The following is a 139,866-nucleotide window of genomic DNA, read 5'->3' as shown; positions in this document are numbered from 1 at the left end:
AATTAGAGGCAGTTTCTTTGTCTTTTGGCAGTAAATGGGGAGGCAGAGCAGAGAAGACAGCAGTCCCGGGATTCCGGACGTTAGACCAGAGAAGCCCAAGACCACGACTTAAAGCAGAAAATCTGCTCTATGTTTGACCGCAGAAAGCTAACTCCAATTACTAATAACTATTTGCCTTTACTTTCACCACTTTTAGTGACTTCAAACTGAAAGCACACTCAAACAAAATCTGAGTAACTCCTACAGACAGACTTCTACCGAGAGACATTCCTTGACGCAAGAGAAGAATTCTAACAGGAATAGTTGGGAAAAAGAGAAACCAGATCATGGATATTTCCACGTCCACAGAAAAGCAAGACAAGTTTCAGGCACCAAAGGGTAGAATTTTGAAGGAGAAGAGAGCAAAGCTTTACATAATTCGTCGATGCATAGTCATGCTTCTATGTTGGAAGGAGAATGCAGAGCAGTAAAATCGGTAAAATACTCAAAACAGCATTGACTGTACTACTGTTCATGTTGTGTTTTTGTATTATTCTGACGAAAATAAATTGGTTATAACACTGCAGCGATTATGGGCAAAGAACCAGCAGGTCTGGATTATCACCAAAAGCAACAATTGAAGAAAGCTTTTTCACCTAGCCAGTGAATATGACAATGTTGATCTACTATAATTTTTTTCATTCTGTAAGTTATTGTTTCCAACTACAAAGCAATACATCCGATAGGATAGAGTGATCCATCCACACACAAGCACAAGTAAAGAGTTGAGTGGGAAAGAGGAGAAAGATGAACCTAGAAAGAAAAGGGTACAGCATAAGCTCAAATTAGTCTCACTCTCACATTGCATGTTCTATGCTTAAAACATATTGTTATACCAGTCTCCATTACAGATATTAGAGATATTTATTTCGCATATCCAACATCCTTTACAAGGCAATCCAACTTAATCACCTTTTCCTAGAGTTAGAATACGGACAGGGAATCAATTTTAAAAAGAATTAACCAAGCAGAAAATCTAATCCTCCTCGAGCATATTTTAAAGCTAAATCTACTCTAAAATCGATAATTCTACTTCCAAGACAGATCTTCTCGTATAGACTTTATAAATTTTGCAGACTAAACCAATGACAGTTGAGAAATCATTATTTTATACTACTTCTGGTCTTTTTATCGGAAGGGAAGTTTGTCTTGATCTTTCTTTATAAGATCCCTCATGTCCAACAATTTTTTTGTCTACAAAAATGCTCTAACTAAAGAGGAGATACACTAGTTAATTAGACTGAAAGAGATACAAAAAAAATGAAATCTAAACAGTTCCAGAGATAATTTAGAAAAATATAAATTAAGAAGTGTAATACTACTAACTAAATTCCTTAATTTTTGTTATATAGGATAGCAGGTATTATCAAACATTTAACAGTAACAACCTTTTTGTATTCTACAATTATTTTACATTTAAAATAAAGATACGTAAAATGTTGATTTGCTCTATCCTAGTCTCACTCCTAATGTTGATAGCAGATATTTATGAACTAAAAAAAATTGAATTTCCTGGTAAATTATTGTGTCTGTATTGCGTATCAGATTTTGGAGGTATAACACAATCCCATGTACAACAATCCCCAGAAATAAATCTACATAAGAGCTGCTACACTTCCTTCCATTTCGTTTTCTATCCCAGCATACTATTGTAGTCATTCTAAATTTTGCACGAACAGTGACATAGGATAAAATAACTTCTTTAGGCTATAATTTAAAAAAAAAAATCCTTCACACGAGTTTTCCCAGAAGAACAAAATGTTGGGTATGCAAAATAATACCAGTCATTTGACACCCCAAAACTAGAATTTGTGATCACCTTATTAGATAAGCATCAAGTGATACATACGTGTATTCCAATACCTGCTTTAAAACCAGCTACACTAAACCTCATCTTAAACTTTATTTATTTCCTTTAGTGTTTACATTTTATTCGATATGTGGAAGCCAAGGGCAAATGGGATACATGTCTATTTTGCCCTATTCATCCAATAAATCTAACTATTTCACTGAACACAGCAATAATGTTTCATCACATGTCATCTCGTGTTTTTAGAAAATTGAAATCATTGCCTCCAGTGTACTAACATTTCTGTGAGTTGTTCTTAGCAATGTACCAAGGCTCAACCCACAATGGACCACCACAACGAAATAAATGAATCAGGACCTAGGCCTAGCTAGAAAACTCGTAATGAAAACTGAGCTCTGAAACAGTACTGCAACAACTACACGCTTCGCTTGCGAGTAAATTCAAATTAAATCCATAACTAACACGATATTTCCAATGATTAATTCAAAGTATTGCCCAAATCAAAATACAAAAAACATCAACCAAGCTTAATTGAAATAGCGACAATAACATATCACAGCAATCAGATAGAATGAATAGATATAAATAAATAATATAATTAATAGAAATATATAAGCATGTAATAATTAAATAATTATATATGTAGACAGGCATAAAATGGCATCACATTTTTTTTTAAAAAAAATGAAGAAACGAAAAACGGAATTCCTTACATAACAACACACACGCGAAAAGAGGAAAAGGAAAAAGGTCTATACAGAGCAGCAGCAGCGACGACGTCGTATGGCCTCAAACAGGGAGGTTGGAGACGTCGTTTGTTTCTTCGGCGTTAACCGAGACGGAGGGGGGAGTGGAGTTGCTGGCTGCGGGGGTGGTGGAGGCGGTGGGAGTGGTGGCAGTGGTGGAGTAGTAATCGTCGTCATCGTCGTCGTTGTCGGGGTCGGAGGTGGCGACGTTGACACAAGAAAAGCGTTCCAAGGAAGAAAAGAAGGCGGAAGAGACGGTGGAGCCGAGCCACATGGCCACCTGGTCAATCATCCGATCGGATCCGTTGTTCTCCATCGTCGCCGCCGAATCAGATCTCAATTTCTTTCTTTCTGTGTTTTTTTTTCTTTTTCTCTTTTCTTCTTCCAACGGAAACCGTGTTTTGGTTTTAGGAGAAAGAAAGGGTGAGAAAGAGGCCGGTATCGGAAATGACCGCGTTGCCCCTGCTTTCGTTGTTTTTTCTCGCTTTGCTAATTGTGTTGCATAATCCAGTAATTAGTTCATTAATTAATCCTTTTTCTATTATTGGTCAGATGCCAATTTTGCTATGGGCTTACGGCCACCCTGGCCCATAGTTTTTTTTAGCTCATGTTTACATTACATTAATATTCTTAAATTTTCCACGTAAGCAGTAGTATCTTTATTCATGTTTTCCAATGGAATATAGTTCAATTTTGGGATTATTTAATTTATAAAATTATATTATAATATTAATCAAAATTATTATGAATAATATATATATATATAAATGTATTTGAATCAATTAAGATAATTGTGATTGGTATTGGTTGAAATTAATTCATAACTTTAATATAACCATTTTTTTCAATACAAGTTCTTCACACTATCGAGATATCATTATATCATTTATATTTTTAATGTTTTTTGTCAATTGATCATTGATAGAACAACTTTAGTTGTATTTATATTGTGGGGTCTTGTATTGGTATGGGAGGATTGAACTTGATTGTCTTGTAATAAGATGATTATAGGGATAGAATTTGTGGATGCATGTGTTATTTAGGAATTTTGCACTTAAAAAGAAGGCATACTCTACTTGCTTTGAGGCCCATGTACAGCCATAGATTGCCACCATAAAATATTTTTTATTATGTCTTCTTGAAGAAGTGTCACTCTTGTAGATACTAGGTTAGTTCTTTTTAGATGTAAAATTAAATAAATTATTTATTACTTAATTAAGATTTGTGAGTGAATCTTAATTAAAAAAATGACAAATATTACTTGATTTGTTTTGGCCCTATTTTACTATCACTGTTAAATCCCTTATTTATTGTCATACTATCCACCAAATCCTTCTTTTTATTATGCAAATTCAGTACTTTAAAATTACTTTTATTAATGTTTTGTTGTTGTGGATCTTTACTCCAATTTACTTAAAATTTAATAACAGTGTCTTATTTTGGCTAGATCTTCTTAATCTTTATTGTTTGATCCTCACCAACCAATCTCCACATATATCACACTACAATCCTGATCCATGTGATTGAAATGTATAAACTCATGGATTGTATGTAGATCTTTTCCTTCGCATTCATGAATAAAATTGAAGCTGGTTGTCATTTATATCACTAATAAACTTTTGAGAATCATTCCTTTCTATTTTTATTCATTCTTCTGTGTATTTTGTTCATAGGTGATGAATTGAATTCAACAGTGTCAGGTTGAAAGTTTTATCTAAGTTCAAAGTTCACAATTTGAAGCAATCACACGATGTACTTGGAAAAAACGTGTTGATTACTATTTCACCTGCACCCAAACATGCAATTAGAGGACATTTAATGTTTATATTAATTTTAGCTATAAATTTTACTATTTGACATCTGTCTGGCGAAAGGAATTATATTAAAGTGACAGATATTGATTGCAGTATGGCTTATGCCATTTGACGCATACAGCATGGGAGATCAATAATTATGATTGGAAAACTCCTAAAACAAATTAAAATATTTATCTTTAATGTAGTTTGGACACCAAAAATACAAGAGCTGGGAGACTCTCAACTTTAACCTGTTATAAAAATTTTAAGACTCCAATTAACCTACTCTACTACTCAATCTTTCCATGCTACTGCTTAATCAACAGACACAAGCCAAGTTATAGCCAACATCTCTAGAGCTCGTCGTGAGAATCATCGTCGTCCTCGGCTGAATCACTACCACCTGGGGCTCCTCCTGATCTCTGATAGACAGCACTGATGATTGGATTGCAAACGGCTTCGACCTCCTTGAGCTTCTCCTCATATTCTTCTTTCTCAACACTCTGGTTATCATCCAGCCATTCCAATGCTTCCTTCACTGCACTCTCTATTTTCTCCTTTTCATCTGACTCCAACTTGTCAGCCAGTTTGTCCTTGTCACTGATCTGGTTTTTCATGTTGTAGACGTAGGTTTCAAGACTGTTACGAGCATCAATTCTCTCCTTCACCTTTTTGTCTTCCTCCGCAAACTCCTCAGCCTCACGAACCATTCTCTCGATTTCCTCCTGGCTCAGACGTCCCTTCTCATTTGTAATCGTGATCTTTTCTGATTTCCCAGTGCCTTTGTCTTCCGCTTTCACATTCAGAATGCCATTTGCGTCAACTTCAAACGTCACTTCAATTTGAGGAGTACCCCTTTTCAATTACCACATAACATACAAGTTAGTTACATATATCAATTGAAGCAACATTTGGAGAGCACACCATCCATGATCGTGAAAGCATGAAACTAACCTTGGAGCTGGAGGAATTCCTGACAGATCAAACTTCCCAAGCAGACGGCAGTCCTTTGTCAGACTCCTCTCACCTTCGAAAACCTATGTATTAAGAAAAAGGGATTAAATATTTGAGACATGCATTTTGGATTCAGAACAAAAACGAGCATCATGCACTTTAATGCAGTCCAACAATGGAAGCGTACCTGAATGGAGACGGTGGTCTGCTGGTCCTGGTAGGTGGTAAACACCTGAGATTTCTTGGTAGGGATAACAGTGTTTCTGGGAATCAACTTTGTCATCACTCCACCAACAGTTTCAATTCCAAGGGTGAGGGGAGCCACATCCAGGAGAAGGATATCTGGATCCACAGTTTCAAAAGCAATTAGAGTGTGTAATGCTAAGCAATCTACTTGTTGTATAAATAATATTTCTGACTTCTCACAAGTAATGAAAAAATAAGAGTACCTTTGGTTTCTTCACCGCCCTCTCCGCTCAAAATGCTTCCTTGCACTGCAGCACCATAGGCAACTGCTTCATCAGGGTTCACACCCTTGTTTGGCTCCTTTCCTTCAAAGTAGTCCTTCAAAAGCTGTTGAACCTTCGGAATCCTTGTGCTTCCACCAACAAGAACAATCTCATCAATCTGACTCTTCTGTAATCCAGCATCTTCCATGGCCTTCTTCACTGGTCCCATTGTCTTCCGGAACAAGTCATTGTTCAACTCCTCAAACCGAGCTCGGGTGAGTGGCTCAGAGAAATCAACACCATCAAAAAGTGATTCAATTTCCACGCGGACCTGGTGCTGGCTGCTGAGAGCTCTCTTCGCACGCTCGGCCTCTCTCCTCAGCTTGCCAAGTGCTCTGTTGTCCTTGCTAATATCCTTTGAATGCTTCTTCTTGATCAATTTAATGAAGTACTCCATTATTCTATGATCAAAGTCCTCACCTGGTAAGGGGAAGTACACATGGCATGGCAAGCGATAACATCAGAGGAAAACTTCGTGGAAATAATAATCTTTCTTCTACATAATAATTTCGTCATATTAAGACTCATTAAAAAAATTACCTCCAAGATGAGTATCTCCATTTGTTGCAAGAACCTCAAAAACACCATTATCAATTGTCAAGATACTGACATCAAATGTCCCGCCCCCAAGATCAAAGACTAGAATGTTCTTCTCGCCACCTTTCTTGTCCAATCCATATGCAATGGCAGCAGCAGTGGGTTCGTTGATAATTCTAGCAACATTCAGACCAGCAATGACACCAGCGTCCTTGGTGGCCTGCCTCTGAGCATCATTGAAGTAAGCTGTGTATTTGAAAGAACAAAGGTCATAAATTATAATGAAAACAAAAACAGGACGAATTGAAAATAATCAACATTACAGGAGTGATATCATGATTTGTTCCACGTACCTGGGACAGTGACCACAGCATCATTGATTTTCTTCCCAAGGAATGCTTCCGCGGTTTCCTTCATCTTTGTCAGAATCATGGCACTGACTTCCTCAGGGCTGAACACCTTGGTCTCACCATCCTTAATTTTTACCTCTATGTAAGGTTTTCCATCCTTGTTGACAATTTTGTAAGGAACGAGCTTCATGTCTCTTTGAACTTCCTTATCTTGAAACCTGACAAATGATAGGAGTCAGACACCTTTTTTCTCAACAAATTGTATACACCCGAATCAAAATCTTGACAATGTCTTACTTTCTTCCAATAAGTCTTTTAACATCGAAGATGGTCCTTTCGGGGTTGACAGCTGCCTGATTCTTGGCAGCCTCCCCAATGAGTCTCTCACTGTCGGTGAAGGCAACCCACGATGGAGTGATACGGTTACCTTGGTCATTGGCTATGATTTCGACATGGCCATTCCTATAAACACCAACACAAGAATAGGTCGTTCCAAGATCAATCCCAATGACCGTCCCCAACTTGGTAGCTTCCTCCTTTGCAATAGAAATTGCAAATAGACATCCTGCAATGAAATCTCTCGAAGTTAATTACAAGGTAACACAAACTAGTTAATTGATGACAAACTGAACCGCGTAAAGTAAGTATTCCCAGTCATTCATAACAATATAAAAAGTTTACATTACATACACAAGCACACCAAATCATGAATGCGATGAAATATCACTAACTGATTTCCTCATCAACAAGATTACTTAATTACTCTAACTAACTTTGGTGAAGAAGGCAAGCCCGTTCTAAAAGGAAGAAATCAATCATTCGGAGTGACATCGAGAATCATAAAAGGCAAAAAAAATGTTGCGATTTGCATCATGAGAAACACAATCAGTAGTAAATAAGAATCACGCATCATGAGAAATGACGAGTAATATGCGATCAAGGATGGGAGTTATTAGATATCTGATTGCAGATTGCAATACAATACAAGAAACTAAATTAATAAGCATGCATCGTAATTAATGTACTATTACACGAAACATGCGGAAATTTTATTTTTTTATGCAGCATCGTTGTTGCGAAGTTGGGGAAATAAAATAAAGGTAACAACAATGACACAAATCAAAACAACGAGTAACCATTATCAACTCCACTGTTGATTATATTCACTAAATGTGACTAATAACGAGTTTAGAGAGAAACTTCAAAACACATAAATTCCAATGCAGTGATAAGAATGTTTATGATCTCATCAGATCCATGAAAATAGGATCCAAACAAACAATCACAAAGAAATTGGAAGAAATCGCAGTGAGATGGATCTTGCTACATTAAAACGAGGCAGAGAAAGCAATGAGATTTGATTGATACCTAACAGAACAATGGCGAGCGGAAGCAGAGACCCGCGTGAAAACGAGCGAGCCATGGCGTCAAGTTTTCTTCTCCTTCGTCGATGAATTGCAGTTCTGTTCAGTTCACAGCCAGGGTTTGCATCAGTCCCATATATTTATAGATCTCATTAGAAAGTTCGAGCATGTCACACGTGGTGACGTGGACCAATTGCGAGTCCTGAAAGGATGGTTTGGCCAATAAAAATGGTCCTTTTGCTTGGAAACACCTCACACCTTCTCATTATTATTTCATAAAGAAAATTCAAGACAAAAAATAAGAAAAAAAGTTTTCTTAACCCTATAAACATAAACAATAAATAACATACATTTCTTATAATAATATAATAATATTTTTAAATTAAAAATAAAATATTAATTTATTAAAATATAAAGCGTATGTTTTACTGTTGAGGAATAAATGTTCCCCTACCTACAAATAACTAAATCTAGTAATAAATTCACTTAAATGCACATCTTGTTATTTAATTATTACCACCACAATTATATTATATGATTTAAGTTTCTTTTTATTTTATCACCATGTTCTTTTATTTTTATTTATTTCAACTTTTTTATTTCCTCATTTGATTGTGAGGTTTTCATTATAACATATATCAAGAGTAAAATAATATTTTTTTTTAAATATGAAGCAATAAATAATTAAAATATTCAAAGTGAGATAAAAAAAAAAAACAAACTTGTGTCTTCTCATTGAACAGCTTTCAACACCAATGAGATATTTGACTTGTTTAACCGATTATGAAATCATTTTTATATACTATTTTTACATTTGTAAATGGACATTTGGTCTTCTAAAGGATAAGTTCTTATGCAAGTTATAAATGCACAAGCAGAAAGAACCCCTGAAATCAGTATGTTAAAAGAGACAATTAATTTTGGTCTGGGAATAAATAATGTTTTTGTGCTTGTATTTTTTCTTCCAAAACTCGAGGATAAAGAAACGAATTAATATATATGAATAGTAATAAAAATGAAAAAAATTATAAACTACAAATAATTTATTTATCTTTCCTTTTATTTATTAAGGTTAAATCTATTAAACCAAGATATACAATTAGTTAGTTAGTTATGTAACTTTATTTTGTAAAACGTAATTTGAAGTTTACATAACAAAATAAGCTGGTAAAATATGCGAATTTAACATATGTTGGACTTGCAAATTGTCTAGATTTTAAAAATAGGGTTAATTATTTATCAACATAAATGGCTAACTCCATATTGATACATATTCCTAACCCTTATGCAAGTTAATTATACTATAATTTATAATAAAAAATTGTCCTGACATTGAGATTAAATATTTAAGATTATATCTAATTGTTAGTTTTAAAATTTGAATTCTATTGTGTTTTTGTTTTTAAAAGATGTAGAATTATTGGACGTAGTGAAATAAGTTCGTGATCAAAAGTTAATAATTATCATTTAAATAAGTTCCTGATCAAAAGTTAATAATTATCATTTAAAGTATTGTTTACTTTGTAGTTTAAAATTCTATCATCATTTGTTTTTAAAAGGTATATTGAGAAATTAAGAGAGGATGGTGTATTTAAATTGTCTCTAACATCGACTCGTAACTAATGTGAGATTATTGGAAGTATTGAAACAAGTTTTTTAGTAGAAGTATAAAGGAAATGAGGGTGCATATTGCGAACCATTTTTTTATTCCTCCTATTCGAGAGCTCAAAGAACGATGATTAATTTTTAAATTACTTTTTCATTCTCACACAAAACATCGAATATTTCAACTTCAAATTCATTGAGATAACATCATTAAAGTTAATTACTTCATTTTTTGAAATATTGTTCATTTTGAAGTTTTCATCATAATTTTATTTTTAAAAAGTATCTCAAAGGATTAAGAGAGGATATTGTATTGTTTTTTGTTTTTGATTCCTAAACAATGTAAGACAAATTATTTAAAAATGTAAATAACGTACAAAAATAAAGAAAAAATAAAGATAAATTTCAAAGAAGAATTCTTTTACTTTGATTAGATTATTTAAAAAATACAAAATCAATAAACTTTAGAAAAACACAAAACAACATAAAATGTTAATAGGGTGAAAAGTTTACATTTTAAAAATAGATTATTAAATAAGAATAAAATAACAATAATTTATATATGTACTAAAATAATAAATATATTACTTAATCAAAATTACATACATAGAAAAACTAGTTATCTTAATTTAAAACATCGTTTATTACCTTAATTAATATTTTCTTAGTTTTGCAGTTTATATTACCAAACATAATTAGAAAGATAAAGTGTCCTACTACAGAAAGTAGAACGTTTATCTTACCACATCACATTAAAAAGGAATGAACAATCTAAAGCTATTAAATTATAATCGATGACAAATTTGATATGAGTATTCAATAAATATCCATTTTTCCATATTAGATATTTAACGAATTAAACATTTTATTTGAACTCCTTATTATTTTCATGGTTCCGTGGTTTACGTATTTATTAATTTAAAACACGTGTTAGAAATGATAAATATTATCTCTATTGACAAACAATTGAGCGGGTCAATATAATAACTAGACAAAACATAAATAAATATGTTTTCAAGACTTAAACTAAAATATTATAATTTATTAATTGATTAAAATAAAAATAAATTATATATTTAAGACTTGAAAATTCGAATTAAAATTTTAATAAATTTTGACAAGAATTTGTAATACGGACATATACTACAGTCACATGTATAAACGGACACAAATTAACGTGTGTATAATCTTTAAAATTTAAAATACAGATTTATATATTATATAAATTCACAATAAATATTATGTATAAATATATTTAATTTTTTTTATATTCATAAGAATTTATATTTTATTTTTATAATTGTAATAAAAATTTATATAATAAATTTAAATTTTTAAAAATTAATATATTTCTTTATAAAATTTTATTATAACCATGTTAAAATTGTTAAAAATTTAATATATATATTTTTTATTTAAACACTCCATCCATCAATACATGACATACGTACAAATCTCGTATGTCTGTGTTTTCGAGCATCATAAATGAAATAGTTAGTTACAAATTTTAATCAGAAATTTTTAAACATGATTAGGTTGGAAGTGAAATTGAGTAGAAAAGTGAGTTCTTGAAGTGTATTACGTGCGAAGAGGGAAGCGAGAAAAAAAACCCGTCCAAGGGTGTAGAAGAGAACAACGAAAAGAAGCCATAATCTTCACAATAGCTTCGTGGAATCGAAGCTAAGTTCTAAGCACAGAATACAAGTTAAAAAGCCCTTTGTGGTTTTCGTTACAATTGTAATCTGTGGCATTGAGGAACCCCAAATTGCGAACCAATAACGCTTCTGTTACGCGATGAGGCTCTTGAAGGTTGCAACATGCAATCTCAATCAATGGGCGATGGATTTCGATTGCAACGCAAAGCAAATCAAGGAATCCATAGCCAAGGCAAAAGAAGCCGGCGCCTCCGTTAGGCTCGGTCCTGAACTCGAGATTCCTGGTTATGGCTGCGAAGACCACTTCTTGGAACTCGACACTGTTAACCATTCGTATGTGCCTTTGTTTTTTTCTCTCGCGGTGTGTGTTTCACGAAGGAATGTGTTAGGTGTTTTGATTCTGAGGAAACTGTGAATTGGCTTCGTTGTCTGCAGATGGGAGTGCTTGAAAGATTTGCTGCTTGGAGATTGGACTGATGGCATTTTGTGTAGCTTCGGCATGCCGATTATCAAAGGTTCGGAGCGATACAATTGTCAGGTTTTCTGTTTGAATCGGAAGATTCTTATGGTACGACCGAAGATGTGTCTTGCCAATGATGGCAATTACAGAGAACTTCGATGGTTCACGGCTTGGAAGCAAAGGGATCAGCTTGTGGATTTTCAGTTGCCCTTTGAAATTTCTCAGGCTTTAGGCCAGAAGTCGGTTGCATTCGGTTATGGGTTCATGCAGTTTCAAGACACGTAAGTTATAAATAAGTTTGAGTTTAGTATCCTTGCACTCTACTGTTATATCTTTCTTTAAGGTGATTATTGTAAAAGTCTAAATTGATCTGGTGAAACTGTAAAAACCCTTTTCATTGTCATTGTATACACTGTTTACTCATTTAGTTTTCTGTTTCATTTTTTGTTGTTACATAGAAGCTGTGTCACCAACATGGAGTGAGATAGTTGATATATAATCTTATCTCTTAAACATGTGGTCAGGGATTTGATCCTCAGGTATAAAAAAACATGTAGGAAGAGCTTAATCCTTTAAATGATTTTTAATGCCTGGAGAAATTAATCCTTGTGTCTTGACTGATAGATACTATAGCACCTAAAAAAGTTTTGTCCTTTCCACTTCCAGTAAAATCATATATATGGTTCCGAAGTTATGATAAATCGTTGGTTAATGATCAGTCCTTAAATTAAACAAATTATAGGCTTTATTTATTTTATGTGTACTTAACATACTATTAACAAATACGGTTTATTCTCTTGTATTTTACTGTTGACATACCCATCAGTGTTGCATTCATGCAGTGATTAGTTTATTTATTTACCTTTCCATTCCTTCATGCACCTGAGAATTATTGTGTTTAAACTATTGTGTTGCGTGTTTGCATGTATTTGTTTTGTTTATTGAGTGCTTGCAAGATTTAGGCAGATGTTTATCAATTGCTAAATATGAATCATTTTCCCATTCTCAGAGCTATAGCTGCTGAAGTCTGTGAAGAGCTTTTTACTTCAGATCCTCCTCATTCTGAGCTTGCATTGAACGGGGTTGAAGTGATTATGAATGCAAGTGGAAGTCACCACCAACTTAGAAAGCTTGATGTTCGTGTTCATGCTTTTATAGGCGCCACTCATACTCGCGGAGGGGTTTACATGTATAGTAATCAACAAGGCTGTGATGGAAGTCGCCTTTACTATGGTAGAAAAACCTTTTTCTTAATAGAATGATATTTGTAGTTTTCACATTTGTGCCCATTGCATATTCTGGAAGTCTGTATAAGGACATTTTAACTTCCATTTAGCTTGTTCAGATTTCATTTAAGTTTTTTTTTCTGTGTGTCTACAATTTACCGTCTTTGCAACAGATGGCTGTGCATGTGTTGTGGTTAATGGAGACATTGTTGCTCAGGGTTCTCAATTTTCTTTGAAGGATGTTGAGGTCGTGGTTGCTCAGATAGATCTGGATGTGGTATGTATTGCATGGTATTCCATATATCAATGTACAGAATCATTAAGACTATCAATAACTGACGTTGGATTTGATTCCTTTAGCATTTTGTCCATTGGTAGGTTGCGAGCCTTAGAGGATCTTTAAGTAGCTTCCAAGAGCAAGCAAGTTGTAAAACGAAGGTTCCTTCAGTGGAAGTACCTTACAGTCTCTGTCGTCCTTTTAACCTTAAAACATGCATTTCTTTCCCACTTAAGGTTAGTTTATTTTCATTTAGTTGCAAATTTGAAGATAGTTAAAATTTATGACATCTTGGATTCTTATTTCACCACATTACTGCTGCAATCACCCAGACATCCAAGCTGCTAAGTTGATTATGATTTATTCATTACAGATAAAGTACCACACTCCTGAGGAGGAAATAGCATTTGGACCTGGTTGCTGGTTGTGGGACTACTTAAGGAGAAGTGGAGCATCTGGTTTTCTGCTTCCACTTTCTGGCGGAGCAGACAGTTCCTCTGTTGCTGCAATTGTTGGGTGCATGTGCCAGCTGGTTGTGAAAGGTAAGTTCAAGTGTAAGGAGAAGTGTGGTTATATTTATGTGTACTTTCTATTTCAGATACCTGTGACAGTATTTGGAAGCAACACTACTGCCTTTACCATCCTGCTTATTTAGGAATATAGAAATACTTAAGGTGAACACTAATCTAGCTTATGATCAGCATGAACTTTATAAAGATCTCAGGGAAGGATTAAGAGGTAATATATATTTGATGAAAAGCTGAACTAGCTGCAAAAGTAGACGTGAGTATTCATAGTTCCTTCTCGAAATCCTGCAAATATGGTGGCCAATAATAAAACCGAGAAGGACATGTGACATTTGTAGTTTGGATATCACTGGCTAACGGGTCATATTTTCATGTGGCAAAGGTGGAAAAGACAATGATATTTGTAGTTTGGATATCACTGGCTAATGCGTCATATTTGCCTGCAGAAATTGCAAATGGGGATGAGCAAGTTAAAGCTGATGCAATACGAATAGGAAACTATAAGGATGGCCAGTATCCAACAGACAGCAGAGAATTTGCTAAAAGAATATTCTATACTGTGTTTATGGGATCTGAAAACAGGTAATAAATTTCCTTCCAATTTTATTGTTATAGAATGTTTAGCTGTATCTCCGAAAGTTTCTATCCACATTTGTATAAGAGGTGCCCCTCATTTTATTTTTTTTATAATTTTTGGACCATTATTTATGGTTTTGGTTCTAATTTATTTCACTCAATTGTGTTTTCAAAATCCCCGATTAAATTCACATATTGGTGGTTTTGAACAAAAGTTGGGTATTTTTGTCATTGAAACATAATATGATATAGCATAAATAACTTTGACCAGTATGCTCATAGATTTCCCTTTCTAAAACCACTATAACTATCTTGAAAATTGGAATGTGTATACTTGCTTTCTGTAATCCTGGATACCTGATCTAATGCTAGTATTTATTAAATCCCATGTGCTCTCTTATGAGACTGAGAGGACATTTGGAACTACTAGCAATCAAAATAGTAGTTACACTGTTGTGCAGTGTTAAACATAAATACCGGAAGACTAAAGCCCTTGAGTGCTAGAATTTGTTTTTCACTTTGCCTACACTGAGAAATCATTTCATTGCATCAATCAGTTCGTATCACTCAGACGTGATGGATGACTAAAATTTCTTTTGTTTCAGTTCAGAAATGACAAAGTCCCGAGCCAAGGTGCTGGCTGATGAAATTGGTTCATGGCATCTTGACGTTAGCATTGATGTAGTTGTGTCTGCATTTTTGTCATTATTCCAGACACTTACAGGAAAACGACCACAGTACAAGGTAAATGAAGCGGGAAGGAGTTCTCTCAATCATAATTGACAACTGCTAGAACGTGTAATCTATAAAGCTGTCACTCACGTTATGTTTGTCCACAAAAGTATGTTTATATTGTAATATATCTCCATATCAGGATGTCAGGCTATTAAAGTAATTGTGTGGCATCTTTATGGGGAATCCACTTTTCTAGTAAAGATTGAAGCATCTTATATATTTTATGTTTCTATTTCATGGTAGCCTCATAGTGGTTTTGTTTCTACAGGTTGATGGTGGATCTAATGTTGAGAATTTAAGCTTGCAGAACATTCAGGCTCGAATCAGAATGGTGCTAGCTTTCATGTTAGCGTCACTTTTGCCTTGGGTTCATAGCAAACCTGGATTTTATCTTGTATTGGGGAGCTCTAATGTGGATGAAGGATTACGCGGTTACTTGACCAAGGTACCTCTATTCAGCTTTGGGTTACACCTTTCTTTATTAGGGTTAGTTTGGTTGAAGAAAATGTTGTTCTTTACCCTAATTACAAAATTTGAAGTTTTTTTCCCGAGTACTTAGAAATGTACAAAAATATTATAATAACACTTGAATCTTTGAAAACAGGGAACTGAGGTGATTTTGTAATTATTCATAAAATATTTCTTAAAATAGACCTTTGTTTCTCAAATATTTTCTCCACTCTCATATCTGTTGTCCATTTCGCCCTTTTTATCACAGCTTATATCTTTTTACAGTATGATTGCAGCTCAGCAGATATAAATCCTATTGGTAGTATAAGTAAGCAGGACCTTCGGGTATTCCTGCGATGGGCGGCCATCCACCTTGGTTACTCATCTTTGACAGATATTGAAGCAGCTCCACCCACAGCTGAACTGGAACCTCAACGTTCTAATTACACTCAGGTATTCTGTTATGTTACACCATTTAAGACTAATCTTGAATCACATTTTGATTTTGTTGTTTAAATTGTAAATGCATAGAAATGTAGGAATTTTGTTTAAAGTTGACCAAAGGTAACAATAAAAATGCAAAATTCAAATTTTATTTTTTGCACAAGAGTGAGCGAATATTGTCAATAATACCCCAGACAGGTCAAAAGATATTTTAGTTGCAGTAAGTGGTTAAACCTCAGATCATAAGGATGCTGTGCAAATATATTGACTTTATACAGAGAAGTTGGCCGTTACGTTATTGGTTTGTTTGTACACCAGAATTGTGTTGTAGAGCCTCATAATGCAATAGAAACAATAGAAAATTCCAGTGTCCAAATCTTGATCCAATCACAAATAAAAATATGTGGTAAGCCAGGGAAATACAAGAGAGGAAGAAAACAAAGAAATGAAATTGATTTTTTTTAAATGCAATAATCTCCAACCTGGAACAAGGCAGAGTACTTGAGTAAAGCCTTAAATTAGTTCTTGAGTTTGTATGGGTTGGGCATTTGAGCCCCTGAAACTTTACAAACCCTTTGCATGTTCGTAAATTTGCAAAATTTAGTCTTGTATAGTGGAAAATGACAAAGAAATAAGGGGGAATATGACTAAAATAAATGGTTTTTTACAAAGTCAATTGACTAACAGAGGTTTTTTTTTTTAATATTTCAAGGACAAAAATGTCCAATCCATACAATCTCAAGGAGTAACTTGAAGGTTTATACCATAGTACTTAGAAAAATGAATAGACGTAACATCTAAACGAGGATAAGGCTTTTTTTTCTGGTCAGGCACAAGATTTTCTGTTGATTTCTCTCTTAATGAGTAATTGGTTTTTCTGTCATTATCTGTAATTTTTATAAAAGAAAATAGTGTGGAGTTTATATTTCTTTCAAAATGTTAGCAAAATTAACATTAAGGAAATCTTAAAGCCTCAAAACAGGGCAAGAAAAGCCTTGGGTATTTGACTTCAGCAGTGCTCTATTAGTTTTTGCTTGTTGGATATTTGACTCTTTTATGTCTTTCTTTTGATGCACTTGGTTTTAACTATATGCATTAGTAAATTGTTTATGATCAAGTTTTAAAAATATATATTTAGATACTTCATTCTTTGTTGATCAGCTTGATGAAGTCGATATGGGAATGACTTACGAGGAACTATCAGTTTATGGAAGACTACGGAAAATTTTCCGATGTGGTCCAGTTTCCATGTTCCAGGTTTATCCCATGCTTCTCCATTCTGTCTTGATTATGTCTTTAACCTTTCATTTTCTTTTTCTGCCATATGATAATTGTTGAACATAATAGATCAAACAGGTGGTAGTAGGATATGCGTAACCATCCTGTAATGTAATACCTATTGGGCCAGAACTAATAGGGAATAACACAAAGCTAAGAAAAGTCAAACCCTACTAGTTGCAGACCTATAGCTAATTTTGCAAGTCATTTGATAGTGCAACTAGTTTCATTATTCTACAAGGCGCACCTAAACTATTTTGTGATCGGAAACTTTTTGACTTGGATATGTTCCTTTGGAAGGGAAGACACTAACTTTTGCTGTCACACCTTTGACTGTACTTGCATCAAAGTACAATGCAGGATCTTGTTTTTAAACAACCTAACGCAAACATTGTTTGCTCTTATTAAAATCATAGACGATTTCTTGATGTGAACTTTTATTTGCAAAAGGTTTCATGAAAAGAATAAAATCGTAGTCAACCCTAATCTAATAGACTCTTCCAAACAGGCATTTTTTTCTCCTGAAGGACAAGTGCAGTTAATATCAGCGTTAGATAGGATCCAGCTCTTTAGTAGCCTTTTGACAAATTTCATATATGGTTGTAGTAATAAAAGGAATCTCTATCTTTAATAAAAGGTCAAAGCATACCATTGGTTGCTACTTTACTTCAGGAGGTCAGATAATGAAAAAACAAAAACCAGTGCACGATATTTAAGTTAAAGAATTGCCAGAAGAAATCTATTCCATGTATCTCAAGTCCTACTTGATTGATTTGTAAACTACCACGTTTTCAAAACCTTACCAGAAAGAATAATTACTGTACTTGATATTGTGTACCCAAGCGAAGTAAAGTTTTGGCATCTGAAGCTAGCTGTCTGAATAAATTTTTCAATTTATACTTTGTCTAATTTCACTGCCAATCATAACTTGTTTTGTAATTTACTGGTGTAGAATCTATGCTACAGATGGGGTGCAAAATTGACTCCATCACAAGTAGCTGAAAAAGTAAAATACTTCTTCAAGCATCATTCTATCAATCGACATAAAATGACTGTCTTGACACCTTCCTACCATGCTGAGGTATGCAGTTACTATCACTTCAAATCAGGATAGCTCCCCGAGCTTCCTATGATTTTGGCTGATTCTTGTATCTTTTGTTGGCTAATGAAAGTTAATCTTTCAATCAATTTGCAGAGTTATTCACCAGAGGATAATAGGTTTGATCTTCGCCAGTTTCTCTACAATGCAAGATGGCCATATCAATTTAGGAAAATTGATGAACTTGTGAGTGAATTGGATGTTAAAGATATTAAAGATTATGCAGCTCAGGACACAGTGGCAGCTACGTCAAATGGCGTTGGTGGGATGGGAGTCGCTGCAGCTGGTTCGGGAAATCCAAAAGCTGGATTTTGATCATAGTCAACCCCTCCCCTAATAAAATAAATAAATTATTCTCAAGCAGGATTGATGAAATTCATTTACTTTTTCAACCTAGCTTTTATTCTGTCAGTGTAAAAATATTTTTTAGTAATCATGTTTCCTCACCGAATTAGAGGAAAATGATGATTGATGGGAGGAAGATATTTTTAAGTATAGTATGGCGTAAAATCATAAATGTATTTATTAAAAAAAAACTACAAAGGGATGATGATCACATTTTAATAAACTAGCGGCAACCCAGGTATGACGCATGTAAAATTTAAATAAATAATATTAATATTATTATAATATATTTTAATAAATATAAATATACATGAGAATGAGAAGACACATAAGTTATATAAGTACACATATAGATATACGGATATATAAGTTATCTAAGTACACATATGGATATATTGTGAATGGAATATAACCAACATAATAGTAATCATTAAGTGAAATTATAATAATAAATATACACTATTTTATTTTATTTTATTTTTCTTTTTAAATCTCATTGTACATCTACACAGTAACAACTATAATTACATTTTTTTGAAAAATTTTGTTTATTCCATTAGTTATTGTCAAAATCATGTAGTAATAAAGAAACTTCTAAAAAAACTTCTTACACAAACTTACAAATTTTTTTTATGTTTGTTACTTATAATAAAATCACTGTGATTGAATTTTAAATAAGAATAAAATTTTAAAAATACCAATAATTTTCTAAAAAGAGGAAAGGAAAGAAAAAAGAAAATGGAAAGTAGGGTATAGAAAAGAAAATTTCTTTTACACAAACTTACAAATTTTTTTATGTTTGTTACTTATAATAAAATCACTGTGATTGAATTTTAAATAAGAATGAAATTTTAAAAATGACCAATAGTTTTCTAAAAAGAGGAAAGGAAAGAAAAAAAAAATGGAAAGTAGGGTATAGAAAAGAAAGTGAGAAGTAGGATGGATATGAGTTTTTGCAGTGAACATATTCAAATTCAATATGAATCAAGTAAAAAGGAATTAAAAAATGTTTTTTAAATCAATTTGAAAAATTTAAAAATTGTTTTATATGAACATATTCAAATTCAATATGAATCAAGTAAAAAGGAATTAAAAACTGTTTTTTAAATCAATTTGAAAAATTTAAAAATTGTTTTATATGAAATTACGAAATGTCTCGAATAATTTAATAAAATAAAAGATTGTTATAAAAGTAGAAAGAAAAAATAACAATAAATAATTGTAAAGAAAAATCATTATATAGGTATTCAAGTCATCATGTCATTAACAAATCTCTAAGTCGCCTATGAGAAGTGAGGTAAAATCAGTCATGGATTGGGACATAGAATTTGTGAAAAATTGTGGTAAAACAAATCAAACACAAACAAGATCCAGAGAAGTAAATTTTGACGTATACATGGAAATGTAAAATTTAACCCTCATTTTTTTCAAAAACATAAATCGATTAATTTTATAACCATAAATCCTTAACTTCTACTCATTTAAACCTCATTATGCACTCCACGAAGACTGTTTCTTCATGCACCTAACCTCCATATGTATAAATTTTTGTATTTCTAAAAATATAAAATATTTTTATGTAATATTTCGGATTATGTAATCTGGAAATCATTTTTCACATTCGTAATTAGTTTTCGAATTATATAATTTAAAACTATTTTCTGATATGCATGATACTAATTAGCTTCAGAATTACATAATTCGAAAGTCTTTTTTAGCCTCTGAATTACAAAATCCAAAAAACTTTTTTCAAATGTGTTTGAATTACGTAATCCAGAAGCTCCTATCGAATTCAGACTTCCAAATTATATAATTCAGAACAAATTATATAATTCAGAATACCATTCTAAATTATGTAATTCTCTAAATTAAAATATGAATGTGACATAAGAAGGATAGAAAGGATAGAGGCGGAGTAAGAAAAGTCCTCCATGAACTAACATTCACGTCCAATTTCCTTACAATGCTGATCAAACATGCATTAACATAATCGACCAAATCAATTTATTGTCATGTAAAATAATTGAAACGACGTATTAATGCAGTTAATAGTAAACATACAAAAAGAGCTGGAAGAGTATTAGAAACCAAATATACATTTCATTTTCTGATCCTACTAAATAATAGCACCCTTTGTCCAAGCTAGAGGAAAAGATTCAATGACAAATTCAAGATAGCCATGAATTTTCGTAAAATGGCATTATAATATCTTTAAAAAATATCACCTTTATTAACTTTCAAGAATTAAATATTATAATTAAGATTAAAAGATATTTCAAACAAAGACTAAGTATGAGCGAGCACTTTGTTGTCAAAGACGCGACACAGGAACGGGGAGGAACGTGACAAAAACAAACACAAGAAAGAACAGGAATTAAACAGGCTCATACAGCTGAAAAAGATTCGTCGTAAAAATAGAAGAAAAAAAGGGAAAGTACAAGTAATTTCACAAGTATCTTATCATCGCCACCAAAAAAGCAAGCGCAGGGGAATTTCTTAACTCCCCTTCATAAAATTAAGGGACTCCGACTAATCTATTGTTTCTCATCATATCTAAAGCAAAACAACATCTCTAGAGCTCGTCGTGAGAATCATCGTCGTCCTCGGCTGAGTCAGCACCACCTGGGGCTCCTCCTGATCTCTGATAGACAGCACTGATGATTGGGTTGCAAACGGCTTCGACCTCCTTGAGCTTCTCCTCATATTCTTCTTTCTCAACACTCTGGTTCTCATCCAGCCATTCCAATGCTTCCTTCACTGCACTCTCTATTTTCTCCTTTTCATCTGACTCCAACTTGTCAGCCAGTTTGTCCTTGTCACTGATCTGGTTTTTCATGTTGTAGACGTAGGTTTCAAGACTGTTACGAGCATCAATTCTCTCCTTCACCTTTTTGTCTTCCTCCGCAAACTCCTCAGCCTCACGAACCATTCTCTCGATTTCCTCCTGGCTCAGACGTCCCTTCTCATTTGTAATCGTGATCTTTTCTGATTTCCCAGTGCCTTTGTCTTCCGCTTTCACATTCAGAATGCCATTTGCGTCAACTTCAAACGTCACTTCAATTTGAGGAGTGCCCCTTTTCAATTACCACATAACATACAAGTTAGTTACAAATATCAATTGAAGCAACATTTGGAGAGCACACCATCCATGATCGTGAAAGCATGAAACTAACCTTGGAGCTGGAGGAATTCCTGACAGATCAAACTTCCCAAGCAGACGGCAGTCCTTTGTCAGACTCCTCTCACCTTCGAAAACCTACGTATTAAGAAAAAGGAATTAAATATTTGAGACATGCATTTTGGATTCAGAACAAAAACGAGCATCATGCACTTTAATGCAGTCCAACAATGGAAGCGTACCTGAATGGAGACGGTGGTCTGCTGGTCCTGGTAGGTGGTAAACACCTGAGATTTCTTGGTAGGGATAACAGTGTTTCTGGGAATCAACTTTGTCATCACTCCACCAACAGTTTCAATTCCAAGGGTGAGGGGTGCCACATCCAGGAGAAGGATATCTGGATCCACAGTTCCAAAAGCAATTAGAGTGTGTAATGCTAAGCAATCTACTTGTTGTATGAATAATATTTCTGACTTCTGACAAGTAATGAAAAAATAAGAGTACCTTTGGTTTCTTCACCGCCCTCTCCGCTCAAAATGCTTCCTTGCACTGCAGCACCATAGGCAACTGCTTCATCAGGGTTCACACCCTTGTTTGGCTCCTTTCCTTCAAAGTAGTCCTTCAAAAGCTGTTGAACCTTCGGAATCCTTGTGCTTCCACCAACAAGAACAATCTCATCAATCTGACTCTTCTGTAATCCAGCATCTTCCATGGCCTTCTTCACTGGTCCCATTGTCTTCCGGAACAAGTCATTGTTCAACTCCTCAAACCGAGCTCGGGTGAGTGGCTCAGAGAAATCAACACCATCAAAAAGTGATTCAATTTCCACGCGGACCTGGTGCTGGCTGCTGAGAGCTCTCTTCGCACGCTCGGCCTCTCTCCTCAGCTTGCCAAGTGCTCTGTTGTCCTTGCTAATATCCTTTGAATGCTTCTTCTTGATCAATTTAATGAAGTACTCCATTATTCTATGATCAAAGTCCTCACCTGGTAAGGGGAAGTACACATGGCATGGCAAGCGATAACATCAGAGGAAAACTTCGTGGAAATAATAATCTTTCTTCTACATAATAATTTCGTCATATTAAGACTCATTAAAAAAATTACCTCCAAGATGAGTATCTCCATTTGTTGCAAGAACCTCAAAAACACCATTATCAATTGTCAAGATACTGACATCAAATGTCCCGCCCCCAAGATCAAAGACTAGAATGTTCTTCTCGCCACCTTTCTTGTCCAATCCATATGCAATGGCAGCAGCAGTGGGTTCGTTGATAATTCTAGCAACATTCAGACCAGCAATGACACCAGCGTCCTTGGTGGCCTGCCTCTGAGCATCATTGAAGTAAGCTGTGTATTTGAAAGAACAAAGGTCATAAATTATAATGAAAACAAAAACAGGATGAATTGATAAATAATCAACATTACAGGAGTGATATCATGATTTGTTCCACGTACCTGGGACAGTGACCACAGCATCATTAATTTTCTTCCCAAGGAATGCTTCCGCGGTTTCCTTCATCTTTGTCAGAATCATGGCACTGACTTCCTCAGGGCTGAACACCTTGGTCTCACCATCCTTAATTTTTACCTCAATGTAAGGTTTTCCATCCTTGTTGACAATTTTGTAAGGAACGAGCTTCATGTCTCTTTGAACTTCCTTATCTTGAAACCTGACAAATGATAGGAGTCAGACACCTTTTTTCTCAACAAATTTTATAGACCTGAATCAAAATCTTGACAATGTCTTACTTTCTTCCAATAAGTCTTTTAACATCGAAGATGGTCCTTTCGGGGTTGACAGCTGCCTGATTCTTGGCAGCCTCCCCAATGAGTCTCTCACTGTCAGTGAAGGCAACCCACGATGGAGTGATACGGTTACCTTGGTCATTGGCTATGATTTCGACATGGCCATTCCTATAAACACCAACACAAGAATAGGTTGTTCCAAGATCAATCCCAATGACCGTCCCCAACTTTGTAGCTTCCTCCTTTGCAATGGAAATTGCAAATACACATCCTATGTAGAAATTTTTCAATGTTAATTACATAATTACATTTTTTACGACACTGAAACTCATCGTAATGACATGCCCGTTAAACAGAGTCAAATTCAGCAAAATAAACTATACAATACAATAATATATGAATCCCTTAACAAAACTACCATAACGGCTCCTTACTTTAGTCTCCTAACGTATTTAACTATCTACGGAGGGAAACTACATGATGTTGTCGTATTCAAATCCAAATACAAAAAATACGAAACCGGCAACACTTTGAAAATACACAAGACAGCAAAATTCTTAAGCAACGCGGCAAAACAAAACTTCTTGCCATGGCGACTACTAATCACTTGGCTTTATAATAAAAATCTCTATCAACAAACTAAAAAAAAAGAATACGATGGCGACGATAACAAATAACTTTTAACAAAATTCTCAGATGCAGATAAAGGCAAACTACATTACTAACACGTGGCTTCTCAACGCAAAACGTCACTGAAATGCAGAACTGCAGAATTAATCCACAGAACGATTTACAAAATCACAAACAACTACTGTTTAAGATCTCACTACACTCACTGATCTGATCTGGCTGTAGGTAACAGTTAACGCAGCAAATCATGCAAAACAAAACCAAAAAAAATTAAAACAAAGCGAGATCTATTGCATTGCTTTCACTTCCACACTGAAACAAAAACAGCTAAAAAGCTAGAAAAATAAAATAAAATAATCAGATCTAGAATTAGGTCATGAAGATTACCGAAGGTTACAATGGCAAGAACAATCAGAGAACGGCTTGCCAACGAGCCAGCCATTGCTGTCTCTCACACTCACTCTTCCTCTCTCTTTCTCTTCCTCTGAAGAAAAATAACGATTTCAGTTGGAATGTTCGAGTCGAAATTGAAGGTGAAAGAGCGTTTAAATGGTTTTGGTGTTTGGAAATGGCACGAGGGCGACGAGCCTTTTATGTAGTGTGTGATGAATGGTGACTCTAGCGAAGCCTGGTCTTTTCCTGAACCTAACTAAGCTTGACGCTAAAACATGTCATAGATGATGACGTGGACCAATCAGGATTCGGGAATTGCTTGCTCCAGCCAATAGCATTCGTTCTTGTGTTGGGAATATCTCCGCCGTCCATCTTGATGACCTCGTTAACCTCTAGTATATTCTTCCATCTACTATCGCTGTTAATTATTGTCTTATTACTCATATTACATTAAGTTGTTGTTGTTGTTAGTGCTAAACATATTTTGTGTATTTATTTACTATTTAATTCATCTGCTTATTTTGTGAAGTTTAAATAGTATAAAATAGTATTTAGTTAAATTTAATTTTAAAATAGTATAGCTGTAATAATCTTTTTTAAAATTAAAATGAAATTTGATTTTTTATACTAATTTCAAATTAGTGTTAAGGCATTAGTATGTGATTTTTTTTAGTTATCAGGACTGGAACAGACGCTAAAATATTTAGTTTTAATGCTCATCTGAATTGATTAAATAAAATAATATTATTTTAGTTTTTTACATAAAAATATAAGACACGAAAGAAAATTGATAAAAAAATAATATAAATAAATTTATAAAATTTAAATCTCATAAGTAATATCATACAACAAAATCATGCCATACATAAAACCAACAAATTTAATACATATGAATTAAGTTCAACAATAACAAATAAAATATATATTAGTAATTACAAATATCTTAAAGAAATCTATAACAAAAAAAACTTATTTTTTTGTCAATGGATTGGACCCTTTAATCCATTCATTTTTTGGTCATAATCGATTTGACAGTTTAATTGAAATCTAATTAAAAACATTAGAATGAATTGGTTCCTATTTCAACCAAACCCACTTATCAATTTAATCAAGATTTTTATAAATATGGATTTTTTTTTTTATTAAAGGTTATGTGATACCGCATATGTAAATAACATATGATTCGATTATATTTATTTTTCTAATTATACCAATAATATTGTAATTTTAATTTATTTGTTCTAAATTTTTATTAGTTATTTTTATATGTATCATTTTTTTCAATTGGATGGCTAACAAAGATAATTGAAATATTTTTTTATATGAATTTCAAATTCACATGTTAGTGGAATTTTGATATAATTTTTTTTATTTCAAAAGTATATTAAGGTTTCATTGTAAATTTTTAAAGGTAAGTAAAAAAATATTGTATCTATATCCAACTAAATATCTTAGAAATAAAGGATTAAAAATAACTAAATCTTAATTATACACAGGTTTAGTGTATCTTTTAATATATATTATTTTGATATAATTCTAAAGTGTTCTTGTAGTTTATAATCTTAAAAAATAATTATTAGATATCAAATATTCAAAAACACAAACGCACACAGTAAACATAAATTAAATTTTTAGTATCAACTAAAAACAATATAAATTATGTTAATGATTAAGGATATGTTTAATCTAAATAGTGATAACTTATATACTAATAAAAATATCACTAGTAAAAATATTACTGTAGATAGAGAAGTTGTTTACCTTTTCCTTTATGTTTACTGGTAAAAATACAGGCACGGTCGTTGCGCTGTATGGATGTTTTTTTTATTAATTTTTATATGATAGAATTGTAACATATATAAAAATCATTTTAAAGAAGTTAAAATTAAAAAATAAAAAAATAAAATGTAGTGATCGAAAATTAAAATTATTTTATTTTATATATAAAATTTAGTGTAAAAATGTGTAAGATTATGATTTCTCTTTTATTCTTATTGCTTTAAAAATAAGAAATTAAATAAAATATAGGAAATTATATAAAATTGTATATTAATATTAATTTAAAAAATTATTTTATTTTTTAAACAATTTATATAAAATAAAAAAATACTCTATTGTATTAGTAAAATAAATATATTAAATAAAGGTAAAATAAATAAATAAAATAAGTATAAAGAAAAATGGTTATAATGGAAAATCGGTTTGAAGGGAAGATAAAAGAAAGCTAACTTTTGCTTATTGTCCTCTTACACTTTTAATCTGCCTTAAATAAAAAAGAGAAAGTCTATAATTATGTGTTACAAAACATGTTCTATGTTCTGGTAAAAAGCTTAAGAAAGTATATTTTCCTGTTAAACAAGTTACTATTTGATGGTGATTTTTTTTTTTAAGAACAACTTTTTTTAGTGTTTGAATTTTAGTTCTCCGTGTACTTATAAAAGTATTTGCTACGTAAGTGCAATAAATATTTAATAATAACAAATTTTATTTTACTTATTTATATGATTTTGATAAAAAAAAAATATGTAGAATTAGAACAAATTCCTATAAATAAAAAAAATATAGATGATGAAAAAATATAAAATTGAAGTATTAAGTTCTTTATATTGTTTAATGCAGTTCACCATTTGAAGTTAAAAAATAATCAAGAACATCATGATAGCTTTTGACCAGTGCTAGAAAAGTTACTGAACAAGGTATAATATATATATAGAGAGAGAGAATACACCACATTTACCTTTGATTTGTCACTTATATTTTTTTAAAAATAAAAACCCAAACAGAGAATATAAAACATTCAAGACAACAAAATCTAGAATAAAAAAAAACTCAATAAGTGAAAAAGATTCTAGAAGGGAAATAAGAACAAATTGATGGAATGATTATATTTTAATTTTAAATGTTATTCATTTAGTGTTTTGATGTTGATTGATTTTAAATATAGTAATATTAAAAAATTATAATAATTTGTTTATATTACAGAAATATAAATAATGTAGTTTATTTTTTAAAAAACTATTCTAATTCATGCACTTACCAACTTCATGTTTAAAGAGAATTCATTTTCGAATTTTAGAAACGTATATGAAAGAATAACAAATTTCTTAGTATGGTAGGACTAAAAATGAGTGCTTTTCTATTTTATTAAAAAATGACTTTAAAATATGTTCTATTGCACAAATTTTTATGTTTTTCTTTCTAATTTCTCATTATTGAAACAAGTGTGTGTTGCAAATAAATATCTTCTAATAAAGTTTTTTTTTTAACTTTTAAAAAAATTATTTATGAAATATCAATGTTTATTTTATATTCTTATTCATCATGCCAACTAATGGGTAAAAAGTTCTTAGTATTGGCTAAAGATTCACAAAAACTAAAATGGGCACCCTAGTGTGGTTTGAAATATTTCATGAGGTACTTTGAATCTTTTATCTATTTCCAACTTCTTTCTCAACCTTACATGATTGATGTTTCAAATCTAAAGATTTGTTTTGAAAATAATGTAAATATTGTCTTAATAACAATTTATTTAATGATTTGGAATTTTCTTTAATTTTCAAAAAAACATTTTTTTTTATTTTCATAATTTTTTTTTCATTTTCTTTCTATCGGTATATCTTATTTGATAACAAAACATGTTCTTAAAATAATAAATATTGGAAATACCATTATGACATATCAAATTGATATAATTTTCATAATAATAAGTGACTAGGTGTACAATATTACACAAAATATTTTAACTATAGTTACCGATACATAAAGAAATAAGTACTTTCATTATCGTGGTTATAATATCAATGAACACATTGTATGAAAATAATTTTATCCACAAAAGTTATTTAAATGATTTTGACTCAAACCATTAATAAATCATCCTTCAAGATATTGCATCATTGTAAGAAATATAAAATGGAAATTTTGAAGAAAAAAAATAATACTTAATTTCGTGTCATTTTCATAAGATCATAATTCTCTTAGTAGAACAATTAGTAGCACAAAAGAAGTGTTACGAGAAAGAAATATAGAAAATAAAAGATTGAGAATGTTTATGTTTCCTAAAACTACCATGATGAGTAATCTCTTTAAAAAATTTAGAAAAAAATTGATTTTGTTTATTTATTATTATAGTCCAATAATTTATGACTAAAACTATTACGTGTGAATAAAAATATGTTCATCGAGTTATCATTATGAGTACTTTATAAAAAAAAATATTTTATTCTAAGTTGGGATTTCACTTTATTTTGTGTATAAATAAAACTCTATGAAAAAATCATACTCGTATGACTTTAATATATACTAAATATTTCTATTAAGATCAGTCTTAAATCTAGTCACGTTAACATCATTATCTTTGTGAATATTAAGTTTCAAGACTTTGTAGGTCTCTTAAATAAACATTTGCACATTCGTCTCTTTGTTGAAGTTGTTCGAGCTTCAAATTTTTTTTTTTCTTCATAGTAATAAGGAACAAATTTAAAGTCCATGTATTTTTTAAGTTTCACCCAATAAATCACAGTGACCTCTTATTTAGTCTAATATCCATCCAAGTTTAGTGACACCAAATAATGACACACTTCTCAAACTATTTCATGTTTCTTAGATCTTATAATTCTCAACAAATCTAAAAAAATGAAATTTTTGATTCACTTTTATTTTCCATTCAAGATGCATTGTTAATTATTTATAAATAAAATTATCAATGAACATTTTTGTTTAACCTATTCATAATAATGAATACTAGTGTTTCACACCTTTTATGAACTCGTAATTTTGTTGGTGTCCTTCCTCATTTCTATCATAGTTTTCCATATTTAGAAGAACTTTTGGATATTGTCATTCATCTTCCAAATGTATATCCCTTATGTAAATTTTTCCTTTCTACTGTTTACTTTCACCTTATATTTGGCGGCATGGAGAAACAAGAGTATGAGAAGATCTTTACACTTTTCCTACAAAATGCTAAAAAAACAAACAAACTTAAACAACACAGTAGTTAAAAATTAACATAAAAATAAGAAAAAATATTGTAGGTGTCATACATATATATCTTAACTTTAAGGATTACATAAGGTGGGATATCTAAAAAAAAAAATCTCACATTTTTGTAACAGTGATAAAATAATAGATCAATTACTTGAATCAAGGTGTCAAATTAAATCATAACAATTATACAGATATCACATAATATAAAACTTTAAGAAATTTAAAGACAAAATAAAAAAAATATCAATACAAAAAAAGGCTAGAACAAACCGAATAAAAGACACGACAAAACTGGAAAAAATGATAAAAAACACAATTTCAATACTACAATCAACTAGATGTAAGATTGATTACTATAAAAGACTATTGATGACATAAGGTAAAGACATCCACAATATATGTACTAATTTGTCAAATAAAAAATCAACAACCAATCTTGTATAGAAGTTTCAGAGTAATGTGATTTGCACATTTAGACATTTTTTTTTAAAATAAAAAACTTTCATGTTAGGCATTATTATGCAATTTGACATTTCAGCTATGATAACACCTCAAGTAACAACAATCATTTGTCATCGCATGAAAAAAAAATATTATTAAAAAAAAATAAAAAATGGGGTATTATACAAAAATTCATATGTTAACAAAAACGATATAAACGATATATTGATAGACTATACTTATTCATAAAGAATTTTAAGAACATACTTATTCATAAATTAGCCAACTTATCAGCACACACATCCCTTTCACGAAAAATATTGTAACTCTAAATCTTATTTTCTCACAGTAATTAAGATAAATATTCCATTGATTACGAAGCATCCATGGAACATTGTTCTAGCAGTAAACACAACACAAACCAAAGCAGAATCACATTTCAGCCAGACATTAGTAAGTCTCATATTTTGAGCTTCCTTCAAAACATGTATAACATAATAAAACTCAACAATCATAACCGTCTGAACTTCAAGAAACGCAGAGAAAACTCAAATAAATTATCTCATACTCTTTACTTAAACTGAGAATTTTTTATTCAAATAATATGATTTGAAAATTTATCATGAAGTATTTACAAAATTTGACTAGGATTATATTTACGCAAGTTATTACCAAATAAAACACTATTAAAAATCGCAATTCAAGAATAAAAGAAACAAATACTTAAAAATGACATAAATTTTACTCCATTAAATTAAAACCAAGATCACTTATAATTTATTAATTTAACATACTAGGTCAAAACATATAGAAATAATACTAATTGAATATTTACATATTTAAATTGAATTTTAAAACATAACTATTTTTTTGTTCTAGTTAAATTTTTCATGTAAGAAGATACAATTTTAATAAAATTAAAACATCTATTTCATAGAAGAATATAAGAAAATTTAAAAGAAAGAGAAATAACTTACCAAAAATAACACTCAATATTGATGTTATATACATATTTAAATCACCAAATGAAAATAGAGAGCTTGTTTTTTAGTTTGGAGAGAAGGAAGTGGAAAAGTTAACCCTTTTTAATTTTTTTTTTGGTTAGAACCCAATAAACAAAAGTCAAAGTGTTCTTACTATGTAAGAATTTATATTTCCACTGTCAATTATAAACATCACCAATACAACTATGTAAACTTTACACAAGTGATTAACAGAATTAAAACTTAAACAAAAAATAAGTTGAATTATTATATTTTAATTTATTTGACACACCTATATTAAAACACATAAACAACTCCTTATATATATAAACATATATTAAAACCATAAAAAAATCCTATAATAACTAAAAAGTAAAAGGTATACTTATTTTTGTTTAAATTATTAATTTTCTATTGCAATATATAAATTATGTTAGTTTACATATTAGAAATGATTAGGTCTAATAAAAAATAAAAAATATATCAAAATAAAATAGATATTTAAGAAATTGAATTTACTGTGTAAAAAATAAATAAATTTATTATAAATTTAACCAAAAAAACTATATAAGATCATATAAATTATAAAATTAAATAGTTTATGTATAAAAATTATAATAATGATATATATAGCATGTATATTTAATTTGATAAAATAAGCTATGATGATAGAGGTTATAATACTCTCATAATCGGGTGAGTGCAAAGCCGACACCATTGACAGTGCGCTTAATAAAGAATAGACATCATATGCCATTGATTTAAAACAGGAGGGAGAACACACGCGCGGGGATGTCGCGTGACCCAGATAAAAAATCAGATCATGCAGGCATTTCAAAATAGAGCCGTTGATGAGAAGATCGTAGCGTCCAGATCAGCCCTATTTGAATCAGCGGCTGATATTGCCTCACGTCTCTCCAAGTGTGTCGTACAGCGAATATAAAAAAGCAAGTATTGAACACCCAAAAAACTTAAAACATTGGCGTCTCTGCTTTTTCCCACACTCTGCTAGGGTTTCAGAGTCGCCGCGCTCCTTCCCTCACTCTCTCCTTTAAACTTGTGTCAACTCGTTCACCTCACTCTCTATCGCCGATTCAACTCGCCAACTCGTTCTAGGTCAGTTATCCTTTCTCCATTTTCTCTTACTCGCTAATCCCCAATTAGAACTTTGTGGTTCTTTACATCACTGCTGATCCCTGGCAATAGTTTATTTGTGTCTTCACTTCATTAACCGTATTTAGGGTTTCCTTTGTTTTGCTTTGCTTAGCGATCAGAACCAGTTCTTTAACTTTCTTTGTCAGTGTTGTTTTCTGTCTGGGCGTTATTTGAACTGATTTTTATTCGAATCGGGATTCTTGATGCATTTTTTTAGTTTTACTGTTGGGAAATGTGGAAAATGGATGTGGGGTTATTATCTTTTCGCATTTTCGATCTGTTGGGACTTCTGCAAGTGGTGTTTTAATGTGTTAAGAGTGTTTTCTGAACTACTAATGTTTTGTTCTCCATTTTCAAATGTTGTCGTTTCGGTTTGTTACATCTTGCTGGGGTTATTTCTTATTGTTTACATTATTATTGCTGTGTTCTCTTTATGTGGTGACTTAAGGTTTATGAGAGGGTTAGGTCAATTTCTTGTCAGCTGAGAACATGGTTTTATAAGCCTGGATTGAGATTATGAGGTTATGCTTTAGGAGTGTAGTTTTGTCTGCATTATGGCCACATCTCATAGCCAAAACTCATACATTGTATAGTTCCTATCTTTTAATATTTATATCTCTCTCAGAAACCCTTCTTAAATTTTGTTGCACACTGTACATTGCTTTGTTTTCTGATGAAAAAAATACTGTACCATTAAAAATATGTTTTTTCGCATGGTTTTGTTAATCTTTTCTATTGATGCTGTACCCTCTCTATTAGTCTTTGCATTGTTCTTTGTGTTACACCCTCTGCAATGAGTATTGAATTCGAATACATAATTTGCCTTTTTTTTTCTTTCATTAGTATTGTATTTAGTCTTAGATCCTTTATTTATGTTTTATCTTCAGATGGCCATGGAGGTGACTCAGATCCTTTTAAATGCGCAAGCTGTCGATGGTGCATTAAGGAAACAAGCAGAGGAAAACTTGAAACAGTTTCAGGAACAAAACCTTCCAAGTTTCTTGTTTTCTCTTGCTGGGGAATTGGCAAATGATGACAAACCTGCAGAGAGTCGGAAGCTAGCAGGTTTAATTCTCAAGAATGCTCTGGACGCCAAAGAGCAGCACAGGAAAATAGAATTTGTGCAAAGATGGTTGGCGTTGGACCCAACTTTGAAAGCCCAGATTAAGGCATTCTTGTTGAGGACACTTTCTTCTCCTTCTCTTGAGGCTCGATCAACTGCATCACAAGTTATTGCTAAGGTTGCCGGCATTGAGCTGCCTCATAAACAGTGGCCAGAATTGATAGGATCCCTTTTGTCGAATGTTCACCAGCTTCCTGCTCCTACTAGGCAGGCAACTCTTGAGACCCTTGGGTACATTTGTGAAGAAGTTTCCCCGGATGTAGTAGACCAGGAACATGTAAATAAGATACTCACTGCAGTTGTTCAGGGAATGAATTCAACTGAAGAAAACAATGATGTCAGGCTTGCTGCCATAAAAGCATTGTATAATGCTTTGGGTTTTGCTCAGGCAAATTTTTCTAATGACATGGAGCGGGATTATATCATGAGAATTGTTTGTGAGGCCACCCAATCACCTGAATTGAAGATTAGACGAGCAGCATTTGAGTGCTTGGTAGCCATTTCTTCAACATACTATGAGAAGTTGGCTCACTACATCCAAGATATCTTCAATATCACTGCCAAGGCTGTGAAGGAAGATGAAGAGCCTGTTGCACTTCAGGCCATTGAATTTTGGAGTTCAATATGTGATGAAGAAATTGACATATTAGAAGAATATGGAGGTGATTTTAGTGGGGATTCAGATGTTCCCTGCTTTTATTTTATTAAACAGGCGCTTTCATTTTTGGTCCCCATGTTATTGGAGACACTTCTGAAGCAAGAAGAAGACCAAGATCAGGATGAAGGAGCGTGGAACATTGCTATGGCTGGAGGTACATGTTTGGGATTAGTTGCACGAACAGTGGGTGATGATATTGTAACTTTGGTCATGCCCTTTATTGAAGAGAATATAACCAAACCAGATTGGAGGCAACGGGAAGCTGCAACTTATGCCTTTGGCTCTATTTTAGAAGGTCCATCCCCTGATAAACTAGTGCCGCTGGTTAATATGGCTTTGAATTTCATGCTCTCTGCATTGATGAAAGATCCAAATAATCATGTGAAAGACACAACTGCATGGACTCTTGGACGGATGTTTGAATTTTTGCATGGATCGGCTCTTGATACTCCCATTATCACTCCTGCTAACTGCCAACAGATCATTACTGTGCTGGTTCAGAGTATGAAGGATGTTCCAAATGTTGCCGAGAAGGCTTGTGGTGCTCTTTATTTTCTTGCCCAAGGCTATGAGGATGCCGGATCTTCATCCTCTCCTTTGACCCCTTTCTTTCAGGAAATTGTTCAAGCTCTCCTCAATGTAACTCACAGAGAGGATGCTGGAGAATCTCGCCTTAGAACAGCAGCCTATGAAGCCTTAAATGAAGTGGTGAGGTGTTCTAATGATGAAACAGCTCCAATGGTAGTACAGCTTGTTCCTGTCATCATGTTGGAGCTCCATCAGACTCTTGAGAATCAGAAGTTGTCATCCGACGAGAGGCAGAATGAATTACAAGGACTTCTATGCGGTTGCTTGCAGGTTATCATACAGAAGTTGGGATCTTCAGAACCAACGAAATATCATTTCATGCAGTATGCTGACCAAATAATGGGTTTGTTTTTGAGAGTTTTTGCTTCACGAAGTGCAACAGCTCATGAGGAGGCCATGCTTGCTATTGGAGCTTTGGCCTATGCAACTGGAGCTGATTTTGCAAAATACATGACAGAATTTTACAAGTATTTGGAAATGGGTCTTCAAAATTTTGAGGACTACCAGGTTTGTGCTATCACAGTGGGTGTGGTTGGTGATGTATGCAGAGCTTTGGAGGAGAAAATACTGCCTTATTGTGATGGGATAATGACCCAACTTCTTAAGGATTTGTCCAGCAATCAGCTGCACAGGTCTGTTAAGCCTCCTATCTTTTCGTGTTTTGGAGACATTGCATTGGCAATTGGAGAAAACTTTGAGAAGTACCTGTTATATGCAATGCCTATGCTTCAAAGTGCTGCAGAGCTCTCTGCTCATACAGCCAATGCTGATGACGATATGACAGAATACACAAATTCTTTGAGAAATGGAATCCTAGAGGCATACTCAGGGATCTTCCAAGGGTTTAAAGGTTCCCCGAAGACCCAGCTTTTGATGCCTTATGCTCCCCATGTGCTGCAATTCTTGGATAGTTTGTACATTGAGAAAGACATGTGAGTAAATTTCTGCATATTCTGTTCCTGTCCGATTTGTGAATTTTGCATCTTCAATTTTATAAACTGTTATTTATTTATTGGTGCTTCTTGTCTTTTCAGGGATGATGTTGTTACGAAGACAGCAATTGGTGTGCTTGGAGATTTAGCTGATACTTTGGGTAGTAATGCTGGCCACTTGATTCAGCAGTCTGTGTCCAGCAAAGACTTCCTCAAAGAGTGTTTATCATCTGATGATCATTTGATTAAGGAATCTGCGGAATGGGCCAAGTTGGCAATTAGTCGAGCAATTTCATTTTGAGGATGTTACTAAGGCTTTCTAGTTCTTCTTGCATACATCATCTGCATTTGTTGCGTGGGGGTCTCAACTGCATACCATGAGTCGGGTCATCACCATTTTTGGGCACAGGTGTTCGGTCCTATGGCTTTCTGCATTACATGTCAGCAACATGGAGTCTGCGTTTTCATTTTTACTTTTTTAAATTTATTGTTCTGCATTGCTATGGTGGAAGTCGGTGGGTGATGACCAGTCTTTCTGCTACCTTGGCAGAGAAGACTAGGTTTTTACGTACAGGAGGAGAAACAGGAGGTCTAAATGGGGGAGGAGGAGCAAGAAAAGAGATAGATGTCTGCCAATACCATCAATATTGGAGTTGCATGTGTTTTGGAGTCTATGGTGGTCTAGATATTATGTCCTTTACTTTTTTTTTTTTATCTTTTCCTTTTCCTTTTACTTTTATTGGCTGTAGAGTTGAAACAATCATCTTAGTCCATCCATCTGTTTGGGATAGGTAATGCAACATATTTTAGCGGTTCCTTGAAATTATTCAAATAATTTTTTGTCACCCGCTTCAAAGTTTTGATTCCTGAGTTTTTTACATTTATATTATTAATGTCGCCGCATGGCATCTACGAATGAACGTGTCACCAACGTATTGAGATTGAGATCACAGTTTCGTATATACACTGCCTCCACACATGTGCATGGTTTTTTATGGGTCAGTATTAGTTATTAAGTGTTTTCATATGCTTCTATCAAGTTGGTTCAGGCAGTTCTGATTCGTATTGTAACTAAGTGCTTGAAGAAGACAAATGTCATTTTAGTTTCTTATTAGGATGTTGTGGAATGAGTGTGTATAATACGATAAATGATAAACTAATTGTTCTTATAATACTTTTTTAATTTTAGTTATATGATTAGCCGTTGGTTTAAACAATTTTGTTTTGTCATTTCAATGATATTTAATCTCTGATTTGTGATAGTTTTATTTGGTAAAAAAGAGAGGAATTGGCTAGTTTTGTCCCGATTTTCGTTTTGCACAGGCAGCATCTAACAAACATTTCAATCATTAAGCATAATTGTTTGAATCTTCTAAGAAAAAATCTAAGTAAAAGGGACATTTTATTTGGATGGATTTACAAGAATTCTACTCGATAATCAAATGTTCACGATATAATTTGACATGTTAAATTTGCTGGTATCCTTCAGCAAAAAATTAGGTGTTTTGGTTAAGAGAAATAATAGTTCAGAAAAATAACTAGGTGTTTTAGTGACAACTACTTGTTTTTTTTAAAAAGGAATTTTGTAAAGTAGATTAATATAAGCTAATTGTTATATTAGTAACAAACAGACAAGTCTATACACGTAACTTATTATGATTAAGCTTTAGGTGTCTTTTTCTCTGACCCAAACCCTTATCTCAAGAAAAAAAATTAGTGGTGTATTATTTTGTAGTACACTGTTTTCTAAAATAAAATTAATGATTGAGTCTTGATTCAAAATTACTACTTATTACTTGCATATGATAATGACCTGTCTATTTCTTGCTAATTGAATGACATTAAAAAAAATTCCTAAACATTTTAAGAAACAAAAATACTTATATTTTAATTGAATGACATTAAATCAAGTAACAAAAATACTAATATTATATATAATATATTTTAATTTTAATTTCTTATTTTTTGAAAATATATTTTATATTTTATAATTATTAGATAAACTTAGTTTTGCTGTACTATTAGATTAATAAGCTAATAATCACACATAATATGAATTTAACTTTTCTGACGATTAACCGATTCTCATTGAGTTGGACGAATACTTGATGTTACATATTTAAAAAAATTTAAAGACTAATTTATTTAAAATACCATAAACTAAAATTGAAATTAGCTATAATTATAAGAATTAAAAACTCACCCGTCCCTGCTATTTTTTATATACTTTTAATCTCTATCATTTTTATTGCATGCAATAACTTGATAGAAAAATATATTAATACAATAAGCATATTTTTATTTGAATTTTTTATTATCTATATTTTTACAAGTTTCACTAAAGACATAGTTGGATAACATTTATTTACTTTGTGTGTGCTTAGTTGTATATTTCAATGATTTTTTATAGTGCATCAAACGTTTTATAAACATATAAAGGAAAAATATCTTATAGAATTTTTTTTGATAACATGGTAATACAAAAAGTGCATAATTCCTGAAGTTTTTTCTGTCTATAATAATACATGGCAATTACTACTCATTAAACTATTAATTTTAAACTTGTTCTTATAAAAGACTAAACACTAATTTTAATTTTAGTATAGTAAATAAAATGGAAGAGGACTCTGATATATTGATTCACATATTTAAAATCTGGAAATGATCCTATTAAAATCCATTAATATTTAATAAAAAAATCTAAAAATTGAATAGATTATGCATTAAAAATTCACTCTCTACTAAATGTCACACTAATTAATCTAATTTATTAAATAAGAATTTAACTATAATAAAAAGATGTCCAAGGTGCCTTTATTTATGTCAAGTGCCCATAACTTAAAATTATTTTTGAAGATATAATACAATTTGTTAATGTTAACTATTATTATTATTATTATTATTTATTTGAAGATGTTGAAGAATGAAGAAAAAGAAAGAAAAAGTAATTTTGAAAATGAAAAAGTGAAAAAAATGACATATAATCTCTCCTCCACATCCTGGTTGTTGAAGAGTAGAGTGTAGTATGCATTCCTCACCTCATCACTGTGTTTCCTCTCTTCTCTATGTGACTCTCACTCACAACAACACACTCTCACTTTCTTTCAAACCCTAAAGCTTCAATTCCCAATCAATGGCCATCCTCTCTCAATCCACTGCCAGTTTCTCCCCTTCCTTCGTCTCCACTCGCTCCGATTTCACTCGCCTCACTCGCTTCCCCTGCCGTGTCACCTTCCGCCGTCGTTTCACCGTTTCCTCATGCTTCAACTCCTCTAAGTCTCCCGGCGCCGGCGGCTTCCTCTCGCCGGACAACGGCGGTGATGTTTCCTACGAGCTGCACCACGACTTATCGGCGCAGCGCCGCCGCAGCGGCTCGCCGGTGTTCGTCACGATGCCGGTGAATTCCGTCAGCCGGGAGGGAGGCCGAGTCTTGAGGCCTAAGGCGATGATGTTCTCGCTCAAGGCGCTCGCCACGGCCGGCGTTGAAGGTGTCGTGGTCGAGATTTGGTGGGGCTTGGTTGAGAAGAACAAACCTAGGGTTTACGATTGGAGAGGGTACGAGGAACTTGTCGCTATGGCATGCAAGTGTGGCCTCAAGGTTCGAGCTGTTCTCTCCTTTCATCAGCATGGCGCAGGACCTGATGATCCCAATTGGTATGTGGGGACGTTAGCTATAAAATGACCGAAACTGTTACAACCTGAGGATAATTTATACTTTATAAGTTAGCTTTTTGTGACCGAATTAGTTTCATACTCAAATATTAAGATGATATATGAATATATGGATGTTGTTGTTTTGACAAATTCTTAGATGATGTCAAAACCTGTCCTGATATTGTTGTTGGACTTATTGGATCACCTACAACAGTTATCAGTGCTACAAACTTCAAGCTCAAAATGTCTAAACATTATGTCTTGTCCTGTGAGGGAGTGTCTGAGAACTTTCACTTTGAGTAGTGATAGGATTAAAATAGTGTATATAATCAGGAAACAACCTTTAGCTTAAAGTTAGTTTTTGCAGTTGAGTCAATGTCCAACTACAAATTCTTTTTTCTTCTAATGTGATTTAATAGCATGTGAAAATAATAACTATGGTTGTGTAATTTTTTCATTCAATATGTATTGACATTTGACCTGGGTTTTGCGATGATCTAAGTACAGTTGATTTGGTTTATTTTGAATTATTATCACTATTTTTGTAGGTAGGAATTGTTTCCTAGTCATGAGCCTCATACTCTGGAAGTTTGTCCCCCTTGTGTAGGATACCGCTTCCTCTATGGGTGCTTGATGAGATACAGAAAGATGTAGAGTTAGCATATTGTGACCGGTTCGGAAGAAGAAATATTGAATACATTTCCCTTGGATGTGATATTCTTCCTGTGCTGTGTGGACGATCTCCTATTCAAGTGTATGCTGATTTTATGAGAGATTTTAGGGACACTTTCAGGGCTTTGCTTGGTGTTATCATTACAGTAAGGTTCTATGATGATTTTGGTTTGTTACAATCTAAGGTTCAAATTCGAAATATTATTATCAGATCTTGTTGTAAATATTTATGTCATTCTGTTCGTGTTGCAGGGTGTACAGATTGGCATGGGTCCTGGTGGTGAACTAAGGTATCCTTTGTCCTCTTTAGAAGAGCCAAATTTGGCATGGTCTGGTGAACTTGGAGAATTTCAATGCTATGACAAGGTAGGCAGAAGAGTCAGATTTAGGCACTAGTTTGTTGTTTGTGTAGTGTTATTGTTGTTCTGTTTCACGAGAGACTTAAAAGTGGGATTAGTATTGTGTTTAACTTTTGTTTTGTCTTGCTTGCCACCTGCCAGTATATGCTTGCTTCTCTGAATGCCTCTGCAAGAAATATTGGAATGCGTGAATGGGGAAATGGTGGTCCATTTGGTACTGGAAGTTTGATGCACAATCCTGAGCATACTGATTTTTTCAAAAATGATGGTGGTTCTTGGGACAGACCATATGGTAAATTTTTCCTTGAATGGTACTCAGACATGTTGCTGCTGCATGGGGAAAGGATTTGTAGAGAAGCTGAAACTATATTTAGGGGTACAGAAGTCCATATATCAGCAAAATTGGCTGCCATTCACTGGCACTATGTCACACAATCCCATCCATCAGAGTTAACAGCTGGTTATTATAACACTTTTAACCGAGATGGATACTTACCCATTGCCCGTATGTTTAGTAAGTATGGATTCTCGATGTGCTGCTCTTGTTTTGAGATGCAAGATGCAATAATGCAGAAGATCAATCCAGATGGCAGCCCTGAAGGTTTTCTTAGACAGCTTTTGTTGGCTGCTAGACTCTGTGACCTATCACTTGAAGGTCAAAATTTTTCAACTAATTTGGATGATGGTGCATTCACCCAGGTGCTGAAGATGTCAAAGTTTTACTCGAATGGGATAGAGAAGCGACCTTTCTCGTTCAACTTTGTAAGAATGGACAAAAGATTGTTTGAATCCCGAAATTGGGATCGGTTTACTCGTTTTGTAAGACAAATGTCTAATGGAAATATCTTCCGAGCCAGATTATATTCTGTTGGTGACATACGGTTTAAGGCCGCACCAGTGATGGCGGAGGCGAGATTGTTGTACCATCTATATCAGTACTCTTGAAACCAATCTTGACCTTTGTTCTTTAGGCCTATTTAATATCACTGCCATCATTGCAAGAAAATCTGATGACCTCTGGTCTAATGTTGTGAAATATGTAGTAACTGCTGATTCTTCATGATTCTTTTATTGCTTTTCGGCAAGAAGTTACTTCCCCTAAGGTAAATACATCACATTGCCTTCCAAGTTTTTTTTAGATGGGTGGCATGTTATACACTTACCTACCTGTATTTCAAGCAAACAGATATAATTTAAGACTGGTTCCTGCTGAAATTTTGACAGCCTTTTCTTTCTAATTTTCTGTTCTCTTGAGATGGACTCTTGGTATGCTGGTTTTATATAGCTGTAGTATGCATCTTGATATCAGTTTGACTGATCTCCTTTCAAACATGTGCACATTGACGCTGATCTTGTTACAATGACTATGGTAAATAGTCATAGATCTATGTGAGTTGTATTTTATCTGAAATATGTCGGTGTGTTTGTACAAGATAGACAATTTTGGATTTGGTGCTGTTTATGCTATATAAAGGTATTAGGTATTGTAACATAAATTTATTTTTTATAAAAATCAAGCTTTATTTTTCTTTCACGAAAGTGCAATAATGATCTTTACAAAATCTTAACTGTATATTTGATTTTTTTTAGATTAATATGTTATATAAATGTTAATGGATGTTAAATGTATTTTAAGTGATGATAATCACAATTATATAAATGCTAATGGATGTTAAATTTATTTTAAGTGATAATAATCAAAATTATATAAATGTTAATGGATGTTAAATGTATTTTAAGTAATAATAATCACAATTAGTGCAAGGCATTAGTAATAAGATTTAACAATAAGTTTCATTATATATATTATTTTAATATTTTTATTAATAATTAAATAATATATCAATAGTGAATAAAATATACTTTATTTTAGAAAACTAAAGATCATCTGCAATTTTTAAATTTTTAAAAATACAAGATTTTACATCCTAAACTAGTTATGAGATTCTCTTAATAATATTCATAGTCTTTGTGAGCTTATGGTCTTATATGTCTCAATTATATTGATTATTTGTTGCTGTATAGTTGTTTTTTTTCCAATGTAGTAGTTTTGTATATTATTTTTTAAGACCCACATTTATGTTTACATTATTATTTATATTATCACTTTTTTTCCTCTTGCCCCAGAAGGAGGGTACAATTCCCTTCCCGTATACATATATGTTGCTAAATAATGTTTACTGGTGTATTAAATTTTTTAATTTGCTATACTTACAAGCTTGCTCAATTGAAAAAATTTAATAAATAATAACGATTTTTTAAACAATTTTCATAAAATAATCATTGAAAAATAATATTAAATATTGTTTGAACTTTCTTGCCAAATGAGATTAAGTTTTTAAAAAAAAAAATTAAAGTAGGCTTTTGCTTCTTGCACCTCTATGATTATTACATGCACCTTTATAATTTTTCTATAATTACTACCTGCACCTCTAATAATTTTTAAAATACTCTTTCTGTGTTAGTTAGAAGTATTGGTCATGTGTGACAGTTTTAGTGTTTTTTTGGGTCATTTAAACTGGAAAATCTGTGTATGATTTATGATTTAGGGTTTAGGTATTTTTTTTCATTTTTACTAAACTCAGACACATTCACTAGTTTTACATGGTTAACGAGGCTAACAAACTCATATTGGATATGAAAAAACACAAAGTAAAGCTTAAACTAAATTTGGGTTATTGGTTAAATCAATTTAAAAGATTTAATAATTTAGTTTAAACTTAAATGACATTTAATTTAATTTAATTAGATTTATTTTTTATTTAGCAATTCAACTTGATCATAATTGATTTACATTAGAGTTGAGTTATAAAAGAAAAAGAAAAAAATATTCAACCATCCTTAGTAGAGTGCGTTGCATGTGTTCTCAAAATCCCATGGGTATTGTTGGTCCATCAATATTGTATTGGATTTTCAGCAACCCTAATTCAACTCAGTAATCATGTTCCCTTTGAAACCAAAACACCCTCATTTTCTTATGATATTGCACATCTCTGCATGAAAGAAAGAAAAAAGCATTATTATTTCTGGTAGGTTTCAGCCACAGAGGGAATTGTCACAACCATAGTCAACTTTCTTTTTTTTCTTGGACGTGTCTATTTAGATATATTGATATCTCCAATTCCAATATTAGCCGTTGTGGTTTAGTGTCTGTGGGTACTATTTGGTGCGTGACACCTCATTTGGACCTTGGAATCATTCATCATTTTGACTCTAGAAAAACTAGCTACAATGAAACGTGGGAAATAGATTTTCTACAAATTAATAAACTTGTTCATTTTATCATTCCTTTTATTTTTCTCATGTGGCATGATTAGTTTGTAAAATTGATGGTTTGTGATTGGAAAAGTCTGATCAAATATTCTATTTTTAAAAAAAAAAAAAATTAAAGAAAGTAGTATTCTACACAATTACAAGTTAAAATAAAAGTTACACATTCCCAAGTTTTAGAGTTAATTGAAAGGTTTATTGATTTTCAGAGAGACTTGTATGAATGATTAAGTATTAAGAAGCAAATTTTAAGTTTAATTCAATTTGTTGAGACTGTCAACTTGTATATGAGGTTATATAGTTGGTAGTTCGATAGCGGGTGATTTGATAAATAAATAAAATTCTTGTGATAATAGATTTTATATAGCTTAACATAAATTATATTTAAGTTTAACTTAATTTTATAAAATCAATTTATAAATGTAAAAAATGTACTTCTTATATAATATGAAATAGTTATATAGTATGAAATATTTGTATTTTTAAGTAAACTTTGTAAATGCCAAAAAATGTGGCACTTGTAACTAAATATTGAAAGTCTTGTGGGGGAAAGAACTTATAATGGCACAACTCAAAAGGAAAAAGCTAGCATGAAAACAACACATCATAACAGTCCATAAGTATTTTGACAATCTTGAATGAGATTACTTATTATCGGTAACAAACATTTAGATTGGACAATATAGCTTTTTAATCTATCCCTATTGAGTACACAATACAAGGTTCAATATGAGCCAAGCAGAGCTACCTAGTGCAACACACATGTCAAGTGCTAATTTGGGAGTTACTTTTGGTAGGACTCACTTTGTTATTACTTTTATTAGGTCTCAATACAACTATATATTAAGTTTGTTTACACTTTTTATTTTAAGGTCAAAGTCAATTCTTTCTATAATAATAAACTTTAAAAAGTAATTTTGACTAACTAATAAATACTCAAGCATCTTGGCTAATCTAATAAAGTTATTTATCTAATTGGCTAAAGCTAATTAGATACCAATTTATCAATAATATAAACAGTTTTGTTGGATATCTCACTTTGACTAGAGATTATGGCATTTCATAGTATATAAGTGGGTGTAAATCTCATCTTATAAATCAAATTTATAAAGTTAAGTTAAGCTTAAAGTTAACTTCTTAATATAATATCAGAGTCTTTTAGAATCTATCATAGTGAGAACTTGTTGAGTTTATCAAGTCTTTATCATACACTCATTACATAGTTCTACACACAAGTTGATAGAAGTTGTGAATATATAAGTGAATGCAAATCTCATCTTCTATAAGGTTGATTTAAGTTTAAAATTCACTTCTTAAAATATTTTAGATACCAATAATTTTTGTAGTCTTTAAAATAATATCTAATTTAATTAATATAGTAACTATTTTTTTTAAATTAATTTTTATTTAATAATTTTATAACAGTAAACACTAAACTATTATAGGGATAAATAGTGAAATAAATATTTTTCTATGTTAATATGAATATATTGATTTTCTGACCAATGTTTCCACTTGCATTTACAACTCAAGTATATCCTTACATTGGAAAAGGATGTGAAAGTTGCCCATGGTAGCTTCATTGTTGATGCAGAAAATCATGTCAGAAATGGTACACAAGACATGAAGAGAATTATTTTTTTGGGTTCACTTTACATTACATGATCTAAAAGAAGTTAAAATAAATTTAAATAATCATAATAATTTTTATTAAAAAATAAACTTTAAATCTAATTTAACTTTATAAAACAAGTTTCAAACCTAGTTATATTTTGTAAAATATTGTTATAAATGTGGGATCTTGAACCATTGTTCAAAATCAAATTGATGAAAAAGAGTTCCATAAAAGTATAAAGTTAAGAGACAGTAAATAAAGTTGACTTTACCCACATGCCAATATGCAATATGTTGTGTCTATTGTAACAGTTGAATGGCTCACATGACAGGCCACAATCCACATGCATCTTGAGATTACTTTTATTGACTTTTGTTACAACTTACAACCCCATTTTTCCCATTCTAACCTCCCTCTCCCTTCAAAAGAAAAACCCTTCATTCATCTCTTCTCATTTCTCACTTTCTCACAGAAAAAAATCTCTCAGTTTCTGTCATCATTCAAAGTTCAAACTCTGCATCCAACTTTATGGATCCCAAGCTCAGATTCTCCATTATCATCATCTTCCTTTTGCTCTTTGTTGAACTGTATCCAGGTAAGCATGTTCTGCACAAACATATATTATATGCTGCCACAATAAATCATAAATCATAACCAACCAAATTCATTTTTGTGAACTTTTTTGCAGCTAGAGTAAACAGCATGACCATGAGAGCAGATGTAGTAAAATCACCAACCAACAAGGTAAAGTATTCACAGTATGCATTTAGTTTTTTCAATTATTGTAATGAGGCTAGAAAACAAGAGTCTCAGTTAAGTACTTTGTAAAAGGGTTGATTAATCCATAATGACAGGTTTCATAATTTTTTAATTAGTGCTTAAGTTACACAAAAGGACAGTGATTAGAGAGATAAAAAAGAAAGGGCTATGCATGGTGACAGACAGATAAATATGTGTCTCTGTCATGAAACAACTGTATTTGGAAATATGTGATTACTTTAATTATTAATTAAACACACTTTTCTGTTGAAGGTTTCTTTTCAGATGAAAGGAAGAAAGGTTTTGAACCTTGACACTGACGACTACAAAGAATATGGTGCTAATCCACGGAATGATCAAGGCAAAACCAAGCCTCACGGTTGAACTTAATTAACCTCTTATGCTAAGTTGCTTTTAATACTAATTATATATATATATATATATATTTTAATGGAACCAATAATTCAAGCCAGCTCACATTTCTTCTTGCTGAAAGCAGAAGAAATTAATATGAGAAAATATATGTAGCAATATATATATATATAGCAGAAGATTTCCTTCTGCAATATGAGTTTTATATTTCTGTAATGTGTTAAAATCAAGTGCTGAAATATATCTATATTCTAATATCTTTAAATACCAGCAACTGTTTCAATTTGTATCTAAAACTTTATGCTCTTTCTTCATTTCTGGTCTAATTAATCTTTGTTGGTTGTTGATGAATATACCTTGTTTGGTTTTCACAGCGTCTTACACTGCTATTATATGTAGCAGACATAATCTGTGTTTTCTGGTGAGACTCTAATTGGTAAGTAGTAGTGTGTTTTGATTAATGACATGTGTAAAATGTGGTTAAATTATTTACTTAATACTAATTGTTTGGACTCATTTATATAAATTAATTCTTACATTAAATATTGGATACAGGATAACAAAAATAAGATTTAATTATGTTTTTAATCTCTAAAGATTAGAATAATGTTCTAAATCTTAAAGTTTAAATTCTAAAATTTATATTTTAAACGCCAAATCTTGAACTATAATTCCTGTAAAACTCATTTTAATTCCTCAAGTTTATTTAATATTTAGGAACTATTTTTTTTTCCAATTTTAAGAGGCTAAAAAGTTTTTGTTTTAATTTGAGAGATCACAAATAAAATTACTCATATTTCAAAGATTAAAAAATAATATTATAATGTTCGTCTCGTCTTTTAGATCCAGTGTGATATGTAAGAGATGGTGAGGTGCGTAGAGTGAATGAGACTAATAGTTAATTCCAAAGACAATAAAAAATACAATATTGATTTGAAAACTTCAAATAGTGAAAAAGAGATAAAAAGAAAAGCAAAATGTAGATATGATATATAAAAACGAAATAAAGATAAACATGAATTATTAATGGGATCTTTAAAATAATTGCATACTACTTCAAATCATTGGTTTTTTCTTTATTATTGATAATTTCTCTCTCCCAACTCTTGTTCTCTATATGTTAATGAGGAAAAAAATGCTATTTAACTATACTTTATTCAAAGGCTTAGAAAAAACTAAGAGGGTGAAGAGTAATAAAGTGTAATGATAATCTTTATAAATAAGTGTTTAACTGGATCAAAGGTGATTCCACAGCACAGGCTAGTAAAGATGAGAGTCATTATAGAAAACATATAATATCTCTTATTTGTAAAATCTTAATAATTACCTATATGTTGGGTTGAAAATTTGTTATTTGTTATGTAAATTATATGTAAATGATACTTTTTTTTATATATATATTTTTCTCACAATGTTAGAAATGTCATATCTTTTTCTGTTATTTGTTTGTCGAGTTCGGATGAGATACCTATAAAGATACTTAAAACGCTCAATTCAACTGGCATGCTGAGATGTTTGTGCATTTAAAAATTGAAAAGTTATTATTTTTTATCATAAAACTTCTATCTTATTTATAATTTTCTATTAGGTCTTCTGTTATCTGTCTGTTGAGTTCGAAGAGTGAGATACTTGTAAAGATACTTAAAACACTCAATTCAACTGGAATGCTGAGATGTTTATGCGTTTAAAAATTGAAAAGTTATTATTTTTTATTATAAAACTTTTGTCTTATTTATAATTTTTTATTAGATTTTTTTCTTAATGACGTTGGTGCAATTTATTATTAAAACTAGATTATCCCAATTAATCAGATTGTTACATTGTGATTTTAGTCGAAAAGTTGTTATCTTTCTATCCGCTAAACCGGATAAGAGATATATAATTATAAACACTAAAACATTAGTTTATCTTGGATTAAGTGTATTAAAAACATTATATAAGATGGAAAAGATTAGTAGATAGATAATACTTAACTAATAATTAATCTTGTACTTGCCTCTTCTTGAAAAATGCAATGATGATGAGTATAGAATTGGGGCAAAGATAGGAAGTCTACTTCATAGCTAGTGCAGTGGTTTCAATGATGTGACCCTCAACGTTCCCTACCTCTCAATTTTGCTTTCATTATCAATATATTTTATGACAATCTTTACATTTTTTTTCTTTGTTAATGAGATTACTGGTGTTACACTAATCAATTGACATTGAGTTTTACTATAAGAGTAAGCATGTTTTGCAATAACAACACCTACTTCAATACTATGCTATGCTCACAGATATTATATTTAATTAATTGACTTTGACACTCCAACCTAAAGAGTTCATCTGCAAGATATTATTAGTTGAGCAAGAACTGTTGATGTTTTTTTGCCTTTTAATCTACTGTTCATTACTCTGTGCAAGGATCAAACACACTAATAATTAAGAAATGGTGCTAACCATATATAAACTCAAGATGCCACATATCTTACTTGCTCTATGAAGGGAGAAAAACAGAAAAATTGAACACAATTTTTTTTTCCTAGAAAGTGGGGTGATTTTTCTTTTATCAAAATAAAATTGCTTTTTTAAAAAAAATTGTAGATTAGAAAAATAAATAGTATAATTTTGATATAATTTTTTTTAAGAAAGTGAGTGATTTTTTTTATCAAAACATTTTTTTTTAAATTATGAATAGAAAAAGTTATATTAATGTGATATGATATTTTTAATATATTTGAAGGTGATACAATTTTAGTATAATCAATTTAAAAAAGTTAATTGTACAGATATAATTTACTTTATTTTCTTTAAGAAAAAAAATACTATTTTTTTATCAAAATAAAATTACTTATCATATGAAAAAACACAATTTTTTAATATATTAAACAAAATTTATTATTTTTAATATATTAAACAAAATTTATTATAATATATGCAGTACATACACAAACATTAACACTAATACGATATAAATACAAACACAAAAATACATATAATCTCTAAAATATATGGGACACAGATCTATATACTATATAATTATATATGTTTTAGTGTTTTTTTCTAAATTTTTTTTATGGTTAGTTAAAAAAATTTGTTCCTTATTTTTATAATCATACTAAAAATTTATATAATAAATTTAAGTTTTTAAAAAATAATCTATTTTTTTATTTTTAAAATAATATTAGAATCGTGCTAAAATTGTCATATGAGTGTCAATTAGGCTATAAATGTATTAACAAAGACACTGAAGTTCATATATTATAATTAATTTCATGTTATCTTAATGCAATTTTTTTTTCCATACACAACTTCTTTCTTACATAACAACCATATTTTAATTAAGAGAAAAAAAAGAAAAAATGCTCCATCTTTTTGTAAAAGTTCCTACACAAAATCCAATCTCTAACTACCACAAATAATATGCAGATAATTAACCACCCTGGGTTTAGCTTTATATTAACAGGTGGAGGAGGCACACAGTGGCAGCATCCATGATAGAAACTAAAATCATGCTAACCAATCATTAATCTTCTTCAGTTGACTTTGGGAATAATATCTTTATCAGTTTTCCAAATGCTCCTTATCATTATTCTCCTCCATTGGAAATGCTTCCCACAACATTCAGAACAAGACATAGATACAAGGAAAGGGTGACAAAAAATATAACAAAAAAGTATAAATCTTTATTTATTAATATTAATATTATATTTTAATTAACAATAATTAACTTCACATTATTATCTCCTTTTTTGTTTCCTTTATATATTTACTCATTATTCAAATTATGACTTCTCCTACATTTCTTCACAAGGTAGAGGAAGAAATAAATAGGTCAAATAATAGTTTCACCTACTTCATCATGTAAATTGTCAGAACATCTATGGCACACTGCAAATTCTATTATTGCACTGCTACAAAGGTTGGTTTTTGTTTTTACTTTATGAATACTACAAATTGTTGAGTGAAAAACAGAAAATTTACTATTCCATCATCAAACATGTACCATCTAAATTACGGGAGACAAACCAAATAAATCAGATCATTTTTATTTTAATTTATAAATAATTAAATGAGAAATAGTTATTGAAAAAATTGATTCATTATAAAAAATTGATTTTTTTCAATAAAATTTTCATTGAATCCACCCATTAGCCTTTTTTTTTTCATGATTGAACATTCATCCACAAAATAATATATTGTTAAAAAGTATATTTTAAAAAATATTTTTAAAAAGTTTTAAATTAAAATACTTTTTGAAAAAGTACATTTAAGAGATTAAATTATAAAAAGTAGTGGTATGAAATAGGCGAATTAAATTCATTCCTTATATATTTTTGTCATAAATGACTTTAGCTTTATATTACTAAATAAATGAAGAATGAATGAATTATTTCATCATTTATAATTTAAATAGACAAAAATAAATGTTGAATAATTTTAAGATTTTTTACGGATGTATATCTGTAAGTTATATATATAAATAATATTTACAAAAAAAATATCGTAGTATCTGTATTTTTTTCATCTATACAAACCTGAGATCGAAAAATTGATAAATTACATACTTAATAATAAAGTTATTTATCAATTATATTAGGCTACATATCCCTTAATAATTGATAAAGCTTAGAAAAAAATATAAAGGAAAAAAAATATGCTATATGTATTTAGTAAGACTTCAATAGTTAATTCAACCAAAACACCAGAATTCTATTATTATTTTTATCTTTTATGGTACATAAAATTATTCAGTACTAAAAATAACTAAAAAAAGTTAAAAATTTCGTGCCCATACTCTCAAATTTCCCCCACTTGTATTTCTTTTTCATCGCGGTTGTTTTTACGACCAAATAAACCATCGTATTTAATATTTGACATAACTGATATGTGTACAGTTACACTTTTAGGAATAATAATTTTCAGGACCATATTTAGAAAATGTGAAAATGAGAGGAAAGACAAAAAAAGGAAAAAATAAATGAAAATTTTCTGTTTGACCAATAATACGGATGCAGAATAATAACGTTTACGTGGGACCAAATATTAAACCAGTATTTAGAGTAAATTCTAATATAAATTTTAGTTAGACATAATGTTTTCTAATTTTTTAATTAAAAATTAGTTATAGAATCAAATTAAGCAAGGGATATAATAAGTTGTTTACAAAAAAAAATTAACATCCATAGTACTTTACTCAACCCTCCACACCATATACATTTTAAAAGAAATTATTAATTTAAAAGTTTAATTTGTTTTTTTACCGGTTAGGATCTGTATGACACCGGAGGTTCAAGTATCTAGTTAATATCGATTGATATGATTAAAATCATCACGTCTAAATATAAAATACACTTTTAATCACGATTCAAATTCTTAATCCGGTCAAATAATTAAAAGTCTATGATAATCATATAAATAGACATAAATTTCAAGAATTAGACATGTCATCATCTAATACTAATTATACCTAGTGTCGAGTACCAAAATCATACTTAAACTTTAGAGTATTTTTACCGATACCATTTAAATTCAAAGTTCACTAAGATGAAGAGTAAATCAACAAGAAAAATAAGAAAAAAATTATTTAAGTAAAAGAAAAGAAAAGTAACCTTGTTTTAGACCCGTTCCAAAAGAGTTTTGAAGTAATATAATTTAATATGCGGTGGTGAGCAATTGATTACTGTAATTAATATTAATAATTAACAATTAATAATCTGAGAAGATGTGCGTTGGGTGAAGGGTGAGTTATGGAATTACCAAAGTGACCCGTGAGAAAGACGGAGAAGAAGAAGAAGAAAGAAGTGAAAGTGAAAAGAATGAAACCTCTGTCACAGCTCACACACAGACACAGTTTGAAAAACAGAAGATAGAAGAGACATTTGATCTGCACAACCCCAAACAACGCTTCTTCTCCCCAATTCTTGTTGAGAGTGGTGCCAAGTTCTTATCCTTCGCCCAATCCATACAAATTTCACACTCGCACCACCCAAACACTCAACAATTCTCTCTCTCTCTTTCTCTCTCTCTTTCTCTCTCTCTCTGAATCCTAATTCCACCACCATGCCGGGTCTTGTTTCCGTTAAAACCCCACCGGAAGCTCAACCGCTCCGAATATCCGTACCAAACACTCCGACGCAGAGATCCGAAGCGAACAACGCTAACAACAAAACGCCGTCTCCACTTCCCAAAAAACCACCATCTCCATCACCTTCTCGTTCCTCCAAGAAGAAAACTCCCGAAACCCCTACCAATCCGATTCTCTCCGATGCCTCTCTCGACAACCCCGATCTCGGCCCATTCCTACTTAAACTGGCACGCGACACCATCGCCTCCGGTGACGGGCCCGCCAAGGCCCTCGACTTCGCGGTGCGGGCCTCCAAGTCCTTCGAGCGCTGCGCCGTCGAGGGCGAGCCCAGCCTCGACCTCGCAATGAGCCTCCATGTCCTCGCTGCCATCTACTGCAGCCTCGCCCGCTTCGAGGAAGCCGTTCCTGTCCTCGAACGCGCCATACAGGTCCCCGACGTCGCGCGCGGCGCTGATCACGCCCTGGCTGCCTTCTCCGGGTATATGCAGCTCGGCGACACCTTCTCCATGCTCGGCCAGGTCGACCGATCCATCTCCTGCTACGACCAGGGGCTCCAGATCCAGATCCAAGCCCTGGGCGAAACTGATCCCCGCGTCGGTGAAACTTGCCGGTACGGTATCGATCTATCGTTGTTTGATGCAATACCTAGATGCAGGGATTCAGAATTATTGGAGATTCGTCTCGGTGTTTTTCTTAATAATAAAACAATTCATTAACTGTCTATGCGAATTAATGAGGCGAAATTATAATCCTGATAGTGAAAAATTATGAAAATGATATTCAGATTTCTGAAGCGAAATTCTATTTCTGTTTAATGATAAAAATAAGAACATCTATAAAACTAGGGTCTATATTTTTTCTTGATTGTAGTTGGATAATTGTGTTTTTGAATGAGAAGTTTTATTGGTGGTTTTGAACAAGAAAGAGAGAAACGTATGTGTGGAATTAATAAGGTTAAGAAGGAAGGTAGAGAAAAAACAAGTCGTGTTGTTAAATTGTTGTGTGAATAAAACCACTCTTTTTTGAGTTGGTGTTGTGCGTGGTAGATACTTGGCGGAGGCGAATGTGCAAGCGATGCAGTTTGACAAAGCGGATGAGCTGTGTAAGAGAACTCTGGAGATTCATCGCGTGCATAGTGAACCGGCTTCACTTGAGGAAGCTGCCGATAGGAGGCTTATGGCTCTGATTTGCGAGGCGAAGGGAGATTATGAATCGGCATTGGAGCATCTTGTGCTTGCTAGCATGGCTATGATTGCAAATGGTCAGGATAGTGAGGTTGCGTCGATTGATGTTAGCATTGGGAACATTTACATGTCACTTTGTCGTTTTGATGAGGCCATTTTCTCGTATCAGAAGGCACTTACTGTGTTTAAGTCTGCCAAGGGTGAGAACCACCCTTCTGTTGCGTCTGTTTTTGTGCGTCTGGCTGATTTGTACCACCGGACTGGGAAGCTTCGTGAGTCGAAATCGTACTGTGAGAATGCACTCAGGATTTACTCAAAGCCGGTGCCAGGTACCACTGCAGAGGAGATTGCTGGTGGCTTGACAGAGGTTTCGGCAGTTTTTGAATCTGTGGATGAGCCAGAGGAGGCACTGAAGCTGTTAAGCCGGGCGATGAAGTTGTTGGATGATAAGCCAGGGCAGCAGAGCACTATTGCAGGGATTGAGGCACGTATGGGAGTGATGTATTACATGATTGGCAGGTATGAAGACTCAAGGAACTCATTTGAGAGTGCTGTTGCTAAACTCAGGGCCAGTGGGGAGCGGAAGAGTGCCTTCTTTGGAGTTGTTCTGAACCAGATGGGGTTGGCGTGTGTTCAACTGTTCAAGATAGATGAGGCTGCTGAATTGTTTGAAGAAGCTAGGGGAATTCTTGAACAGGAGTGTGGCCCCTGTCATCAAGATACTCTTGGAGTGTACAGCAATCTTGCAGCTACATATGATGCTATGGGAAGGTAAAATTCTTTTCTCATCATCCTTGTTTACTTTTGGCTCGTATTTAGTACCTATTTTGCTTTGTACCCTGATTCCATTCATAGTATTTGTTTCTTACGAAGCAGCCATAAAATAGAAGATTCTACTTAAAGATTAACAGTGACCACCTTAGTATAGTTATTACCGTGGTTATATGTTGGACTGCATGATTGAAAGCTGTATTGAATTTAATTTTACTATAAATCCTCCACCATAACCTATGCTACTGGATGGTTGGCCACCCCAGAGCATTGATCTTATAGTTTGTCTAACCCAATATGTATTTTCCAGCTCCTTCCTGTATATAAACTAATCAAGGCCTTCCTGTATATAACCTAATCAAATGTCTATTTATGTTGTACAATGCTGTAACACTTCTATGTTTAAAGTAAGATTCTATTTTCATTGCATTGTTCAGAGTGGGAGATGCGATTGAGATCTTAGAATATGTCCTGAAGTTGAGGGAGGAAAAGCTTGGAATAGCAAATCCTGATTTTGAAGATGAGAAGCGTCGTCTGGCTGAGCTTCTGAAAGAAGCAGGCAAGACACGGGACAGAAAAGCAAAATCTCTGGAAAACCTTATTGATCCTGGTTCAAAGAGGACCAAGAAGGAGGGAACAAAGAGGTGGCCTGGTTTGGGGTTTAGAATTTAACCATATTTTTACTCAAATATTATATATATTGAATGCACATTCTGTAACATAGGATATCTTGTATAGGGTTGAATATGTAATTTGGGAGGGAGCTTCCCCTTTCTTGATATTTGTTCATGCATTTGTTTCTTTTGGTTAATTGCTCTATCAATTGTGTTGTGATCTTTTTAGTTGTACCACCAAATTCCATCCGTTTCCGGAAAATGTTGAAAGCAAATTTTTATTCGAGTGAATATTTTTTTATGCCATTGTGTTTTATTTATCTTTTTGTGCAAGCGGACTAGAAAAATTGTTTCTCTTTCTTCTTTGTTTCCGAGTTACGCCAATGTCGGTGCCTGATCTAGGAGTATGGGCATGGCGAAATTCTCGTGCTATATTTATGGTGATTATGAACTACATCAACATGTGAAAGACCACTTAAATGAACCGTGATTTGGATCTGGTTCTTTAGATTCTTGTTGCGTCATTACACTTTTTTTTGGTTGAGTTTGGATGTATGGGGATCCTATGAACAGTATCAGTTTGCCAAGAAAAGTCAAGTGTCAATAAAAATGATCGAAAGAGGAAGGTATTTTTCCTTTCTCTATTTAATTTGATTCTTTTTTTACTTTGACTGCTTTATTTAACATCCACCAAACATTTATTTCTCTCCTGAGCAAGGAAAAAAAAGATACCATGCACTGTTCACAGATGTAGGGAGGGAAAGATAAAAAGATGTTTTACTCAAGGATAATTCAGTCTAATCATATCAAAAGTTTTTCAAACTCAGTTTCTTATAATGTTGAAGAACAAAAACACGAGAGATAAGAAGTTCAAATCCTTTTTTTCCCCTCTAACTATTTGAGTTAAACAAATTATTTTAAAATAAAATTATTTTCTTCCATCAAAATCTGTCTTAGATTATACTTATTTATTACATTATCACGTTAATAATTTTTCCATCCCTTACATGTCGATATATTGTAGGCAGTTTAACTTTTACAATTAATTCACTGAAAATTTGAAAGACAAATTTAAGGTATGTTGGAGTTCTATACTATCAAGGAGCCCAACGGATTAGTGATTGTATTTGATTATGAATGATGCATACCAATATCAAGATTTAAAATAAAATATACCCCGTACTATAAAATTTTCCGCAAAATCCTAAATTGCTATATGAATGAAATACATTGGTTTTCATAAAAATAAATAAATTAATATACCTATTTAGAGTAAATTTTATAGGTGGATGCTCTAAAATATTTACATATATCAAAATTAAACTCAAAATAAATCACAGAAATATAAAATTTTAAGAAAAAAAACTAGTCTATCATAACAATTTTGACTCCGGAATACACTTGTCTTGGATCAATTGTATTTGAAGAAACAAATTCGGGCACACTTCTCTACTTTCTTTAGCTTTGTAATGGATGATTTAAAAAATATAAAATGGATTGGCTGCTAAATTAAAATTCAAAAGGCAGCTAAGACTTTAGCTTTTATCATTTTAACCAATAATTACTGTGTTTGCACTGTTTACCTAATAAGCAATTGAGGGAAAGATCTCTTTTATTTTACCCTTTTTTTTAAGGAAATAATATCTTAAATTTAAGGTAGAAAATGTCTTCTGAGTTGAAAAATTTACTAAGTTATCTTAAGAAGAATAGAGAGACAAGTTAGATGAGATCTGAAGCAATTCTCTCTACTCAAGATTTTTGCCTCAAAAGGGTTGGCATCATTGCTCTATCAAATAGTATTCATGATGTAACAAATATTTTATTAGGCCTCCTCATCCTATTGAATTCTGTTTATACTTTCGTATTTGGACACCTCGAAATGTTTTGAGATGGATTAATTCAATTACTTATTGTACCCAATGATTTTTACTTGCACTCAATTAACTTTTAAATTTTAAAATTTTTCTCTTCATTTCAGAATTAAAAGTATATTCTGGAAAATAAAATCCATTTATTATGAAATATAATTAGAAAACCAGAATCTCATTCTAAAAAAAAAATATTAAAATAAAAAAATACATTTCATTTGGAGACGTATATATATATTTCAAAAAAGGAATTATAAAAATATATTTCAAAAAAGGAATTATAAAAATATATTTCAAAAAAGGAATTATAAAAATATATTTTGAAAGAGGGATTCCAGAATCTAAAACCATTAATGTATTTAGAAATATAAAATACATAATGTATTTTGATTTGTACATTTCTCTTATTTAAAAAACAAAACAAAAATTATCATTTTACATAAAACATGGTACAAGTTCAAAAACATTGCATGAAGAAAACAATTGACATATATTATAGTATTGAACCAAGGAGTGGTGAACATGTTAGACCACGATGCCATTGATTAATGAAAAAGATGAATTACACTTCCAACTTGTTTTATACAAAATAAAATACGTACATACATAGAGTACAATATTAATATTAATCATCAATGAGGATACTTATAAATATTACTAATTAATTAATGAAACTCAGTTCGTCATTTTTTTTCTCCCAAATGTTGGGTATTATTTAAAAAATTGTACATTACGAAGCTAGTTGGGCTTAAAAAACTTATTTAATATTGCTATGTTTTTCATTTTACAATTACAATAAAGCTAGGATTAAAACGTGAATTAAAATTAAGACTTTTTCAAGAAAAAAATTGTATAGATATTATAAAACATTACGATCTTATCACAAATTATTAATGTTTTTTTGGCCGTTAAATTACACTGTGGCGGCAAATCCTGGACGATTTTGAATACATTATAAGAGAAATAGTTTTGTTAATACCAATCTTAAATCCTAGTGTTAACAAAATCTAAAACTTTTGATAAAAAGAAAGAAAAATATTTATATATATGTGATGCAATAAATATTTTAATTTTTTTCTTCCTTTTATCTTCTTATGGTATAATCATGTCATGTATCCAAATCACATTTCATCTCCTAAAATTTGTATTTATGCTTCTTCTTCTTCTTTTATAAAAAATTTCATGTTAAACATCATTATTCAACTTGATATTTCAGTTAGTTTGACATATTAAGTAACTTTACATATCAAGTAACATCAATCATTTGTCATCACATGAAAAAAATAAATTATAAATTATCAAACTTATCAGCACACACATCCTCTTTACAAAAAATATAAGAAATCATAAACCTAATTTATTCATAATAATTAAGACAAATATTTTATTTATTACGAAACATCCACAAATCATTAGTCATAACAATAAATAAACACAAACTAAGAAAGAAACACAATTAAATCACACCTTCAAGATTGAATCACATTCATATTTTTGGTTTTGACTACTATTCTCTCTTTTTAATTAATTGAATACTTCTTAAGAAGAGTTAATTATGGGGTCATGTTAATTATTTACTTAGCACAAAGTCAAAGAAAAAAAAAGAGTGAAATTCATGGAAGAATATTCGAAGGGGCAGTCGCTGTACACAAAAATGGAGAATAAAATATGTAAAATGATTAAATATAATGGAATAAAATCTGCCACAATTATTAAGTAATGAAATTATAATTAATCTTGGTGGTGCCTATAATTTTCTATTTTATTCTGACAAATAAAGGGTTAGATTATATTCTTACATTCTTATATATGCTTTGTTGTGTTGTTACTACTACGTTAACTTTTCTCAAGGACTACGGAACTTCAAACTTCAAATAATATATGCTTAGATAAAAATTCAATTTCATTTTGTCTTCTTTTATCTTTTAATAATATTTTATTATAATATATAAATAATTATAAATATTATTTTATAATTCAGTTTTACAAAATTAAATTAAATTTAAAGTCAGAGATGATTTAAAAGTCATAATCAAAATCATATAAACTCTATTTTAATAAAAATTTGTTGAATTTATCAACATATTTATTATTATATAGCTATCGGATACAAATATATAGTCTTACATAATATTAGAAAATATGTTAAAATTCCACATCAATAAAAAAAATAAAAACATTTTTAAGATTGAGTTACGCAATATTAATTATTTTCTCTTGTATTTTTGTGTGCATGCATTAAGCACATAAAATGTGCCTTTTTTTAAAATATTATAAATAATTAGAAAAGTAACTCGAATGCTTATTTTATTTTTTATTTTTCGTCCATGTTAAATCGCAATCACTAATTTTTCCTTAATTATTTTTCTCCGACAATCTCACCTAACATTATCTCCCTTTTATTTGTCTGTCACCATATCGTTATTGGGTTAGTATAATACTTTTTAACTTATTTTATCTCTAAATTAAAGTAAAACTCAATATATTCTTACACCAGTATTCTAGAGATAAATTACTTGTATTAAATTAAAGCATGTTATCTTAAGAATAATAATTTTTAATTTATCAATTCTGAAAATGGATACACATTTTCTATTTTTTAATGATACAGTTTTAATTTTTGTTCTCATCAACTTTTTAAATTCATTTAAATTAATTACTCGTATTTTTTTCCTTTTATTAATATTTTATTTTTGCCTATTGCTATGGATTTTAATTTTATAGAAACAATCATTGTATTATTTTAATATTTGTTATATTATTTTAAATATTTTTATGTATTTTAAATTTTAAAAAATTAACATTATAAATTAAAATAATTAATCTTTCATACGCGATTGTGTTTGAAAATTAAACATAATAAAAATTATGAAAAATAAATTCAACAAAGCAAAACTTTAAACTAAAAAATAAAAATTTAAAATTTCTAAAAATAAAGAAAAATTACATTTAATTAACACATAACTTTTATATTATTTATTTTACATCTATCAATTAGTAATTTAACATTAATTTACCCAATACTTTTAATATAATAAATTAATTAATAAGCTCTCAGGCTAAAAATAAAGGCACTCTGAATATAAAGACAGAAAAAAAAGCATTCATATGCTATGCATCTAATTGTAAGGCAAATAAAAAATATCCTACAAAATATATATATATATATATATAATATTTTAATAATTAAACTGAAAAAAATTATTAAATAAAAACTTATTTTAAAGATAAAAATTAATTAGTTGTTATATTGACTAAATTATAAATTATTTTAGATATAAAAAATATTATTGATTTCTAGATTATTTTTTAATTAAATTTGGTAGAATTTTTTTTTTTAACTAATTAATACAAATTTAGAAATTATTTATTAATAAAAAAATTAATAATTTTTTTAATCTATAAAATGTTCTCTAATTTAATCACTATATTATTTAATAATTTTTTTATAGTATTATAAGAAATTATATAAAATATAATAACTGGATAAATTTTTGAATGTTGTTATATAATGACAAAACATGCAACCTAACAAATATCTAACGATAACAATAATTTTATTAATTATTATGATAATTATTTTATTTCTTAGGCAGATTGATTTTCTATAGATTGATAGAAGACAGATGTTTTCATTTACAGAAAACTAAACTCTCTAATTATTATGCATTGATAGTATCAAGATTTTTTTACCATTACTTGTTGTATATAATATATAAAGGAATATTTTTATTTAATATATAAAATTCATTTTTCACTATATAAGTATTTAAACAATTGAATGAATTTTGCAACATCTACAATTGAACGTTGAAATATGTCTTTGTAAAAAAAAACTGACTAGTTTTTATAATGAATTGTAACGAAAATAGTAATTTATTTTGGAATATACTCTTAACCCACTTTTAGATTTTATGCATAGAATTAAGAATTAACGCATCTATTTTTGTTGATGGGAATGAGAATGTGAGTGTGTGTATATGAGAATACCTAATAACAGAGTTAGGTTTTATTTGTTTGGATAAAGAATACCTAATAAAGCCAAATCAAAATCAAAATCAAATAAATTAGATGGGACACCCAATGTGCCTAATAGATAGATTCTGCATTTTCACATCTTTCTCACTAACCTATGTAATCATCCTCTATTTTTCCTCTTTTACAATAAAATTATCTTATTATTCATACTAATCCTTCATAATCGGATGCAATAATTTAAGGGAATAAGCACAAATGTCATTCATTCATGCATCCATTTTGTTAGTACATTCACCTTTTCAGCTGCTTTCCTTATAGTTAGGAGAGACTTCAATTTTGATTTGATTTATATTGTTCTTTTGATTTTCATATCAAAATATTGTTTAAGATTCTTGTTGATGTCAACATTAGTTGTCCATTCTCTTTTTAGAAGCATCCAGAGTGTGTTTTAAAACAATTTTGTCAGATAATAATATTTGATGTTATAATTTATGAGTATTTTTGTAAAATTGAGTTAGTTTTAAGTTAATATTAAAATCAACTAGATTTTAGCATAGAGAGAATTATTGAATTTATTATTAGGTCATATCACATAATGCATAAATATATAGAAAATCTTGATGTGAAGAGTATTAATATCTCATATCGACTGAAAATAAAAATATTTTATAATATATAAATGAGTGTAAACTTCAACATATAAATTACGATTGAATTAAACTTAAAGTTCACTTTATAACCTTATAATAATAATATTAAAAATATAAATTACTTAATATCAATCATCATTTGATTAAGAAGAGATATAAAGTCAAATTTGATGTGAATATCATAAAAGTTTTTCATATATCTAGAATTGTACTTATATTATTTGTTTGAGCTGCAAGTCAATAGAAAACTTGGAGAAAGATCTACAATTTATTTTAATAAATTTTAATTTTGAAATAACTCACTTTCGAAACATAATGTTAAAATTAATCTGAAAATGTATTTGATAGCAAAATTGATGGTGACTAAACACATTAAAATGATGTTTACAGGACTGGGTATTAAGAGAACCTTCTGGATCATAATAAGATCATCCTAACCCAAATGACACAGCATAATAAATAAAATAAAATAAAATAGGTAACACAAGGAAATAAAAATAATAAACTCCATCCATCATCCCATTTAATAACAAATATGATTCGTTTATTTTTATCACATTTAAATGATTCACTTACATAAAAACTCCTAAAAATATTTATGAATGACACTTAAATACATATTTACATTTCACAATTCAAGCATAATTCAGTTTGCATATCCAAAGAAGAAGCATTTAACATAACATTATTCAATAAAATTGTGCAAATATTCCCATTCTAGACACCTTTGCATTTTGAAAAAAAGAAGGCAATGCACTTTTTTATAATGAGTAAAGAAGATAATGCACTTTTTTTATAATGTTACAACTATATTGTAAATGTATTACAAGTCATTCTACCTATTTCAATTGCTCTATCAAAGTGTAGTTCTGTCATAGTGTGTTTCATTGGCTGTCAAATTGGGCTGGTAGGTGTGTTATGTAAGGATAGGTGTCTGTTTCAGCACAATTTAATAAAAAAAATACTTTTCTATATTATTTGTGGTGATAATTTATTTAAAGAGTAAAAAAAAACCACTAATTTTATATGGGTTAAGCACTATTATCAGAACACAACATCCTATTACATTCATAACTTCTATACAGTTAGAAATACGGGGTGAGAAAGCAAAATAATTGTAACTTAACTTTCATATTACTCTTATTTTTAAAATATTAATAAATTTTAACTAATTTCAAAATATATATATTTTTATTATATTGACTAAATTAGATACCGAAACATATATTCAAAAGATCGAGGAAATTTCTTGAAAAAGAAAATCAAGTAGAAAAGATATGATTCAAAAGAAAGTATTTGTAACAAAAAAAAGTTCATAGCGTGGTCCATTCAACCAAACCAAAAGTTAAAGAAGTATATAGATTAGGTTATAGGTTAAGACACTTACTCCCAAATAGCTTGTACTCGGATCCATGGCCTTCTTCCATTGGGAAAAGCATTAATACCCAACCAAGGTATGTACATTATCTAAAGGAAAAAAATTAATGGTGAAACAACATGCAACCATCATTGTCAAAAAAACAACACTACAAGAGAAAGTGGTGGGAAATAACCAAGGTTCATAACAAAAATGAGAGTAGAAAGAACACGCACAAGACATTTAGAGTTCAAGTCTAATTTGGACGCTTGTTAACAAAATTCACCGATATAGAACGTTTAATTACTTTAAATCCAGTAAATTTGAAGAAAAAAAGTGAGATGAATAGACTTCATTCTCTTTTTGTCTTCTTCCAGTTTTAATTTTGTGTGTATCAAAGAATTAAAAATAGAGTAATTTTTTCATCCCCTCTACCCTCGTAGACAAGAAGGTTCGAAGAATCGATGCTTTGGTTAGTGGAGGCTAAGGAATTTCTGTTTGTAGGTGGAATTGTTGAAAGAGAATTTTCTACTTGCAGAGGTGGAATTAGACGTCAGTTTCAGATACTATATCAACACAAACACAAGCTTATGCATGAATGCCATGGCGCACACACCTCCCCTTTTATTTTATAGGCAAAAACACATCTATCTCTATGAATGCATTCACTTAGTGGAACCTATCAAATTCAGCTCTTCATAATCTCTGGTGTTGCTTTCACTTTCAGGTATCCAAAATAAAACTATATCACTTCTTCAAACTAACTAATTTTGTTGTGGTTCTACACTCAAGTTCGAAAGATACTATCGCTAGGTCAATCAGTGCATTTGAGGTATTGTTTGTTCAGTTGAGGGCATTTGAGGTATTGTCTGCTCAGTTGAGTGTTATTTGAGGTATTGTCCGTTTTGGAAGTTGATACTTCATCACGATTTTGTTCTTAAAATACGTCTCGGTGGATTGGAGGAAGAAAAAATATATAAACTGACATTAATCTCAACTCCGAACTATTTGAGACTATGTTAACATATCGAAACAGTGATAAATGTCTAATACTATGTTTAAATAATAATAACCATATATATGCATTTATATATGCTTGAGAACTCAATTTACAAAATCAACGAGTTTTAATATGCTAAAAATTTGCAATATATTTAATTTAAACTGGTACAGTGACAGACTAATCATGGTAATAAATAATTAAATATAATAGAAAATCCAAGTTATACAAATTAAACTTAACCATTAAAAGAATAGAGTGAATGCTGTATTAATTAATTTTAGTTGAGTTAATTAGTCAACTGAGTAATTAGTTACTTTTTAGAAACTAAAATCAACTAATAGTGATGAAGAATTTGGTGATGGCTATTTGACTTTATCTAAAGTTGGTTTTTGGTACTTTAATGCTTATAACTTACTATTTCTCCTTCTTAATTAATTATATGGCCTGTACTTTTTCTTCTTTTCTGTGGTGTTCCAATATATTTTTCTCTTTTTTGTCGAATTTAACACTATCATTGATTGATTACAAAGGAAGTAAAATATGTTCTATAAAGGTTTGAATTGTTTCTATCTATTTAAGAACTTTACTTAATTACCACTCTCTAATTACAAATTGATGAGGTTTAAAAATTAACCCCGGAGATTTACATACATTAGTGAAAAATTGCAAAAAAGAAAACAAGTTATTTCCAAATTATTTCAAATGGGTCTCTCTGTTTCATAAATAAAACTTTATATTAGGTATCTTTCTATTTCCGATTGTCTTCTTAACCAATCTCCAAAATTATTCATACTTTTTCCTGTTTAATTATTGCAATTAAGCTCAAATAGTTGGCAAATTTCATTGTCCAACAGTTTATTCACCAAATGAGTTGAAGGTTGTGGAATTATCAAATATAGTGGTGAACCTAGGTATCACAGAGGACTAAGTATTTTGATTATTCATCAACAAAAAAATAGTAAAAAAAATTAAGGATTTTACATTAATGTGATAACGATGAAAAGAGAAAGAGACAAATTTTATTAAATATAATTAGTGAGGGTATACAACTAATAATAATGTTTAGTTCTTATTTTATAAAAAAAAAACATGTGTCTTTTTTCAACATGACCATATCATCTTACTCAATATTGGTCCTAAAATTTACAAAATTAGTTAATAAATTTTTCTATTATATATAAAGAGTTGTTTAGTGTTAAATTAATAATAAATACTCCTGGTTATTTTTCTTATCTGTCCACGTTTAAAATTATTTTTTGTTTTTATTTATTTATCCATTTAGAAGTTTAGCATAATGTTATTTTACCATCTTAATTTTTCAAGCGTATCCTTAATGTTACTTAATTTTAAAATATTTTACACACTTGAAATAAATGAAAGAAAAAAAAGTGATGAATTAATTTTATCTTATTTAATAAACTTTAAAGTGTTTTTATTTGTAATAACTCTCTTTTAATCATATTTCGAGTTCTTAAAAAAGATAATTGTTTATAAAATATTGTTTAGATAAATTTAATATAATTAAACACTACGATACTATCATTAAAATCATGAAATAGAAATCAATTTTAGAGAAAAAAAATAATTAATTGTTATAGTGACTAAATTAGAGATATTTTAGAGACTATATAACTAATTTTGGTATCTAAATATTGATTTCTATTTGATATTTAATGATTTTTTTTTAGTACAAATTAAATTTTTTCCTCTATTCTCAAATCTCTGAATATTTTACAATACATCATCATATATACATATACGTGGGAATGAAATTTTCGTCAAAATAAATATTAACATTTTACTATTTACCACTTTTAGCGTATTACTATTTTATAAAATAAAGTGTGGAATTATTAAAAACGTACTCCTACTTATATTGAATAAAGCCAATATATTTCACTGAATAATTTTTTTAAAAAAGTATTAAAAACATATTCCAAATGATCGTATTTCATTCAAAGATTAATGCATTTAGTACTTTAGTAAATTACTTTGTTTTTATTTAATGATATTTGTTTATTTTAGAGTTATGACAGAAGAATTTCTTGTCCCTTCTTTTATCACTGTAGCGATGGCTGAGTAGTGATCATGTTAAAAGCGTCAACTTAGAAGACTCTGGGTGCCATTGATATCTAAGGAACCACAGCAAAAATAACAAAATATGTTTGCAATAAAGAATATTTTTTTATTCTGTATAATGTTTGATGTAAAGAAGGAAAGGTATTATATAACCAAACAATGTAAAGTTCACTGTAATATCCATTTTAATATTAATAATATAATATTGTATATTATAATATACAACAGAATTAGTATATTATTTATATGCGTAAAATATATCAGTCACTTCTAGAATTTTGTGACTTTACAAACACTTTTTATTTTTTTATTTATACTTTTATTCTTCTTAATTGATAAAAAATAAGTACAATAATACCCGTAGCTATGTAGAGGCAAGCTAGATGCTTACGCATTTTAAAGAAATGTTAGATATTTGCCCATGCTAAGATAGATGCTTTTTTGTCTCATTAATTGTTTAAAAATATTACATTTATATTTCTTTTATTCATTACATTACATGTATACTAATATTTTTGTATTTTCATCATAGTCTATTTTGAAACAAAACCTTGTTCCATATATTTCACATGGGTAAGAAGGCAAAGGCAAAACAGTCACTAGTTCTATAAATTTTATAAGTTAATTTTATAAAATTAAATTAATTTATTGAAAAGTAAATTTTAAATTTAATTGAATCTTATAAAATCAAAATCGACAGATAAATTTTTTAACAAAAATTACTAATTTATGCATAAAATTATATATTTTTAAGTGATATGATAACCATTTAATAACAAATAATCTAATAAATTTAATAATTTTGTATTAAAATAAATTTAAAATAACTCTTATATTATATTAAGAAAATATTAAAAGAATAAAGTTTTTAAATATATATTTTAATATAATATTAAAAATGTAAAAAAAAATTGTTGAATTTATCTGGTATTAAATTGTGGAGAAACTTGTCTCATTCGGGGTCTATTTAAGGAGCAGAAAACTTACAGGTGTAGAAAGAGAGGAGTTTGGCAATCCAATACATGCACTTGTTCATCCACCAAAACTCCATTTATACAATTACCCTAATTTCATTTTACTTACATATTCAGCTTCTTTCACCGACTCCTCCTAATTCATTTCTTGCACTTCATTCGTCAAGTCATGTTTCAGTAACCAAACGCCACTTTATCTCTCTCTTTATATACCATTCCCTTTCTCCTACAATTCTCTCAGCTAATTCCAACCATGACAGCACCACCAGATATTGCTCGAACAGTGGTTGGCATCATAGGTTCCTGCTTCAACTTTAAACACTTTTAAACTTCCTTATTCTTTTCATTTCACTCTTCTGAACAATCTTTTTCTATTTCCTGTTTTTCTTAACTTCAGGAAACATCATCTCTGGTGCCATGTTTCTCTCCCCACTGTAAGCTTCTTCATCTTTCTCTCTTCCCTTTTTCTTTACTTTTTGGTGAAATAAAACAAAACTGTATTTCGTTACTCCTTCCAAAATATGCAGTGGTTGCCTGTGAAATATAATTACTTAGGGTTTTTCTAAATAGGAAAATTTATTCTGATCATTTATTTTGTGCCATTTTTTCCGTTGAAGAACCTTTCTGGCTGAGGACATTCTTTTTTACCTTTAAAGATTTGACTCTGGAAAGTATTTTAATTGCACACTAAAACTAGTTGCTTCTCCTGAGAAGAAAATAACTCTTTGACCTTTATTAATCTCATAAAGGAAGGAAGAGATCCTTTCATGTTAATTAGTTTTTATTTTGGTGTAAAAAAAAGTATTTATGTTTTTTGTTTGTCATTTGAATGCCAAATTGTTCAAATTCTATAGAAAATATATAGTGCTAGTTCATTTCATAACTTTTTTTATTATTTTTAATGAAAAGTACTACCTGTGTCCTTTATTTATAAAAAATGTATAAAAATGATAAACACAATTTTTTTATATTACTCACCGTTTCTTACATTTAAAATAAGATAATGTTTTTATAATTAAGGTAATGCAAGTGCACCGAATAGTTACAATCCCAAGGCTGACCATACTCACATGATTCAGTATATGACATGAAAACTAAAAACATTGCATACCAGAAAGTAAGACCATAATCTAGACTTTACAAATATTCCATCTTTTTCCTTTAAAGGAAAATTTGTTCTTTTTAGTTTTATTATACATGGAATACTATTTGAAGAGAATATTATAAGTAATTTATTTAAAATTTATATCAAAAGTAGGAAAACAAAATATTTTTAATTTAAATAATAGAAAGCGATGATTATATTATATAGGAACAAGTAGGTATTAATACATCAAAAAGTTAATTACAATTATCATACTATCATTAAAAAGTTATATATATATATATATATATATATATATATACACGTGTGTGTTGTCTTTATAATATATATTTTTTAGTTATGCTCAATGGAATTATTTATTTATTATATATATTATAGCAACTAAAACAATAAAAGGACAAAAAAGTTACCTTTCTTCCTAAAATACCGACATATTATAAGGATTGACAAATTTCTTTAAAATTTTTATTTTATCTTCACCATTCAAATATTACCTAATGATTTATATTTATAGTTGTCTATTCTTGTAAAAAAAATAACTGTTTTTAATATTTTGTATTTACAATCAACTTTTCTAGCTTCTGATAAAAATAAATTATAGTTCAACCTCAACCAAGAGCAAACAAAAACTGGGTTTTATTCTCTCTCTCTCATGCACATTTAATCAGAATATTTCTCAAAACAAAACAGATATCTAACCTTGTTACAGTATGTTAACCAAATAATTTTGGGTCCATTGGAACATTTATTAGTACGAAATATGAACACACTTGTTTGTCTTCTTGAAATTCATACAGGCCAACTTTTATCGAAATATGGAAGAAGGGATCAGTGGAGCAGTATTCACCCATCCCATACCTAGCTACGCTACTGAACTGCATGGTTTGGACCCTCTATGGTCTACCCATGGTGAACCCACACAGCATTTTGGTGGTAACCATTAATGGCTCTGGTTCTGTTCTTGAACTCATATTTGTCACACTCTTTTTGATCTACTCCGATGGAAAAAAGAGGCTTAAGGTTATCCTCTGGCTTTTGTTGGAACTCGCTTTTGTTGCTGTTCTCACCTTTGTCACATTAACTCAAGTCCACACTATCAAGAAACGCGCTGAAATTGTTGGAACCATTTCCATTCTCTTCAATGTTATGATGTATGCTTCACCCTTATCAGTCATGGTAATTTTCTTTCTCTCTCTTCTTTTCCATGCATTAATTCACGTTACCCTTATCTTGAACGCATCCATAAGGATCGAAAAAGTTTGCACGTGGACATACTATATTCATATTTGTTGAAAATATCATTAGATATTAGAATATTTCATAATATATAAATGAGTGTGAAATTAATATAGTAAATTAATGGTTGAGTTAGGTTTAAAGTTCACTTCTTAATATGATATTAGAGTCATTTCAAGCTTATCCTAACGATTGTTTGTAGGTCACTCGTTATCGGATCGCTATCAGACCATCTATAATATATAATTTCATTTTTTTATCAGCAATAAACAATAAATAAATGTGGGTCACTTAAGAGGTGATCTAACCCATATACAAAGCACACAACCAATAACTTATTCCTCACGACTCATCCCCACCCCCGCCTAAAAAAGTCACTACTTAAAGACCACTAAGAAAACGCCTACAACACTCCCTCTTACTCTTCCACCAACAACTTATGACATCATCTCAACTTATAACATCATCTCCATACAGACCAAATGGTCAATACACGAAAAACTAAGTCCGATATTATAGTGGGTTGATTTCATGCAAGAGGTGATAACCTCATCATGAAAGTGCGTTGGAGATCTCATCGACTAGATATTAAAAAAATTTATAATATTTAACTCAAACCCGATTTATATCCAATCAATTAGTAATTTTGAAGGTAATTAGTTACATAGTTAATTGTGTTCACTACTTGTGCAGAAACTGGTGATCAAGACTAAGAGTGTGGAGTACATGCCCTTTTACTTCTCTCTGGCCTCTTTTGGGAATGGCGTGGCTTGGACCACTTATGCTCTCATCCGTTTCGACCCGTTCATCACTGTAGATACAAATTAATTTCAATGATTTGAATTATTAACATAATCACTTTAAATGGAATGAATAGTAAGTTGTTGGCATTGTTGTTGATTTTCAGATACCAAATGGGCTTGGAACATTGCTAGCGGTGGCTCAACTGGTTCTGTACGCCACCTATTACAAGTCCACTCAGCGGCAGATAGCAGCAAGAAATGCGAACAAAGAGGTGAATTTGTCACATGTGACGGTGTGTAATGGAAGCGAACAATCCAAGCCAAATCATTGATCATCGTTCATTCTGATCATTATTAAGATCATCCCTTTCTACACTCTGTTCTCTCCCAATAAGAGGTTTTGTTAGATGCAAGTTCAACATTGCTTGTAGTCGATTCAACCTCCTATAATTGTATTCAAAATACATCAACTGCAACAAAGTTTAAATGTTAAATCTCTTCTTAATTTATTAGTAATTATCATTTATATTAATAATTAAACTTTAAATCCAATTATATACTATTAAGTTCGAAGTGAGATTTTCAACATATTTCATCTCCTTCACCCTTTCCAAAATCTGTTTTTTCATTCTCAATAAAACTTTAAAGAGCAGATACAAGTAACAATGCTTATATATGAATTTAAAACAATTATTTGTTGTGAAAGCTATAATACAATGTTATAGTTTAAGTTAAGAGGACTTTTTTAATTTTATTTCCTGTAAAAATTACAAAATAGAACTTTTACATTTATGTGTGTTATTCAAAGAGTGAACATGACATTGTTTACTAAGTGGGCGTAGACTTAAAAAATGTGTACTAATTCAGCATAAAAAATATAACTAGACAATAATGAGGATTATTTGAGACGCTATATATTGTTTTTGGTAGTGTATGAAATAAATAGTAAAGGAAATTAACTACAACAAAGGAAAAATTATATGCTTTCCCTCTTATTTCATGCCTTTATGAGGGGAATGAATTAATTTTATTGCGGGTTCTACAAACTTAATTACCTTCGTGCTTAATTTCCACTCATCTAAATTTTAATTCATGAAAAAGTTATTTGATCATCTCTATTTTCTTCCTTCTCAATTACATTCATACAACGAAATAAAGAAAAAACGTATGCGTAAAAAAGTTATTTCACACCAATTCAATTGGACTTAAAAAAATTATACACAAAGATTTTACATTCTTATCAATAGAAACAAAATATAAACCCTACAATAAATATAATAATAATTATTATTATAATCTCTCTAGGTACAGATTTGCTATTCTAACAATATAAGAATTTTAAATTTTATTAAAAATTTCAATTGAAACATATTCAGGCGATATAGTGAAAAGTATCAAAGTTATGATCTTAAATATTAAGATTTTTTTTTCAACATCAATCATATATATTTAGAGTAGTAGTATGAAATTATTATTATTATATCATAATAATTCAATTAATTTTTTAAGTTATAAAAATTGAAGTTTAAATAAAAAACTGTAAAAGTTACTTTCACAAAACTTCATTAGTAGAATAAAGTTTGTAAAACTTGTAAGAGTTGCTTAGAACAATGTAACATGTAATCTTCATATTTAAAGTAAAATAAAATCTTTAATAATTTTTTTATAAAATTATTGTACTGTAGTTCTCTAAGTTTTGAACTAGTTTGTTTTAAATTAGGACCTATTTTAAATCATTAAATTAAGGTCATAAAGATGCGTTTTGTCTCACTTTTATATGCATTAATACAATCAATAATTTGAAATCATCATATAAAATATCACAACACTCATATTTTTTTTTTAATCTTGGTTGAAGTCAAACTTAGAATATATATGAATTAGCCAATCTTCATATAAACGCACTAAATATGTGAAACACAGAAAAGTTAACAACATGTATTTCTAAACTCTTTTTTCACATATATATATATATATATATATATTATTTTTCTAACACCCTTTTTAATGCACAATTTTTTTCATTATCTATCTAATTTTTTATTTCAATGACATGTCTAGCAAAAAAAGTCAATTAACTAACAATAGAAAATGTGGAAAATGTGTTAATACATATATTTATAGTACTCCATATATTTGAAGGAGTGATTACATCGATCAAGTCTTGTTGGCATTTGACTATTTAAGGTTTTGAAAGAAGAAATTATTAGTTTACTAAAAATGAAAACATAAACCTAGTTGACTACCCTAATCTTATCGCATGAACACCATGCAACTTACCCAACTTATCGTTTTAGTGTTGTAGTTTTCTTTAATCGGACCCATAATTTCTCATGTTACGGCACTTATAAAACACCACACTCCTTCTTCCATCATTTCCACACCTGAGAAGAAGAGAGACACAACCCAACAAAGAAACACACAAGACGTTAATCTCTTCACCAACAAAAAAACAACATCATAAAAAATGGCCTTCCGCGTGTCTCGTGGAATCCTCAAGAACATTCGTTGCAGCACCACAATGAGGCCCCTGAATACTTGCCACCGCTCCCTCTCCGCCGCCATTATGTCGTCGTCGACACTAAGCTTAGAGGACGCAGAGCAGCTGTTTGGGTTGGTGTCGACGAAACAGTTGCTCCGATCCTCTGCTATACAACATGCAATGGCAGTGGAGTCCATGGTGGACTTGGGAATGTGGGCGATGAAGTCGAAGGTGTTTGAGAGTGGAATGATGAAAGATGTTATGATGAGCACCATGCGGCAGACGGTCTACGCCCACTTTTGCGGCGGCGAGGATGCTGCGGCTGCCGGAAGGAGCATACTAGCACTGAACGATACGGGGCTGCGTAGCATGCTGGCTTATGGGGTTGAAGATGCTCACGACAATGAGGGGTGTGATAAGAACCTTCAAGGTTTCCTTCACAATGTTGATCTTAGCAAATCCCTTCCACCATCCTCAGTAAGTTCCTTTATTTTTTAACCAACTTTTTTTATGAAAAGTGATATATTTAGTTTACAATTTTATTTTTGTCTAAACGTTCAATTTTTTTTTTCATAAAATGACGAAAATACAATTTTTATTATATTATGAATTGCAGGTTGTTGAGTCTACAACCAATAATAATATTATTTTAATATTTTTATATAATTTAATTACAAATTTAATTTTACTATATATTTTTTTTTCTAAAATCATGAAACCATGTTTTTCCTTTAAATTTGTTAAATTTATAAAGGAGTGATGACCTGTTTTATTTTGGTAACACTTTTTCAAAAACCACATTTTGTTTTATTTTTTTATAACTTTTTTCTTATGTCACCTAGCTACTCCATTGAAATTTAAATTACTACTAGAATGTGTCACAAAATGAAAAATGTAATATTAAAAAGCGTGAGAAACAAATTTAAAAGTGAAATTAACGAATTAATAATAGTTACATGACAAGGATAAAATATACAATTGATTTTTTTTTTTCTATTATCTTCCATAAAAACACGATTTGTGACTCACCTTATTCGTGTAAAGTAATAAGTCCCTCTGCAACCATGTTTTTCTGGAGACTCGTGATTGATAAATTTACTTGAATTACATTTCTTTTTCTTTCTCTCTTGAAAAAAACTGCTTAAAACAATCATTTATTATTTATGGTCTAATCAATATTCAGGTAACACATAAATGTCTTTTTCATTGGTTTTTCTTTATTCCTTCTAATGTTTAATTTACGGATGGATGCGATAGGTGAGCTTTGTTATTCTGAAAATCACTGCAATATGCCCCATGGCATTGCTAGAAAGACTTAGTGATCTTCTACGGTGGCAAAAGAAAGACCCTTCATTCGTTTTGCCATGGAAGCAAGATTCCCTCCCAATTTTTGCAGAATCTAGCCCTTTGTACCACACACAGAATAGACCAGAGCCTCTAACCCCAGGAGAAGAGAGTGATCTTGAACTTGCCAACCAAAGACTCCTTGAACTTTGCCAAAAATGTGAGGAAGCTAATATGCCTTTGTTGGTTGATGCTGAACACACTACTGTTCAGCCAGCCATTGATTACTTCACATACTCTTCTGCAATCAAGTACAACAAGGATAACAACCCCATTGTCTTTGGAACCATTCAAACTTACTTGAAAGATGCCAAGGAGAGGTTGTTGCTGACAACAGAGGCAGCACAAAAAATGGGAGTTCCAATGGGGTTCAAATTGGTGAGGGGTGCTTACATGTCCACAGAGAGTAAATTGGCCCAGTCTTTTGGATTTGCCTCACCAATTCACAATACCATTCAAGACACACACAATTCCTTCAATGATTGCTCTTCATTTCTCCTTCAGAAGGTTGCCAATGGACCTGGTTCACTTGTTCTTGCAACCCACAATATTGAATCTGGTATCATTCAATTTCTTATAACCTATAAAGTTAAATTTATATGCAATTTTAATATATATAAAAGTTTCATCAACTAATTAGAAAATATTTGTTGTGACTCCGAAGATAATTATCATAAAAGTAAACAAATTTATTTTACAGATCCATTTGTAACTGAATAAAAATAAAGAATTGAACTATAATGTAAGAAAACTTAGCACATCAAGTGTTTGTGACAATGCTGTGCAGGCAAATTGGCTGTGGCAAAAGCACATGAATTGGGAGTTGAAAAGGTGAACCAGAAGGTAGAATTTGCACAGCTATATGGAATGTCAGATGCACTTTCCTACGGTTTGAGCAATGCAGGGTTTCAGGTAAGCAAGTATATGCCATTTGGGCCACTAGAAATGGTGATGCCTTACCTCATTAGAAGGGCTGAAGAGAATAGAGGGGTCTTGGCTGCTTCAGGTTTTGATAGGCAAATGACTAGGTAAGCTAAAACTTCTATTCATTAATCTCTACACCCGTGAAATGACAAATATTTTCTTTGATATTGAACTAACGACAGTGATCATTTCTTCATGAACAGGAAGGAGTTGGGAAGGAGACTAAAAGCTTTATGTTCTAAATTCTAATGCATGAAGCCATGTCGCAGGACTCATTGACTTAGTACAAGTTAGAAAGTTTTATAATTTGATGGAATTGTGCAGTCAAATGAAATCTGCATTGTATTGGTATTTTTGTTGGAAATGCAACTGAGCTTTTGCAATTAAGCAATGCTCGTTTGCATAAATTGGGAAAGTGTCAAGTGTCAAAGTTGGAAAATTGAGAAAAAAATTAAGAATATTTTTTTGAGTTGGACAAGTTTGTCCGACTAGCTTGAAATGGAGTTGGTTCCATTTGTTCCATTAACGCCTGGTCAAAGACTTCAACTTAATTCGTATTGAATAACACGTGTTCAAAGATTAATTTTTTAAATTAAAAATACAATAGAGGGATATTAATGATTACGTGTAATGTTTCAGACAAGAGTATTGAAGATCTCAAACTTAGAACATTCAGATGAGGTGTTCACCCGCAAAAGATACTCCAACGATCAAGTCAGTAAAAATATAAAATATAATAATTATAGTGTAAAATGTGAGTTGAAAGTACTTTTTGTGTTGTTGTCATATGAGTTGTTTTCTTTCTTTTATATAGGAAAGTATTTTTTCCTTTCCCTGGTATCTCGTTTTATTAATGACTTAATTCAGTAATAAATGTTGTCTCCTATTTAAGACGGGTTATTATGATCCCTTGATATGCTGATACAACATTAATGTTTTTAAATATGAATATCGATAGACGACCTGTTTATATGTAATATCGGGCTCGATCCATGATGTTACAACCTCATAGTCTCATGCATAAACCAATAAAACTAAAAGTCAAATTTACTCTGACGATCTCCAACAAGTCTACATATCTATTAAATCAGCCCAACCTATAACGTTATAATTAGTTAAGTGTTAAATTAAAGAAAATACTAGATATTAAAAAAAACTAATTTTTAAATATAACTTTAATTCAAATTGGTCTATTCATTTAATTTTAACCCAACACCATTACTCAAAAGACTTCAAATTGGGTTGTAAGAAATAATGTCATCCCCGTGGATGGAAGGCGGTTAAGTAACACAAAATTCAGATTATAGTTCTCACTGAGAAAATACTGTATTAAGTGGGAATTTTTTATTTATTTGAAAATTAAAATAAATATGAATTAGAAATAACAGTTTCTTATAATTTTTTTTCTACTTTTAGTTTCCTGACTAATGTGTTAAAATAACTGTTGACATTTATTGAAGACAAAAGGCCAACCATTATTCCTGGTTTTGATCGCATAATTATTTCTTAAATGGATAAAATTCATGACTAAGGAGGAAAATTACCTTTTTATTTTTTTATCAAACCATTAACGTTACATTTATTTAAAATATTAGTATTCATATTCATATAATTTCACCTTCGTATAACTAGAAAAATTTAATCACCGCAAATATCATTAAAAAAAATTACACTGTCAATTTGAAATGTAAATAATACTTTTTAATTATAGAAAAAGTTTATATTTGTTTATAAACTCAACGAATGGTATTATCAGTGATTCCAACAATACTACTGCGAGTCTGATTTTGTAAATTTTTTGAGCATGTTAATCATCATACTTTGTTGATATCTTATTAATAGTTGTGGATATGTTGAATCTGTTGATAATATCTTATTCTTGCACTATCTCTTAATTGTTCAAAGTGTAGAGAATCTATGAAAGAGTTATTGGAAAATGTATAATATTTTTTTAATTGTGATTTATGAAGAAATGAACATTGATAGATGATATATAAGCATCAAACAAAGATCTACTCATAAAAAAAACTCTTGTGATACTCAAGTTAATAATGGCATTGTTCTTCCTTGTAAAATATTATCGAATTTTTATTTTATTTTTAATTGATCAAATATGTAGTTTGATAATTATAATAATTTGAGAAATTATGATTTTTGATATATTTATTCTAAATATAAATAATTTTTGAATAAAAAGGGCGGTATTGAATAAATTTACAGAATTGATAGATGAAAAATAAACTACTAATTTAATTATTAAACAATTTAGGATTAATATATTTTTGAAAAGTATAAATAGATGTTAGATCCTCTGAGTTCCCGCGCTCCCATTTCGCGAATTCTTGCAGTGAAAGATTGAAGGGGTTAGGGTCTTTAGAGAACAAAGAGTGTAAAACACCGTCATTTTCCTCTGTGCTTTGCATCTAGACTCAGTCCATCGGCATGAATGGAGGACTCAAAACGTTGGACGGTGACCTACACAAAACACATAAAACAGAAACGCAAGGTGTATCAAGATGGATTCCTGAAACTCCACATTTCCACCAGCAAGGTATTGTATCCACTCTTTCTCAGTTAATTATCGAAAGTTTTCGAAAGCAAAAGTTGGATAGGATTGGTCAGTGATGTTAATTTCGTTCAATTGCAATTATCGCGAACTGCGGACACGGAAATCGATTTTGGAAGGGATATGTAATCTCTTCGCTCAATCGCTGTGCAGGTTGCTCTGTACGATGAGTGCGAGACGTTGTTGGAGTGTCGGCTCTTGAAAAATGACGAAACTGTAATTTCTGGTGAATCGTTGGTTTTCAACGGTTACCTTGTGGACATAGGCGATCAGGAGGGAGACAAAAAACCTGATTCTGATTTGAATGTTGATAGGAGAAACAGGAGTTTTTCAAGATTCAGGACTCCTTCTGGTTTGAACTCTGATTACATTATTTTTCTTGTTAAGCATTTCAAGTCCTTAATCTTATTTGCTGCGCTTATGTCTTTGTTTACGAGATCGTGCAAAACATACAAGAGTGAATGAGAAGGAGAATGTCGGACGTATGCGGAGTCCTCTCAGTCCGTCACAAAAAATTATCAGAGGTAAACAGTGACAAAATTATCAGCTCTCTAACACTTTGTGAATGTATGTTTATGCCTTTAGAGTATCCTTTTAAATTTAAACTAAAACTGTCACAATTTGGCTTCTACATTGTAAAGGAATAGAGGAGACATTTATTCTTCATTCCTATAATTATTGAGTCTCATTGTGTGTTTTTGCTTATTCAATGTTGTGCCATTGATCTAGAGAGCTACAACCTTCAAGTAATGTCGATAGTTTATTAGCTGTAGTTGCTTGTATGGTTTGCAGCACGGTTTAGTTGTTCATGTATAATAGTTGTAAAAATTACAGAGTTTAAGAAGAGAGAACTGCTTAAGTATAAATCACCAGAGATCAGTCAGCAAGCACAAAATCATGGTACCGAAGGTTAGTGTTTAATGGGCTCATTCTGCTTTGCTTCCTCTTTCAATTTCTCATACTTGTGTACAACATGGGAATGCAGTTTTTTCAAAGCCAGATACATTGTAATTTTGTGTAAGCAACTTGCATTATTTTTAATCTTCTAACTATGTTAAAATTTTCAATTTCCAATTAGAGTGGCATGTTCTATACACTACACAAGTGAGTCAAAAGGCAAAGAAGTACCATGATGGTTTTTTACGATTAGTTCTTCGTGGGTCCTGTGGGTCACAGGTGAGCTTTAGACATATTTCATTTATCAAAAAGTCAATTTAAGTTCTTCTGAGGGTATGATTGGTGAGGTCATTTTAATAGATACGCTTTCTAACCCATTTCATTTGATATCTTTCTGATAATATGATTTTTAGCAATTAATTCATAAGATTTTGATTGCAAGTTGTTTTGAATAAAAACAAGCTGGTCAAAGTACACAGTAAATAAATATCCCTGAGTGGTCACGTATTAGTTTAGTCAAGATTCAATGAAGGACAGTGAATGGAGCAATTATTGAATGAACATGGTTTCTGCAGGCAAAAGGCACAGATATATTCCTTGTGTGAATATTTTTGATATATGTTAACCTTCTGAGTGATTGTCCCTAAAATATAAACCTTGCTCTCGTGTAAGAATTGTTTTAATGAATGCTTAATACCTCCTTGTGTGAATATTTTTTCAGATTATGCTGTTTGACACAAGTAAGAAAGTCTTAGATAGCAGATTCCTTAAGAAAGATGATGTAATAAAACCCGGTGAAACAATTGCATTTGATTCATATTTGATTGACATTGGTGAGCATCAAGGTGGTTGCTCACCAGATTCCAAAGCTCCAGGAGACAAGTTTACTAATTTTAAGGGAACGAAGATGGACAGACAGAAAACTTATCTCCACACTGATACCCATGAAACTGTTGGAAAAAGGGGTAAACACACAATTATTGTGATATTAAAAGGTTATATATGGCCTGCTATTATTTGACACATTGGTTACTTTTCCTGTTTATTTATTTATTGATTTTTTAATATTGGATGCTTATTTATATCATTTGCCTTTTATATCTCAACCAATGGTTATAGATAAATTTTGCTATCATATCTGTTTTAAAATTGAAGGAGGAAATGGTAAAAGAGATAGAGGCAGATGTAAAGTCTGAAGTCTGTGCATGCCAATGCTTCACATGATTCGCACTAATAAGCTGATAATTATTTACAAATAAAATCACATTGTTGAATGCAATTATTCTATTAGTCGGCCATGTTAATCTAATATAGTGGATGAGACCATTTTAATCTAATATAGTGGTTAACTGAATATAGATTACATAATTCATACTTTTGATTAGCAGAACAGGAAGTTGTAAGAAAAACAAATATAAATTTAACAAACAGTTGTAAGAATTCATAAACTCTGATGTGCAGCATGTCATTCACATGTATATATGCCTGACAATTATTTCTTATATAATTTGCTATCAATTTACTGAAAACAATTATAGAATCATGAGCACGTTCTTTCTTGAAAAATATGATGAATTTCATCCGCAGTCCATTATGTCAGAGTTTGTAGATGTTTTCTGTTTTGATTATCTTCATTGTTTTTACCTTCATTTAGTTTTCACTTGTGTATATGTGTTTCCTTTCAATTTAGAATGGCAGGTCCTATACACTTCCGAGTTAACTAAAAAAAACAAGAAGTATCATGATGGTTTTTTACACATTGAACCTTGTGGATCCTTTGGGAAGCAGGTTAATTTTCGGCTTTTTACACATGCTACAATTTTATTTTTTACCTCTTCGATCTGTCCTGTGTGTATCACTTTTACTTTGAATCTGAATCCTTGGATGATCTTCTATAGAGTTTATTTGGTTTTTTTTATTCCTATGTGCTCTTATTAATTCAATGAGTTTAATGGTTAAATTTCTGTATTAGTTTTCATGTATTAGAAGCTTAAAATTAGGCACTTAGCTAAGCTGTTTACTTAAACACCCCCTTTCATTATGCGTGTGTGACATAGAGTTACATTATTAATATGCTTTCTCTAATTTAATGTTCTCTTTTTAGGTTGTTCTGTATGACTTGAGCAAAAGACCTTTAGAACGCAGGTTCCTAAAGAAAGATGAAATTATAACGAGAGGTGAATCGGTACATTTGGATAGATATTTTGTTGAAGTCGGAGAACCTGAAGGAAGTAACCACTCTCCAACGAAGTTAAGTGAAAGAAGGAATGGTAATAATGTTGACGGGAGAGGGCATGGACAAAATGGTTGCAACAACGTCAATCCATCTTTTGCTAAAGGTTAGTCCTGGACTAATTAAATGTATATTTTTTAATCCGTGTAGTTCTATACTATTTAGTTATGTGCATGCCATTTGAATCTAAAGATATTATTATCCTTGCTCATTTAGTTTGCTTTTGCCTTTTAAGTTTATACATGATTTAAATTTTTATGAGTTTACGACTTCCGTTTATATCAGAAGTTTGTTGCAAAGTTTAATTATTGAAAAATGATGATTCAGGAGCGGAGAAGAAATTCCGTTATGCTTATATATGAGTGTTTGGATGAATAACTTATTCAGTGCTTATTTGACTATACAACTTACTGCAACAAGATCTTATTTTAATGCCAAGAATCTTATTGAAATAAGAGTGGAGGGACTTTACGGGAGTGGTAAGCTATTTTCACAAAGTTCTTATAAACTCCACATAAGTAAAATTGTAAAGACAATAAAGAAGCTAGGAATCGAGAAATAATTGAAAATGAATCACAACAAAATTTCATAAACAGACCCCTATAAAATAAGCAGACAGCATATCCGGAATGAGCTGTCGATTTCTCTTTTTCAAATGTTTATGGTTATGCATTGCAGGCCAACCTCCGAGTAAACTTTGTCCGGGGAAAGGATCTGGAATGGACTGTCGGATTACCGAACGAGAAGATATAAAATCAAATAGGATAACCCCACCAATCAAGCCTTTACGTGATGGTATTACTTATTAATTGTCTGCAGTCTTTAGTGTTAACACTCATCTTCATGCTTCATTTGCATTACTTTTTCCTCCCGTCTTCAATGTGAAGCTGGTTCAGTTTTATTCATTTGCAAGCATTTTATAGAATAGCGATAACGGTTTTCTTCATAAATATGAACATCCTACATACATTAGGATGAAGTTAATTCTTTTTTATTAATTAAGTGAATTTTACGTTTAATTCAATTTTATAAAATCAATTCGGAATATGAGGTTCATGAAATGTTTTTTTAGTTGATGTGAGATATCCAACACAGTTTTATGTTTAGACCTGTCAATTTTTGTATGAGACTATATAATAAATTATTCTAAAGTGACTCGATAGAGTATGACTTGATAAGTCCAACAATCTCGGTAGGATAAATTTTATATGACTGTGATACTATATTAAAAAAGTAAACTTTAAATCCAACTCAACCTTATAAAATTAATCATAAGATGAAATTTGCATGCATTTATACATATTTTTGTAAAATAATGATAATGGTTTTCCTCATAAATAGAATATCCGACATTAGGTTTAAGTTGATTCAAGATTTCTAATTCAAACAACGACTTTCAAATCATCAAATGTACTTGATTGATAATTTTTCTATCATTGTATACTAGCATCGGCATCCCTAACTTTGAATTATGGGAACAATAGAGGGAAGAGATAAGTAGTTAATACTATTGCGTGGACATTTGCTAAGTAGATAAATAAGACGTCCTATTGATATATGTAAAATTGAATGGTCATAAAAGACCCTGTCATGACATAGCCCAGGATGAGACGTGGGTTTACTGATTTTAATATATTACTTCGTCATTTCTTCATGCAACTGATTTCTGCTACTTTGCAGCGGATCAAATACTGTCCATTTTACAGAATCCTAACCTGAAGCCCCGGGAGAGTTATGTAACAGGTTAGACATGTAACCGAAGTAGCTACAAATGTCCCTTACGGTCTGATGTCGTGATTATATGGGATTTCTACAGGAGGCCTATCGCCCAATAGGGGTCAAAATATTGGGGACAAGGTATCAGCTATGGCTGCGAAATCATGTCAAAATATTGTGGATAAGGAATCAGCTGCGATTGCGAAATCCCTTGATATTACGTTGTCTGGAGGTAAGCCTAAAATTGATGGAATTATTGGATTTCTAGCGCAATAATTATGATTTTAGGAGATATTTCTTAATAGTTGTTCTTGTTTTGCTTGTTGAGATAGAGATATTTGTAATTCTTGGTTGACTTTGCTTGAAATGGGTTTTGCAGCAGCATGTAGTGGTGACAGTTTCCAATCTACCGAGAATGTCAGCTTGTCTCACCAGGTATAATCTCCCTCTTTGTTTGCTAAGAACAAAAATTGATAATATTTTTGTGTAAGTCTATGTGACTTATGTATCAATTTTTATTAAACAAATCAGAGGTTTATACATTATCTTAATATTTATCTCAAATTCATTTAATATATATCTTTTAAATCATTTCACAAATCAGTTGAAGTAAGAGGATCTCTTACAACATATGTATAATTTTTTATTAAACAAATCAAAGAGGTTTATACATTATTTTAAATATATGAACTCAAATTCATAGAATATATATCTATTAAATCATTTCACAAATCAATTTTACTTTACATTTATAAAATCATTGATAGTGAATCCAATTAATTAAAGAGAAAAAATAAAAGGAAAAATAAATCTTTTTGTTTTAGCTCGAGCGAAAATAATTTAAACTTAAATGAAAATAGTGTTGTACACAAATTTGAGTGCAAAACTATGTTTGTTTGGATGAGAATTTTTTTCAAGGATTTTTAATTTTTTTTATAATAATACAACTTGGAAATAGTTCAAGATGATCAATCCAAAGTAAGGTTTGTTTAAACATTATTCTTTAATACACTATAAATCATTCAAATTCCAAATTACAAAATCCAATTCATAATTATCCATATCCATATTAGTTTTAATCCATTTAAATGGATTTATTTCAAATCCAAATCCATTTTTTGAATTTTAAATTCAATCCATTTAGATTGGATACATTATTGGATTATCCAAATTGCATTTTGGGATGGATTTTGACTTGGCCCGATCCAAGTTAAGCCAAGACAATCCAGCCGATGTTGAGTCGAGCGGGCCTGGGCTGATGTCTAATTGAGCAGTCCCGGGCCCATATCGAGTCGAGTGAGTCCGAGTTGATTTTGAGCCGAGCATTCCCGAGTCATTGACGAGTCGAGCTGGCCTGGGCCAATATGGAGTCAAGCAAGCCCGAGCTGATCGCGCTGATGTCAAGTCGAACGGGCCAGGCCAATGTCGAGTTAAGAAGGCTCAGGGCGATGTCCAATCGAACGGGCCCGGGCCAATGTCTAGTCTCTCGGGCCCGGGTTGTTGTTGAGTGGAGCGGGCCCTATTCAATGTTGATTTGATTGGGCCTGAGCCAATGTCAAGCCGAATGGGCCCGAGCCAATGTCGAGTCTCCCGAGCCTGGGTCGTTGTCAAGTCAAACAAGCCCAAGCCAATATCGAGTAGAGCAAGCCCGAGCTGATGTCGAGCCGAACGAGCCCAAGTTAATGTCGAGTCGATTGGGCCTGGGCCAATGTTGAGTCGACCGAGCCTGAGTCAATATTGAGTCTCCCAGGCTCAGGCGGATGTCAAGCCGAATGGGCCCAGGTTGATGTAGAGTGGAGCGGGCCCGGTCAATGTCGAGTCTCCCGGGCTCGGGCAAATGTTGAGTCGATTGGGCCTGAGCCAATGTCGAGCCGAGGCAGCTTGAGACAATGTCAAGTCTCCTAGGCCCGGGTTGATGTCAGCTGAACGGGCCTGGGCCGATGTTGAGTGGAGCGGGCCTGGGTCTATGTAGAGCCGATTGGGCCCTGGCCAATGTAGAGCTGAGTTGGCCCGGGTCGATGTCAAGTCGAGCGAGCCTGAGCCGATGTCAAGTCGCCTGAGCCCAAGCCATTGTCGAGTCGTTCGGGCCAAGACCAATGTTGAGTCGTTCGGGTTCGGGCCGATGTCTAGTCGTCTGGGATCAAGCCGATGTCGAGTGGAGTGGGCCCGGATCGATGTCGAGTCAATTGGGCCTTAGCTAATGGTGAGTCGAGCAGGCTCGGGCCGATGTCAAGCAGAGCGAGCCAAGTTGATGTTGAATCATCCAGGCTTGGGCCATTGTTGAGTCGTCTGGGCCCGAGCCCATGGTGTGTCGTTTGGGCTTGAGTTGATGTCGAGTCGAGTCGATCCAAACCATTGTTGAGTCTGGGCCTGGGCCAATGTCGAGCGGAGCAGGCTTAGGTCTATGTCAAATCGAGCGAGCCCGAGCCGATGTCAAGTCTTCTTGGCCCAGGCCATTGTCTAGTCGTCTGGGCCCGAATAGTTGTCGAGTCATTTGGGTTCAGGCCAATGTCGAGTTGTCAGGGCTCGAGTCGATGTTGATTGGAGCGGGCCCAAGTCGATGTCGAGTCGATTGGGCCCTGGCTAATGTTGAGTCTAGCGAGCCAGGTTGATGTTGAATCATCTAGGCTTGGGCCATTGTTGAGTCGTCTGGACTCGAGCCCATGTCGAGTCGTTTGGTCTCGGGCCCATGTTGAATCGTCCGGGTTCGGGCCGAGTCGATTCGAGCCATTGTCGAGCGGAGTGGGCCTGGGTCTATGTCGACTTGATTGGGCTCGAGGCGATGTCAAGTCGAGCGAGCCCGATCAATGTCAAGTCATCTGAGCCCAGGCCATTATCGAGTCGTCCAGGCCGGTCGCCGAGTCATCTGGGTTCAGGCCGATGTCGAGTCGTACGAGCTCGAGCCGATGTCGATTGGAGCGGGCCCGGGTCGATGTCAAGTTGATTGGGCCCTATCTAATGTCGAGCATGCCTGGGCCAATGTCAAGTCGAACAGGCTTGGGGTGATGTCAAATCATCCTGGCTCGGGCCATTGTTGAGTTGTCCGGGCCTGGGCCAATGTCAAGTCTCCTGGGCTCGGGTTGATGGCAGTCGAACGGGCCTGGGTTGATGTTGAGTGGAGCGGGCCTGGTTTTATGTCGAGTCGATTTGGCCTTGGTCAATGTAGAGTTGAGCGAGCGCGGGCCGATGTCAAGCCGAGCGAGCCCGAGCTGATGTCGAGTCGTTCGGGCCGATGTTGAGTGGAGCGGGCCCGGGTCGATGTCAAGTCGATTGGGCTCTGGCTGATGTTGAGCTGAGCGAGCCCAGACTGATGTCAAGCTGAGCGGACCCAGGTCGATGTTGAATCATCCAGGCTCAGGCCATTGTTTAGTCGTCTAGGCCCGAGCCCATGTTGAATCGTCCAAGCTTGGGTTGATGTCGAGCTGAGCCATTGTTGAGTCTGGGCCCGAGCCAATGTCGAGCAGAGCGGGCCTGGGTGTATGTCGAGTTGATTGGGCCCGAGCTGATGTCGAGTGGAGCGGGGTCGAGCCGATGTCAAGTTGAGTGGGCCCAAGTTGATGTCGAGTCGTCCGGGCTCGAGCCGATGTCGATTGGGCATTGGCTAAATTCGAGTTGATTGGGCCCTAACTAATGTTGAGCTGAGCGTGCCCGAGCCGATGTCGAGTCGAACAGGCTCGGGCTGATGTCGAATCATCCAGGCTCAGGCCATTGTCGAGTCATCCGGGCCCGGGCCGATGTCGAACCGAGTTGGTCCGTGTTCAAGTTGAGTCGGCTTAGGCCCGGTTCGAGCCAAGTTAGTTTGTGTCCATATCAAAATAGATTTAGTGTAATTGACAAGTGGATTTAATCTAATTAACAAAATGGATTGAAACTTCTATTTAAATTTGATCTAGTTAAAATGAATATGAATTTTAAATCCAATCCATTTATTTGAATTTGGATTGAATCTAAATTGGATTTTGAAAAATTCAATCGAATCGATGACCACCCTACATCAAACCATAATCTAAACTTATATTAGCTAACTCTATACTTTAAGATGCATAATCCAATTAATAAATTATGTTCTTATCAAAAATCAATTGTTCTAAAATTCTATAAAAAAACATAAGTAATTTTTCTGACCTAAAGTCAAGCAACCGGATTATTGAAAGATCTAAGAATAAAATAAGTAAGAGAATTATTTATCTCGAATGATTCCAGTAGGACTAATGACTTAAAAAAATACAAAGAATTCTTTACGGTAAATAAGAATTTACTTTATTTAAAAATTTGATCTAATTCTTTAGTTAGTGTGAGGTGTTATCAAATACTGAAATAGATGAGATATGAGATATGGAATGAGAAAAGTTAAAAAAAAAAAAAAAGAGAATATGAAAAAGAGAGGAGAGAAAGACACATGTTCGGTGTTCCAAGGCAGGTACGTATAGTACATACAGTAAATGTTACGTTTGTGTTTTTGTTATAATATTATTTTGTATGATCTGTTCTGCATGTATTTCATCAACTATTCTTTGTTTGCATTTTTTTTGGTAGGTATTTTTTTTATTGCATATTTGCAAAATTACGATTAAATGAATTCATTTCATTGCATTTTGACGAAATAAGTGTGAAAGATGCATCTATTTTAGAACATAAAGTATATCTCCACTCTACTTTAGAGGCTAGAATTTCTAATTTCATGGGATGAGATTTCCATAATCAGTCAAAACTGCGCTAACTAAAACATATTACTTATAATTTCCTGAAATATAACACGGTTGACCACATTTTATGTAAGAGAAATCTTCATCTGTCTCAAATTTTGTGTTTTCAAATTATATATGTAGTCCTACTCTCAAAAGGATGCCCAGACAAATACGATTGAGAAAGATTTTGGTTGTGAATCTTGCCTCGTAATCAATGAAGAAAAGAGCGATGAGGAGTTTCCGTGCGAAAGGGAAACAATCCCAAGTTTTGACCTTGGATTTTAACAAGTAATGCAATCTTAAAGGCATGCTACGCTTAATTTCCCCATTACTTCTGGTAAGTCACTCGTCCTAGATATCTTCTATATTCTTGCTGCAATCCTCATGTAGTTGGGTATGTATTTTCTTAAGGAATGTGTTGGATATGTCATGATGCCATTATTATCATTTGCACGTGCCTTGTTATATACTATATATGTTCTGTTCTTTATCTGGAACATAATAGCTTTCTTATGTAGTATATTCATTTCGAATGTTGAATCTGAAAGAATGTGTTGAACCCTAAACATAGTATAAAGTCAGTTGGTTGTTCTAATGTAAATATAAAATTTCAACACACTTTTAGCATAAAAGTGTTAAAATATGTATTTTGTCCATTTTCGGTTTTAAGTTGTTTTGTAATGAAAAATAATCCCTGTGCATACTATTATTTTTACGTAATACTATTTAGTTGTAATATACAAATTTTAATACACTTTAAAATTAAAAATGCAGATGTTTATTCAGATTGTAATTAAATGAAGAAGGTAAGATGAAAAGGAACAAATCTTCAATATTATTTGCACTGTTCTTATCCAATAAAGAACCTGAACAAACCACGTCATGTTTAATATGATGTAAGACATAACCAATATGGATGTTCTTATTTCTAAATCTAACTTTGTTGCACATGAAGCAGATGGTAAATATAATGTGCACAAATGCAACAGTGGACCTTAGTTATGAGAAGGGAAGAGTGGTGAGAAAGAGTTATATCATTCAACGATACTTGTAAACAAATTATAATGGGACACTCAAACACAAGGATTATCTTCTTGGGAGGAAAACTACATTTTTAATCTGATTGCCATTTGATTAAATCATATAATTTTATAAAATTTAACCATTTGATCTAAATTTTTATTCATCTTTCACAAGTTATAATTATGATATTTCATGACTTAAAATATCCATCAAATTACAATAACTTTTTTCCATTCAAAACAAACAATTACAGTAAAAACATATTATAAACATTGATAAATATAATTATTTCAAATAACATCTTTATAAAATAATTTTTCGTACCAATTCACCATAACATTATGAAATTAAAAATATATGAAAAGCAAAACTTCCCATTATTTTTTAGCAATCATATCATTAGATGTAATAGTTTATATGTATAATTATAAAAAGATTAATTTGAACATGCCACGCAAGGATTTAAAATCTAGTATAATTATATTAAAATATTCTTTCCATATATTTTAACAAGCCTTACTTTTTCATATATGCAAGCTTCAGCTTCTATTTTGTTAATTGCAGGCCTGGCCTTACACTTACTGGTTGTTGTATAGAAATTTCAAAACCACTTGGATTCTTCTATTAAACATTTTTTGGCATTCTGTTTCAGGCTTAGTTGTACTAAGGCCTGATTTTGTTGAGTGGTCTAAAGCAAAATCAATACTTATTAATCAAAACAGAACCTACTGGAATTACAAAGAGATAGTAAATTCCCATTCTAATTCTTTTAATCTCAACTGTTTAGTGATTTTATGAAAATAATAGTTTCACAATTCTTAGAGTGGTATATAATTATTGATATAATAAGTTTAAAAATAAATATATATAACAAAGATAAATTTATAATTAAATAATAAAAAGGATATATAAAAAATAATAATATTTAGAATAATGTGGTTATATAAAAAATTAGAGTTATCAATAAATTATTACTCGTGATTTTAAACCCTTAACAAATCTCTAATTCACAATTTGTTACTCATTAAACTCTCCGTTGGTGCAAAATTACAATAGAAATGAAGTAGAAAATGACTGAAATGAATGACATTTTCCATTGTTAAAGTGATAACTTTGTCAGATATTAAAATTATTAATACTTACAATTTGACAAATTAGAGTAGGATTCAAGTAAAGGATGTCCAGAAAATTCACCAAGTAGAAAATATGTTATTTTCATGACTGAATTCTTCAAAATCTACTTTTAACTAGAGTAATTTAAAATAAAAATAGTTCTTTTTATGAAGCTTTAGTAGAAAAGAAAAGAAAAAGCTTTATAAACAGAAATTCTAGAGTGCGCATGTGTGCGCTGAGTTCGCCTTATCCGCATAGGATAGAACAGCTTCACCTGCAAAGCCCTCTAATCTTAGCAGGGCAAAGCAATGGCTTCTTCTGCACTCACTTCGGTTCCTCTCTCTTCTTCTTCCCTCAATGTTCCTCATTCTTCTTCCAAACTTCCTTCCACTTTTCCATCTTCTCCCATTGCCGCATTCTCTCGTGGTCCCAAATTTCTCTCTGCGGAATCAAGATACCATTTTCACCCAAAGGGAAGCGGTTCTAAGTTTTCCATCACTGCCCAAACCCTAGATTTCTCCGATTCCTTCTTCGAAGGGGGTTTTGGCTCCGAAGACGACCCCAATTCACCAGGCGGAACCGGCTTCACGGCCGTCGAGGAAAAGGAGGAGCCCCCCTGCCCACCCGGCCTTCGACAGTACGAGACAATGATGGTTTTAAGGCCCGACATGACCGAGGATGAGCGACTTGCACTCACCCAGAAGTACGAGGAGGTTAAATTCTGTGACTTTTACTTGTTTTGCATACATATGATAAGCATTAAGATAATCAAATTGAACTTTATTATGTATAATAGTTAGGTTTGCAATTTGTTTTTGTTTCGTGTGCCGCGACTCTGTTTCTGTTTATGATTGGGAAATTACACCCGGATGTGATTGTGCTCAATGATTTATACTTCATTTTGGGGGGGACTGCAGCAGTGACAGTTGTATCTGCTCAGTGAATTCGTATGATGTTGTTTTTGGTTATTTATTGGGGTGAAATGCAGGGTGGCTCAATTTGAATAATAAACCGATTGTTCTTTTTTGATGCATAGCTGTTAAGAATCTTAAGTTCTCCATTAGTATTTCAAACGACCATCGACAATTTCCTATAGTTGATACAAATCACACTATTCAACTATACGTTTTGGTTAGTTTTCTTTCACCAATTCTTGAGAAAGAAATTGAAAATTCATATAAGCTTATTGTAAAGGAACTGAAGGAACATTTCTCAACTTATCCTATTTTGATTATTTCACTACTTCATTGGATGCACTTTTTCAGCTATTTTATTGCTTCAATTCCATATTTCTTAAATAGAGGTTTTACAAACTCAGATATAAGTAACAATTTTGTTTATGAGCCTTGTGATTAAGTGGCTGCACACTTTATATGTTTGAAAATGGTTTGATAAGAATTATGATTCATGATTTGAATCTCAATTTGATAACCTTGGTTTGATAAGTGTGTTGTTGTGCGTCTCCTTTACTCTATTCCAATGATTTTCCTTGCAGATTCTTGTTGCTGGAGGTGGCATGTATGTAGAGGTTTTTAACAGAGGAGTTATTCCCTTAGCATATGCCATCAAGAAGAAAAACAAAGCTGGGGAGACCAATACCTATTTGGATGGCATCTACCTGCTGTTCACCTACTTCACCAAGCCTGAATCCGTAAAGCCTCTCGAGGAGACAGTGTTAACGGATGATAATGTTTTCCGATCAATTAGTTTCAAAGTTAGGAAGAGGAAATATTAGTTTCTTTTCAGGTCTCAGGTAGCTCCTTCAAAGAGATGGTTTATAAAAAGTAATGTTGCATTTATCATTTGTTATTGTTTTTCCTTTTTCAGTGTCATTTGGTTTCAAGTAATTTTGTAACATGATTGAGTTTTATTAAAAGAGAGATGTATCATGTAGGTGCTATCTATCACTTGCAGTCTGCAGAATTACCATGCCCAATGCAGTTTTGCTATTGTTCACAATTAAGCTGTAAATTTTTTTACCAACTAAAATGTATTCAAGTCTATTGGTAGCACCATTCAAAGGAATAGAATTCGAGTTTGAGATTTAGACATTTGAATTTGGAGAAAAATTCTCAAATACTTTACTTGACCTCAAATAGATACGATAAAACCATCACATGATGTTCAAACACCTATTTTAGAACCCAAAGGGACACCAAACCTATGTCTTGCACTAAATCAAGATTTCTCTATAACAAAATCTTAGTTTGTTAATGAGAGGATCAACACTAACATAACATACAATATAAGCAGGATAACTCAACAAAAGCTACACGCATATAGAGCAAAGAAATTCATACTAGTTTCCACATCCTATTGCATCAGCATCACTCCACAGAACACTCACTTAAAGAATTGTTTTGATATTTTTAGTTGAAAGTGATGTTTTCACTTTCTAATAAAAAATATTTATGGCAGTGCTGGATTAGTGGTGTTTTCCTACATACAAAACCTAACAAGAATAACAACGTATGTATAACCAACCCCCACATTCCATTTACATAAAGTATAATTTTACTGCAATTACCATGCCTAACTATCACCACAGGACCCATCCAAGATTACCAACCAAAGATATTCTCTTCAAACTATTCACCGTTTTCTATCTTTTGATCGATAATAGGTCTCACATCGACTAGAAATTAAAATATTTTATAATATATAAGTGAGTGCAAACCTTATTTTTTAGATTAATTTTATAAAGTTCATCCTAAATTTATAGTTTTTTTCCTCTTTATATTACTATTGTATATTTTTACCCAATATATAACTCCAACACTTTTGCTCTGAATCATTGTAGATTTTAAGATACTATTTAATAAACTTTCCTCCCCTCTCCTCTATTCCATGTGCACCCTCTGTCAAACCATTTGTATTCATTGTCATCAACCACATACTTTTTTAAAGGTCTCTTCACCAAATTCACTCACAACTCCTTGGTTCTGATTCACACACTAAGCCTTTCCACTTCAGCCTCTACTGTAGCAGTGTTAGTGTTCACAATGAGAAATTGAAGAATAACTTAGCAAGACCGTGTAGTGTGATTCAGCAAGCCATGTGATCAAATTTTAGGATATGTTCGCACAAATTTACAGAGAAAATAATTAAATAAACTTCTTCAAAAGTTATTAATTTCTGCATAAGTCAATCTGTAGAAGGACTCATTTAATTTTTCTAAATTTTTATTTTTGAACTTGTTGATAAACTAAATGTAAATTATAAAAAAAGTTATAAATACTTACAAAGAAATTTATTCAAAAACCTTTTGGAGTTACTAGTTACCATTGCTTTACAATGCGAATGTGGTGCTGTATTGTATGAGATTGTTGATAGAAAGTCAACAATAGCATGATATTATTGAAGGACAACCCTATTATTTAACACAATTATGGGCCAAGATCTGGTTTGTTTAGTCTCCTTTTTATTTGATTATTACCTAATCGTAGAATTTGCAGCACTGCATTCTGTAGAATGCTTATTACTTTCTAATCTTTCATAATTTTTTGGTTCTAAATCTCGTGATTACGTTGTTGAATTACATGCGACCGAACGTTTATCGTATGAAGTAGTGATGTTGTGTTAACTAGGAAAAGAAATGTCATGTCATGTTAAAAGTTCATTTGTTTCAAGTGGGTCATACTCATGTTTTTGCAAGTTTTTCTTTTCACTTCAAGAACCAGACATTTATCTCTAAGATGCTACTTCTGGGTATACATAATCACCAACATCAGTGGTTGCACTTTGTTTTGATAATTAAAGCAAATGACTAAAATGATAAAGCAGCAACATTAGTTCTTTGTATCCACTGAAACAGAGAGAATCTGCTGTGATTTTCACATTCAGATCTGATTCTAAACCCACTCATAGAAAATAACTTAATTTCTTCAATTAATCACGTTCCACCAACAAGAGTGCACATATTGTGTCATAGTCATAGTCAAAATGCATTATGCTCATTCATAGGATGAGATAGATCCCTATTTTAGAATAGATGGACTCTGTGGAAATTAAAAAAAAAAATCTAGTCATATATGATATATTAGATATTAACAAGTGAACTTTTAAGTCTATGCCAATCTTATAAAACAGTCAAAAATCTTAAAAAAAATTTGAGACTAGAATATATTTTCTTTTTCTTCTTCCTTATCAAATATGTAACCATTGTTTTCAAAATCATGTTTCTTCAACATGTATAAAATGACATTTTGAAGGTCTGAAATGGTAAACCAAGCACACCTTGTAAGTATAGATGACATTGGGGTCCATATCTGAGTAGTAGTGGAGGATCATATGGGCCTGTTCCACCTCTGCAAAACATGGAATATGTACTAATGCCATTATCATCTTCACACACATCACACATAATAATTATATATCAGTAAATTGCTAATGCAACATCTCAACTTTATCAATGACTATAAAAAGACAATTTTTAAACATTTTGGTATATATCTTCCTTACCCCATTCACCAATTCTAACAAATATTTATTTTTTATGCATCTCTCTCCCACCTAAACAAAGAAAAGAACCAAACAAACCCCATTCACTTAGAACTGCAAACCACCCTTCCATCAACATATCACAACTAGTGCATGCTCAACTAAAGCTATTGCTTAACATTTTCAACCCTCTCTGTCTATTCCTATTCAACAAATTTCTATTAACATGTTCCACACTTTTGTATCTGTATTGAATATGGTGCAGTGGCAGAAGGTTTGTTGTGAGTGTTAGGGAAGAAGAGAGGGTGTGGTGAATTGGTGATGGATGTGCCACAAACTCCAACCCCCTCTCCTCATTTGTATCCACAACAACTTCAACTTAAACTTTACCAAGCCTTCATATTCTCCATTCCCATACTCTTTTCCATCATTCTGGTTCTCTTGTTTTACTTGTTCTACCTCAAAAAGAGAGCTGCATCTCTCTCATCACCACCTCTCCACATACTTACCACCACTGCTAATCCTCAAACTACCTATCCTTACCCTTCACAAGTAAGTAGGATTTTCTTTTTCTGTGATTTGAACTCATAACTGCATAACACACTACATGGATTTAGATGCTATGGCTAGTGTTGAAATCATACATTGATTAGCATATGAGAGCAATGAAATATATAAATGATGCACACTTCTTACTTTTGAGAACTAGTTTTTGGATTGAGTAAGGTAAAACTCAAATTTTAAGAGCTAAACTTAGATGAATGGCTTGCTTGCTTGCTTTCTGCACTGACCATCATGCATCTATTATCAGTAATTGAATTGAAAAACTAATAATAGCCACTATATCACAGCCTTGCCGATTAGATCTGACAGTACAATTTCTTGACAAACTTCCAAGAATTTTGTTTGATGAGGATTTTGGAACAAGAGATTCAGTGTAAGCCTTTTCTTGTCTATTCTTCTTGGTCTTTCGTATGCCTAAGATTAACTCATCTTTTTGTTTGCATTATCTTTGAATGGTAGTTATTCGTTTCTTTTTCATCATGTTTTGAAATTTGCTTCATGTGCTTTAATCTCTATCTATTACACAGGGTATGTGCTTTAGAGCTAAATTGTTAGTTTGCAATACTTCAATTTCCCATCTTTCAAATCATACTCAAATGATTGTTGTTCTTCAAAAACTGAAGTCTTTTTTAGCACAATATTCGGTTTCCAAAGTTCTTAGAACCTTTCATGACATCCATTATTTTCATAAAAGTTATTCGGTAAAAAAGAAGTAAAAGGTGTGAAGAATAATATATGTATCTAATTCCTAGACGAATAACTCAAATAAATAGTAAAAAAGACAAATTTCAAAAATAGATAGATATTGGTTGCATCTGCTTGAGAATTTCTACTGGGCAAGTGGTGGATTAACACTTTAGCAAGTTTTGCTTTCTCATGCATCTGAAATCTTGTCCTGTGTTGATATATGATTGTGCCAATATTCTAATAACTATATATCAATTCATAAACTGAAGGCAAAAGGGTTGCTAATTTTTTTTCTGAAAAAAAACAGATGTTGTGTTTGCCTTGGAGAATTTGAACTGAAGGAAGAGCTGCTACAAATTCCTTACTGCAAGCATGTGTTTCATATAAGCTGCATATGCAACTGGTTGCAATCAAACTCCACGTGTCCACTTTGTAGATGTTGCATCATTCCCTCTACCAAGTTCCTTAATCCAGCCCCAACTATTGTATCAGACCCACCACACCAAGGTGGAACTTCAACCTCTTCATCACACATCATCTCAATGCCTCAGTAACAACAAGATGAACTTGGTGATTACACAAATACCACCATTTTCCAAGAAAATGGTGTATTAGTTAGATTATCATATTTTTGAATTGAAAGAAGAGATTCAAGTGGCCCTCATGAGCCAAGAGTCCTGTAAATTCAAAACCAATAATTTATTTTAATAGCTTTTTTTATTAAAAATACTCATATAATTTAAAGTTTTACTAAGAAAAAAACTAATTTCCAAACAAAGAAGAAACATATTTAATCATTAAATAAACTATATGAGCTTTTCTTTATCTGAATTGTTAATACTCCTCTGATAAACTTTGAACAAATTATACTTATATAAGAGTCCACCACAATAGTTTTGATTCCTTAAGGACAGTGATTTTCATTTTTGAAAGCACAACATTCATGTGCAATAGTACCCTATCATTGAATGGAGCCTGAATGATCGTACATTAGACAATCATGGTGATGTGCATTATTAGGAAGAAAGTGGGGAAAGTATCTCACTGAATTTGGTTGAGAAGAAGTTAGAAGAATAATATAATAATAAGGTAATAGTTGTGTGCACCTAAGAACAACATCAAATGATTGATTCAAAGGAAAGCAGACCTTTCTTTTGCCTCTTTAGTGTATATATAATTCTTACTAAAAAGAGATTATTTGAATGATTGTGTTTATAATTTTATTATTGTTGTTGTAATGCACTAAGAAGATTGTTATCTTAATAATTAGACAGAAACTATTTCATATATAGTTTTAAAAGTAATTATCAGTAAAGTTAGCAAACTAATAACTTTTATTTGATATAAAAAAATTATACAAGTAAAAAACATATAGTTAAATAGTTTAATATATATTTTTTAGATATTTTAAGTAAAAGAGTATTTTAAATAATTTATTTAATTTAAATTGTTTAAAACAATTCTTATATTCAAATTAAAAAATATATGGAATAATTTGCACTTAACTTTTTTTTATTTGAAACAATTAATAGGAAAACAAAAGTTGACTTGAAAAAACTAATGTTTTTTTAATCATACACAAACTTCTTTTGAATTAAAAAGAATGGTTTCATTATGTAACAATAAAAAACATCACTAATTATCCACTTGTTAAAAGAATATATTTGGGATAAGAATAATGTTCATATTCTTTCATAAGTTGATTACTTGTAGGGAAGGACAAAGATTTGTTGGAAGTAGTAGACCTTATCTCTTGTTTTGGTTCAGTGTATCACTAATGACTGAAAATTGTTCAAAGTAGACATAAGTGTGAAGAATTTGATACTATATACATTGATTCCTCTTAAAGGCTTTAATTTTGATCAAAGTAACAGAGCTCAAGCATCAAAATTCTTCAACATGTTTGGAGTAAATCCATTGCAGAAAATTGGTGAAATCTACTTGCAATTGGGCTAGGTTCATCCCAAGAAACCACTTTCCAAATGATGGCTATTTTATGTTTAGGATCAAGATATTAGCATTAGCCATCAGTTTGGATAAGGAATTTTAATAATATAATTTATTTTTATTAAAAGTTTAAAATATTTTATGATAAAATATGTTATTTAGGTAAAACAATTAAAAATTTAGAATTTTATGAAAATAATTGAATTATTTAAAATAAGGTAATTTTTTATTTCAGTTAGAATGTAAGAATTTGAAAATTTTCTAATTAATATATATTCTATTCGTATTTTTCTTTAACACAATTTTAGTTAAGTTGTTATTGATTTAACTAAAAAGAACTTGACGAAGGTTTGTGTACCACAATTTTAACATTATTTTTTTATAAATATTGGTAAAGGTTTTTTTCAAACTAAAATTGATAATATTTATTTTTCAATTCTCATAGTTAAGGTTAAGTTTATTTAATTATTGAATTAGATCTGAGTTATTTTTCAATTAATGTCTCTTAAAAGAGCACAATTTTTTTGAGATGGAGGAAGACTATTTGTTTAAGTAGTTGATTTATCACTTTAACATATGATTCATGAGATTGTCACGTGGAGATATTTTCAAGTCGATAAGAAAAAAAAATTATGATTGTAAGTAAATGTGAAATTTGAGTGAGATTGATATGTATTTATAAGCTCTTTGGATAACGATTAAAGTATTAAAAATATATTTTAAATAAAAAATAATAAAATTGATTATTGAATATTTGTTATGTAATAAACATCTGACTTATACAAATTAAAAATAAAACAATTTGAAATGACATGCATTCAAATTTAATTCATGAGAAGTGGAATTTCATTTCAAAATCCAACTTTTAATGATAAACCCTATAGGTGAGGTTCAGAGTGAAAAGTGGGAATGTGTTGGATTTAGAGGAAGTGAATGGTTTTGAGTAGAAAATGGTATGTAAGTTTATAGTGAGTTAGATTGATATGACAAAAAAAATATAAAAATATAAATATAATAAAGATGATTAATATGTTCTTGGATTATATATATATATATATGATGTGTGCATACTGTATTTGAAAGGTCAGTAATTTTATGTATAAATATATTGAGTTATATATTAATTTTTTAAATATATTGTTAACCATAAATAGAAAAAAAAAATAATTTTAAAATAAAAGGTGGATGATTATTCAAAATATTTACACAATCGATTATTAGTGAAACAATAATTAATTATACTTAACATGTTAACGAATTATGTATGTTTTTATTTTCAAACAAATTTATTACTCGCTTTAGTTCAGGGCAGTTGCACAAGTAAATGCAACTTTCTTTTAAATAAATGCATGCATGTTAATATTTACTTATATTATGATGATATAACAAAACTTTCTCGGCTCCCATTTCTGTGATGGAAAAGATTTTCTTGACACCACATAAAAACATATATTAACATCATATTATAATAATATTATAATATTTAAAATGAAAATAAATTCAAAATATTATTTTATTCATTTATGAAATATTTGTTTTCTATTGTTTATGGTGTTAACATATCACCACAACATCCAAACAAAACTAAACAATCTTCCCACAGTATCTACCTTTATGCTCAAGACTGTTGAAAAGGAACATTAGAAGAACACACATGTAAGTGTAAGTTGTAACCATTTAGATAATATTATCTGACAAATCATGTTCCATTTCTCCAACTATAAAAATGCTCTAAACTTTCTCATATTCTTCTCTACTTTTCAACGATTGCTCTCTTACTCGTCCACACAAACCAACACTACTTGATTCCTTGTTGACCAAGACAACACTGTGTTTTAGGCTTTGGAAGCAATAACTACTCCATACTTCTTAAAGCAACTTAAACTTTTGCATATTTTGTTCATTCACAAAGGTAGACAACTTCATATCATTTACCCTAAAAACACAAAATTACCAAAAATAATAATTAAGACCCAAATAAACTCAATTATAAGAATATTAATTAAAACAATGAATTTATTTTTTATTATAGTCCAATAATCTATGATTAAGGCTAGTGAGTGTGAATAAATATATGTTTATCACTCACCATCTTTAATGAAGTATTATGCTTTTTAATATTTGTATGTCTAAGAATACTAAAACGGTTTATCTTCACTTTTATCTGACATTAAATGAATGATTAAACCTTGGGATTTTATAATTTTGGGTAAAAGGTTGTTTTCACTAAAGTATGATAGATGTATTATTGGGAGGTCGAAAAGTATGATAGATGTATTATCGGGAGGTCGAACACCGTATATATAAATAAACACTCAACTAATTTACTTTTCAATCATTAGGTATCATATTTCAAATATTAGTTAACATTATTAGATAATCATTATGAAAACTTTAATTATCAGATAATTGGATTTTATTGAATTATATTCATCGATTCGTATGTCTTGAGATCCAAAATTATAGTTATAAATAGGCAATCCCACATTAAAATGTTATCACAATCAAGAAAACTAGATAAATAACAAGACAAACACAAAACAACGAAAGACAAACCATAAAAATAATAGATATTAGTATATATAAAAGGTATAAAATAAACTATAAAACATTTGATAATCATAAAATGAAGAAAAATAATACATTAACACTCTTGTTTCAGTATACAACATTCTTTCTTTGTCTAAAATTTCAATTTTTATATGAAATAGAGATTTTTTTTTATATCATCAATTAGAGGTCGTATACCGAACACATCAATATATCATTCCTCTAAAAAGAAAGGTTTGGGTAAAAGGAATAAAAGGCATTGGAATAAAGCAAGGGAACCATTGAGTAGGGTTGCCATTGGTACTGCCTCCAATTAAATTCCAAAACTATAGACATCATAGCATACAATATCTTATCTCTTTGGCTATACTTCAATTCAATCTCAAATGAAGTTTCTGTGATTCAAAAATAGTCAATGATTTCCAAAAGAGACACAACATATACATGCATGCATGGCAACCACATTCTTAGGTTATTATTCCCTGAAAAAAGGTGAATTCTGGTAACCTAACTTGGGTAACAAGTCCATAACGATAAAAGAATTGGGTGTAGGCAGATAAGGACAGAAAGCATTTACGTTCATTGAACTGAATAATGCCCAGAATCCAACTACTCAATAACCTTGCTTTACCAAATTGTTTTCATAACTTTCACATTCATTCAATTCAATTATAGGATGCTCTACAAGTAAAAATATACCCTTCATATCTTAATAAATTAATATTTTTTTAATTTAAAAATATTATTATATTATTCATGCTATCAACAAAACTTTTCTCATTAAACGAAACTGATGTTCATTCTATACAGGATCTAGCTACTTTGATTATTGGGTCGAGAAAAGAAATAGGGTTCATTATTAAAGTTGGTAAAAAAAATTGTTCAAGCTATACATGTAGTTGCCTCGAATTGTAATTAATACACCTAACTACTATGAGAAAATACATTTATACTTTTAAAGGCATTTTTTATAATATTTTTAAAAACATTTAAAAGTAAAATTATTTTAGATTCTAAATTAGTTTTTAATTTAAAGTTTAGAGTAGGTAGTAGCTAAAATCTTAGCCACTATAAATAAGTTTTTTTTTAATAATAGAACACTATAAAAAAATTATTAAATAGAAACTAATCTTTTTGAAACCATAATATTTGACTAAATTAAAGACTATTTTATAAACTAAAAACTAAAAAAAATATTGATATATAAAGTAATTTTATTATTAATAAAATTTTATAAAATAGTTTCTAAATTAAATACTTAATACCTTATATTTTAAATTAGTCTTTGTTAGTCTCTTAAAAATTAATTTAAAATCTAAAATATTAGTAGTTAAAACCTTAATAGCTAATTTAGATATCAATTTATAAATTTTTATTAATAACAAAAATCATTCTAGATACCAATAATTTTCTAGTCTATAAAATAGTATCAATTTAGATAATATAGTGACTAATTATTTTTTATCTTTAAATTTAATTGTTATTTAATGATTTTCTTGTTATAAAAATTATTTTAGACGTCAAACATTTTTTAATTTATAAAATAATATCTAACTTAGTCATTATAGTAACTGTAGTGAGTAAGCATTTTTTTTGTCTTTAAATTATTTGTTATTAAATGATTTTTATGTACTAACAAATATATTATCATCTAATAATAAATCATCATACACATTAATTATTTTTTTTATAATAATTGTTTTGAAAGTGTAATACTAACATATTGATGATTAATATTAATTATAGAACCAATTACCAATGATTAATTAATCAATTAATTAGTTCTAAAGATATGAGGAGGAGTAGGATGATATTAGTCTTAGGAGGTGGACAAGAGTATGGTCTTCATCATGAATAACAATAATGAGAGAACAAAAATAGGTCTTGCTTACGTGTACATTTATAAATTATGGCCCATGGATTTGGTCTCAGTCAAAACCTAGTAAATAGCCTCCATTGCAGATTTGGGATGGCCCTTTCAATCATAACTATAATTGCTTGATTTTACAAAATTAAAGGACGACCAAAATTTAATTTTAATCAATATCAAAACTACATTTAAGTAAATATTTAATAAAGAAACTCTTTCTTTAATCATTTATTGACTGTGGTATGTGGAAGGTGATTGGTGATATAGGTGTTAATTAAGTAGAACAACATTACCCAATCCTACTTAACATGTTACACTTAGTTTTTTTTTTTATTAGAATAAACTTGATCTAACTCAATTCAATTCGATTAAAATTTTCCAATAATATATAGTTATTATCCAATTTTATTTATTGTTTTATTTATTTTTAAATATTAAATAATATAGTTTATTTTTAAAAAAAGATTCTAAAGTATCTAGATAAAATATTTTTAAATTATAATTTTTTTGCAAAAGAAGAATTTAAAATGTATAACTTACTTGATCGAACTCAATTCAATTTTTCTTTAATAAAAATTGTCAAAACCCAATACAAACTTTTCTTTAATTAAGTAATGGATTAAGCACATAACATTAAGTAATGGATTAAACGCATAACATTAAAATTGTGACATCGATAAGCAGAGTACATGTTCTATTGATTTTGTTGACTGATTTGTTGGTGGCATAAATATTGAAGAGTTGCTCACATTTATCTTTTTTTTTCTTCTTAAAAGTACTAAGAAGTGAACATTAAGTCTAACTCAATTTTATAAAATCAGTTCGTAAAGTATGGATGATTGGTCCGATAACAAGTAGACTAATAAGTCCAACAAACCCTCAATAGGATAGACTCTAAATGGTGACTCTGATGCCATGTTAAAAAATGAACTTTAAACTAATTTAACCTTATAAAATTTACTCATAAAATGAGGTTTAAATCCACATGTATAGTATTAAATGTTTTTATCTCTAATCAATCATGAGATCTTCATTCATCTTTCCTTTTGATTGTATTATGTTGTATAACATTGCCTAGACTATATTTTTCCTACTACTCTATGTAATAAAAGTTCATTTAGCCTCTTAGAGTACTTAATATATTGAAAGTGTATTCATTAGTAAAATCTTTAATTTATATTAATTGCTTTTTTACATATATTTAAGTCTTGGGATATTTTTTTTTAATTAAAGTGAGATTTTTTTTATTCTATTTAATTTTGAAGAGTACTTTTTATATACAATGTATTTCAAAAAGATAATAAGTAAAAGATTGAGATTAAATATTTAGAGATACTTATTTTGTTTTATTTTCTTTTAAAAGTTTACAGGAGAAGTTTCTCCAACTCGCACAGTATGAAACATGGGGTTGAGTAATGAGAGCCTAAGGTTGGTCTCTTTTGGTGAGAAAAGAAAAACAAAATGGAAGATCAAATAAGGGAAAAACAAACACCCTTAAGCACATAAATCAAGCTGAATTTTTCTTCTAATATAATTATAGCAAAAGAACACTAAAATTGCTGAAAATAACATTTTATTGGCTTCAGGGTTCATCACATTTGACCACAATCTGACAATGGCTAGTCAGTCATATCCCCTGCTATGATTCCAATACATATAAAACAACTATGCTTTGTCCATAACTCTTATGAATTAGTGTCCAAAAATCACTGGTTCTCAAAAAGTGTAAAGAAAAAGAAATACTCAAGTTGAGTTTCAATTCTACTTATGGTCTGAATGGGGCAAAGACAACTACTGAATTGTGTCCACCGAATCCAAATGAGTTGGATATACCTGCAGAAAGCAAGTACAGTTAAAGATCAGAAACATAGAATTTTACATTGTTACTCTATTCAATCGAAGAGTTCATACATACCAACATTAACTTCATGCTGTTTCTTAACGTAAGGGACAGTGTCAATTGTAACACTAGGCTCCAAGTTCTGCGGAAAAAGTTAGATGCTCATAATTAAGATATTGTGCGAATCAACAAAAGTTACAAGTGTAACAACATATTTGGTTTGATTAATAGGATGAATTTGTGGTTCAGAATGTTACATCTTGGTTAATGGTTGGATGCACCCAACCAGTTGTTATGGCTTTGATAGTTGCTATGGCTTCCAAACCGCCAGCAGCCCCAAGACCATGACCAATCATTGACTGAAATGATTAGAACATATAATGATTATGAAATATTTTGAAGTATAAAAAAACAGCAGAAAAGCAAAAGTTTCTTACCTTAGTTGCATTCATTTTCAACTCTGATGTGTCCTTAAAAACCTTTTTGATTGCATTAACTTCAGCCAGGTCACCAGCCAATGTTGATGTGGCATGAGCATTCACATAGTTCACCTATACATTTTAGAAATTAGTCAATTAGAATCCATCTAATTTACATAAACAGTTGAACATGAGAGTCTGATCTTTGAACTGTTTTCAAAAGGAACATTTTATGTTACATGTATGAGTTCAGCTTTGATACTGATTACTTGAAAGGAATCTCTATTCCTTACCTCTTCGGGAGAAACTCCAGCATCTTCTAAACTCTTGGTTATGCAAGATGAAACTCCTAGTCCATCCGATCTTGGATCAGTCATGTGATGAGCATCACATGTTATGGCACCTCCCAAATATTCTGCTACTATGGTGGCTCCCCTCTTGGTTGCACTCTCCAAGCTCTCCATTATCTTTTTTCAGTGATAGAGAATCAAGTTTTCATTAGGTGAACAAAAGTCAGTTAAAACTAAAAACTTGTTTAGCCATATGTTGGGTTTAAGGTTTCTACCAGCACACCAGAGCCTTCACCCATTACAAAACCATCACGATCTTTGTCCCATGGTCGTGAAGCCTTCTTGGGGTCTTCATTCCTCTGAGACAAAGCCCTGCAAGCAATGAAACCTCCAACACCAGTAGGCATGATTGCAGCCTCAGTCCCACCAACCACCATTATATCTGCTTCACCTCTTCTAATGTGATTAGCAGCCGCATAAAAGCAGTAATTTGCTGTTGCACAAGCAGTGGAAATGGAATAATTTGGACCCATTAGGCCTGTGTCTATAGCCAACAAAGCAGAACCCATGTTGGTGATGGAGTAGGGAATGAAAAATGGAGTAATTTTCTTATATCCCTTCTGGATAAGAGCTTGCACACCAGAAGAGAAAGCCGTCAAACCTCCCATTCCTGTTCCCACCAGAACTCCTATTCTTGTTTTGTCCATCTGATAGAAAGAAAATTAATCTATAGCTTGTTATCAATCCTCCTAATTAAATCATTGCCTTAATGAAAAGTAGTGATTACAACAAGGACAAAACTAATATACAGTTTGTCTTGTTCTTCGATTAGATAAATTTCATCTTGATAATCTGCATGATCCTTTAATGCAAACATTTATTATGCATATTAACATGAAGAAACTCTAATTCTGATAAGAGAAATAGCCTTTTTGAGTAGCTACATCTAAGTTTTTTCCTCACAAAAAGTCAATTATTGCTAATATGGTTAGTGATACTGACAATAAAGATGCAGACAAACTAAATTAAGTTACAATCAGAATTTTCCTTGTTAGTTTGGCAACTACACATTGCAACTTCAAACGATTCTGTGACTTACAGTGTCAAGGACTTGTTGTCCAAGGTTGGCATCATTGAGTGCCCTCTTGCCTGCAACAATGCAATACCTCCAGCAATCATCAAGGCGCCGATCATTTTTGCCATCAATGTAACCTTCTGAAGAGAAATCACGTATCTGACCTCCAAAACGGACAGAGAAACTTGACGCATCAAACCTATCTATAAGGCTTATCCCACTTTCTCCCTCAAGGAGTTTGTTGTAAAAGGCATCAATGTCACTGCCAAAGACTGAAACAAGACCCATTCCTGTTATAACTACCCTCTTTTTTGGATCCTTTTCTCTATTTGGTGCTGCAACGGTTGGGGAAGCCATGGCCTTGATTGTCCTGCATCTTGGAGCTGCAATTGCAAGTGTGAAGCTTCAATTAACAATTAAGGATTGATTACATGAAATAAATTATAGGTTACTTCCTAATATTGAAAACGATACCAATCACATATTAGGATCTAGGTATTCTGAAGTGGGTAATTCAGTTTAGAGAATAAATTAAGTGATTTCATGAAAAAATCCACCTTTATTATTGGGTGTTTTCCTAATAAATGATACATATGTCAGAATATGAATAGTAAAAATTTCTGGTGAAAAATCATGATTATTTGATATAACCAAAGTGACTTTAGGAATGCATATTCCAAGTCTGATTTCCTATGATACATCCGACAAAAAGAGAATACAGAAAAACTCTTATGATATATGATCTGCATTTGAGAATCTAATCTGCATGAGATTCTAATTTTTTGGCAGCCCTAACATGGCACACAACACACACCTCTGCAAGAACATGACATGAAGTGAAAGTGAAACCGATTCAAACAAACAATAACTGAAACCCGAGAAACAAGGAGAGGCGTTTTAATGTCATATGTTAACTAAGATCAGTGCAACCATTGAAGCAACTAGTTGGTATTAAAGTACAAGGATCTTACATGAAGAAGCTGAAATGTAGTGGCTTGGATTGGTTGCAAGTGAAGAAGGAATTTGCATTCGTTGTGGCAATCTAAGCCCCTCGTAATGTACCACAGACATCTTCCTATTGTTTTCTGGGACACTGTTTCTGAGCAATGCTCCTAAAGGACATGTCCCAGCAATGCTTGCCATCTCTTTCTCTCTCTCTTTCTCTCTTGATGTTGAGTTTTAAAGTAAAGGAAGGAACTTTGGATTGTCAGGGGAAGAAAGAGCAAAAGGGATAGAAAAATAAATTAAAATAAAACAAAACAAGCATTGTCCAACGTTTGGTTTGGTTACTCCGCCATTGTTCTATTGTCCTTGATTGTGTGTGTATGTAAACAATGGGTTTGGCGAAAAAAACAGTGATTGTTTCTAAAATGTTGTGTTCTCTTTTAATCCCTTAACTACCTGAACAACCCCATTGGACCTTCAATAAAGAAAAGTGATGTTCATGGCACTTTTGTTGGTGGATCATGTTTGTTGTCCTAACTACTCATGCGGCTTCGGTTTAGGTGAACCCTCAGAATTGAGACCTTTTTGGAATCAAACACACTTTTATGGTAACTTCACTACTTTCTTCTCTCTCTCTCTTTTTTAGTGTAACTTCAATACTTACTACATATAGTTCCTTCTCAACACATGTAAACTCTTCTACCAACACAAATGCTAGTGTCACTCATAATTTATAATATTTTGTTATTTAACTCATTAAATTAAGAAAAATAATTTATTTACTTGATAACGGTAAATATATTTTTCCATTATTCTTACTTTTAATTCTTATTTATCTTTTAATTGTTTGCTAGTGTACTTCTTTTCTCTTTAATTCAAAATATGTTATTCTGAAAATAATTAACACAGAAGACACTATGGATTAAATCTTATAAAAAGTAAATAAATGTCATTTTAATTTGGGTTTTGTAAATAAGAACAGAGATGGTGCATATAGTGAAAGTATCAAAAATAAAACTACTTGAATCTGATAAAAAAAATAGTTTTATTTTTCCCTTTGTCTTATACTGATTCAAGTGGTTTATACATTATCCGAATTTTTAATATATTATATTATTACGAAAATCAATCCAAAAAAATATGATGCATGACAAATATTACTGTCTTTCATCAAGAGCATAAATATTACTATCGAAAGATTGCTCACTGTAATTTTCGATGAACTCAAAAACATCATCTTCAAGATTTGTTGGGCAATTAATTATCTTCTCAAGACTTTTTTTTTAGCTCAATCAGATTAATAAAAATGAAATTTGTTAGAGCAGGAACAATTAAAAAAAATGTTAGATCACGAGGGATTTCTCGTATTAAAAAATCCTAATAAAAAAATGTTTAATAATTTAATTTATCTCGTATTAATTTCAATATCTTTCATTTTCTTTTTAAATTTTAAATGTCGTGAATATGGAATTTAAAATTGTAGGATATGTCAATAACACATTCAGAGTAAAACTTCTAAAATACTGATAACTTCAGTTTAAAACGGATCCTTCCTTACTCGAAAAGAACATATATCAATATTACAAGTAAAACTTTATAAAGCAAGTGTCAATATATGAAGCATATAATAGAAATTTTTTCACCTCAAAATAACTAAAGAACAAAAATGGCTGTCGTGTTATATTTAAAATATATTTTCGTTATAGATATAAAAAAAAAGTAATGCATATTAAATTTAAAGTTAAATCCTCGTTTAGTTTCAATAAATATTTAATTGTAATTTTATAATTTAAATTTATAAATTAAGTAATTTTTAGTCTATGTTAATATGTCATTTAATTACTAATAAAAACTTATATATCTATAAGTAATAACAGTGTCAGTTATTTATTTGCACGATATATTAATAATAAAGTTTAAAAATAAATTTTAATGCATGTTATTATAATAAATATATTATAATTTTTAGCAGTTAGATAGTACATTAACACTCCATTGAAATTGTTTAATTTTTAAAATTGAAAAGCTAAATTTAGAATTCAAATTTTATTGAGACTAAAATTGTAGATTTACAAAAATCGTAAATGAATTTAAGACTAAATTTAGATTTAGTATAAACATCAATATAGCAAATAAACTATTAATTTATTTTATAAGGTGTGTGATATTTCTAAACTGTTCTTAAATTGAAGAATTACGTGCTTTGTTTATAAGTCTTGATATCCTTATTCGATTTATATGAGTTAAAAAAACTAATGAAATTATTATACAAGTAATTCTTAAATCATTGAAATCTATCGATGTAATTCACTTCTAATTTAATAATAAAATATCAAGACCTTATTCGATTTTTTTTTATTTAATGAATTTTTTACTTTAATAATAAAATAGTTAACTTTATTTTAATTATATCACTTCTAATTTAGAACTATTTTCTACGTCTTATAATTAGTGTTCTTATAAGGTGTTCATTTGTGTTGTTGGATTGTTTTTTATTCATTTTAGGAGAGATGGATAATTTATCTACCGCGAGTAAGTGTTAAATTTGTATACACTTACCATTAAAAACATATTATTTAAAAAATGAACAAAATTATCATATTTATTAAAACAATACAAAAAAAAAATTATCAACAATACAAATTTATTAATTCTAACAATACATAATTTATTTTCCCGTTTAATACCTGTAACATATATATAATATAGATGTTAAAGAGTAAATAGTAGTTGATGAATCCCTTCCGAAAGGTTTTTCTCCCCTTTATTAAACTTTACACAACACTAAGACAAATATGTTTCTGTGATTAACATTGCGAATGAAGTTAACCCTTCTCTCTCACTCAACTCAAACCATTTTTTAAAAATATTGAAGTTTAAGATTATTAGGATTAAATGCAACTCAAACCTTGTTTAAAAAAATATTATGGGGATTAAATTTAACAAAAAAAAAATGAAAGGAAAACGTTCGTCAGAGAAAAATAATCCCAGGTGGGCTTAATACCCTTCAATTAAAAAACCCAGGCCCATAAATTTCATGATTGCTGTTCTCATCTCTCCAAATGTTAAGTTCACACCCCAATTTCAAGAAATAAAAAACATTATTCGTTACGTTCTCCACACAAAAATGATGGAAAAAGTGAAAATCTATTTTTTAAAAGTTAAAAATTAATTGTTACTATAAATAATTAAAAGGAGTTTACTTTTTTTTTTTTCATTTTTAATTACGCTGACATTAAGATTTTGCCTACAACTTTTTTTTAAAAAAGGGAAACGTGAAGAATAACATTACAATCTTGTATTAAAAGGTGAAGACTTAAAAAAAGCACAAAATAATTAATTTGCCTCCTAAAATACGTGGAAACATTTTACATTAAAACTAAACGATGCCTACGATAAAAAACTTTTATAAAATAAATATAAAAATAATTGATTTTATCAATTAATAAATATTTATGATAAACTAAACATCTTTTAATTATATTTAAGAATTATGAAGTGGGATATAGTATTTATTTGAATGTTGAAATAAAGTGGGTTGAAACGGTAATTGAAAGCTTCACGAAAAAGGAAAAAAAAAAAGAAAAAAAGTGGTAAATGGAAAGAGGCAGCAAAACACAGGTGTCCCATAAAGATGGCATTAACCGACGTGGGCGATTGTCACGGACCACAGATTCATGCACAAACACCACACTCTTCTTCTCCACTCCACACTTCCTTCTCTTACTTAGCTCATAAGGAACTTCAAAAAAAACAACACCACCACACAAGTCAAAGTAAATGCGCACAGTCACATTATTATTCCCAACATTAACTATTCCAGCAAGTGCTGTTTCTATTTTATCCAATTAGAAAAAATCACACAACATCATCAGTGTTTGGTTTTTTAGTTTTTCTTCTCACTTTGAAATACTCTTTTTATTCTCCTTTTAGAAAGTGGTAAAACAATTTGTTGGTGTGAACTGAAACTAAAGTAAAGAGGACTCTAACAGCTTCTAGAAAGTAGTAGTATAGAAAATCAAAACCAACTGCCACCTTCCACCTTGTCACGTGTACGCGTTTTGGCATCATCATCACTCATCACTCACAAATACCACCCCCACCTAATTTAAATTAAATGGAAAAAAAAGACAACACCCAAAACAATTTTCCTTTCACATTTGACAATTACACACGCAACCCCGTAACTTTCCACCAAGTTCCATTTCATCTCATTAACCTTTTCCATTTCATCTTATTTATGCCAATGCTACTCACCCCTTTGCAAAATTTTCTCATTCCAACCCTTCACCCACTTCTTCCTCTTCCCAATTAGGCAATTAGAACAACATTTTTGTCATTCAAGTTGTTTTTTAACCGAATCATGGAGAATAATCAGTCTTTTTGGCAGTTCAGTGACCAGCTGCGGTTGCAGACACCCAATTTGGCAAACCTCTCTCTGAACGATTCCATTTGGAGCAGCAATTACGTGTCCAAGAGGCGTGATGAAAGGATCAATTTTGACATCAAAGTGGGTGGTGAGATCAACTCTTTCAAGTCAAAGGACCCTGCTTTTGATTACAACGATAACATGAATGGATCTCTTCTTCCCATGACTTACAACAACAGCAACAACATTTTTGGTGCTGGTTTGGATGCTGGGGTGGGTATCAATGGAGGCTTCAACAAGGGAATTTACTCCAAACCTGCTTTTGCCAATCTTAACACCAGCATTAACCTCAATATCAATCCTAAGGGGTTCAAGGGCAAGGCTGAAGATGACCTTCTTCACCCTCCCAAATCTTCCAAGAAAAACACCAACCCCAACAAGAAACTTGACAGTAACAACAACAGCACCAGCAACAATGATAACACCAAGGATTCCAAGGCTGCTGCCGACAAGCGATTCAAAACACTGCCACCCTCGGAGTCTCTTCCTAGGAATGAAACCATCGGTGGCTACATCTTCGTGTGCAACAATGACACCATGGCTGAAAATCTCAAGAGGCAACTCTTCGGTATGTTTCTGTTTTTTCTTTCCTTCTGTTATTATGCAATTTTTATGTTGTGTGTGATGTTACATACTTCGGATTTTTCTAGTGACATGGTTGTGCACTGGAATTGAATAATTGAACTGCTTAGTTATCATTATGCTAAGAATTTTATGTCTTTTCTTTTTCTCTTTTTAACACCTTAGTACATAAATGTTCTCGATGAATCATTTTTGTGAAAAAAGTTTATGCCGGTAGCTGTTAAAGTGAGGATCACGTATTCTTTGACATCTGATTGATGCTAATTAAATTCGTTTTATCTGAAAATGTTTGTGTTTTTAGGTCTGCCTCCACGATACAGAGATTCTGTTCGGGCCATTACTCCAGGGTTGCCCCTTTTCCTTTACAACTATTCCACTCACCAACTCCATGGAATCTTTGAGGTGTGTTAACTGTTATCAATCTAGCATCTTCTAATTTAATGACACAGCTTGTTCTGGAGCCCAATTTGCATTAAATTAAGGATCTAGCCATTACAATTAACATTTAACAGCTTCATATTTTGAGTACAGTTTTGGAATTTTGACTTTTAAGAGTCATAACATGTGGTGGGGTTTGTTCAGGCTGCAGGTTTTGGAGGAACAAACATTGATCCAACGGCTTGGGAGGATAAGAAATGCCCTGGTGAATCTCGTTTCCCTGCTCAGGTAACATCTCTAATCCAACTATGAATATTAATTACTTAACAAGTGGTCTATTTACTTACAATGTTATGGTGATGACAGTATTATGTTAAGTTTATTGAGTATTAGAACAAGAATTATAATTAGTCATACCAATGATTGTAGGGTAGTGTTCTTACATAATTGCATCTCTATATATGATTCAATAATCTGTGGAGGCTTAATACTCTTCATAACTGATGATTACAGGTAAGAGTGATTACTAGGAAAACATGTGAACCACTGGAGGAGGATTCCTTCAGACCAATCCTTCACCACTATGATGGTCCCAAGTTTCGTCTTGAGCTGAACGTGCCCGAGGTATTTTTTTTTATCTTTATCTTTATCTTACTGAATATTGATACCCTTTGGAAGAAGATAACATAGTCCACTGATTAAACCCTGCCCCATTTTTTTGTTCATAGGCCTTGTCTCTGCTGGATATTTTTGCTGAACAAGATACTTTCAACGATACTTTCAAGGCTTTGGCTGCATAAAAGGACAAAAGTAGCAAAGAATACAAGAACATCACTCACAGACAGTAGATATTATAGATTTGGGTTGGTTTGGAAGTTATTAAGTGTAATGGACTTAAGAAGAGAGTCCCAAAGATAAAACAAAATGAATATAGCAGAATGTTCAGCAACCTATATATATGTATTAATACTCCTCTTTTTGTAAAGAGAGGTTGGTTCATCATCATACCTACATATTAAGAGAATAGAATAAGAATGAACTATTTTTGCATTAGGGTCTTGTACAGAACTACAAATTGGCGACAAATGGAAGCCTATATGTTGTAGCTTGTGTTGTGTCCTTGAGTTGAGAAGGAACATGATAGTGGAAAAGTGAGGCCATGGTGCTTCATCAAGTGTTATTTAATATTTATATATATCATGCATATGTGTGCTGTGTAAACGTTAGTGCTTTCAGCTTTCATAAATCTGAACTCAAATCTTAATAGTTCATTTTTGGCTCAACTGTTAGAAATGAGAGATTCAATTTGTGTTCTTTGTCTCATAATCAACGATTGCATAATACTTGAGGCTTGGTGGAGCTTTAACATTGACCAAGGAATTGGACTAGTATTATTTCAAGATTTTGTGCCGTGTCTTTCGGGATTAGTGTTTTTTTTTATGAACAAGAAGAAATTGTGATTTAATTAGTTACAATGGTAGGTTGGAACCGTTTAAACAAAAGATTGTATAAAGAGAATAAGGTAATGTTTTGGTGATAAAAGTGCATGACACCTATATTGTGTGTAGAGAATATGAATATGATTCCACGAATATGCTTAATTTCCTAACACATGTCTATTCAGAGTCACGGGCATCATGGTTTGAAGCAAACCCAATTGTATATAAATATGCAAAAAGAAGAGTAGATAAAGTTTGATGGTACGTAATATCTTGTGGTATATTTATGTAAAACTTTCTTCTTACTTCTCAGTAGTTGACAATAGTGTAGTGAACTATACGTATAAGTTATTTTGACAATATATTATTTAATTTGTTTGTGATTTTGCAGTGGTCCATCATCACAAGAGTAGCTTGCCACAACTTTTGCTTTGGATTCTTACGCCGACACCAATGACGGTGCCGCGCCACTTATCGCGCCACTAATTCCTCACATTTTCTTCGTGACCCATTTCTTTAAAGTAAATTGAATTTTATATTTTTAACTGCCTAAAAAGCTATGTAACATATATACATGTCTGATACGGATATACGTTTTTTTTATAAATATCCATAGATACAGATATACATATTTTTTTTAAATATATAGATACGGATATACGTATTTTTTTAAAATATATATAAATATGGATATACGTATTTTTTTTAAAAAATATAAGAAATAAATTTTTAACTATCGATTCAAAATATTTTTTATTCATTTTATAATTATATTAAAATATATACAATAAATTTAAGTTTTTAAAAATTTAATATATTTCTTATTTTTAAAATTATATTAAAATCACTTCAATATGTATTCAACACACATAATTGAAAATAATAAAAAGTACGAAGATAAAAAAATTATGTCAGTTAAGATAGTAAAAACAATCTAAATATATAACTTTTTTACTTTTTACAACAAACATTAATAGAGGAAAATAAATAATAAATAAGAAAAATAAGGTGATGAGATCATGTTTGCTTAGTTTTCATTTTGGAATAGATTCTATTTTTATTGTTCTGTTTGTTGAGAATTCAGTAGCTATTTATTATAAATATTAAATATAATTTATATATTTAAAATGTTTATTTTTACAAATGTTAATTATACAAAATAAACATGCGTTGTGTGAATTACTCGCTATCATACAAGTGAGAAGGAATTGGACTTATATTAAGGTAGAATTCAGCTCACTTTAGGAGAAATAGTTGACGTAAAAATCATTAATGACTAAGATGGAAGAGATAAATAGGTAAAAAAAAATCCCAAATTTTGCTTTTTTTTTTTAATGCAAATCTAGGGTAAATAAAATTAAAGGGGGAAAGAACTTGATGCAGTAAAAGTGTTTATAAAGATATGACATTGTTTTAATATATAATACACAGATGTAATAAAAAATAGACTATAAACTTTAATATAGAACTTTTATTATAGGGATTCACTTACTGAAAGTAAGTGGAATAACGTATTTTAATTAATATAGTTTTTAATATGTGTGTATATACATTAACTTATTTAACTTGAAATATAAATAAAAAATCATATATTAAATTTTGTTTCAAAATTTTTAATTATTTTATTTATCATAATTTTATGCTTTAATTTGTTCTCGATTAAATATTATGTCTTAATGAAAATAATGTATTTATTGCAAAAAAAAATATTTATTAAAAACTTTATCGAAATCTTTGGTGATGTCGTCATTTCTAATCATATTATTTTCTTGGTCTACGATATTTATGGTTAATTATGTGATTCAACAGTATATAATATTAATAATATAATAAAAAATATTTTCCAATATAATATGAAATTTTAATTAGATTGATTTCATATTAAAATAATTTATTCTATTAATATCTGAGACCGTAGAAAGGATGATAGATTTGTAACATATCCTTCAAGAACTATTAAACATTTTGATTTCATAAAGCCCAATTGTTTAACCTCAATAGCCTAGTAAAATATATGGACTTGACCCTTAACATAAAGATGGGGGATTTCTTCCTGCACCTTCATGATTTCTTATTTAACCCATACTTTTATAAATACTGGAATTATCTATTTTGGATTTTACTGAAATACAAATAGCAACCTAATATATATTATATTTAGAATCATAGAATCTAAAATAATTATAATAAAAAAAGTCTATAGAGGGGGTTGAAAACTTAGTCGGAAACATGTTTATTTAGTAAAAAAAATATTTAGGGAGAATTAACAATAAAAACGTGACCTATATTTTTTTAAATAAATTTTAATTGTTAATAGAGAGTGTATTAGAAATTTTTTAATTGATTAATGAATATTTAAATTCATAACGTATAAATAGAAATAGTTTTTAACAATTTTGTACGTAAAGAAAAAATAGTTTGTAAGTGAATAAATATGGTTGGATGGATTCTGAATGGGGGTTATACACTTTGCAGGCAGAGAAAGAAAAAAACAAGGAGATTTTTTTATATATATAATAGAAAAGAGATAGATAAAATTATATAAAGTAAATGACTTTTTTATTTCTGCTTCTGCTTTTGATAACTATTCTTAATTTTCAAATGTAAGTAAAGAAAGTTGGTTGAACATTTGTGAATTAAAAGGTGGTGCAGTACACAGTAACGTCAAAATAATATAATATACTTTAGACAAAATAATATATTTGAAGAAAATTTGGCAAATGTATAAACAAAACGGGTCCATAGCTCAGTGGTAGAGCATTTGACTGCAGATCAAGAGGTCACCGGTTCGAACCCGGTTGGGCCCTGTGTTTTTGTAATTAATTTTTTATTTATTTACAATTATCATCATAAAAGTAAAAATCTTAGACTACTATATCTTAGACTCACAACCAGTCCCCAAAACTATAATTGTTGTGTTTTATTCAAAGAAAAAATAAACACAATTTTGACATCATAAAATGTAACAGTAACACTATCCGTTCCCTATGACATTCAACAAAGAGGTGGTATATTACAATGTGGGTCCAAATTTACATGGTTAATGATGAGAAGTGTGTGTGTTTTTCATGTTTTGTGACCCAGCATTTCCAATCTCTGTATCTATGAGCAGAGTTGAAGATGATAAATGAAAGAGTGTCAAATGCAAGAAGGGCAATGAACTAAGCCATTCTCATTACAGTTGGGACACTTCTGTTTGTCCACTCCATTCACCAAAACCTTGCAACTCCCACCACACTCCAAACAAGGCACAAAGCGGGCCCCACCACACCCTCCACACGTTTGCCTCCCAATCCCCCTCTCCACACGTGTGGCCCTCAGAATCCTCCCCAATCGACCCGTTTCGTTCAGCTCAACCAACTCCTCCAACCCCCCCACGTACCTCCCCTTCACGAACACCCGCGGCAGAGCCACCGCCTCGCCCACCAGCTCCTTCACTTCCCGGAGAAAATCCCCGTGCAGCGACACGTCGCGCTCGTCGAACACCACGCGGTGCGTCTCCAGCACGTCCCGCACCCTGTTGCAGTCCTCGAACGTCTTCCTCACGCCCCGCAACGACGTCGTGTACACCACCACCGTCTCACTCCCCCCCGGCGGGCACTTCTCCGGAAGCGCGCTCAGTGGGTCCCGCCGAAGCCGCTCGAACGTCGACTCCTTCTCATCCTTCTCTCTCTCCAACCTGTCCCGCACTAGGAACACGTTGTCTTTCAACTTGCTCCCTCGCGCCACGTTCACGTTAACCACCGCGGCGGGCTTTGCTGTTTCGGGCTTTACTGCCTCGGGCTTGGGCTTGGGCTTGGTATTGGCGTCTAACTCTTCCAGTGTGTGGAAGGAGTTGGTTTTTTGTGGAGGTTGAGGTTGAGGTTGTGGCGGTGGTTGGGGTGGTGACGTGGGAGGTGGTTTGGTTATGACGGGCTTGAGGTCTTGTAGAGTTTTGCTGACCTCGTCCCAGGATTGAGGGGCGTCGGTGGCGTCGAGCATCTCCAGTTTGTGGAGAATAGGTGCGGGGAGAGGCGTTTTGTCTTTGTGAACTTGTGTGGTTTTCTCGTTCAGGTGCTTCAGCCATGGCTCCTCGATGGCGTTTATGTCGAACACCGCCAAGCTCGTTGGCGGCGGACGATAAGGAACCGCCGCCACATCCACACCCTTCGACGCTGCACACCCCATTTCACTTCCTTTCTTTCTTTTCTTTTCTTTTCCTCACTCACTTTATCTCTCTCTACGCTAAGCTATACATATCACTTATATATATACACACACATGTGTGTTTTCACTGTTATGTATTAGTACACTTAAATGTATGGGCGATAGGAAGACATGAAAAATTGACTTACGAGTGACTACAAACTCTTATAAATCAAGAAATTACTGACTTGAGTCACTATCTTTGGGTAAGACATTTGGCCAGTCATGAAAAGAGTGTTGTAAATGTGATATTATTTGTTTGGAGTGATTTATTATATATGAGGTTTTGATTTGTGAGAAATTTGTGTACATAGCTTAGGTGATTTGTGATAATTTATTAAAAAAATGAAAGTTGAGGCGAGAAGAAAGTAGTGGATTTGTTAAAATTGTTTGATAGATTACTAATTTACCTCTATATATTAATATTTGTTTTTTTTCAATAATTTTGCCTTCTCTTTTAATAATTATTATATGAAAATAATGAATAATATTTCAATAAATAATTTTTTTTCATTTTCGCAGCTAGTTTTTTATCATTACACTAAAACTAACCTATAAAGTTTTATTAATACAATCAAATCAATTATCTATACCAATAAGTTTTCACTCAAGTCTACTATTTTGTATTAAACTAAATTATCTCACTTTTTGTTCACATGACTGGAAATTAATTATTATTTTTGAAGTAAGAAAAAAAAAGCATTAGAGGGTATATTGATAGGAGCATGAAGGAATTGGTTAAAGAATGAAAAAGAAGAGTAGATAGGGATAAGAATAGTGATGATGAAAATAAGAAAATTTAGGTTGAGAGAGGTGATATAATATTTATTTATGTGGCTTTGAAAGAGGGATTATGCGTGTGGTTAAGTTTAAAATGGACAAAATTAAGGAAAGCGAGAGAAAAATGTGTGACTCTGAGTTACTTTACGTGGTTCTGCCAAATCAATGAATTTTAGTTTGGTCCTACTCCTATTCTCTCTCCCACTCACTCTTATGTCTCTCCACCATCCATTCCATGCTCTCATTTCCACCACAACATTTCTACAAATTCATATCTCGCACCATACTAAGCTGCCTTCTTCTTCATGCATTTCAAACTTGTTGTGACACCCTATATTTTTTAAAATATTTAAAATATTTTTTATTTTATTGATTTTATTTATTTATTTTAGAATCGATCATCTCTAAAAAAATTGAATTATTATATCCGGATGGTAATTTTAGATTGAAAATACCTTTTAAATTCTATAATATATAATGAGTTTCGTTTAAAAAAATACATTGAATTCTAAAATCTGGAAGGTGTATTTCTTTAATTTTATGAAGAAAGAAAAATTTGAATTGTAGAATTCAGAATCTATTTTCAGATTTGGAAATATCTGGTTCTACATGAGTAAATAGAAAATAAAATGACATCTCCAAACTATAGAATTCGAAATGTAAACTTTTAAGGAGAAAATGGTCTTTTCACCTGATCTATGGGGTGCGCGGAAAATTATGGAGGGGCAGGTAAAAATAGCCTTCTGAGCTCTTACGATATTTTCCTAGCAATTGCTTCCTGCACCCAACACTTTTGAACCTGCACCCAACACATTTTAAAAATTTCAAAAATACTCTTTATTTTTTAAATGAAAATTCAGAATCGAAAATAATGCATTTCTGAAAAGTAGATCCAGAAAAGATTATTGTGTTCTAAAAAATAGATCTGGAATGTAATTTTATATGTACTCCATTTCTTAAGGATATTTTTGTCTTTTTCTTGTAATTGGATACAGTCATATGGTGCAGGAAGCAATTGCCTATTTTCCTTCGCAATCTAAACCCATCTTTTTGCGATGGCAAATGCTCCCTGCACCCAACACTTTTGAACTTGCACCCAACATAATTTCAAAAATTTCAAAAATACCCTTTATTTCGGAAATAAAAATCTGGAATTAAAAATAATGCATTCCGGAAAATTTTTTTGTGTTTCGGATATAAAAATCCGGAAAAAAAAAATTAAAATCCCATTCCGGATAAAAAAATCCGAAACTGAAAATAATACATTTTGGAAAAATTTATCCGGAAGAGATTATTGTGTTCCGGAAAAGAAGGTCCAGAATGTAATTTTATATGCACCCCATTTTTTTAAGGGTATTTTCGGTTTTTCTCTTGTGATTGGGTGCAGTGATATGGTGCAGGAAGCAATTGCCTTTTGCGATTGTGAAAGCCCAGATCAAAGCCCATAGACACCAGCAATGACGCACTTGGACTTTGGTACAACCTAACTTTTAGCACCATGTTCATTCTCATCTTTCGTACCAATATGCTATATTTCAATAAAATAAAAAGGCATGTCGAAATAAGCAAGTATATTGGAACCAAAGAAAAGTTTTGAGTAAAATTGAAGTTTCCATGTTTGTAAATCTTGCTCATTGCAGATCCAAGGATAAAATAGTTTATTTTTTTGCTGGTGTTGGTAGAGTGAGAAGTGATACGGTGCATGGAGAATTACCCGTAATTACGATTACGGACAAGCAACCTTCCTGACTTGTTTTTGAAGAATAAAATAGAAGACACCTTAAACGAAATGGTACGGAGCACATGATTTTTACATGTTATTACTTACATAGCTTAACTAGTACTTTTATCACCGTTAAAAATGGATTTAAATATACATAATTCACAAAATGACAAACACTGGAATTTACGATACTAACAAAATGTTTTAATGACATAAATTGCATGCTTCCCTTTTAACTATATATTCTTGCATTAATAAATAAATGTAACCTTATTACTTACGTATATATTCGTATAGTAGAGTTAAGAAAGGTTCATGCACACTTGCACCTCCTACTACTATAGAATGTTTATAGGAATATTTTCTCTTGTAAACAATCAGAAAAAATATTGAAGGATAATGTTTTGAAGATATAAAAAGAAGTAAAACTAAGATGTTATGATCCCAATGGCTGAAAATCCTCGCAAAGTGTGATACTGAAGCAATGTCACGGACCAAATAGATAAAAAAATATGGTCCGTGAAGTGAAGGCATCTTCTAACATTTGATTTCTTAGTAAAACTTTTATGATTTCAGAAAATCCAAAAGTGCTTCAAGTCCAAACAGTAATGTGGGAATTTTCTTCAGTTCCAACCAAAAATTCAGCTAATCATCCCTTAGGGTCTGAACCTAATGTTAATACAAATAATTCAATATTTTTTTAACAGACCACTTTTGTCTCTTTGCACCAAATCAAACCATTTCTTTTCTCTTTTTTCACAAACCAAAGAGAATTTGGATTAGTACAAATAAATTTGGAGTTCAATCTTCAATAAATATTATCATTTAGGTATCATTTTCATGTGCTATTTGCAAACAAAAAAAAAACATTTCAACTTACAATTATTTTGGTAGAAGTCACATGAACATTGAATTACATATACTAAAAAAAGGTTATAAAATGAATATTCACATCTCTTTGAAGGCGCTGCTTTGGTTTGGAGTTGTTTTCTTAAACATAGTATGTTGACATTGTACAAATATCTAACCTTAAATTAAGGTAAGGAAATTTACAACAATATTGTTCTTTAAAAAAATTTATGAAATAAGATTTACAAAATTCAGAGTTACTTATAACTTAAATAACTATCGTCGTTGGAATGAAGATGAAGAAAAAATGAGTGTAGAGATAGATGAAGAAAAACTAATACTTATATTTGGTGTGAAAGATTGTCAATTATCACATATTATGTCAATAAATTAACATTATTAAGAAAATATAAAAATAGTGATAATTAATTATTATATTAACTAAATTAGTTATTTTATAGATTAAAAGATTATTAGTATACAAAATAATTTTTATTATTAATAAAATTTTAAAAAATTAGTTTATAAATTTATATTTAATTAATTTAATAATAAAATTAAAATATAAAATTAATTTTAATTAAAATGTTGATAATTAATTAGATACTAATTTAAAAACTAATTTATAAATTTTTATTAATAATAAAAACTACTTTAAATATCAATATTTTTTTTAATATATAAAATAATATCTAATTTAGTCAATATTTTTTTAAAATTAATTTTTATTTAATATTTTTTTAATGTAATATTATCTTATATTTAATAATAATATATGTAACATTTTATGCAAAGTTTGATTTACTTATTTAAAATTTATATTTTGTTATACTTATATTAAATATGATGTAAAAAACATACGCGGAAACAATATACACAATCACGAATCAACTGCAAAAAAATAATCTACTCAGTCCAATCAATGGGTCATGACTTCATACCCAACAAAATATTCACTTCTTTATTATATATATAATAAGTAAAAAAAATATAAATATAAAAATCATTTAAAATAATATATAAACGAAATTTAATTTTGTATTTTTAGATATTGTTTAAAAAAGAGGTCTAGTTTACAAACATGTTTGTCAATGTGATTAAATTTCAAATGGTTTTCCTTTTGTGATTTTTTTCTCTCTAAATTGAGTTGAACTTTATTATAGGAAGTATAATATATAAGTTATGAAATGAAGGTGTAGAAGGAACAGACAGCAGACAGAGATGCAGAGGCTCTGGAGCGGATATTTGAAAAAAAAAATGTGGTTCTGAAGTGTTTGATTCTGAATAGTGTGTTGTTTATTACTCTGTTGTTTTCCCTTTGGATGATGGCTCATCACAGATATAGCAGTTCCCAACGGTCCAATTTCACATGCACGCCGCTGAGATAATTACATTAATACAAATAAACAAAGTCCAAATAAGACAGTAACGTGGGGGTGACACTGTGAGGACAACTTTTCACACACCATTTTCCAAACTTAAATATATAACCTTCCACTGGAGAATCATTCAACATTCAAACCTTCACTCAAATCAACCAAATGGGGAATTGTTCCATGAAGGGTACCACTGGAGAGTGTCACCACACTATTCGGGTTATGTGTGACAGTGGTGCCATTTTGCAGTTCAAAGCTCCCAAAACTGTGGCTCAAGTGCTTCAACATTACCCTGGTTATGGTATTTTCCGCCAGGGTCATGCTTCAGAACCTTTGCCAGAGCAAGAGAGCTTGAGCTATGGTCTTTTTTATTATCTTCTTCCGTTGAAGGAGGACAAAAAGAGTTGCTGTGACAACGTTGGAGTTCAAAGATCAGAGGAAGTGTGTAAGTCTGCAGCGTGTGATTATGTTGAGAATTTGTCAAATGGGTCAGCGCTTGAAGTGCTGCCATCGGCAAAGAACGGCGTGTGGAGAGTGAAGTTGGTGATTGACCAGAGGCAACTGGAGGAGATTTTGTCAGAGCAGGTGAATACTGAAGCTCTGATTGAGAAGATGAGGATGGCTGCAACTGGATGCTCTACCACTAGTCCTTCAAGGAGTCCAACCATGAGCACTTGGAAAGTGGGGTGGAAGACAACACTCTTCAATGGGAAAATTGCCAAAGACACTGCCACTGTTACTGCAGGGTCTAATTTGTATTTGGGGTCTTGTTAGGGAAAGGGTTTCTATATAGAAGTATAAGCTATGCAGAAAGCACTTGGGAAGGGTGTTAGGTTTTCCATGACAAATAGGTCCATGAATTACATATTTGGACAACCTGTCCAAATTTTAATGAATGATATGGATGTAAGGATTATTACACATTTTCCAGTTTGATAGTGTTTTCAGCTTTCTGTTTCAGCATCATATTTACCATAGGAATTGGTCAGAAGACACTGATAAATCATCCTCAGGACTAAAACACCAGAAACAAATTTGGGTCTATGTCACTGAGGTTTGAGTGAATTTAATGCTTCTTAAGGAATCAGATAGATGCTATGGTCTCATCCATGGTTTTCTGAGCATGGCCTGAAAAGTTTGATCCTAATTTTCCACAACAAGTTCAATTTTCCATGAAAAACTTTTCTGCATAGCTATTTTTCCCATCTCCCTACCCGGAACAAAGAGTATTTATTTATATTTTTATAATTATTTGGTTTGAAGGCATATTTGAGGTGTATCAGGTCCACGTGCTGGTTGACAAGACCAGTTGGGTCATATTTCTGAATGCAGTCTAGACTACATGGTCCATGAACAAATACAATGTAGGAACCTGAATTCTCTGAATTCAAACTTCATACAAGGAACCTTGCTTTATCATCATCCCACGGTTCAATTTTAATTTCCTATATAATTCCATTAACCTGGTGAAGTTTGAAAACAAAATAAAGGACTATGATTATGCTCTGAGAATCCACATAATACTACCTAACTTCTAATGTTTTTATCTGGGGGGATACAGTAAGATATCAGTGTCCATGACCATCCGCAATTTATACCACATAACCCCATGTTTTTTCAGTATGTTACCAAATCAAACCCAAAACCATCGCAAAAATATAATTATAGAAAATGCTGAGACGACTTCAGCTATATTACCCTTTGTAAGTGTTAAACAATATTGGAAGTACTTTAGGTGGAACATGTTTTTCATACTTTTGGCTTGAAAGTTACGTTAGGAAAATCATGCTTTTTGTTACTTCCAGGCTGAAAATAATTTTGGAAGCATTCAAGTAAGAAACAGAGTAAAAACGATATTGAAGGAAATAACAGAATAATGTGCTCAGTTTAAAGTGTCTTTCACGTTAACTTTGCTCCGGAGTCTTCCTGAAATGGATCTACCCATCAGGTTATAAAACACTTAAATAGTACATGATTCACAGTGACTCCAAGTCCTTAAACAAAAATGGTCCCTAGCATCAAAAGGGTACCATGGTGCAGGATATTCATAAAAAAGAAAGAAGCAAAGCTACTTTGTATGTCCTTGATGAGTGAGGTATGGAAGTAAATCCTCACACCCTTGTATCAACGAGATTCCATTTTACTAATGGCTTTTTCTATGGCGGGCAGATTTTTTTTGAAGGCGGACCACTGCTCCTCGGTCAAACTTATTCCTGAAAGACAAAGGAATTTAGAATTCAGCATCATGAATTATATAAGGAAACAAAGATTATGAAAAAAGGCCAAATTGCTACACTCAGCACCACTTGTCTGAAACGGTAGCCACAAATCTCAGTTTCTTTTCTTAGTTCTAGCTCTAGATTAGATAAGAAAAGATAAACTTCAAGAAGAACACTATGAACATACAATAATGCAGATACACTTCCTTTTTATATACAGAATAAAGGTTGCCATATTTTTTAGTAAAAGGTCCTGTTTATGAATCCACACATGGGCATTACAACTAGCAAGTACCAAATTGACAAAACCAAATGCAGAATAGTAATGATCTCACCACCCAATAGTAATTTCGTGACTACAAGAATTTTGCCATGCCAACTGCAATACTGAGGCTTCTATCTAGTCAAATTACCAACATGGAGTTGATATGTGTAGTCCAAAAAAATATGATATTGAAGACACGTAGTTTCAGTTCAAGAGACTTTAACTATCCGTGCAAGACCAGTCCAATTAAGAGAAAGGTGTAATGCTGAGAGTGGAAACCAAAACCCCTTTTGGTCTAACTTTTCTTAGATACAAGTACAATACAACCCATTTTGATCCTACACTCTTACTATTTCAAAGCTAATCAAATTCCATAACCTAAGTCCCCAACCTTTTTTTATGTGCTCAACTAGAAGTTTATGAGAAACAGAACTGCAGCCATATATAATAGGCTAAAAACACTGCTAACACTTTTGATTTTTCAATGCATTGTATACGGAAGGAGTGCATTGAACATTAGACAACACGAAGTCAACGTACACAAGATTTTTTTTGTCGGCAAATAAATGGCCTGAGATATCATATGATGTCTGCACCGTCTTGAACTCCTACACTATACTTAAACCACTATGCAAAGATGTGTTAAGAACCCACTGAATATCAGAAAGGAACTTTTTTTCAGTTCCCCTTTCTGCTAATTTAGCTTAAAGTTAACGAAAAGGATTTTAACATGATTAAAAAAGTTAAAACAAAACCGCCAACCACCCCCTATTTCGAAAAACACAAGAAAAATCCAAACTTTCAAGCCCCCCACAATCCAAAACCGAAATTCCTTTACCAAAGGAATCAGGAGAATCGAAAAAAAGCTTAAACGAAACAAATAACACAAACAACCTTTGGAAGTAGGAAGATCCTTGCCATCTTTTTTATAGTACTCGCGAATGGACACCAACGTTTTCCCTCTGAAATCCTGAATGGTCACTCTTCTCTTCTCTGAAAGCTGAAACCCAAAAACAAAATTAATCTGAGGAACCGTTTTCCCATTGCCGCCTGCAAAATGACCAAAAGTGGTTCAGAGGAAAGAAAAACCAAACACACCTTGCAGATGATGAGATCGCCTTCATCATCGTACTCCTTGCCCTTGGAAACTCCTTGTTCTTCTTCATCTTCTTTCTCATCATTTTCTTCTTGTTCTTGTAGTTTTTCTTGGAGAAAAGCCCCCACTACCTGTTTCACGAAGGCTTTGAAATGGGGCTGAGACAGGTTGAGACCAAGTTGCTCGGAAGCCTGCTTTCGAATCTTAGACTCCGTAACCTCGTCCATGTCCGACTCTTGCAAAATCCTGCGAACTGTTTCCTCGATTCGTTGCTTTGTTTCAGTATCGTCCATTTTGCAGTCTCGCTGATTTTTCTGACACAGAAGCAATCTAATACTAGATTGATTTCGGAGAAATATAGATTGATTTAGGAGAGAGATGGAAACTAGTCGGTTCTCAGGTGCAATTTTCGTTAGTTTTCACCAACGGGTAACTTTTAAAAAAAATTATGTTTGTAATGTAACTTTTTTTTTTTTTTTCAAATTAGAAATCTTGTTTTTATTTACGAGTTCTAATTTTTTTTTCCACTCGTGCTTGAAAATATGAGTTTTATTATTTTTTATTTTTATAAAATTATGGTTGTAAATATGTTTTTCTGTTTTGTTTAAGTCATGTAAGTGTGACTTCTATTTTTTCCTTTTTCAATATTTTTGTTTTAAATAATGTAATTAATTATTTGAGATTATTTTTACTTTATGATAAATCAGATGATTGTTGTTATATGAAAATAGACTAAATATATTTATTCTTTAAAACTATTATTCTGATTTAAACAATTTTTATAGGATTAAAAATATCGATTCTCTCTCTGTGTTTGTATGCTATATATAATGTCATTTCAATTTGTTTATACTGGGAATATGATCAATATAATTTTAATTGGATATAAAATTGATCTGAAGTAATTAAAAAAATTAATGTTATATTTTAAGTAAGATATTAGAGATTTTTTATATTTTAGTTACATGGAGATAAAAAAATTAATGAAATATTGATTGATATACATAAAAAAAAATATGAGTGTTATTTTTTAAATTTGCAGTGATATTATTTTGAAGATAAAAAATATAATTGTTATTATTTAATCTTTGGTGGTATTATATTATTTTTAAGATAAAAAATATAATTATTATTATTTAATTTTTGATGGTATTATATTATTTTGAAAATAAAAAATATAATTGTTATTATTTAATCTTTGGTAGTATTAATCTGAATATAAAATAAATGATTGTTATTATTTGGATATGTTGTGATATTATTTTGAAGATAAAAATTATTATTATTATTTAAATATGTTGATATTATTCTGATGGAAAAAAAATGAGTATTATACAATACATACTATACCTAAAATATTTTATGTTCTCACTAAATTGATAGTCGAAATATTATTAACAAGTGGATTCCTTCATCTCATTATGATACTTGGATATTCAAAGTGACGAGATATTAAAAGGGAATCATATATTTGAAATTATTTTCACTTTATATACCGAACAAATCAAATGATTGTTATTATATGAAAAATATACTGAATGCATTTATGTCGGCAAGGTTCTTGTTGTAACTGACAATGACATATAATGTAAAAAAAAATTTATTTATTTTTATTTTTGTTTTTTTTTAGTTTCAATATTATCTTTGGGTCCATTAATAATTAATATTAATTAACTTGAGTGTTTTTTATAATTATATACTGTATTTTTTATTTAAAATTAAAATGATTACATCATTAATAATAATAATAAAAATATTAATTTATATTTATAAATTTAATTTTTATGTTGTAGGGTTTTTTATTTATTTTCTTCATTCTTAAAAAAAATTAAATTTTAAACTAAACATTTTAATTTATTAATTATTTTTATGTTGTAAAATCTCATTACTTTCTTCAATAATTATATTTCTAACTATTTTAAACATTAAAAATATTTCTTTTTTTTTACAACTCATTTATTTTTTAATATATTCAAAATTAAAATCATCAATTCTTTCTAATTTAGTAATTCATTTTTACTTTTTATTTTATTGATTCTTAAATTGATTTTTGCTTTATTTTATATTTCTTTTTTTCTTTTCCATTCACTCTAGATAAAGAAATAAAGAAGTTTAAAAACACAATCCCCTCCAAGAGATTTTTTTTTTTTTTCAAAATACAAAATGAAACTATGGAAAGACACTTTGTTAGATAGAGAAATATAAACAATATAAATTAGATAGAGAAATATAAACAATATAAACAAGAATGCTAAATAGAGAAATAAAAAAAAAATACTGAATGAAGAAATAAAAGTGAAAATATTTTATCTGTCTAAAAAATTATCGAGATTCAAAGCAATCCGCGTAGATGATTGCATGACATCACCCTATTTGCCAATGCATTTATAAGACGTACATAGATTTCCATAATCCTTAAACAATATAGAATTTAACATTTGTAGCAGACCAGAACATCACCAACATTTTCTTTCACCCCCTCTTCCTTGTCGCTCGTCTTGTCACCTCAAAGTTGGATAGTTCTCCCAAACATTTACCTCTTAGATTTCTTCACACTTTCTTTTTTGTTACTGCAAAATTTGACACCATTTTACAACACTAGTTAGAAGATACATGGGTACGTGAAAGATCAGAAAATCATGGTAAATTATAGTGCTCAGATTTTCAAACAGAATGTCACCTCACTCTACATGATTAATACACAAGTTTGAACGGTAATTTAGGCTAGCTAATTCAGATACTCTAGTTTCGCCTCTGGAATACTAATTTTCTGGAAACAAAGCAAAGAAGACACTTGGGTAACGAATAGTTGTTCGCAAGCTTTTCAATTATCTATACAAACATCAAAGTGTGCACAATCAACCAGAAACAAAGTGGAAAACAGATGCAAAATAAGATTGCGTATGTTTCTGTGAAATCAAAATAGCTAGCAGGTCTAATGCATTCACAGTATAACAAAGAACTTCTACTCAACTAAGCCAAGCACCCGTGACCCAGTTCCAACCAGGCGTGCCAAATCAATAGTTTAGGCATTCGATAATCAAACTAAAGACCACACCTGCATCAAAACATGTTTGTGCTTAGGTTTTGGACATTCATATTCAGCATACCTAGGAGCTGGTGCTTCAATGAATGTCTTTTGCAAATGGTTCTAATAGGAACGTCCGAATAAGAAATAAAATGTTAATTGGAGCTATGAGAAGAAGCTTTGAAATCACATGGTTTGTCTTTAGGTAGGCATAAAATGAGAGTACAAGAAGGAAGGAAAGTTAAGTAAGAAGTGGGCTTGCACGGACTTGGAGGTGAAAATTGGAAATTAAACCATATAGTTAGGAATCTTGGATCTATCATACAATGTGTAGTAAATCATGGGACTCAAAATAAGTAAAATCACACCTCTTTTGGTTTGGACTATGGACACATGAGAGGAAGTCCAATAGAAGTCCCAATTATAGAACTGATCAGATGCAGGGAAGCTGGTTAGAGTAAGGAGGTAGACCAAGAGAGAGTCAAAGTGAGACTGAAAAAGGATTTATGATCAAATGGCATATCTGATGAATTGGTTTCGGACAAAACTCAGTAGTGTTACCTTGTGGGAGAAGACTTTGGTTCTAGTTGTAGATACACTTCTCATAAACAATATTTTATCGCACTAGATGAGCACACGATATCATTGAACTTATTAAAAAACGAAATCTTCAACAATAATATTCACCGTAAGATCCCTTTTTCATAAGGCTGCAAATGATACGATTCACTCTTCTTATTATACTGGTCTTCTTTATGTATCTCCAAACCACCTTAGTTGAGACTAATTTTTTCCTCAATAAGTACCATGTCAATATCTAGTCTTATACAACTATTCTCTACCTTATTCATGCATCCATGTAAACAATTTGACTTCTTATTGATACTCTTCTCAAAAGGATGAAAGGAGAGTGATGGGGACCTATTAGATCCTTACCAAACCAAAGTGGTACTCATCATAGAGCCATAAAAAAGTGATATTAGAATTCCCGGGAAGCGAAATACAACACCGTGAATGTTGTCCTTACTTTAGAGATGAATGCTGAAAATTTATTTAAAGGACGTATTATAGTCTTGTTGAAAGTTTCATGAATCATAAGTTTACGAAAGACTAAAACATCTAAGGTAGGAGATTACTAGTCCATTTATCATATGTAGACCACAGATTACACGTAGCTAGATATTAGAGAATAAGAAGATCATGAAAAGAATGAAAATTACATGTACCTTGTCTTCGAGTCACTGGCAGTTCCTTTTGTGGGTGTTTTACCACTTCCGGAGACAACCTCGTCCATGCTTTGTCCTTGCCGCCTATACCTACCACCAGATGCCACAAATGCAGGGCATGGCCTGTAAGCCTTTATTGGCCACCACCCAAACCCTGGTACTGTTGCAATCCCACCCTGAATCCTTCCTTCACCATTGCATCCTATCTCTATTTCTTCTCTTCCACATGCCTTACAACCGCTGTGAAAAACACCTCAAATTAATTGCTCTTTGTCAAGAAAAAAGATCTACACAAATTTTCCAAGCAAGAGAGAAGATTACATAAAACGCGAAACTATTATACCTCGCGAACTCTGAGCGATCAACAACGGAAATATCGTCTGGTGCAGGAGAAGGACCCTCTTCGATAGCAGAAGTTGGAGGTGAAGGAGAGCACAGTGGAACAGTTAACTTCGAAGAAGAAGATAGAGAAGGGTAAGTTGGAGTTGGCCACGAGTTTCTGTAGCTGCAGAATTGAGGAGTCGGAACTGAGAAAACAGATATTGTCATTATCTCACCTATTTGGGGTGGATAACGTGCACCACTCCTTCAATTTGATTAACCTCTCCAAAGCCTCACCTCTGTCAAATGTGAGGCTGCTATGTGCTAAGGCAACGATGTAACCACTTCACTTCTCTCACCATTAATAAAGTCATGTGGTATATGGGCAGGCTCTGTCAAGTAATATTAAAGTAAAGTTCTATTATGAAATTCTTGCCAAAACAGACTTATCGTAGTTAATTCATTTAGTGTTCGAAAAAAATTTACGAAAAAAATTAGCAATTTACGAAAAAAATTCTTAGTCTTAAAATAAACAAAATCCAAATATCTTTCAAAATCAAACTTCATCACTACATGTTAGCCCGTAATCTTACAATTGTTACAATGATTATTTTGGAAAATTTTCAGGACGTTATCAAATTATATTCTTTGACATCCGAACTGCGTTATATGTTGTCATCGCCTTGTCGGGGGTTTAAGAAAAAACAGTACTTCTCGAACTACCAATTCTGAATCTCTCGTAATCATGCTTTACAATAAATCATGATTTTGTTAGCATATGATTCAAAAATCAACTCACAGGAAAAAGATGCACATTACGACTAGGATGCACGACAAAAACAGAGAATGCATGTGCATTTGCTCCCGCCCCGACGACTGCTCAACCTTGCTTTTTCACAAGTCTCGTCTAAAGATTGGACGCCTGCAAAGTATGAACGTTCTGATCCAACCTATCATTCACAGGTAACCCTTTTCTGCCCATCTTTTTGCGTTTACTTTAATCCATTTACTGTACTTATAACTCTTTTCTGGCGCCATTGCGACTCCTGTCTTATATACAGTATAAAAATGAAACTAAAATTGGAAACTACAGAAGGATCTTCCAAAGAAATCACGAAAATTTCAAGCATCTTGCTTCTGCAAATAAAACCACCTTTTGTAACCAGTATCAGACATAAAAATGTATCATCTCTCACTATTTATCCATGCACTATATGATGGTCCACATCCCCATTCATCATAGAACTGTGATGATGAACCATATACCACCGTCCATTATGGAACTCAAAAACATTGGTCACATTGAATGGCCCTGTATCCATGTCAACATATGTTTTCATGGTAACCCAAGCCATGTCTGCCAACACGCGAGCACGTACATCTCGAACCTGAAAATTCAATCCTTGCTCCCAGTTGAATACTAGTTGCCAACTCTGCATTACCGCATTAAACCTGTAGCATGTACAATTGTGTTACTGAATGCAATGCAGAAAATGGACTATGGTAAAAAAAATGGATACATAATTTCACAGGCTTGCAAGAACTTCAGAAAGAATTATATTATACATGGAATGAACAAGATTTTTTCATAAGGACAAAATAATCTATTTTTGTTCAAAATGCGTGTATATCTGGATTATCAAGCTCTACAGTAATACGAAAACCTGTATTCCTGAAACTAGTATTCCTCGAGGATTCAGTCAAAGTATCCAAGCTAAAAGACAGTAACAGGAATTTGCACTACAATATTGCCACAACATTAGATCTCTGCAGCACTTATCCCCAAAAATAAGTGCTAAGGAGTAAAATTTTGCAAAGGTATAACATAATACATCCTCTCATTTTCTGAACTAAATATGATACCACTGGTCCAGATTTAAATTATTATCATTAAAAATAAAATTCAATGACCTATGATATGACAAATATAAGCATCCATGAACTTTTGGCAGTAGTTTGATATGTACCAGATAAACAATCTTTTCAATTATCACAACATATAAAAAATCAATATGAACAGCAAGTCCTAAACGGAAATATTCTTGCAAAATGGATAGAAGTAAAAATCATACCCAGAAAAGAGTTCTCCTGAGGCATGAATGCACTTGACATAATCTCCATTCAGCCAAAAACGACTCATTGCTGGAAGAGACTTATCTCTTACAATATTGAAGAATTCTGTATTAATATTCACAATTGCTCTTGTTGCAGCATAGTACGCCTTCCACCCATTGGTGGGTGTGATACTATCTTGTTCCAATGTGAAGTCCTAAAAACAATAATTCAGAAAGGTTATTTTTTTTTTGATCAGCAATGAATAAATATAATTCAGAAAGGTTATAACTGAAGATATATAGAACAAAATCAGAATGATGAACTACACTAAAGAATCCAATGAAAGTAATCACACATATTCTCAGATACAACAAATTAAAGCATAGTTATTGTTCATGTCAATTTAATTTACACCTTTATGATTTACAACATAATCATTTCCCCTGCTTCATTTCATCTTTACTCCTCTAACATATCAAAAATGGGCACAGAAAAGAAGAAACAGAACTTATTTGGACAGTTGTTCGTAGCAGTGTACTCAGATAAAGAAGTAACACACGATACCATTTTTGTTAACTCTGGATAGTAGAAAATACGGGAAAGGCAATCATCTGCTATGTCATTTAAGAAATAGAAAATTATGATATATATCTATTATCTAGGTATAGAAAATTAAGTTGTATGCAAACAAAAATTAAATGCACCAAATTGGCATAATATTAACTCAAAATTTCAACTTGTTAGAAATCTAAGTATGAGTTGAAAACCTCACATTGAGTAAAAATGAGAAAGTTGAACAACAGGTAAGGAAAAAAGACCCACTAATACATTGCCTTAAAGTTTTGGGTTAGAAGTGGCATCATAATCTCTCTTATATGATTAACTCATGTCATGACTCATTGGTGTTAAATCTCCTGAGTGTATTTTCCCCTAGAAAATCCCAACAATGGTATCAGAATTCAGAACCAATGATTTGTCTTGGTGATGTGCTCAAAAGCCAACAGCAGTTAGGGTCACTACTTCAAGGGAAGTGTAGTAATATAGAAGGGACTCACACTTGAGGGAAAGACTGCTAGAAATTAAAGTATGAGTTGAAGCCCTACATTGAGTATAAATGAGAAAGTTGAGCAATATATAAGAAAAAATACTCTCAAACATTATTTTAAGGTTTGGATTAGAAATAGTGTCCTGATTTCTTACATGGTTGACTCATGACTCATTAATGGTAAATCTCTCCAGTGTATTATCCCTAGAAAAGTCCCAACTTCCAGAGATGACAAGAGGATGCAGGACCAATGCCACCACCACGAAAGGCCATACATGGAATGGTTGTCAATTCAATTGTGGATTCAAGGAATTTTGCAACACATACAGCAATCAACTTGTATAACGGCTACTTAAACAATATTGCAACACATGGTATAACGGCTACTTAAACAATATTGCAACACATAGTATAACAGCTACTTAAACAATATTGCAACACATAGTATAACAGCTACTGAAACAACATTGCAACGGAACAGACCATTCCACTTGCCACCTCATCTAAAGCATTGACAAGATAGGTAAAACCGTTTCTTTGCATGTTTAACCGGACATTAATAGCATCTTTAATTACATAACAATAATTTCTTCCATCTAGCAATTGTTCTAGTCAGATCTATGATTGCACGAACCTTAATGCACCTTCTTGTTTTCGAGGAAGTCTTAATGTTTTAATAGATGCGTTAAACAACAATTTCAGTGCCACCGCCTTCTTGATTTCTTAGAAGCCTTAAAATTTTGCATCCATGTGCGCTTAGATAACCGTTGTAGCGCCGCCACCTAATTGTTTTCTAGTAAGCATTAAAGATTTGCATAAATGTTGCTAGATAACCATAATTGTGCTGCTCCCTTCTTGTTTTCTAGGAAACCGTAAAGCTTTGCATCCATGTTTTAAAATAACCATAATAGTATCACCACCTTCTTGTTTTTTAGGAAACCTTGAAGCTTTGCATGCCTGTTGTTAAAACTGTTATAGTGCTAACTCCTTGTTTTCTAGGAGGCCTTAAAGCTTTTCATCTATGTTGTTAAATAACTGTTTTAGTGTTGCCGCCTTCTCGATCTCTAGGAAGCCTTACAATTTTTCACCGAAGTTGTTAGATAACTGTTGTAGTGCCACCACCTACTTGTTTTCCAGGAAGCCTTAAACCTTTGCATAAATGTTAATAAATAACCATTATAGTGTCGATGCCTTCTTGTTTTCCACTAAGCCCTAAAGCTTTGCATCCATGTTGTTAAATAACGTTCTAGCGCCACCACCTTGTTGTTTTCTAGGAAGCCTCCTTAAAGCTTTGCATCCATGTTGTAAATAACAGTTATATAAAACGTGTGTCATTTTCTCAAACCCTCCTCTAAGGCAATTTGTGAAAGGACACCAACTACGGTGTCACATTAGGCGATAATGGAATGTTTGTATGGTGGAATTTTGGCATTTCGTCATATTCTGCCATCCACCATTGATAACCTTGCTTTGCATACAAACCTCTGAAAGAGAACTCCTAACATGATTCAACTCAAACTTTTCCTCCAATAACAATCACATAACATGCAACTAAGGTAAAAAAAATGCAATCAACACCAATAAAATGCCCCAAGGCATTTTAAACAAATCAGTAGAAACTCTACAGCATCATTTATAACTACTCTTAAAAACCAGTACAAAGCCTAAAAGAACTAGAAAATCCTAACATTATTTACTACTTAGCATAAGATAACAATCGACCAAAAACAGAAGCACGAGAAATAAGAATTCAGTAATTCACCTTGTGATACAAGGCCTTCCAAGCGTTATCATCATTGGCGGCCTTCCGCATCAAAGAATTGGTCATGGAGAGACGACAGAGACTGGGATAATCCAAGTAACTGAGCGCGTGCGTCGTAATCTCCGGAACCAGCTCCTCCATCATGGACGACCCCGTCAGCCGCTCCGCCAAGACCACCGGCGCCGGAACGGGAGCGGGCTCGAGCATTTCGGCGCCGCCGTTAAGGTAGGGCACGGCGCCTACGGCGGCCACGGAGGCGGAATCGGATGCGCAATCGCAGTGGTGCTTCCTGGGCGGAGTGAATCTCCGGGGAAGGGAGAAGGATCGGAGGAGAGAGAAGAGCGCTAAGAGAAAACAGAGAGCGGTGACGGCAACGGCGACGAAGGAAGAAGGTTGGGAGAAAACAGAGAAAATCTCCATTCATAAGTCATCAAAACTGGGCATTCGAAGAACATCAAAACCCTAATTGAAGTGTTAATATATATAGTCCGTTTCGTTGAGAGTAGAGTGAGGTTATGACCTTGAGTTCCGTTCCCAATTCCAAACCCTAGTTAAGTTTGGAGGATTTAAAGAGAGAAGCAATAAGGTTTGGTTGGAAGAGAGAGCGAAAACCCGTGAACGTGGAGAGGTTACTCAGACTCACTCACTCTTTCCTTCGAAAGACCAACCAACAAACCAACCAACCAACAAGAGGCACAGAGAGAGTGAGAAAAGAGAAGGACCCAAGCTGTGTTGTGGTGTGCTCTCGTTATTGCTCTACCAACGCATCCATTTACTTCTTCCCGAATCAAATTACTTTGATTTTCCTTTTCATTTATTACCTAATAGGACCACTTTTTGTTAATATATGCATGCTTGCTTATAGGTTTTTTGGGATGCAATTCAATTCCTGCACATTGTTTTTGTGTTTTCTTTTTCAGGCATGTGAACCTTTTATTCATACATCTTATTGTTCTACAGGTTTTAGAGAGACCTGTCAACAAAATTAAATGGACCCTATCTCTCATACCTACACTTTCTTAAACCATCAAAACACACTCCATCTTTATATTTTTTTAAGGCTGTCTTTTAGGAATGAAATGCCTCAAGATTTAAGGGACTGTGGAATAAATGTGTCATGATTTGATAGAAAAATATGAAAAAGATGTGTATGTTTGGATTAGGAATCACTCTGAGAATATTTTAATTATTTTTATAAAGATTAAAATGTAAGTTTATAAATTTATTTTTATTTTTAAAAATATTTGAACAATATATATATTTTTTTTAAATTTGAGTTAATTAAAATTTTGTAAATTATTTTTAATTTGGAGAATTATTTTAAAAAAATACGAGTTTTTATCATTAAAAAAATTATCAAATAATAAATTTGTGATTGAGTGTGATTGAAATTTTAATTTTTTAATTAATTAAGAATTAAGATTATAAATTTATTTTATATTTAAAAAAAATAATTCATCTAGTTATATATTTATTTTTTAACTAATAATAATAAAATGATATAAATTTAATTTTTATAACTCTATTTATTTTTATTATATTATAATTTTATTTTTATTATTTATTATTAAATATTTGATATAACTAAAATAAAATAATTTATTATTAATAATATTATTATTTAATTTATATTTATTATCATTATTTTGAAAATTTATTTTAATTAATACTATTATTTATAATTTTATCATTATTTTATAAATTAATTTATATAATTACTATTTAAATATTTATATTATTAATATAAATAATATTTTTTATTATTATAAATATATTTAAAAAAATTATTTTATAATATGAGCTTATTTTTAGTTTTTTAGTTTTTTTTATTATTTTTTTTAACTTTAACTTATAAGTGATTAAATATATGTATAGCTCTTTATTATCAATATACAATTTTATTAAATATGGTGAAATCTCTTCTAATGGCATTTTTCTACACACACTTGTCAGACTCAACATTCTTCAAGGGACTGATAAATATTTTTATAAAACTAAATTTAAATTTTATAGAAAATTAATAAATAAAGATAGAAGCCGGTGGACTTTACTTTCAAATCATCACATGACATCTTGTTGTGTCCATTATCAATTTATTATATTTGTTGCAAAAATCATTATTCACTTTTTTGGTACATTATGAAATAAGAAAATTAGGGTCCTCCAAAGCATTCTTCTTTCTTCTTCTACTTAGTATTTGGGTATATTTAATAGTTTTAAATTGTTTAAAAATTAAGATTAAAGATAATTTAAATATATTTATTTTAATTTTTTAAAATCTTATTCTCTAAACAAATCGTGATGGAATTATAAATAATTGAATCCTGTGTGAATAGACATTAAGTTGAAACATTTTCTAATATATTATATAACAATAATTACTTTTTTTATATGGTTTTTTTAAATAAAAGATTTCAGCACTACTATCTAATTTAAGATCTCACTTAGATTAATACTTCAAAAGTAACAATAATCATTTATCTTTACATAAAAAAATATTATAAAAATAAAAATAAAAAATACAGAAAAAATATACCAAAATTTATATATTAAAAAAGCAATATATACCTAGACTATACCTATATCTATTCATAAAGAATTTTAAAAATATACAATATGAAAGTTTATTATAGCAATGAAAATAATGTTAAGAATATATCTATGTTTTTTTTTATATTTTAATTGACATAATTATTTTTTAAATGGTAAAAGAAAAGAAAAGATTGTTTTAATTAGACATCATGATTGATCTCAGTTGTTTGAACGAGGTTTTGGAGATAAAATAAATTTTAATTTTGTTGGTACGATGTTTAAATGTTGTTTTATGAAATAATGTACGCTCTTTCTGAAAATATTAAGAATACAGTTTTAAGTCGTTTTCTATTAAATAAAATTTGGATAATCAATTAAACATGTCACTAGTTCACATATTTTATTATTATTATTTTTGTGTTTCTCATTTATGAATGGAAGTGAGAATTTCAAACTCTTTTTGAGAATAATGAAGGAAAATTCCATGACCACTATACAAAGACATCCAGGGAGAATTGGGCAGAAGATAAAATTTTTATATAGTAAAATTTATTTAACTATATACTTTTATACCATTTTATTTATCAACTAGCTTATTAATTTTTTTTATCAAACATTTTTAAAATTAAGAAGTTAGTTAGGAGTAGAAACTTATCAACAATTTTGCTAAACAAAAAAATTATCTTTCACATTTTCACACATATTGATGGACACAGACATAAAATAGCCTAATTTCTAGCCAACACCCCACTATTAATACAATATTAAATTCAATATCAACAAATCTGTTAATAGAATTAAAAACATTATCACTTGCATTAAAAAATTGGTGGAATAAATTTTACGCGGAGGTTATGAAATTGGGAGGAAAAATATAAATCAAACAATGCAAATAATATAAAGAAATAATGGAAAAAGTAGATTTATTTCAAACATATATGTTATATAATTTATTTTGGATAAATGGAATACCCTGGTGGAACATGAAACAAAAACATCAACCATTAATAATATTAAATTTAATTTCTGATAATAAAATATTTTTTTTAGTTGCAATGTTTGTTATAATGGATATATGTTTCTGAAACCATTTTACTCACTTAATATTCGAAAAACACATAGTTTTTTTTTTATCAGTCGTGAAGGCATAGCTTACAACCGTCAGTACAAAGTGTGGCTTGTGAGAGAGTTTTTACATAATTTGTGTTAATTGTGGTTGCTATGGACATTTGACCATAAATTGTAATCAAAATTTTAAGCCAAAAGAGGTTAATGTTGGACCACAAACATTGAATAGTCAAATTAATGGTGAATATACTAACATTAATGCAACATTAAGTTAAACAACAACTAATTTAGGGAAAGAATCAAACGTTAGCATTGCATCATATTAAGAAAAAAAATATGAGTGGAATGATATTTATATGGAGGTTGACATATTGGGAAGAGAAAAAAAAATTAACTTAGTAAGAACAATATTTATTTTAAACTATTATTATGATGCCATCTGGAATGATTAAGTAGATAGATCTGAAATTTCTAACACATTTCTCTCTTATTCAGATACGTCAACTTATATGTGTGACTATATATTTATGAGTGACCTGATAGTGGTCCAATTGTGGATGATCCAATAAGTTTTCGTTAAAATAGATTCTAAGTTAATTTTGATATCATCATAAGAAGTGAACTTTAAGTGTAACTTAACCTTACAAAATTGATTTATAAGGTGAAGTTTACAACCACTTATATGGTATGAAATATTTTTATATCTAATTGATGTGAGATCTCCAACAAGTAGAACATGACACTCAATAATAGTTTTTATTTTATTTGTAGTAGTACTTGTTCTAGTGAATAAACATATTAAAATTAATATTAGTAGGATGGAAAGAGATAATTTATGTGTATATGCATATAAAAATATTCTTATTTTGGTGGTTGGAAAAGTATAACTTAACCACTATTATTACAAAACTATGTATGAGGGTTTTCATATAATTTTATTAAGTATGACTGATATAGATACTTAATTAAGAATTACAGTTGAAAACACAAACCTAAAGAGGTTATTAGTGGACCACAATCATAGACTTGTAAGACTACCAATAGAGACATTACTATTAATGTAACATTAAATAAAATGTGAGAAAATCCAAACCTAAAGAAGTTAGTAATAGACCATAATGATATACTAGCAAAACTGTTAATAGAGACATCACAATTAATATAACATTAAATACAATATAGCAAATTTGTACGTATGATTGAACACCATTTTATTATACAAAGATTAGTGGAATCATATTTGCATAGGAATTTACTTACTCTTAACTCCACTATGAAAAAAAGAGTAGAAGTGAATTCATTTTAAATTCTTGTGCAAGGATTATAATTCTTCTACCAATGAGTTTAGAATTTTTTTATATCACTTTTGACATTTTTTTATTGGAACAAAATACTTTGATATCTTAATAATAATAGTGTGATATAGTGATATAATAAGATCCACAAAAAAGTAAGTTAAAATCTTGTGTTATTACTTTTACAGTTAAAATGACTTTAAAAGATTGAATCATTAACATACAAAGAATCTTAAATTATATTAAATAATGTTAGACTTTCATCATTTTTCTTTTAGACAACAATATTCACTAGACGTTATTTTTAATGAACAAGTTAAGATACACACTCACGTGTCTCTACCCTTATACCTCAAAATTTGTTTTTTCAACAATTATATACTGAGTCAAATAATAATTATTCATGGTTTATTCTTGATACAATGTCAAACTTGATTTATATTTTGAAACTGATCAGAAACTTATAAAAATCGAAACCTACAAATCATTTATCAGACTCTAAAGATTAAAAATTAATTTGTGGTTATATAAATATAGATGTTCCATAACAACGTTATACATTAATAAATTATTATTATTAATAATAATAAAATTGGAAGTTACGACAACAATATTTTAATTTACAGTGGAATTATATATTTCAAAGCATTTGTAGTTTCACGAGATTTATAATCTTATTTTCTTAATTTAAAATTACAAAACATTATACACTTGAGTTTTATATTAATTATG

General features: G+C 31.2%; 19 protein-coding genes, 1 long non-coding RNA gene and 1 other non-coding gene across 29 annotated transcripts; 13 read left to right on the top strand and 8 right to left on the bottom strand.

The window, feature by feature from the left end:
• Nucleotides 1-2,447: 2,447 nt before the first annotated feature.
• On the bottom strand, nt 2,448-3,098 carry LOC150029204 (uncharacterized). Its single transcript, XM_090299156.1, has one exon. It carries the CDS (start codon nt 2,909-2,911, stop codon nt 2,639-2,641), a length of 273 nt encoding a protein of 90 aa, XP_090155282.1. The 5' UTR covers nt 2,912-3,098; the 3' UTR covers nt 2,448-2,638.
• Nucleotides 3,099-4,564: 1,466 nt separating this feature from the next.
• Nucleotides 4,565-8,354, bottom strand: LOC137812763 (luminal-binding protein 5). Its single transcript, XM_068614953.2, has 8 exons — nt 8,110-8,354; nt 7,039-7,306; nt 6,745-6,959; nt 6,395-6,637; nt 5,795-6,274; nt 5,533-5,687; nt 5,346-5,428; nt 4,565-5,246 (listed from the first exon to the last, which is right to left on the bottom strand). The coding sequence occupies exons 1-8, from the start codon at nt 8,162-8,164 to the stop codon at nt 4,745-4,747; spliced, it is 2,001 nt and encodes a 666-aa protein (XP_068471054.1). The 5' UTR covers nt 8,165-8,354; the 3' UTR covers nt 4,565-4,744.
• A 2,834-nt stretch (nt 8,355-11,188) lies between these two features.
• LOC137812753 (carbon-nitrogen hydrolase family protein) lies at nt 11,189-18,932 on the top strand. 2 transcript variants are annotated; one of them, XR_016518876.1, is made up of 13 exons: nt 11,189-11,698; nt 11,801-12,106; nt 12,835-13,058; nt 13,225-13,328; nt 13,430-13,564; nt 13,702-13,870; nt 14,302-14,437; nt 15,042-15,175; nt 15,435-15,611; nt 15,902-16,069; nt 17,222-17,317; nt 18,291-18,419; nt 18,534-18,932. XR_016518876.1 is itself a non-coding variant. In XM_068614939.2 (13 exons), the coding sequence occupies exons 1-13, from the start codon at nt 11,505-11,507 to the stop codon at nt 18,750-18,752; spliced, it is 2,196 nt and encodes a 731-aa protein (XP_068471040.2). In that variant the 5' UTR covers nt 11,189-11,504; the 3' UTR covers nt 18,753-18,932. The 2 variants fall into 2 exon arrangements, 1 of the variants encoding a protein (XP_068471040.2); XM_068614939.2 differs by having other exon boundaries at nt 15,037-15,175.
• A 2,237-nt stretch (nt 18,933-21,169) lies between these two features.
• Nucleotides 21,170-25,076, bottom strand: LOC137812762 (luminal-binding protein 5). The gene is made up of 8 exons (XM_068614952.2): nt 24,664-25,076; nt 23,650-23,917; nt 23,356-23,570; nt 23,005-23,247; nt 22,405-22,884; nt 22,143-22,297; nt 21,956-22,038; nt 21,170-21,856 (listed from the first exon to the last, which is right to left on the bottom strand). The coding sequence occupies exons 1-8, from the start codon at nt 24,716-24,718 to the stop codon at nt 21,355-21,357; spliced, it is 2,001 nt and encodes a 666-aa protein (XP_068471053.2). The 5' UTR covers nt 24,719-25,076; the 3' UTR covers nt 21,170-21,354.
• A 6,971-nt stretch (nt 25,077-32,047) lies between these two features.
• Nucleotides 32,048-36,383, top strand: LOC137812761 (importin subunit beta-1). The gene is made up of 3 exons (XM_068614951.2): nt 32,048-32,198; nt 33,125-35,538; nt 35,641-36,383. Exons 2-3 carry the CDS (start codon nt 33,125-33,127, stop codon nt 35,837-35,839), a joined length of 2,613 nt encoding a protein of 870 aa, XP_068471052.1. The 5' UTR covers nt 32,048-32,198; the 3' UTR covers nt 35,840-36,383.
• Nucleotides 36,384-38,468: 2,085 nt separating this feature from the next.
• Nucleotides 38,469-41,446, top strand: LOC137812760 (beta-amylase 1, chloroplastic). Of its 3 annotated transcripts, none has more exons than XM_068614949.2 (4): nt 38,469-39,192; nt 39,800-40,010; nt 40,117-40,230; nt 40,365-41,446. In XM_068614949.2, the coding sequence occupies exons 1-4, from the start codon at nt 38,672-38,674 to the stop codon at nt 41,166-41,168; spliced, it is 1,650 nt and encodes a 549-aa protein (XP_068471050.1). In that variant the 5' UTR covers nt 38,469-38,671; the 3' UTR covers nt 41,169-41,446. The 3 variants fall into 3 exon arrangements, with proteins under 3 accessions (XP_068471050.1, XP_090155278.1, XP_090155280.1); XM_090299152.1 differs by having other exon boundaries at nt 38,540-39,192; nt 39,800-40,015; XM_090299154.1 differs by lacking the exon at nt 38,469-39,192 and having other exon boundaries at nt 39,741-40,015.
• A 4,077-nt stretch (nt 41,447-45,523) lies between these two features.
• On the top strand, nt 45,524-46,528 carry LOC150029203 (uncharacterized). The gene is made up of 3 exons (XR_016518875.1): nt 45,524-45,703; nt 45,797-45,852; nt 46,141-46,528. It is a non-coding gene; the product is annotated as an uncharacterized LOC150029203 (long non-coding RNA).
• A 5,409-nt stretch (nt 46,529-51,937) lies between these two features.
• Nucleotides 51,938-55,176, top strand: KLCR1 (Tetratricopeptide repeat (TPR)-like superfamily protein). Its single transcript, XM_068614947.1, has 3 exons — nt 51,938-52,916; nt 53,353-54,261; nt 54,699-55,176. The coding sequence occupies exons 1-3, from the start codon at nt 52,282-52,284 to the stop codon at nt 54,931-54,933; spliced, it is 1,779 nt and encodes a 592-aa protein (XP_068471048.1). The 5' UTR covers nt 51,938-52,281; the 3' UTR covers nt 54,934-55,176.
• An 11,627-nt stretch (nt 55,177-66,803) lies between these two features.
• LOC137812752 (bidirectional sugar transporter SWEET4) lies at nt 66,804-70,377 on the top strand. The gene is made up of 5 exons (XM_068614938.2): nt 66,804-67,083; nt 67,182-67,218; nt 68,687-69,065; nt 69,819-69,938; nt 70,033-70,377. The coding sequence occupies exons 1-5, from the start codon at nt 67,038-67,040 to the stop codon at nt 70,198-70,200; spliced, it is 750 nt and encodes a 249-aa protein (XP_068471039.1). The 5' UTR covers nt 66,804-67,037; the 3' UTR covers nt 70,201-70,377.
• A 1,958-nt stretch (nt 70,378-72,335) lies between these two features.
• LOC137809819 (proline dehydrogenase 2, mitochondrial) lies at nt 72,336-75,140 on the top strand. The gene is made up of 4 exons (XM_068610889.2): nt 72,336-72,827; nt 73,608-74,253; nt 74,482-74,722; nt 74,822-75,140. Exons 1-4 carry the CDS (start codon nt 72,336-72,338, stop codon nt 74,865-74,867), a joined length of 1,425 nt encoding a protein of 474 aa, XP_068466990.1. The 3' UTR covers nt 74,868-75,140.
• Nucleotides 75,141-76,939: 1,799 nt separating this feature from the next.
• Nucleotides 76,940-88,410, top strand: LOC137812751 (DDE family endonuclease). 4 transcript variants are annotated; one of them, XR_011081281.2, is made up of 14 exons: nt 76,940-77,169; nt 77,338-77,536; nt 77,622-77,708; nt 78,019-78,093; nt 78,263-78,360; nt 78,803-79,046; nt 79,772-79,869; nt 80,186-80,420; nt 80,993-81,109; nt 81,995-82,057; nt 82,131-82,262; nt 82,410-82,465; nt 86,860-87,055; nt 88,306-88,410. XR_011081281.2 is itself a non-coding variant. In XM_068614937.2 (13 exons), exons 1-13 carry the CDS (start codon nt 77,065-77,067, stop codon nt 87,001-87,003), a joined length of 1,650 nt encoding a protein of 549 aa, XP_068471038.1. In that variant the 5' UTR covers nt 76,940-77,064; the 3' UTR covers nt 87,004-87,350. The 4 variants fall into 4 exon arrangements, 2 of the variants coding, with proteins under 2 accessions (XP_068471038.1, XP_068471037.1); XR_011081280.2 differs by lacking the exon at nt 88,306-88,410 and adding an exon at nt 87,677-87,841; XM_068614937.2 differs by lacking the exon at nt 88,306-88,410 and having other exon boundaries at nt 82,413-82,465; nt 86,860-87,350.
• A 653-nt stretch (nt 88,411-89,063) lies between these two features.
• LOC137812750 (Translation elongation factor EF1B/ribosomal protein S6 family protein) lies at nt 89,064-90,813 on the top strand. The gene is made up of 2 exons (XM_068614935.2): nt 89,064-89,567; nt 90,350-90,813. The coding sequence occupies exons 1-2, from the start codon at nt 89,163-89,165 to the stop codon at nt 90,587-90,589; spliced, it is 645 nt and encodes a 214-aa protein (XP_068471036.1). The 5' UTR covers nt 89,064-89,162; the 3' UTR covers nt 90,590-90,813.
• A 2,475-nt stretch (nt 90,814-93,288) lies between these two features.
• LOC137812749 (RING/U-box superfamily protein) lies at nt 93,289-95,370 on the top strand. Its single transcript, XM_068614934.2, has 3 exons — nt 93,289-93,846; nt 94,146-94,231; nt 94,853-95,370. Exons 1-3 carry the CDS (start codon nt 93,616-93,618, stop codon nt 95,097-95,099), a joined length of 564 nt encoding a protein of 187 aa, XP_068471035.1. The 5' UTR covers nt 93,289-93,615; the 3' UTR covers nt 95,100-95,370.
• Nucleotides 95,371-102,468: 7,098 nt separating this feature from the next.
• On the bottom strand, nt 102,469-106,163 carry LOC137812748 (3-oxoacyl-[acyl-carrier-protein] synthase I, chloroplastic). Its single transcript, XM_068614933.2, has 8 exons — nt 105,508-106,163; nt 104,561-104,919; nt 103,737-104,168; nt 103,465-103,638; nt 103,190-103,303; nt 103,010-103,111; nt 102,828-102,894; nt 102,469-102,745 (listed from the first exon to the last, which is right to left on the bottom strand). The coding sequence occupies exons 1-8, from the start codon at nt 105,677-105,679 to the stop codon at nt 102,678-102,680; spliced, it is 1,488 nt and encodes a 495-aa protein (XP_068471034.1). The 5' UTR covers nt 105,680-106,163; the 3' UTR covers nt 102,469-102,677.
• A 3,146-nt stretch (nt 106,164-109,309) lies between these two features.
• Nucleotides 109,310-112,141, top strand: LOC137812758 (DCD (Development and Cell Death) domain protein). Its single transcript, XM_068614946.1, has 5 exons — nt 109,310-110,478; nt 110,794-110,894; nt 111,075-111,158; nt 111,384-111,494; nt 111,599-112,141. Exons 1-5 carry the CDS (start codon nt 109,845-109,847, stop codon nt 111,668-111,670), a joined length of 1,002 nt encoding a protein of 333 aa, XP_068471047.1. The 5' UTR covers nt 109,310-109,844; the 3' UTR covers nt 111,671-112,141.
• A 2,903-nt stretch (nt 112,142-115,044) lies between these two features.
• On the top strand, nt 115,045-115,116 carry TRNAC-GCA (transfer RNA cysteine (anticodon GCA)). The gene has a single exon. It is a non-coding gene; the product is annotated as a tRNA-Cys (tRNA).
• A 90-nt stretch (nt 115,117-115,206) lies between these two features.
• On the bottom strand, nt 115,207-116,731 carry LOC137812757 (Glutaredoxin family protein). Its single transcript, XM_068614945.2, has one exon. It carries the CDS (start codon nt 116,474-116,476, stop codon nt 115,448-115,450), a length of 1,029 nt encoding a protein of 342 aa, XP_068471046.1. The 5' UTR covers nt 116,477-116,731; the 3' UTR covers nt 115,207-115,447.
• Nucleotides 116,732-121,068: 4,337 nt separating this feature from the next.
• Nucleotides 121,069-122,143, top strand: LOC137812747 (uncharacterized). The gene has a single exon (XM_068614931.2). It carries the CDS (start codon nt 121,388-121,390, stop codon nt 121,994-121,996), a length of 609 nt encoding a protein of 202 aa, XP_068471032.1. The 5' UTR covers nt 121,069-121,387; the 3' UTR covers nt 121,997-122,143.
• Nucleotides 122,144-123,101: 958 nt separating this feature from the next.
• On the bottom strand, nt 123,102-125,251 carry KELP (transcriptional coactivator p15 (PC4) family protein (KELP)). The gene is made up of 3 exons (XM_068614930.1): nt 124,805-125,251; nt 124,601-124,706; nt 123,102-123,435 (listed from the first exon to the last, which is right to left on the bottom strand). Exons 1-3 carry the CDS (start codon nt 125,093-125,095, stop codon nt 123,347-123,349), a joined length of 486 nt encoding a protein of 161 aa, XP_068471031.1. The 5' UTR covers nt 125,096-125,251; the 3' UTR covers nt 123,102-123,346.
• A 1,841-nt stretch (nt 125,252-127,092) lies between these two features.
• LOC137812744 (uncharacterized) lies at nt 127,093-130,822 on the bottom strand. 3 transcript variants are annotated; one of them, XR_011081279.2, is made up of 5 exons: nt 130,177-130,822; nt 129,400-129,769; nt 129,057-129,296; nt 127,483-128,871; nt 127,093-127,372 (listed from the first exon to the last, which is right to left on the bottom strand). XR_011081279.2 is itself a non-coding variant. In XM_068614929.2 (4 exons), exons 2-4 carry the CDS (start codon nt 129,603-129,605, stop codon nt 127,336-127,338), a joined length of 483 nt encoding a protein of 160 aa, XP_068471030.1. In that variant the 5' UTR covers nt 129,606-129,769; nt 130,177-130,822; the 3' UTR covers nt 127,093-127,335. The 3 variants fall into 3 exon arrangements, 1 of the variants encoding a protein (XP_068471030.1); XR_016518870.1 differs by having other exon boundaries at nt 127,483-127,572; XM_068614929.2 differs by lacking the exon at nt 127,483-128,871.
• LOC137812743 (Nuclear transport factor 2 (NTF2) family protein) lies at nt 130,478-135,230 on the bottom strand. The gene is made up of 3 exons (XM_068614928.2): nt 134,240-135,230; nt 131,450-131,646; nt 130,478-130,829 (listed from the first exon to the last, which is right to left on the bottom strand). Exons 1-3 carry the CDS (start codon nt 134,657-134,659, stop codon nt 130,577-130,579), a joined length of 870 nt encoding a protein of 289 aa, XP_068471029.1. The 5' UTR covers nt 134,660-135,230; the 3' UTR covers nt 130,478-130,576.
• Between the last annotated feature and the right edge of the window lie 4,636 nt (nt 135,231-139,866).

The sequence above is a fragment of the Phaseolus vulgaris genome, chromosome 2 (assembly GCF_051622355.1).
Source record: "Phaseolus vulgaris cultivar YP4 chromosome 2, ASM5162235v1, whole genome shotgun sequence".
NCBI lineage: Eukaryota > Viridiplantae > Streptophyta > Magnoliopsida > Fabales > Fabaceae > Phaseolus > Phaseolus vulgaris.
This window is presented reverse-complemented; position numbering and strand designations above follow the sequence as displayed.

What these genes read in the sequence shown, in the direction of transcription:
- LOC150029204 (XM_090299156.1), bottom strand. Translation starts at nt 2,911, where the DNA reads ATGGAGAACAACGGATCCGATCGGATGATTGACCAGGTGGCCATGTGG.
- LOC137812763 (XM_068614953.2), bottom strand. Translation starts at nt 8,164, where the DNA reads ATGGCTCGCTCGTTTTCACGCGGGTCTCTGCTTCCGCTCGCCATTGTT. An exon ending in AAAAGACTTATTGGAAGAAA is followed by an intron (nt 6,960 to 7,038) that starts GTAAGACATTGT and finishes ATCATTTGTCAG; the next exon opens with GTTTCAAGATAAGGAAGTTC. An exon ending in AGACCACCGTCTCCATTCAG is followed by an intron (nt 5,429 to 5,532) that starts GTACGCTTCCAT and finishes CTTAATACATAG; the next exon opens with GTTTTCGAAGGTGAGAGGAG.
- LOC137812753 (XM_068614939.2), top strand. Translation starts at nt 11,505, where the DNA reads ATGAGGCTCTTGAAGGTTGCAACATGCAATCTCAATCAATGGGCGATG. An exon ending in TTTATGGGATCTGAAAACAG is followed by an intron (nt 14,438 to 15,036) that starts GTAATAAATTTC and finishes CTTTTGTTTCAG; the next exon opens with TTCAGAAATGACAAAGTCCC. An exon ending in GAAAACGACCACAGTACAAG is followed by an intron (nt 15,176 to 15,434) that starts GTAAATGAAGCG and finishes TTGTTTCTACAG; the next exon opens with GTTGATGGTGGATCTAATGT.
- LOC137812762 (XM_068614952.2), bottom strand. Translation starts at nt 24,718, where the DNA reads ATGGCTGGCTCGTTGGCAAGCCGTTCTCTGATTGTTCTTGCCATTGTA. An exon ending in TCTTGCCATTGTAACCTTCG is followed by an intron (nt 23,918 to 24,663) that starts GTAATCTTCATG and finishes ATTTCTACATAG; the next exon opens with GATGTGTATTTGCAATTTCC. An exon ending in AAAAGACTTATTGGAAGAAA is followed by an intron (nt 23,571 to 23,649) that starts GTAAGACATTGT and finishes ATCATTTGTCAG; the next exon opens with GTTTCAAGATAAGGAAGTTC.
- LOC137812761 (XM_068614951.2), top strand. Translation starts at nt 33,125, where the DNA reads ATGGCCATGGAGGTGACTCAGATCCTTTTAAATGCGCAAGCTGTCGAT. An exon ending in TTGTACATTGAGAAAGACAT is followed by an intron (nt 35,539 to 35,640) that starts GTGAGTAAATTT and finishes TTGTCTTTTCAG; the next exon opens with GGATGATGTTGTTACGAAGA.
- LOC137812760 (XM_068614949.2), top strand. Translation starts at nt 38,672, where the DNA reads ATGGCCATCCTCTCTCAATCCACTGCCAGTTTCTCCCCTTCCTTCGTC. An exon ending in TGCTTGGTGTTATCATTACA is followed by an intron (nt 40,011 to 40,116) that starts GTAAGGTTCTAT and finishes TTCGTGTTGCAG; the next exon opens with GGTGTACAGATTGGCATGGG. An exon ending in AATTTCAATGCTATGACAAG is followed by an intron (nt 40,231 to 40,364) that starts GTAGGCAGAAGA and finishes GCCACCTGCCAG; the next exon opens with TATATGCTTGCTTCTCTGAA.
- KLCR1 (XM_068614947.1), top strand. Translation starts at nt 52,282, where the DNA reads ATGCCGGGTCTTGTTTCCGTTAAAACCCCACCGGAAGCTCAACCGCTC. An exon ending in CGCGTCGGTGAAACTTGCCG is followed by an intron (nt 52,917 to 53,352) that starts GTACGGTATCGA and finishes TGTGCGTGGTAG; the next exon opens with ATACTTGGCGGAGGCGAATG. An exon ending in ACATATGATGCTATGGGAAG is followed by an intron (nt 54,262 to 54,698) that starts GTAAAATTCTTT and finishes TGCATTGTTCAG; the next exon opens with AGTGGGAGATGCGATTGAGA.
- LOC137812752 (XM_068614938.2), top strand. Translation starts at nt 67,038, where the DNA reads ATGACAGCACCACCAGATATTGCTCGAACAGTGGTTGGCATCATAG. An exon ending in AACAGTGGTTGGCATCATAG is followed by an intron (nt 67,084 to 67,181) that starts GTTCCTGCTTCA and finishes TCTTAACTTCAG; the next exon opens with GAAACATCATCTCTGGTGCC. An exon ending in GTTTCGACCCGTTCATCACT is followed by an intron (nt 69,939 to 70,032) that starts GTAGATACAAAT and finishes GTTGATTTTCAG; the next exon opens with ATACCAAATGGGCTTGGAAC.
- LOC137809819 (XM_068610889.2), top strand. Translation starts at nt 72,336, where the DNA reads ATGGCCTTCCGCGTGTCTCGTGGAATCCTCAAGAACATTCGTTGCAGC. An exon ending in AATCCCTTCCACCATCCTCA is followed by an intron (nt 72,828 to 73,607) that starts GTAAGTTCCTTT and finishes TGGATGCGATAG; the next exon opens with GTGAGCTTTGTTATTCTGAA. An exon ending in AACCCACAATATTGAATCTG is followed by an intron (nt 74,254 to 74,481) that starts GTATCATTCAAT and finishes AATGCTGTGCAG; the next exon opens with GCAAATTGGCTGTGGCAAAA.
- LOC137812751 (XM_068614936.2), top strand. Translation starts at nt 77,065, where the DNA reads ATGGAGGACTCAAAACGTTGGACGGTGACCTACACAAAACACATAAAA. An exon ending in GTGGATCCTTTGGGAAGCAG is followed by an intron (nt 79,870 to 80,185) that starts GTTAATTTTCGG and finishes TTCTCTTTTTAG; the next exon opens with GTTGTTCTGTATGACTTGAG. An exon ending in TGATATTACGTTGTCTGGAG is followed by an intron (nt 82,263 to 82,409) that starts GTAAGCCTAAAA and finishes TGGGTTTTGCAG; the next exon opens with CAGCATGTAGTGGTGACAGT.
- LOC137812750 (XM_068614935.2), top strand. Translation starts at nt 89,163, where the DNA reads ATGGCTTCTTCTGCACTCACTTCGGTTCCTCTCTCTTCTTCTTCCCTC. An exon ending in TCACCCAGAAGTACGAGGAG is followed by an intron (nt 89,568 to 90,349) that starts GTTAAATTCTGT and finishes TTTTCCTTGCAG; the next exon opens with ATTCTTGTTGCTGGAGGTGG.
- LOC137812749 (XM_068614934.2), top strand. Translation starts at nt 93,616, where the DNA reads ATGGATGTGCCACAAACTCCAACCCCCTCTCCTCATTTGTATCCACAA. An exon ending in CCTATCCTTACCCTTCACAA is followed by an intron (nt 93,847 to 94,145) that starts GTAAGTAGGATT and finishes ACTATATCACAG; the next exon opens with CCTTGCCGATTAGATCTGAC. An exon ending in TTTGGAACAAGAGATTCAGT is followed by an intron (nt 94,232 to 94,852) that starts GTAAGCCTTTTC and finishes GAAAAAAAACAG; the next exon opens with ATGTTGTGTTTGCCTTGGAG.
- LOC137812748 (XM_068614933.2), bottom strand. Translation starts at nt 105,679, where the DNA reads ATGGCAAGCATTGCTGGGACATGTCCTTTAGGAGCATTGCTCAGAAAC. An exon ending in GACAACAAGTCCTTGACACT is followed by an intron (nt 104,169 to 104,560) that starts GTAAGTCACAGA and finishes TCTTTCTATCAG; the next exon opens with ATGGACAAAACAAGAATAGG. An exon ending in TGAAAATGAATGCAACTAAG is followed by an intron (nt 103,112 to 103,189) that starts GTAAGAAACTTT and finishes TAATCATTTCAG; the next exon opens with TCAATGATTGGTCATGGTCT.
- LOC137812758 (XM_068614946.1), top strand. Translation starts at nt 109,845, where the DNA reads ATGGAGAATAATCAGTCTTTTTGGCAGTTCAGTGACCAGCTGCGGTTG. An exon ending in AATCTCGTTTCCCTGCTCAG is followed by an intron (nt 111,159 to 111,383) that starts GTAACATCTCTA and finishes TGATGATTACAG; the next exon opens with GTAAGAGTGATTACTAGGAA. An exon ending in TTGAGCTGAACGTGCCCGAG is followed by an intron (nt 111,495 to 111,598) that starts GTATTTTTTTTT and finishes TTTTGTTCATAG; the next exon opens with GCCTTGTCTCTGCTGGATAT.
- LOC137812757 (XM_068614945.2), bottom strand. Translation starts at nt 116,476, where the DNA reads ATGGGGTGTGCAGCGTCGAAGGGTGTGGATGTGGCGGCGGTTCCTTAT.
- LOC137812747 (XM_068614931.2), top strand. Translation starts at nt 121,388, where the DNA reads ATGGGGAATTGTTCCATGAAGGGTACCACTGGAGAGTGTCACCACACT.
- KELP (XM_068614930.1), bottom strand. Translation starts at nt 125,095, where the DNA reads ATGGACGATACTGAAACAAAGCAACGAATCGAGGAAACAGTTCGCAGG. An exon ending in GCGATCTCATCATCTGCAAG is followed by an intron (nt 124,707 to 124,804) that starts GTGTGTTTGGTT and finishes TTTGGGTTTCAG; the next exon opens with CTTTCAGAGAAGAGAAGAGT. An exon ending in GGATCTTCCTACTTCCAAAG is followed by an intron (nt 123,436 to 124,600) that starts GTTGTTTGTGTT and finishes TTTGTCTTTCAG; the next exon opens with GAATAAGTTTGACCGAGGAG.
- LOC137812744 (XM_068614929.2), bottom strand. Translation starts at nt 129,605, where the DNA reads ATGACAATATCTGTTTTCTCAGTTCCGACTCCTCAATTCTGCAGCTAC. An exon ending in GATCGCTCAGAGTTCGCGAG is followed by an intron (nt 129,297 to 129,399) that starts GTATAATAGTTT and finishes TGTTTTTCACAG; the next exon opens with CGGTTGTAAGGCATGTGGAA. An exon ending in GCCAGTGACTCGAAGACAAG is followed by an intron (nt 127,373 to 129,056) that starts GTACATGTAATT and finishes CAAATTTTGCAG; the next exon opens with TAACAAAAAAGAAAGTGTGA.
- LOC137812743 (XM_068614928.2), bottom strand. Translation starts at nt 134,659, where the DNA reads ATGGAGATTTTCTCTGTTTTCTCCCAACCTTCTTCCTTCGTCGCCGTT. An exon ending in GGAAGGCCTTGTATCACAAG is followed by an intron (nt 131,647 to 134,239) that starts GTGAATTACTGA and finishes TATTGTTTTTAG; the next exon opens with GACTTCACATTGGAACAAGA. An exon ending in TCAGGAGAACTCTTTTCTGG is followed by an intron (nt 130,830 to 131,449) that starts GTATGATTTTTA and finishes TACATGCTACAG; the next exon opens with GTTTAATGCGGTAATGCAGA.